Genomic DNA, 144,179 nt, shown 5'->3' with positions numbered 1-144,179 from the left:
GATAGCCTATAAGATAAACAAAAATAATAATGACCGAGTTATCTATTGGTTCTCATATTCAGTTATACATAGATATTTATACCCATGCACTTACTTAGACTAATTTGTCGTTTAGGAACAATCACGAAAAAATATGGTTTATTAAATACATTTTAGTATTATAAGCTAATCAAATATTGAATAGGGAAAATACAGAAGAGAACCGAATGAGTGCTACAGAGTGGTACTGTTCGTCTAATAAATACACTCATCGATTTTACAACAGGGTACAAATCCAGTAGCTCACTCTGACACCAAAATCTTTGCCTATTGTTTGTTTGGTAAATGTTTCCAAGTGTTCTTAACCATAAGTACACCGAAAAGAGTCAACATCCTTTCCACCCAATGTCGGCCCTAGAATCAACAACTAATCAGAGCAGACGGCAGGTATATATGTTGCATAGAGCTCTAAAAAGTCTACAAGTATAGTATACATACCGTCACCATGCCTAGGGTTTTTTTAATTTTTTTTTTGAAAAGGCTGGACTTTGATATCCAATTGCTTTATGAATTTATGACTATCTTGGCGTTATAAAACAACATCAGATCATTGAACTTTCGAACTGATTCAAAGGAGATAGAATTTCTCTTATAATAAAAAAAATAACGAAAACAACCCCAGTCGTCTCTGTTAAACCCTATAGTTATATTCATCAAAGGTTTTCAGAGCGAACTTTGGGCAGAATCAACTCTAGAGATTAAACATTTCACTTAATTAAAAACTCTGACAAAAGCCTTATAATTTGTTGGAATGATTCTCTAAGTCAAGTCTAAGTTCAATAGTTTTCTCTGGACAATGTTTCGTGCAAGAAAAACGTTTGTTCTTGTCACGCCAATGCGTTGTAATCAATCGCAAAATAAAAAGCTGCCTGAAGTATTACTGCTATCCGGTAGCACAGATTCGTAAAGAGCCTGTAGTTTAGGTTGTCTAGACAGAAGTTTAGATCAAGTCATTAAGTGACAGGATTATTCGTGAATTTACTGACAATAAACAAAACGAAAAGTTGCGATTTTCAGGCACAATGAGTTTCATTTCTAATTTATTAATATTATCAAGGGTAATAATACGCCTAACAAAACAATCAAATGCTACAAAAATCAAGAGACACCATTTTCCGCAACTGACAGTTTCTGTACATAAATCTTGTTAATTATGTGTGAAAGATTCTTACCAAATGTCTTCCGTTCTGAGATAAGTTGCCAAATTAATCCCAGTGTGGAATTGGAGAAGGGCTTCCTGATATTTATATGCGTTGTTCATACAGGAGAAACGAAGAACATAGTCGAATTTCAACAATTCCTGATAATTACGTATAGTTATTGTCCTTGACCTTTGAAGACCAAACAGCTCCCTATTCAGTGTTCTTAATTTTTAATTCATAGTCCTTAATTCTTATTTCTTCGTTTGTTGTCGTATTTCGAAATTTGTATACTAAAATTAACATTTGTATCTTAAAATCAATATTTATATTACAAATCAGACATAAATTTGTCACACCAGATTTGTCAATTGTATCTGTTTAATTTAATTGTATTTTAATATAAACATGCATTATGCAAGAGCTAAATCTGATTATTGCAAGTCTTAATTTAGGCTTCAGATGTTATAGAAATTATAAATTAGATCTTTATTTAAACAACAAGACCAAAATCAACTCTGTAGACCCACGGATGGCTCGGCTACAGCTCGGATTTAAATAGGATTTCACTAATTGATTAAATCAAATAATGGGTAACCTGATGAAAATACGTCAGTTAGATCGAGGCTAAATGATAGAGTGTACTTAGCGAGGCCGGTGTAAAGCGTTTCGGTATGCCATTGAAAACTTTACTTGATAATCGAGATATGTAGGCGAAGGTGAAGACACAATTCGCTACCATTTCTAGGCAAATATTACAACGATGATAACTATGTTCAGAATAAAGTAATTTGACTGAATTTTTCAATATATTCCTCTTTCATCATCTACTTTTGAACTGTTATAGCAAGAATGGCCAACTCTCTATAAAAATCTCCCATAATGTATCTTTAATGATAAAATTTCTTCTAGAAAATCCAAAAGAATACATTTACATTTCATCCGAAATATTCAGAAATGTACACATTCACGTAAAAGAACCCTTGTCAGTTGGAAATCGAAATAAGGGTAGGTCGCTGTCCGGGCAAAATTTCCCCTGTATGCCCGTCTTTATTATCCGAGTGGGTGCAGAACATTAAACCCCATTTCATTGTCATTCATGTCCTATTTATGTCTGAACTGTCACATTGACATTTCAAGGATCACAATAATGTGTTGTATTACACTATAACCGATAAATAACACTCGGTCTACTCTGGCCTTTCGATTGAGTGCTAAATTGGGGTTCTTTCGATGCATTCTTAAAGGGCTTATGGCTCTAATTTATGTGTCATAAATGGGTCTAAAATCACATATTAATGTAATATATATGAGTGTATATAAAGTGATTTATATTAAATTCTTTAAAAAAAAAATTGTAATTTCAAATCAATTATGTTCGGTGAAATACGCGAACAGTCCAAACTGAACGACAGTCGTCTACGGGTCTAAACGTTTTTTTTTTTATTATTATTATTCTTTTATAATTTGTGAATCAGCAGTTACTATTTACTTTCGCATTGCAATTTAGGATATGTTTTTCGTTGTTCATTGATTTTGCGCACGAAACGATATGGTGCACGACTCGTGTACCATTTTTTAAAACGTTCATTGTGTCTTAAATATTGGATATTAGGATCCCACATTTTCACGGCAACATAACAACATCAATATAGATTGAAATGGGCCAATATTGAATTTTAATTTGTGTTTTTAATTGCGAATATTATAGAAAATATTGAGTTAGAGACTTAGATCCATTAAGATACAAACACTTTTATTAAAAAGTCGAGTAGAATCCGAAGGAATATTCTTAGATTATATATTGACTTAAAATGAAATGAATTGTGGGTTAACGTCCTACCTATATTTCTTATTGACTTAAAGGTGTATGGGATTTCTGCGACTTGAAAAATATTATTAGCCAAACTTATATCCCAGGCGGCATAATTACTCACATACAAGTGGGATGAAAAAATAAATATAAGCGAACATATCTAAAAATAAACAATGCCAGGAATGCAGCTTTGCCTCTTGAACTTAATTTACTGAAATTCCCAGGTCGATAAATCTCACAAATTTTATCAGTTAATAAAAAGTGAGAACTAAAATTTACACTCCTTCAACTATGTTAATTAAATATCAAATTACTAGAACTTACTAGTGATTGAGTACGCTATGAGATCAGAAAGAACATTTGATATATTAGCTTACTGTACCTAATACTGGGGTGCAATAATAGGCCTACCTTTAATGCCAGAGCTTTTCTTGATCACTAGATCAACCCAAGAATACCCAAATCAGAACCGTATTCCTTTGGGGTTGGTTAAAATCGTTGTTTATTGGCTAGATGAGAAATCAGTCCTGACTTGTACAATGGAAATGTCAGTTGAAAACAATCGTCTTAAAGATGTGTATAAGCCTACATTATTTTATATACATGTAATGCTCATAACATAGAACTGAGCATGATGCCATCACCGCATGCCTGAAATTGTGATGCCATATTAAAAATCGAGGCCTGTCCATGGAAGCGATATTGACATTGTTCAAGGAACAAGCACGTCATGTTTCATATCTCTTGTACTTGAATTGGCGGACTTTTATTCGAGGATGATCACCCACAAGAAGAACAAGATTTTTTAAAAAAAAGGTACTGTGACTTCAAAAGTGGCAGAATCACATTTTTTTTTCTCTGCACGACACGATATCAACTTAAACAGTGTCGTCTATTATCGAAGAAATCCTCTTAGTTCTATCTCATTACGACGGCAGACACTCCAAGCCAAAGGGTCTTATTATAATCTAATTCATGATTTTATAAAACTACAAAGACAAAAAGGTAACATTAAGATCTCCGAGCCGTGTAACGTAAGGCCTTTTTTTTTTGCCATTGTCGACCCCATCACCGTGGGCTTGGTGGGAGAGGGTGGAAATGTCACTCTTCGTGACCTGCAGACAAAGAATACATACGCCATGATATCTTAGAAAATAAGATATCAGACATACATAAATATACAATATGGTGCTGAATGTATCTAAGTAGTCATAATGATAAGTAAAGTTATTTGTAAATATATCAGAAATAACAACAACATATTAATGATTTTACTAATAATAAACAGTCGAGCACAGTGTTTCATAAAGACCCCCTCTCCCCCCAAAGTGAAGCAACATGAGCAATCAATTCTCGACTGTTATACGTCTGGGAACCAAACAGATAAGTCTATCTGATTCAATTCACAAAGACCATAGCCGAACCCTAGGCCTGGAGCGAGGGTGACCATCTGAGATTTATAAACGTACTCATCGAGAAGAGAATTTAATTTTAATTGTTTAATTTCAAAGTTACTTTCTAATTGGTCATATATTTTGGAGTGGTTTCAATACGACGTGTTAACTGCCTAACCATCTATATATTATTTGAGATTGGTGGTGCAGTATGTTATCTATCAAATAGTTATCAGTATTTACAAGATCAAGAGATATCAATAGATACACTAGACTTCTACTTTTCTATTAACTAGCATTTAAGAAAGCATTAAACAGCAGGAACTTTAGTATGGTGACATACAGAATAATTACTGGAGAAATATGCAAATATCGCCGGCTACATACATAGATCAATTAATACTAAACCACTGCGCAAAGAGTACATTGTAATGAAGTTTCGCATCTAATAATACTAATAGCCAAAGTATGCTTCCGGTTCCCACTCGATTATTAGTCATGCATATTATGGATATTAAAAAAAATATCCAAATTTTTATGAGCGAAAAGCAGATCATATGGCTGCGATATAGGTGTTTGTATAACTTACGATTTTTCTTCGTGTGGTATTGGCTCTTCACTATTTGGTAAATTATCAATTTTCGATTTCGATTTGTCTAGACAGTTGCACAGGGAATGTTCAAAATAGATAACATGCAAACATTATTTAATGAACGCTCGTATTTTTTTTTAATATAAATTATTTGGTGAGAAATAAGTACATTTTTAAAAGGAAACCTTCTGTTTGATAAAGCTGAAAATAAAAGTAACAATTTGATTAAACTTGGTGTGCAATGTGTGTATATATTTCCAGTTGGTTACATGGGTGTAAAGGGTTAAAGATAAACAGAAGCTCCCCAAACTGCACTCTAGTACAATGTAATGCATAGCAATAATCGAATGAGGTCAATTGTTACTATATTACTTCCATTATTTGTCTTTTTTCACACAGTTTGTCTTCCATAGAAAATATACACCCACACATATCTGTGTCTGACAAAAAATGTTCCTGACGCGTAGTTATATTGACATGCTCTTACTAATCTCGTTAATAGAACAGTCAACAATCGATAGACGTGGCGCCGACTACACGGACAAGTTCGTATCGTTAAAATTCATCAAATTCACACACACACACACACTCACACGCAAAAAAAAAAAAAAAAATAATAATAACGCCACACGCTATGTGACTCATACTTGAACCAGCTTCATTCTGTTATATTTTGTTGTTACGCCATATACGAATCTGAAAAATCCATCATCAGGTTTTTCTGATCTCTGTCCTCATTCAGAATGATTCCGCGCGTAACGAACAACATGTGATTATTTGAACTATTTGTATAATTGTGCTGTAATTTTACCGGCGTGAAAATTCGAAAATGTGTAACATATTTTTACAACTCTTACGGATGTATCTTTTTGTAAATCTAATATATCGTTTTATTATCCATAGTTTAGTGCTTTCGTTTCTTTTTTTTTTATTTAAAATTTTAACAAGAGCCCAAATGGGCTTAATCGCACCACCGGTGGTGGGGTGTTGTTAGTATGTCCATCAAAATAATGCCAATATGAGAAAATCTGCATTTCCTTGGACCGAGAATATAAGGCCCGATGACCCAACGTTTAATTTAGAACATTAATTATTACGAGAAAAATGCTTAATATAAACAATTAGAGGGATTAGCTTCATTTAGAAATCGATAATAATAGCCTAGTTCCTTTGTTTACTTTTTCGGCTTTTTGACGATCAATGAAACAAACAAAATTCAGTATTGATAAATGAATAAACAATCCCTACCCACTTAAAATTTGTCGAATTACTATTTTTTATACTCTCACATTTTCACGTAGACGTATATTGCTATCGCCCCTGTCCGTCCGGACGTCCGTCCGTCTGTCCGTCCACAATTTGTTTGTGGACACTCTACAGATCACAATTCCTATCCTTGACGAACCTTGAAATATAGGTTTATCTCCAAAAGATCTCGGTTCCTTTAGTATTGGCATGTATCGGATCGACACTTGAATTATGGCCCCTAATTGTACAAAAAATCACGTTTTACCTTGTGGACGCTAAAGGTCACAATTTTTATCCGATTTTGATGAAACTTGAAATACATGTTTATAACCCACAGATCTTGGTTCCTCTCGATATTCGTGCATATCTGATCGTAACTTCCTGAATTATGGCCCCCGATTGTACGAAAAATTGCGTTTTTAGCTTGTTGTCCCTCTAGAGGTCACAATTATTATCCGATTTTAAAAAAAACGTTCAAATATATCACCGTTACACCGTAATATCGGTTGAGTTCGAATTTCTTGAAAATCGGAGCAAAATTGCCGGACAAAATGGCCGACACCCGTACGCAAATAATGAAACTTTAAGTTTATGTTTATATCAGAAAGATCTTGGATCCTTTCGATAATCGCGCATATCCGAACGTAACTTCCTGGTTTATGGCCACGGTTGTTCGAAAAATCACATTTCTAGCTTGTGGACACGCTAGAAATCACAATTTGTATTCAATTTTTAAAAACGTTAAATAAATCACCGATACACAGCAATGAAGGTTGAGTTCGAATTTCGTAAAAATCTGACCGAATCTGCCGTACAAAAAGGCCGCTCCTTGTACGCAAATAATGTAAAAGTATGTAATACCAAGGTTGTGGACACTCTAGAAGTCACATTTTTTATCCAATTTTGATGAAGCTTGAAATGCATGTTTATAATCCAAAGATCTTGGTTCCTTTCTATATTAGCACATGGCGGGTTGTAACTTCCTGGATTATGGCCCCTGATTGTATGAAAAGTCAAGTTTTTAGCTTGCGGATCCTCTGAAGGTGACAAGTTTTATCCGATTTTAAAAAACGCTTAAATCTATCACCGTTACACCCTAATGGCGATTGAGTTCGAATTTCGTAAAAATCAAACCGAAACTGCCCAACAAAATGGCCGCTTTTTAAACGCAAATAGTGTAAACTTATGTAATACCAAGGTTGTGGACCCACTAGAGGTCAGAATCTTTGTTCGATTATGATGAAACTTAAAATATATGATTATGTCCCAAAGATCTCGGTTTTTGTCGATATTTGTGCATATCATCAGACTATAACTTCCTGGATTATGGCCCCTGATTGTACGAAAACTCACATTTTTAGCTTGTGGATCCTCTAGATGTCACAATTTTTATCCGATTTTAAAAACCGTTTGATTATATCACCGTTACACCATAATGAAGGTTGAGTTCAAATTTCGGGAAAATAGAAACAAAACTACCCGACAAAATGGCCGCTCCTGTACGCAAATTGTGTAAAAAGTACATGTATTATGTAATATGAAGGTTGTGGACCCTCTATATAGAGGTCACAATTTTTTTCCGATTTTTATGAAACTTGAAATGTATCTTTATATCCCAAAGATCTCAGTCCCTTTCGATATTCGTGCAATTCAAACCTTAACTTCCTGGATTATGGCCCCTGATTGTATGAAAAATCACGCTTTTGTTTTAGCTTGCTCTATCCATCACTTGCAAAATGTTGGGGTATCGCGCTTGCCAACCGCTGGTTAAGTTAAGTACAAAAAGGGCGCTCTGTTGATAAAAACAGTTCCTCGTTGAACATAGTGCCAACTTTGAGATATACAACCAATCGATTCCATGTCGTATATCTCACCCGGTAGATTAATTCGATTTAACTTCTATGTGTAAATGAACTATTATAGGGTGTTTCAAAATATTAGAAAACAGAAATTTGTAATTAAAATGAAAGTTTTAATTAAATCTATCCAAATCATATAACAGTTACTGATAATATCGGGCCCCGCTTGAATCTGGTGGGGACATTGGTTAAATTTGCTAGAATGTAAATTTGCTCGAGTGTAAAATGATTCATGCTAATTTCGTAAGATTTTTAGTTATGTCTTTTTATATAGGGGATACATAATATATTATCCTCAGAAAACATTTAAAAATGAAGAAATATAATTTTTGAATTTTATCCCAAATTGATAAAGTACGCTATATACATGTGGCCAATTGCGGAATTTTGAAAGAACGTTGGAAACTATGTTGGGTCATAAAAATTCAATAATTAATCTCGCGTGTCTGTTAAATATAACGCTCCACGTGAAAAGTAATTATGCAGTCATTCGTTTTATATTTGTGGTAATAAATTCGAAAATGATTTTAGCAAGAAAAATAACAATAAATACCAAATTTAAATTCTAGTCTACCTTATGTTAAACCATTTTCCGCCATTCGCCTGGACTGATGTTCTTTTTATTGACCTAGGATTAACGTTAATTTCAAAGTTATCGGTAATCTCCCTTATCAAACATAAAGTTCACACTCAAAGTTCCTGGTGAGCAGGTTGAACCGATGCGTACATCTTGAAAGCAGAACCTGTTGACCGATAACAACACGAATCGAAAGATTAGGTGGATGTCGGATTGTTTACTAACTTTATTTCCTTTTTTGGATCACTGTGTCGACAGTGCAACACAAAATCGGTAATATCACAAAAGTGACCGTACCTATAGATGGCAAATGGAGGCCAACTGCCCATTTAATATATAAAATTCCAATGAAATCGACATTCTATTTATGATCAAGATTAATGAGATCTTATAATTTTAATATGATCTATTAGAAGCGATAGATTGGGATTGAATTTCAGAAGCCGTTGCTACCTAAGCCACCTATGGCCCATGAGTTACCAATCTGATTAAACAACGATACTAATTTCGTTTCTTTTATATAGTTCCAAATTCGTTTTACTTGTCTTCACTACATTAGGATCAGGAAGAGTTTTATTATCGGCGTTCTGGTTGAAGTGAGGGATTAGCCAATGAAACGGTCTGTTACGGCGAGTTCTTTGCGTGCTATGCACGGAACTGTGGGTAAACTTTGCCTGCTGGAATTAATCAATGTCTAACGTCATAGGGTCAAAAGCCGCCCGTGCGACCCCTGACGCGACCTTCCAGTAAAACCGGTCAGATCTTCATGTAGTGTAGGGCATCGAAATTATAAACAAACGAAATGGGAACCTTTGTTTGGTATAGTCGACCATCATTGTGTCGAATTTGGCAGCCGCGGTGGCTCAGTGAGTATAAATGAAATGAAATAAAATGGGGTTTAACGTCATAATGTTATGCTCCTGACCGGGCTAATGAAGACGACCATACGCCATACAGTGTGCTATGAGGGAAATTTGCCCGGACAGCGGCAAGGGATCTTTTACGTGCACGCCAACGTGTACACGGGACCTCGGCAGGGGACAGCTGGAATTCGAAATAAGAGTAGACCGTAGTGCGGCTGTGCAGGCAAAATTTCCCTCATAGCACACTGGCGTATGTCCAGTCAGTGCAGAACAGCAGGACGTTATAAATCTCATTTTATTTCATTTGTGTATGTCGAATTTGACACTGACTGAAAAGATTCCCTTTGCATGGTTCCGAGGAAATGAACTATGTTCTGCACCGACTGGACTATTGAAGACGGGGAGATTCTGAGGACTTTTAACTCGTCATCGATGACAGCCTGGCTACTAAAATATCAGTAACATTTGACTATAGTTTTGTTCTATTACTTAATCACTCCGTGTTTTCAGACCGAATTGGTTGTGGGATTACACAGATCAGTGTGATTGAACCCATAGGACCAAACTTGAAATCGTCGTTCACTCGATATTATGGTTACACAGGGCATAGGGATGTGAAAAATATTATAAAATACATATTTCTTGGGTTTTCTATACGTAATTATCGAATCGATACACACAGAATGTGGCGACGTAACTTGCTAATAACCATACTTAATACCCCACCTGAAAAATCTTTTTATTTTATTGAACAAAATGTCAACATCTCGTTTCCATGGCAATACTAGTAATTGGGGTTTATAACACCGGGTCTTCGTGGTGTAAAAAAATGGGAAATTATATACAGTTGTCGATCTAGGACCATCTGACTGACTTTGGATCAAAGAATAAACTTAGCCCTCTAGGTTTTATAACGTAGACGACAGTAACAAATTTGGTTTCGGCTCATGACGCCAAACTAAAACTCACTATCAAATCCGGGCGCAACTTTATGATTGATGAATAGGAACTTACATTACATTGGTTTTGAAGGTATTGGGAAATATAAGATTTAAGTAAACTGCGTTTCAGGTAGTCAGTATAGTCTGTTGAATCCTGGAAAAACTAAAGGTGAGCTCACACTAGTAATTAATTGTCGAAGGCTCATTGGTGATGCATAGCATGCGAAGTGAACCATAAATGGTAGTACTGAAGGGAAGGGGGTGGGGGAGGGCAATGTTTATTACCACACGAATGGGACCCTGTCACTCACTTTAGGTCAGCTAGACTCCAAACGTAGTCATTATTTATAATCGAAAACCTAACGAAAGTATTTATCGGGTGGTTATTTCCAATAAAAGTATGGTGATGTTGGTATATATCATGGAAAGAAGAGATATCTAATCTTACTAGAAAAATATTGGATTCCCCGAAAAACACTCATGGAGCGTACACAGGACAAAAATGTAGGGGTTCCCTTAATCAACAGCCCGACTATTAGGAATTTCTGCACGCGTGATGTCAAAGGTCACACGCGAACATTGCGCGCTTGATATACAAGTTGATAAACTTTATGAAGAGCTAGACGTACAACACTTTCTGAGATAAAAAAGACGCCGGTAGTGGATAATCCGAGAATTTAGGATTTGATATTTGTAATAAATAGTAAGCGATTAAAGACAACATCGTCTTAAGTATGCAATGAATTCTCCTTTGACTTCCAAGAGAGTTAAGTTTGATCGAATTTTTATAGCAGGACATTCCTTCGCAATTACAATGTTTGAGAGGGATTTGAAGCACAATTATGACAAATTAATTAGTTTGAATATGTTTTTAGTCCATATATACCATTAAATCACCCAGTTTGTATGCGGGAACCCATCTTTAAACTCCTTGAAAACCACTAAACATTTGTACGACTTGTATATTGGGAGTTAGAACGTGTATAGTCGCACCGAAATGTATTCTTAACTACCAAACCGACACAGTTAAATACGTACACCTGACAAAGACCGGGTGCATATATAAGTAGCGTCTTCTTCCGAAATGCAAACATCGCCTCATTTAACTATATTAATCTACAGCGACTTGTGTAAATACTAGACAGAGTATGCTTGCACTTTCTTGAACACCTGTCACTATACTTTTCAACCCTCGTTTTCTAAACGAGCAAAGTTGAAAATTAAATAAAATAATCATAGTCTCAAGGCGGTAGTGATGTGATTTTTTTACTATAATTTTTTGTTATTATATAGTTGACTGACTTGGAAAGGTTATTATGCCATAGACGGATGAAAACCTATCCACTAAACGGGTTCTGTTCGTTGTTTAAAGGTCACGAGACAGTGCTTCGTGAGAATACGGAAAACTATTATTCTGTCAATAATACAAATAAACTATATATTTTAAAATCTTTCTTCACGGCAAGGGGGCTGTTTTTCGCTCTATTTTTTTATATATTTTTAAAATAGATACTGATTAAATGTATTATTAGTGGACATCCGGTCACCACCCCACCAATCCAAGAAAGAGGAAGTTTTGTGCATGGATCTTGTCTGACCGAGACATCCAGCACGTCTATAATACTGCTGATTTTGATAGTGTTGGGATAGGGGATGGGGATTATAAACCAACATTAATATGTAGCGGTATATTGCCATCCGTCCATACAAAACCTAAACATTTATCTTTTTAAAATTGACAGATTTGTTTACAATAGTGGGGCGTTATTGCCCTTTGCCATCTATGCATTATCCATAATAGAACCTTAAATAATGTCTGTTAATCTTGTAAACGCCCTAATTATCATCCGATCAGCTTGAAATCCATATTTATTGTTCAGAATCGTGTTGAATTTCGTGTTCCGTTAATTACCTCTATTGCCTTTGCTGATTTTGTGGAAACTTGTGAACGCTCTAGTGAAAGCATTATACTACAAGCTATTTTAGATTTATGCTGTGTCAATTATTGTGGTTAATAACAAACACAACTATTTCTGATTATTGCTCACAATTGCAGAGTTATTGCTCTTCATCATATGATTTGGGATAGTAGATTGGACGTTCTGGAATTTAATTTTTTTAATACCCAAAACAGAGACAATCGAGTGAAAAGGGGGATTTCCGTCTACGACGCGTTCGCCGACTGCACAGTCATGACAGCTGAAACATATTCGTTGTGTTTGATTAAATCACGATTCGACTCGCACCACTTCAGGCCCGGACTATAGCGGGATACTCGATTGAACGTTTCGAAATTGAATTCTCTTAATCCCAAAAAATAGTGACATTCGAGTGAAAGGGGGGGGGGGGGGGAGATATCGGCTACAACGCATGCGCTGACTGAAAATATCTCAACCAACCATGACAGCTGAAATATATTCTTTGGGGGTGCTAGATTGCAATCAAGTGATATGGAATTCAGCCCTGTCACAGTTCTGCCAGTCCCGACAGCCGAGGTGGTGTGAGTAGAATCCTGACGTATTTTTATACGCCCACCTGGAAACGAAGAAGCCTAGTGAATTTCAGCAATTTCCGTTTATTACGTCTAGAGTTATGGCCCTTGTTTCAATTTATTGAACCTTGTGAATGCTGTAACGCCAACAGTTATCATCCGAATCCGATCTTTGTGAAATTTTTAACATTATTTGAATTAGTGGAACAAAGAATCCTATTGAATTTCAACAATTTCCGTTTATTACGTCTAGAGTTATTGCCCTTGTTTCGGTTTGTTCAACCTTGTTAATGCTCAGTTGATGAAAGTTATCATCAGATATGTATGAAATTTATATGCATCATTTAAATTTGTGAAACAGAGGTCTATTGAATTTTAGCAATTTCCGTCAATTATTTCTAGAGTTGTGGCCCTTATTTTACTTTGTGAACCTTGTGAACGTTCGAATGACAAAAGTTATCACCCTATCTGTATGAAATTTATATGCATTATTTAGTTTAGTAAAGCGAAAAATCCTGTCAAATTTCAATATTTTCTGTAAATTACTTCCAGAGTTAAGGCCCTTGTTTCAGTTTGTAGAACATTGTGAACCCTCCAACAACAAATATTATAATCTGATATGTGTGAAATGCCTCCAATTACCTACAAAAGAATAAATATACCACAACCCTTGTCGACCGCCTGGGCGATTTAGCTGCTGTGGGCATATATTTCGTTGCCTGGCAACCTGCCTTAATGAACAAATAAGCTTCAGTTGTCATGATTGGTTGAGATATTTACTCGATTGACACTATTTTTTGAATTGAGAGAATTTAATTCCGGAACGTTCAATCGAGTACTCCCTAAGTGTTTAATTGCGTCACGATTCTACCCACATCACCTCTGTTGTGGGTACTGACAGAACTGTGACAGGACAGAATTCCGCGTCACTGGATTGCAATTCTGACAATTCCGAACTGACAATTGAGCACCCCCTGTTTGTTGGGATTGACAGGACTAACAGGACTGAATTCGCGTCACTCGATTGCAATTCCGCCAATCCGGAACATGCCGTCGTCTATCATGGCACGTTCATATGAACGCCTTTCTAATAGAATGTATAAGATATCTGTTCCAGACACTGTAGTGATAAATCAACAAATCTAACAGAAACCTTTAAAGCTAGATCAAACCTACTTCTGTCGGGAACCATTTATTTTGACTTTTCCCTGATAAGTTATGGAAATCTGTAAATTGGTTTCATCAGTTCACCGAGAATGAAAAGCAATATTTAGATTTGGTATAAAGACGGGATGTGGATCGGATGCTGAAGGCTACGCAGACAACAAATTTCAAGCATACTTTTAATCAAGTTCTACATAATAGAAGTGCCTCTAGATATAACGGATGAGACTAGATGGCACAATTTGTCATCTGGTTATTTTGTTATAAAACATGGTACATGTATATTATATAAGCGGGTAGCTATTGAGTCGAAGCGAGGAGGTGGCTTATTTTAGGAACTGCATTGATCACAAATGTTTTTTCTTTTGGGACCGTAGAAGCATACAGAACGCCTGACACGTAAATTTTGTTTTTACCATGAAAACATTGCCTTTTGTTTTATGCTTGATTTTTATTGTGATTTTTGTGGAGCGGGGCGGGGAAGCTCAATGACCCCACTAAGCGGTATAAACAAGGGCGGAGTAACGGACAGAACGTCCTTCTGCTTTCACATAAAACTGTGGACGTCGGAAGGACAGACACGTATGCTGACTCACAATAATTCAATGTCGTTATATATTATCGCCCGCCCGTCAGTATATACACTGTATACAGTCTGACTTTCAATAAGATTAAGAATGGTATTTATTTTCAATGATTTTCGACAACTGCTTTCAGAGTTTGTCCTGGGTCGTTCGGAAAAATCTCGTAGACCCTGCTAGTTACTGTGGGCGTATGTTTCGTTACCTCTGGCAAAGTGTCTTAGAACAATTAATTGGGACTTGGGGTGTAGGGCTCGAATCCACGTGTGGGCCTGGCGAGTCTTCCAGTCATTCGAATGGTTGAATGTTGCAAAAACATAGTAGATGTTAATACTTTTCGAAACACTGTGTACTACTTTTCAAAATGGTATTTGTTTTCCCCGTGTGGAAAGTCAACTTTCTGTTGATTAATTATACAAATTGTTGTTGACTAATAGTTAGGACTGGCTTACTATTCACGTCCCTGGATATACAGGTAAACGGAAATGAAATGAAATGAAATGGGGTTTAACGTCCTACTATTCTGCTCCTATACTGGGCTAATGAAGACGGGCATACGCCATACAGTGTGCTATGAGACAGAGAAAATAACCAAATTATTCGGATTTTTTATTGGGACACTCCGTACTGTTATGTTTTGAATCTGTATTGTACAATCTTCCGGTGTAGCCACACCGTCTACCGTCTGCAATAACAGCATTCTGCCTTTTCAGATTACAGCTTCACCAGTGATCGACATGTCAGTAATGAAACATCACGTTTAATCGAGTCTCTCAACTGTGCTTTATCGTCGGGTATAGTTGACAGTAGATGGAAGCGATCTCTAATCATGTCTCCGTACATACTTAGGTCACGTTAACCTGTCAATGACATTTCCACAGAAATGAGAAAACATGCTAATAGAGTTCTGTATAGATGTACACAGATTTCCTATATAACGTATTTACTTTCAGTGACTGGCACTATTTTAAGTCTTGAAAATGGAAAAATGTCTTCAATTATTATATCCACGTTAGTTGCAAATTTTAGTACTTATGGTAACTTGTTCTGATGAGGAATTTCTGCCTCCCATCAGTGGCAAATCAGGGACATTTTGTAACAAGTAATTGTGCTCTGTTCATATTAAGTCATATGTGGCGAGAAGAAGTTGATTATGTATTGTGTATGTACATGTTGCTTACTGGGGAGCCACGCTGGTTCAGTTGATAATTCGGCTGATCAATGACAGGTTTTTTAGCGTCGTTTTTGGTTCTCAGTGAAATAAGGAAGAATTTGACATCTTTGATTTCTCCTCACCATCGTGAATTTAACTTAAATTTTGTTGGCGTGTGGCTTTTCGACTGTTGTTTTCATAATCCGGTCTATGAATTTAAACAAAATATGGAAGGTATCCATGCCGGGTGAGGATGGCGACAACATGGGTATCGTCGAGGATTTAACCAAATTTGGTAGGCATGTGGGCACATTGCAGTGGACAATATGGATATTTTATCCATTTAAACAAAATCTGGACCTCGAGAGGTTTGGCTGGGCTGGGCGGGGGCACTTTTGGCTACACATCACTTGATGGATTTCATAAATTGATGGTATAGTTCCTTGGGTCTTCCTTTCTCTTATTAATTTGCTTGGTCCCATAGGGATCGGACAGAGACGCCTTAATTGAAGGAGAAAATTCGTGATCTATAGTAATCTTGGAAGTTTCAGATTCTATATATCATAAATCATATAAAAATTAGAATGTTATTTAACACTACTTTGAAATCAATATTGTTTGTAATATTACCTCGTCCTTTACTTTTCAAGAAAATGTCACGGAAGATTGCTTTCTTATGATGCATCTTACTTTATCATATTCATACGTCCACATGGATATTATCTTAATCGTTTAAAGCTTTCCCCTCCACTACCTGAAATAGCAAACCAGATAAGTCCAATTTATTATCTTATTTTTACCTAATCAAAGAAATTTGGCTCTTTTAAGGAAACACAATCTTTCAGAAAACCAATCACAGCGTTAGAGGAAGGAATACATCGTTTTACAGTCTGCTTTGATTTCAATACGCAAAATGTTTTTATAAAAGAATGATAATATGGAGTATAAAATTTGAGACGGAACCCAGCCGTTGTTAGCAAGGACACATTTTGGCGTAATTCAGCCAATTAAATTGGTTTTATGATATGATGTATGATTGAAAGCGATAATTTCATATTTTCTAAGAAAGTCAAAACATAATTAGGTTGTCAACTCACTATTATACGATTATAGGTATTATTCTCCCTCTTAAAAACCCTTTGCCCCGGAAATAATAACACAATTACCTCCCTTGTTTTTCTATGCCCCCCCCATGGAATAGCTATCTTCAAACGTTTGAATTTAAAGTTGAAAATGATATTTTTGCCAATTTCTCATCTGGCAATAGTGAATTATAGGATTAATAGAATTATTCTTTAACAAGGTAGGACTGTTTATAGATACCATCTATTTTAAGGCTTTATTTTAATAAATTTAAAAATATAACTTAAAAATATGAAATTGTAGCTTTAATGGAACAAAAAGCCAGATCGTTCACATCTTAGACTGGAAAATAGGTAATAGTTTAAAGGAGCTAAATCGCTAACATTTGGGACCTAGAAATTGACAAAAGTGGGTCGCAACGCATATAATACTGTAATACATAATAAACTGATAAAATAAAATATAATAAAATAATAATAAACTGATTTACATTCAATGGTTTCCGTTTTTACTCCAATTTCAAAATCAGTTATGTTCGGCGAAATAAGCCAGCAGTCTCAAGCGAGTGCCAATTTCTAGCGTCTGGTTATTCCAGTCTACATACGCCGTTTGATTTGGTGCAATGTGTCTAGCCTCGTCCCTCGAGTCTCTTGATACAACTGGGGCTGAAGCGCATTATGGTACACGATTCGTGTACCAATGGTAAAATGTTTATTTTGTCTTAAATATTGGATATCAAAAGCCCATCTTTTTCCGGTAAGATCACAACATGAATGTTGATTTAATTTGACAAATAAATCATATTTTCAATGTTGAAGATTTTGGATGATATTGAGTTAGAGACTTAGCTACTTTAACGACAAGACTGCTTTATTCACCCGAATATAAAAAAGAAATCAACACCGTAGGCTTCATTGTAACAGAATTATTATTACTTTGTCTATGCAAGACTTATAAAGATGGCGACGTGAAAACAATAGAAACCAACGTAATATTTAAAAGGTCGTAACTATGATACAATTTGTCGATTTAAATTGTGTATAGTCTTGAGCTCTATACATACCGTTTATTATGAAATATAAATGCTTAATATGAGATATATTATTTTATCTGATAATAATATAATGTAAGATTCTCATTCACACCGATATCAAGATGTGTTGAACAACAAGCTGCCAGACGAAACAACAAGTGAAGTAATAGAATTGATTTCTAGGAAAGGAGATACCGATCTATCAAATTCCGATATCTGCTAATTTGGCAGCGTAGGTAACTGATCACCCCACTATAAATGGAGTGGAAAGTAAATGAATAATTCGTTAATGCACTTAGAATTGGATGTAGTGGATCAATTATTAGGGTCACATGCTCATCTTACACTATTATTCCAGTTGTTTTATACTCGAAGATTGCTAGAAGAGACACCTGATAATTGGGGGTATAAATGAAGGTAGTAGAAGCTCAGAGTGACGATTGGATTGCTTCGTCATCATTTCATCCCTAAAAAATACAATTGACGTTGTAATACATGAATATTGCGTATCATGTCGTAGGGCCAACAGTCCTCCGTGTATATCCGGTTTGACGTTTATAACATTGGATTGTAAAAATTCAAAATGTGTCATTTTCTAAAGCTAAACATTTTCTTGAAGTAATTTAAATATGTACCATTTACAGACTCTATAAAATGATAATTTGAAGGATTTCGAATCAGCATCTATTCCCTTCATTCTAGCTACCGTCCTGTCAATATTTGGTTGCCTAATTAATCTGAAACATTTAAATATGTACCATTTACAGACTCTATAAAATGATAATTTGAAGGATTTCGAATCAGCATCTATTCCCTTCATTCTAGCTACCGTCCTGTCAATATTTGGTTGCCTAATTAATCTGAAACATTCTTTGCATCAGTATGACAGATTGTGTCAGCGAGTCTGGAACAAGTCATCGTTAAATTTGAGTTCTTACAGATAGAGCAGACTCCGTGTGTCATTGATTAGTCTACGAATTTGCAATCATTGCGGTCAAAAGTGAGAAGCCACAGTATGGGTCAGTTGCTGCAATTGGATGATCGTTATTTTAAGTTATATATGAATTTGATTGTCGCATTAAAGCACTCACATCGTCTCTGCTGGCTCAAAATTAGACATGTATTTACAATCTATTATGGGATTAGACTACAATACTGGATGGTTTAGCAAGAATAGAAATTTATGCGGAACGTTTATCAGACTAAACTTAGGCTGTCTGTCTACGGTTAGCTCCGCCTGAGAACAGACACTAAGCTCGTTGACAGACATTTTTAGTCTTAATCGACGATTTTGGTCGAAAACACTAAGTATGCTTAGGATTTACTCCGCTTCCATTTAATAAAATTGAAAAGGTTTATTTAGTCTTTATGTGTATGGCAGATGTAAAACAGAGCAGAACCGCATTACAAAACAGTATACTAATTTTTGGATATAGCGACCATTTAGGGCAGAGATTTATTCTCGAAGTATGAAGTAAATGGATCTCTGTGTGCAGAATTGGGCGTTTATGTGGGAACTTTTCAGAACCTTATGTACCCTATAAATCCATGCTTTTCTAACCAAGTGCAGGAATAAACGTATTCACCTGAAAGAAAAACATAAATAAAGGCAACACGGGCGTACGAATAATGGAACCCGATTATGATAAAGGCAACATGGGCGTACGAATAACGGAGCAAGATTATGATTAAGGGGTTGGTGGCTGTAAAGGTTTTCCACAGATATGTTGATGAAAGATGGCTGAAAATAGTACTTTAGCCAGAAATATTATAAATTGTGTACTGTGAAAGAAGTGGTATTTCCTATTAAATATCTTAAGCAGTCTTTTGTTTCACAAAGTACTTAGAGTTGAGAATTCTGACTTTTCTGACTAATTGTTAGAAACGAAATCTTATTTTGAATTGGGCTTGCCTTAATTAGCAATTAATCCCTGTAACTTGCTGTCAATGACATGTTAACCAGTCCAGTATCACGTACAGTGATTTGACAGGTTGATAAAATACAGTTCAAGCAGTACAAGAAAATAAACCTTAAAGATATATGTCCTCGATAGTCAAAACATATACATGTATAATCATTCTTTGGAAAACATATTTAGACTATCAGGAGAAATAAATGTTTTTACTATGATATTTCAAGCGAAGCTTTATATTGTGATGTGGACGTATATTGTCGTATCCCCTGTCCGTCCGTCCGTGTGTCCGTTCACATTTTGTTTGTGGACACTCAACAGCTCACAATTTTTATCCGATTTTAACGAAACTTGAAAAATAAGTATATCTCCCAAAGATCTCAGTTCCTTTCGAAATTGGCATGTATGGGCGGGCCGTAATGTCATGGATTATGGCCACTGAAAAAAAATGAGGTTTTTAGCTTGTGGACACTCCAGAGGACACAATTTTTATCCGATTTTGATGAAACTTGAAATGTATGTTTACAACCCAAAGATCTCGGTTAATTTCGATGTTTGCGCATATCGGTCCGTAACCTCCTGGCCCCTGATTGTATGAAAAATCGCGTTTTTAGCTTGTGGTCTAGAGGTCACAATTATTTTCCGATTTAAAAAAATATTTAAATATATCTTTATTAAATTATAGATTATGCCTGTCTTTCTGAATCATTATATAAGGACTTGTGAATGACATAGAAGGTGATTATATAGATAGAACATGTCAATAATGTACAGCACATGGTCATTTAAAATGACAATATTACTTATAATTTTAATGATTTATTGAATTTCTATAGCCTCTAAATCCAGCTTGAACAAAAATATTCTGTAATCTGTAACCATAAACTGTCGATATCATTGGTTTGTATATGTTGATTAGTTTGGTGGGATGAAAATCCGCCTGTTTTGCATACTGTCATAGATAAGGCCAATGTGAAGACATAACTGATTGTGTGTTCCTGTATCGACACGGTAATCCAGTATTTAAAGGGCGTATGGCTCTATTATTTGGAACCATGAAATAGACAACAGTGGTTCTAAAAGCCCATATTAATGAAGTGATTTATATGTTTACGCCTGCTTAGTGCATTCTACACATATCTATAGGATATGTTTTTATTTGTTAATTACAAAATAGCACCCGAAACCATAGGGTGCACGACTCGTGTACTGATTATAAAATGTTAATTGTGTCTTAAATATTGGATATTAGGATCCTTTAAATATGCATCATACTATATCATGTCAAACTCAAAATAACCACGGGCTCACAAAAATAATAATAACTAGACACATTTTTTTCGAGGATTTTGGGGGGTTTTGGGGTTGTTTTTTTTTTAGAAATATCGGATATTTTTTCTACAAATTTTGTTTTACAGATCATTGTCAGGATACTTTTAACAAGTGGGCTAGATACTTAACTTCGCGTGCCATAAGTTTTAGAACCATCTATTGAGCAAATCTAAAAAAAAAAAAAAAAAAAACAATTAGAAAAGTATTTTCAGTAATTAACGATTTTTCACCTTTTTTCAAAGATTGAGACCCTTTTTGGGTCCTTTATATCATTTCGAGGTTTTTACATTTGGATTCACATTACATTTGGACTCTAAAGTAACAGGATTTTATGAAAAGTTGTTTTCGAGATACAAGCGTCTGAATAGGCTCCAGAAAAGAAATACTAGATTTTAGGCGTCCAATAATCTATTGCCTAACAATCGAATTTGTATCATTTGGATGTCATATAATAGACCATTATTCGGGCTATCCAACCACACTTTAGTTGTTTTGATGCAGTAACATCTAGCGTAGAAATCACGTTTTTTGCAAGAGCACCATATTTTTACTTTTTTACTGTTTTTATCCAATTATCGGATATTTTTTCGACAATTTTCGGTTTCTGGATCATTGTCGGAATTGTTTTAACAAGTAGTTTAGATACTTAACTTCCTCCATGTTCCAGAAACATCCATTTAGCAGTTTTGAACAAAAAGGAAAATAGAAGAGCATTCTCAGTAATTTAACGATTTTTCAACTTTTTCAAAGATCGAGGCTCTTTTTGAACCACTTATATTATTTCAATGCTTTAATTTTGGATGCACACGCTAGACCACCTTTAAGAAAAATTGTAGGTGTCGTTTTCGAGAAAAGGGCGTCTCAAAAGACCCACTAACGGAAAATACTAGATTTCGGTGTACCATAATTTCTTTCCTAACAATCGAATTCGTATTATTTGGATATCATATAATAGTCCATTAATGGGACTATCTAACAATATTTTAGTTGTTTTCATCCGCTGACATCTGACGCAAAAATCAAGTTTTTCGCAAGAACACCAAAAGCATCCTTTTTTGGCGTTTTTTTTTTCTCAAAATATCGGACACTATTTCGATTACTTCCGGTTTACGGATCATTGTCGGAATAGTTGTATTCAAAGGCTTGAGCACATGACTTCATGTTCAAGAAGTTTCATAAACATCGATTGAGCCGTTTTTTTTTTTTTAAAAAATGTTTTTAAAATTGGCAGAATTTTTAAAAATTCGAACAATAAATGGCGATAACACTGAATGAAATTTATATTGCTGGAATCGGGCTGGCTTCAGGTATCCAAAAATGTAGGTCAGGTTTGAAAATTTTAAAAAATAACAAAAATTGGACGCAACAACTTTTCGGACGTAAATAGTCAGCGACGAAATTTCGAAATTGTCAACTGCTATCTATTAGACCTTGTGGCAAGCTATCCAAAAATGTAATGATTTTTGAAATAGCTAAAGAAACTACGTCCGACTTCCGGTTCTCGACCATTTGGGCACTTCCGTTCTCGGTAGAACTTTCGAAACTGTTTTAATCAGTAATGGTGGCATATATCTATCGAGAGTTTGTAACTGATATAGGGGTCACGGTGGCTAAGTGTGTAAAACGCTGGCTCGCTAGTCTGGAGGTCGGCGTGGTTCCCCCTTAGTAGTTACCCAAGGCGCAGCAGCTAACACAAAAATCCCAACCACGGATCATTTAAAAATACAAGTTGTAATTTAAACTTAACATTGATAGTCGAGTGCATAGTCCCAAATTTATGCACATAACTAGTTATCGCGTTCAATATCTGTTTTATTTTCGGACGATAAGCGGATTTCCCCATAATCGCTTTAATCACCTCATTACCTATAACATTTCTTGTATCATGACATTTTCTTCAATTAAATATGAGAAAGAAAGTGGTTTATAAATCAGTATTTGTGCACCTAAAAAGATATTACATGTATAAGAAACATCCACTGAATCCCTCGCATTAGCAGCTTCCAAATGGTTTTTGGCTATTATCTATAGAGTGACGTAAAGAGATGACTTCTTGTCACAGAACGCAATCTAGTATTGATTTTTGATTATCTCTCTAAGAGTGTTGAAGATAATGTCTATAATATTGAACAGTTTGTATCAAATATTAATATGATAACATAATAATACATAGCTGACATAAATGTCAAGATAACGTACATATTATCTTCATTTTATGATCAATATTAACTCACATCTCTGAACGCAAACTGTAGGATACTGTCCGGCGCCATATTTATTTATTAATCATCCCATCTTAAAGATGCATTATATAAAAGCTAAATCTGCCTATTTTTATTTTGGCTTCAAATGTTATATAAATTATTATTTAGACATCTGTTCACATGACAAACCTATAACAACTCCCAAGATCACCGGATGGCGCGGATGTAATCGGATTAAAATACGATCGCCATTTAAAGGGGAATTAGGTAAGATTAGATAAAGTTAAGAAATAGTTAATGAAAACAGAATATGCTGAAAATTTCAGTCGAATTGCTTTACTCTGAACCTAGATATTAGCGCGATGCAATTTTAAGCTAGCCTCGATCGTCATTAATAACGTTGGTACGATGATAAACAAAGTCTCGATTATGCGTTTTTACGTTAAATTATCCACCACAAAATGTATTCAAATCCACTAAATATCGCAGGCTAGCGATGACATCGAGGGTTGTTTATGTTCTGGATAAGATAATTACTTAATAATTAATAATTTAGATAACAATATATAATAGTGAGAACTGCTAGTTCGCCCTTTATGTAATCTCCCATAATGGCCCTTTAAGCATAATAAGAAAGTGTTCCCTTTTACCAATGTTAACGGTTGGGGGGGGGGGGGGTAGTTACTGAGTCCAACCTCGTGGGTTTTCTCTGGGTCCTCCGGTTTCCTCCTACTGCTAAAGACCCCTACGCGCAAGCAAATTATTGAGAAAAAAAGAACCATATGTAAGTCCCCCCCCCCCCTCTCTCTCTCTCTAACGCAAATCGTTGAGTTATTTTCCCGTTTACCGTTTGACAGTCTTTTTGTTTATTATTACCCGTTTTGTACATACCACAGAGGGGGCTGTACCTCATCGGCAATGGTGAGATTTGCCATCCAGATCATGTTGCTATTGCAGGTGTTTTTTAAAATTAAACTTCAAAGTCGAGGATATTTTCAATGATAGCAAGAATTTGTCTACGTTGACATATTTTACTAGCTAAGGCACTACCGCACGATATAAATATTATGAATATCTCCTATTGATTTACCATGTTAAAGGAGCTAAACCTGTAACTCGATATTAACCATATTGATGGTTTAACTAATCGTGAAAATATGTGATCCTAATATCCACAATGAATATTTTTTTTAAATCTCTACACGACCCGTGTATTCTATGAACATAATGGCCTCGAGCGTCATTTGTTATGACCAAAGAAAAACATTCTAGAAGACAATGCGGAAGTAATTAAAATGGCTAATTCACAACCGAAAAACATAAAAAGAAATGTACAATGTACTAAGCAGACGCAAATGACTACCGTTCAATTCGGGCGGTTCACATATTTCACCGCATATAATTGATGAGAAATTACAATAAAAAACTGGATGTGGTTCACTTTATATACACTATTATTACATTAATTTGTGCTATTCGCCCTCTTATTGGATTTCAAAATATTATCTCTCTCAAAATTCTTGGGAACACTAATTAGTATAATTAACTTGAAATTAATTATGCTACCAACTGATGTACCTACACGTGACGGTCCACGGCGAACGGCACCGTGGACGAGCCTCCCTTTGGAAAATAGAGTTTGCACCTGAGGGGAGGAACTATGAAAATTTTAATTTTGAGGCTGAATTTGTGATATTGGCGTATTATGTTATTTTCATATGAACATTATGAACACTTGAAGGAAGGAATACGACTTTAGCGTACCTAATTTATGAGAAAAACGAAAAGTTCCGAATCGGGTTATAGTGCGACTTGTTCGAATTTTGAAGATTATCACGCCTGGTGCGGGCTTGAATAATTAATCTCATCCCCATCGTGAATTTGACCTGGAAAATTTACTACAATCTCCAGTTGCCTATCTTACGGTAGATTTCGCCGTGGGCTGCCCACCAATCTCGGCATTATGGGCGCCCCTCCGGAATGAGACACCCAATCAATCATGCCGTTTTAGCCGCCCCATTGATCAAGTCGTGGGCGCCCAACAAATCTCACTCGTCATTATGCATTATCTGACAATCATATATTGTTACTATAAAGCGCCCCACCAAACATGTCATTATGCGCGCCCCTCCAGGATAAGGAACTCCACAGGTCACGCCGTTTTGGGCGCCCCATCAATCAAGTTGTGGTATTAATCGTGTGATTCATCATGAGGCGCATCTCCATTTGGGGGGTGCCTCATATATAACGACATGATTGCGAGGCATTGGTTGGGCGCCCCGTCAATCTCGTCGTAGGCGTCCAACCAATGTCACTCGGCTTTATGGGGCGCCCATGCTGATTTAGGCACGTTGTTCGTTGGCTTCGTATTGCGTCCAATGGAAAGGGCGTCAATGGACGCCGATTTTTTTCCGGTGGGGCGGGGGGAATATTAGCAAAACATTTTCCGCTCATTACGCTGATCTTGCAGGAACATTTTCTAACGCCCCCGTCAGACCTGGGTGGCGTCCTTACTGCGCTGCTGCGACCGTACGGCGACCAGATAATGCACAGCAAGGTTGTCGGCAAACGTGAGCACAACGCCAGAAATGTCCCAAAAAATTACAAACTAGAAAAAAAGTCGCGTTCTTACCGCGATCTGTGCAAAATACGGCGTTCTCACATGGCGTTCTCTGCGTTTATGGCGTTTCTATTGAAATCTATTAGCTTGGCAACGGCGATCATCGGCAAACCCGCGAGACTCTAACCACGCTCATGGGGTTCTTACCACACGGTTTTTATACCCCCGTCAGACCTGGGTGGCATCCTTAATGAGCTGCTGCGACCGTACGGCGACCAGAATATGCACATGGTCGCCGCCAAACGTGAACACAACGCTAGAAAATTTCTCTTAAAATTACAAGCTTGAAAAAAGCCGCATTCTCACAGTTTTCTATAAGGTCTGATCGCGGAACCGTGCTCAAAACAAACGCGGTGACCACAGCACGATATCTGGCGTTTCCACCACGCTTATGGCGATCTTGACGCACTCTGAGACGGGGGTATTACTACCTCATCCCCACAAAATATATCATACATTATACAACTCATTATACACTTTCATAATCCGATGGATAATCCCCCCCCCCCGAACCTTGTTGATCAGGACGCGTAGAGTCCATTTTTGCCGTCTTGTTATAGAAGTTCCAAATATAAATTATGTTTTCGACAAAAAACATTCAAAAACAGGCCACAACAGCGCATGTTCTGCAAAAAGATGCATAGTTTGAGATATTCGACATCTAATTATCTAATTCAGAAAATTACCTAATTATCTCAAAATGCACAAACCTGTCGATGCTCCAGTATGCAGAAATTGGCTCTATATAGTCGGTGGTCGTAGTTGCATCATATTCTCTATCATGGTTGTCATCTTTTCAACCACAGTTTGACATTGAATTTATTTATATATTTCGACTCATTTTAGACTTATTCGGACCGCCTGCAAATGAAGTTCCCTGGAATGAAAGGCTGGTTATTGACAGTATTGTTGATTTGTATAGGATGGTCCTATATCGTCACGGCAGCTAGCGATGTTTCCAATGGCGCAGAAGCCGAGCCCCCAACACCGGAAGCGGAACAGAACAATGGCAGTAAGAATTCTAATAACTAATTTAATTCAAACTATAATTATACGGGGGTGGGGGGGGGCTGGGTAGCTCTGGGCACTCGGACCAATTGGTTTCATTGAGCTCCCGTCACCGTGAAAACTGCGTGACATGTTCTATCTATCAGTAATATCCACCTAAACTCTAGCCGGAGGCACATGAGTCCGACTCCATGACAAGCCCCTCACTATTCATGGATTTGTTTTTAAAAAGCAACCCGATAAAATATTTGCCCTAAGATATTGCTGGTGACATTTTACCTCAACCCACATAATACGGATATTCATGTAAATAAATGCTAGGTGTTAGAATAAGAGTACAAATTATGCCAAGTCGTGATTGTCAGAGAATGCCAAGTCTTAGTTACACGAAGTTCAGAGTACCTAGATTCTATGACAAAATTGAACCCACGATAGTTAACCCGGTATCTTGTCATGGCTGATGGCTACCAAACCGGAAGATGATCATTGAAACAAGGTTCTAGTTTAGATTGCGATTTGATTTTGTTTATTAAGTTACTCTAATGGAAATGGGCGAGTGTCGATAGACTGGTAATACAATATGCCTATGGAAGCGAACGTACAAATACTTTTACCAGAAAAATTAACTTTTTAAATTGTATTATGTTGTTTTTTTTCAGCTCAAGCTCCAGTTGTCGAACCGTCCCCAGAGCCAGAGTCCACGGGTAGCCCTGATGGAGGCGCCGGCTCTCTTCTTCCCGTCAGTTTATTATTAGTTATCTCTATAGCTACACTCATCCAACTGCTTCTGTAAATTAATGTAAGGTTGAATTAGCTTTCGTCCAGTTGATCGCTCACACACATGGTCCAAAAATTATCTTGTCTAACCTCTCGGCATCTTTTAGATAAATATTTTATCTTCTTTGCAGAAGTGTTCATATTGTAAAAGCTCATTTTTTATGCATTTAAAATAATACTATTTACTAATTAAAAACATCCCACGCTTGGCCACATAAAATGATTCATGGCACTTAATGTTTTGTATTGTAAGTACGAGTATATCAATTTGATGTGTATGTGCCTTCAACGCCATCTTTGTAGAGGAAATAAAAACCCAGTAGTTTGCTCAAAGCATCGGATTCAGTGTTGTAGGAATTGTAGCTCTATGTATAGATTATATCATATCTATCATTATTTGAATTGTTTCCTGTATTGTAATTTTATTCCAAATTAATTATTTAATTTATTCATCTAATAGAATCTCAATATTTTTTTCCGCCTTTTATTTATTTGTAGGTGTAATGTTTTCTTTTTTATAAAATAAACTGATTTAAACATCATAAATACCATGTTCACCAATGTGTACATAAAAAAACTATGGGTAAATTATAATATTGTAAAAGTTGAATCTATAATTGGAATATCATGGTTCAATTCCGCTAATTATAAAGATATGACGAATTGAAAATTCCACCGATCAATACTGCTCCATAAGTAGCAAGATGGTCGCCATCAGTATTTGCCGCTGATGGGGGTGGGGGGTGGGGGGGTCACGAGTGTTAACGTATGTTGTAGGTCTGTTCTAGACATATTATTACTATGCATTACGAAGAAAAATCATCAATCTTTGCTAAGGGATTTGAGAGAAATAGTTACGTTTCTTCTCTTCTGAACACAATGAATAAAACGAAATGGGCTTAAACGTCCTACTTTTCTGCTCCATCCGGGATAATGAAAACGGACATACGCCATGCAGAGTGCTATGAGGGACATTTTTCAGGACATCGCTGTTACGGCCTACTCTTATTTCGAATTCCAACTGTCATTTTTTTTTTACGACAATGTGTACACGAGACCTTGGGGCCAGACGCCGCTCCTGGTCAGAATCACACATAGATGCATATTAGTTTAACCGTTTCCATAATGCACCGCAAAACGAAGCCCCGTACACCAATACAAGCAAATATGGATTAGCTAACGTGATCACGTGTCCTGAGCACCGTCTTCAAAACAAATATAAGATAGGCCTACCAATGCAGTACAGACACAAAAGTAAAAGGAAACGTAAATGAAATCACCGAGACCTGGGCCCAATTGTTCAAAGCTCCGTTAACTTATAACGACTCGTTAACATGGTTATCTTTAACATAGAAAAAGTCTGTTGCTAGGACCCCATTAACTGTAACATGTCGTTAACTTGCCGTTATATTTAACGAAGGTGTTGGGCTCCGTTATCTGCTCACGGATGGCAGTAACTGACTGTCAGTCGATGAATACCCTTAGCAAAAGTTCCTATGGATTACCAGCGTAGTTTCTAGATAAAGGGGATGGGGGGGGGGCGGGTTATCACATTTTCTATGGGATGAAATTCTATAGTATTCTACAGAATTTTGGGGCCTCTAAAATATAACGGTCACAAATATTCTACGGTGCAAATATTTCTGTAGTGTAAATCCTATAATTTTTCCTACAGATTTATGCTAAAGTTTATATAGTATTCTATAGGAAAATACTATACTATTCTATAGGAAAATACTATACTATTCTCTAGAAAAAATACCATAGTATTCTCTAGAAAAAATACCATAGTATTCTATAGATTTTTTTAGAGTGTTTTCTGTAGAAAATTCTACAGCTATCTTTTTGTCTTTAATCAAGGTTTGTGAACAGACTGCACAGTCGCCCTACTTTCTGCAGTTTCTTGTTAATACTATTTTCTATGAAGTTGTTATACATGTACATTGAATTAAAAAATTTACAAGCCAACAGTGAGGCTAATGTCCCCCGCCGAAATCCCAAAATAAATAGATGACACATATTAATTAATCGCACATTTATTTTTTTCAAAAGTATCGAGCAATCTAACTACACACTAAGTTTCATCACTCTCTATCAGATAGAATCAAGATTATCTTGTCCCAAAGCATCGACCAATGAAATTGATTAGCTCTGCTTAGCTTTAGCTTGAAATGTTAATCATTGAAATCAGTCAAGACATTCACCTAATGAACATCCACATCAGGTTTAAACATTCTATCTCAATTAAAAGCCGAGTTTTTATGTCCCAAAGTCTTGACCAATCAAATTGCTTATCGCTCCTTAGCCCAGGCAGAAAATTCGCACAATCGAACTTAGTCAAGGTAATGATATAATGAATCTATATTCAGAGTTTCGTCGCTCTCACTTCATTATAACCAAAGTTATCGTACCCCTACAGCATCAACCAATCAGATTGCTTATCTCTGCCTACCGTAAGCAGACAATGTTCATCATCGAACTCCGTCAAGGGATTCGCCTAATGAATGCCTACACCAAGTTTGAACATTCTACCTCAATTAGAAGGAGAGTTATTGTGTTCCAAAGTCTCGACCAATCAAATTGCTTATCGCTCTGCTTACCCTCAGCAGAAAATGTTCATTATCGAACTTAGTCAAGGTATTGATGTAATAAAGCTATACACCAAGTGTCCTCACCCTCACTTAATTAGAACTAAAGTTATCGTGTCCCAGAGCATCAACCAATCAAATTGCTTATCTCTGCTTACCCTAAGCAGAAAATGCTCATCTTCGAACTCTATCAATGGATTCACCTAATAAACACCTACACCAAGTTGGAACATTGTAGCTCAATTAGAAGGAGAGTTATTGTGTTCCAAAATCTTGGCCAATCAAATTGCTTATCGCTCTGCTTACCCTGAGCAGAAAATGCTCATTATCGAACTTAGTCAAGGTACTGATGTAATGAAACTATACACCAAGTTTCATCACTCCCACTTAATTAGAACTAAAGTTATCGTGTCCCAAAGCATCAGCCAATCACCTAATGAACATCCGCATCAGGTTTAAACATTCTACCTCAATTAAAAGCCGAGTTTTTATGTCCCAAAGTCTTGACCAATCAAATTGCTTATCGCTCCTTAGCCCAGGCAGAAAATTCGCACAATCGAACTTAGTCAAGGTAATGATATAATGAATCTATATTCAGAGTTTCGTCGCTCTCACTTCATTATAACCAAAGTTATCGTACCCCTACAGCATCAACCAATCAGATTGCTTATCTCTGCCTACCGTAAGCAGACAATGTTCATCATCGAACTCCGTCAAGGGATTCGCCTAATGAATGCCTACACCAAGTTTGAACATTCTACCTCAATTAGAAGGGGAGTTATTGTGTTCCAAAGTCTCGACCAATTAAATTGCTTATCGCTCTGCTTACCCTCAGCAGAAAATGTTCATTATCGAACTTAGTCAAGGTATTGATGTAATAAAGCTATACACCAAGTGTCCTCACCCTCACTTAATTAGAACTAAAGTTCTAATCAAATTGCTTATCGCTCTGCTTACCCTGAGCAGAAAATGCTCATTATCGAACTTAGTCAAGGTACTGATGTAATGAAACTATACACCAAGTTTCATCACTCCCACTTAATTAGAACTAAAGTTATCGTGTCCCAAAGCATCAGCCAATCAAATTGCTTATCTCCGCTTACCCTTAGCAGAAAATGCTCATCTACGAACTCCATCAAGGTATTGACCTAATAAACACCTACACCAAGTTTGAACATTCTAGTTCAATTAAATAGAGAGTTATTGTGTCCCAAAAGTGTGACGGACAGACAGACGGATGGACAGACGGACGAACCCATTTTAATATTCCCCTGCTTTCTTCGAAAGGCGGGGGACAAAAATTCAGCCAATGACCAAGCAGTCTTCTCTTGGATTAACTTTAATCATTCCGTTAGATAACGGATAATGAAATTGACTTTCCAGCAACAGAATTATAACGGACTGTTAACAAATGACGCGTTAGCAAGATAACGATCTGTTACGAGTTTAACGGATCATTAAAATAACTTGAGAATTTTGAGAAAGAAGATGGTCACATCTGTATTCTAGTACAGTAAAATTAGAAAATGTTGCCAATTCCTCGGCAAATTACCTTGCCAGCTTTTACCTTCATATAAATAATGTTCATAAAAGACCCTTGGGTGTGAATAACTGAATTACGTAGATAGGAGTAACCCAGTTCGATGGAAGTTATTAAAGATAGGGTTGTCAGTAGGACTTTTCTGAAACTCTACTTGCTGCGACAAAAAGTCATGGAGTAGAACAAATCAATCCTATTCCCTCGCAAGCCATATACTCCATATTATGTCAACAAGCTACATACGAATATGGCCTGAAGAATAGTTTATAATTAGGTATATTGATTGTATTATTTTTCACAAAACTACATATTTTTTGTAGAATTACACATTAATCCTTCTTAACTTGGTGTGAGTCATTGGTTTTTGTTGGTAATGTTGACAAAAGAGGAATCAGTCAGAACAAGTATCAGTGGCGGTTGGATTTTGGATGAGCAACAGTGTCTCAGCTTCTGTTGTCACTAAGATAAAATAAAACGCCCTGTTGGCACTATGATCTCGCCATTAGATTACACCTAGCTGGCAGTTTAAACATTTTTTTATTTGCAGTCAATATACAACAGTAAAATAAGTTGAAAATAATTCTTCTCCGCACTCAATAGTTCTTGTTGACACTAATACAACTAATCTAGTTAATCTAATCTCATCAGGATTGTCTATACTGGCACTATAGTATATATTTGGTATGTATTTTTTCAGTGAGAAAGGAAAGTCTTTTGGCACGATAATCTCTTGATAGGCTACATTTGCTGAATGCCCTGTAACAGAAATTTAACAAAACTAATTTTAGTTCCCACTTTTACACCTACGCTTATTTTGATGGAAAACTGGTTATCAATTTGTCGAGTTTAGAAACGAAATCGGGATGCTGAATTAAGAAATTTGTATACAGGAAATCAAATAAAGAGAAAAGAGAAAAGAGAAAATAGTTGGGATAATTCGAATGATGAATTTAGAATAACTAAGAAAAAACCCGGCAAGCAGCATCCTTTAATTTTCATAACTTTCTCTGTCATAATAAACAAATGTGGTGGAAGGTGGGGTGTCTCCTCCTAACGAGTTCTGTGTACGATGTGGGGACAAAGCACTTTATTTTCAGGCAACATTGACATAATTACGGACAAAGTCAGCATAGACCAGGTCCAAGAAGAGGGGTGCTCCGGTGTCCATAAATATCTAATTTTTTTTACTACGGCGTGGCCAGTATTCGTGTCACATAAGCCCTGATCCGTTCCCCGATGCCCTAATTTGGCTATGCAGGGGCAAAGTTAGAAACTCTATTTTTTTTTGCATACGGGTATGGTAGGGGGCCCAAAATGTGTCATGCTCCGGCACATACAAATTCTCTGATATAGATTGGAACACATTTTATCTTTGAATTATCTTATAGGTTTCGTTAAGTTCCCTTTTATTTAAGAAGTCATATTGTACTCCAAAGAAATAGGCTAGGTATCATAAATGAAATCTGGTAAATGTTGAATGAGATAAATAATACGTGTCTCACTCTTTGATTGGTTGTTAACATACTGTCCAATAGCCAATGGATTGATAGGATGGGTTGATAACCAGGACCTGTCGCACATCAGATATGGTCCAACACGATCCCTGTTAGAGCATGATCTGAAAATAAAACGTCTATTGTAGTATAAGCAAATAATCATCCACGATTGTGGCCATTAAAACACTAAAAAACAATAAAAAAAATATGCGCGTGCCAGGAAGGGTTTAATTATGTTCATGTCCTTTGTCTTTAAAATAAAATACAAGTAGACTAATTAGTAATTATTTGACTATTTGTCCAAGGATAGTTGTCATGATAAGCCTAATTGTGATCTAATTCTGTCTTTAGGGTAGACGGGATAAATGCATATAATCACGGCCACAAATCGATTTTATCTCAGTCCAATCACTAAATCCCCTTGAGCCATCTAGAAAATCAAACCTATTGCATGTTATATAATTTCTATGTTTTATATGACAAGTCTAAGACGTTGAGCTACGTGTTGCCGTGGACAAACTTAATTCTCATCAGCATCATCACAGTTTGCTACGCGCAAGGTGACAACTGTTTGGGTTTCGACTGAAGGCCAGAATTTGAAAGAAGGATCTGCGTTTGGTGAACACATCGCTCATTTTGAGACTAGATCCTAAATGTTTCCTCATGGCGGGGTTTATTAGTTTCTATTTACAAAGGGAACCTTATTTCCAAATTTATTATGTAGATCTGTCCAATGACGTAACGCACTGTTCATACCACACACCATACTAAACTTAAGCTGTCTATCTACAACTAGCCCACACACATGTCATATCAAATCAAAGTACCTTTAAAATTGTGCCTCCCTCTCCTGCATACACCACTGAACCCTTTTCCTCCCATCCTCGTATTCCCACCCCACCATGCCTTAAATAATCACGATGGACGTTCTGCTGAAGTCAAAATGGGAGTTGAATTTCAAATATTCTTGTAATGACGAATTGCTTTTTAAGTTTTATTCTTTCTTGACAATGACGCGATGCCAATCATCATTTAAATGAGAGAACCGTCAAAGAAAGAAGCAAGGAGTGACCCGATTTGTATAGTATTAACCTCCTTCATACTTTAAGGGATTAAAATGAATTATTCTCTGTGACCCACAGGTCGTGCCCTACACTCAGAAAAAATGCAGATTCTTAATCAAATCCAAAAGTCATGAATTCATAATTAGACCTGAATTCTTTCCCGAAAAGAAACAAGCCAACAGTGAGGCTGATGTCTCCCGCCGAAATCCTAAAATTTAAAGATGACAAATATTAATTACAGATTTTTCTTTTTCAAAAGTATCAAACTGATTATCTATACATAGTCCAAGCATAAAATGTTCACGATCAAACTCCATCAGTTAGAATCAAAGTTATTTTATTCCAAAGCATCGACATGTAAATCATTGAACTCGCCCAAGACATTCACCCAATGAACATTAAGTTTAAACATTCTACCACAATTCTTGACCAATCAAATTGCTTATCGCTACTTAGCCTAAGCAGAAAATTCTCATGATCGCACGTTGTCAAGGTATTGATATAATGAATCTATACTTCGAGTTTCACAGCTCTCATCAATGAGAACTAACGTTATCAAGTTACAAAGTTTCCGCTTCGTGGAAAATGCGCATTATCGAACTATTGAACATTCTACCTCAATTAGAAGGAGCGTTATTTTGTTCCAAAGTTTCGACCAATCAGATTGAAGTCTCTTCATCAAACTTTATTAAGGTATTGATGCAATGAAACTATACACAAAGTTTCACAACTGTCACTCAAAGTTGTCGAGCTCCAAAGTCTCGACCAGTCAAATTGCTTATTGCTCTGCTTACCCGAAAATGCTCATTATCTTACTTAGTCAAGGTATTAAGTGATGAAACTATACACCAGGTTTCATCACTCTCACTTTATTAGAACCAAAGTTATCGTGTCCCAAAGCATCAACCAATCAAATTGCTTATCTCTGCTTGCCATAAGCAGAAAGAGCTCATTTTTGAACTCCATCAAGGCTTGTTATTGTGTTCCAAAGTCTCAACCAATCAAATTGCTTATCGTTCTGCTTACACTGAGCAGAAAACGCTCATTATCGAACTTTGTCCAGGTATTGAGGTAATGAAACTATACACCAAGTTTCATCACTTTCACTTAAAACTAAGGTTATCTTGTCCCAATTCATCAACCAATCAAATTTCTTATGTCTGATTAACCTAAGTAGAAAATGCTCATCTTTGAACCTCGTCAAGGCATTCACCTAAGGAACGTCAACACAAGTTTGGACATTCTAGCTAAATTAGAAGTTATCATGTCTAAAAAAGAAAAAGTGTGAGGGGCAGACAGACGGACAGGCCGAGTTTAATAGTCCCAGCTTTCCTCGAAAGGCGGGGGACAAGAAGATGTTTCAAAATTGTCGACCACTAAATCTAGAGCAAAACAACCCAATTTCAGATATTATCAGTTAAGAACGATGAGATTGAGAGAAATCGTGGGCTTTCTGTACTGATCAGATTATACACAGTCACAAAATATGTGCCTGAACTATAATAGCAATCATACTATAACAAATTATGCTAATGTAGGCCATTCTTCCCTACAACAATAAACAAAAATGTGATGTATGGGCACTTGATCCTTCTATTATATTATGAGATCGGTTTTATATTTAATCTATATAATAATTTCATGATTACCTATATAGGTACTTAGAGATTCCTTTGTCATTGCCATCTATCAGTAAGCCATCTAAACATCGAAAGATAAAGGGATTATTTATACTTTGTAGTAATATTGGCTCATAATTGTAATACAAGGTCCCTGAAACGGCAAGGAAAGCATGCATGAGAAAGTAATTTATAATATTGCGATTATCATACTAAAACATTATCATCCGAATGTCGTGTCTCCAAGATCTGTCTTTCGGTAGCCCCTTATTATAAATATGAATCCCCCCCCCCCCCCCAGATAGTGTATCCCCGGCCATTTTGAATAATAGTTACACACGGTACCCCTCACCCAAGCCTATAAACTTATTTCACTGTATTGGAATTCTCTTTTCGTCGAAAGCCCACACAAGCTTTGTAAAACTGAATGATGGGTGAGGGCGTTAACCCTTTTTCAGAATGTCCATATAGACCATATAATTGTTTAATCGGTTGGACAATGGGCATATTACCTGGATACATAGCCACAACAGTATGAACAGGAACCATCCCGGAGGTAACGAATACACCGGTTCCACCATGAGCCAGACCACTAACTTTTCTGCCTATAGTAAACCCCACAACATCCGACATAACGTATAGGTTTCTTACAGAAATCGTTTTTTTGTCCGTATATAATAATCTTGAACCATCTTGTCCATTGTGAGCTTTTACGTTATATTTCTGATTGTCGCATTTTTCAGAAGCATCAAAGGCTTGAAACAACGTTTCGACGAATTGGAGAGCCTCTATCTTAGGTATAATTTCATCTGAAGATTTTGATGGAACTGCCCGAATTGATCTGCATTAAAATAGATGTGTCTTCATGTAAATAATGAAATAATAATTCAATTCAATAGGATTGGGATTGATGTCTCGTGAACACAATACTTTGGTCATTTGGAGACATTAATTTTTTTCATTTTATTTCTTTGGTTACGTGTGCAGTGTGATAATTATTACATAAACGCTATTGTGTGGATGGGTGGACCTCGGGTTTTCGTCCCATCCAACAAATCGACACATTTTCCTTATCAGCTTGGCAGGCACCACCCCTGAATAAATGAAGGTTGATAAATCGCGAGGGTTCTTCTAGGCCAAGGTTGGGAATCGAACCCGGGATATTCTAGTCGAGCGATCAATCCCCTGGCCTCTCGACTACCACGGACAGTTAAAATACGTAGGGCCTGCATCAATGGTTTGACAGATAATGTGTTCTCAAATTTTACATACAATAAAATTTGAACATCCCTATACTGTATGGTCAAATCACGGCAAATCGTTGATTACTTTTTGTTATCAAATTCCAAACCCCTTTAAAATAATGTTCAAAATATAAGAGAAACTCACTATCGAGTTTAATCTGTGAAGCGCCTGGCTAATATAGACTACACATACTGAAGTCGGTCGACTAACCTGTCTTTCAGATTTAGAGCAATCCATGGAACAAATCTATACTTATACTGTTTCCACTTCTCGATCACCCTTTTAATCATGTTAGCGTATAGTCTATTTAGAAAACATTGTTCTGACCTAATATTGAGTCATTAAAGTATAACATCAAATTGTTCCAATGGGCGCAGACATATTGTTTTTTTCTGACTAGATTGCCCAGACGTTAGATCGAGAAAAGGTGACGAGCTCACAAAATGTACAATTGTGAAGATGCGGGATGTTTTGCATAAAATTGTACAATTCATGCACATTATCTTTTCTTTGTTTGAAGCGTGTTCATGCATTATTTATTTAATTTCAAGTCTGGTCATTTTATTATTCAAAAAAGAAAAAAAAAAAGAAAGAAGAAACTGGTCACCTACTGGAACTATTACCGTTTACATCTAAATACATTTATTGTCTTACTTATAGTACTGACTTATATGCACTTACCAAAAAGAATGGTTGGTGAGTGGAACAAGGTTTTAATTTCTGTGGAATTGTATTTATCATTCCGTTTAACATGGACACAACCGACTTTGTAATAGTTCATTAATCAAAATTCAATTTGGGCTTTGAATATACGTAATGCATGCATTGGAGCAAAACATTTAGACAGGTTGAACCAGCTTTACATTTACTTGCAACATAAACAAACATACATCATTAAGTCGTTGTAATAATTGAAATTGGAAAAAACGTGGAGGTTTGCTAATTAATTATTTTATAGGCATGCAAATAATAAAAGTTAGTATAATTTAAAAAGGCTCGAAACATGGCTACGTTAAATTATGTATACAAGTTTGTATATTAAATCAGCCTATTAGTCCAGGATGAGCAACATGTAAATCTGTTATTTGGACAACAAGTGGTTCACTGTTAAGTGGAAGTTGCCATTGTTGGTCACCGTGTACTGTTGGGAGAGAAACGGTAGCTATAGATCCTGCACTAGACGCTGTTTCGATTCTCCAGGCTTTGGAAGGAGAAGACTTTAAATGAACATCAACTATCTTTGTTGCCCTGTCTGAAGCATCAACAGGTCGCCATCCTAAAAGGTGTGTAGCGACGGGCTTTTTTGCAGAATTATCTCGTAGATCCCCAAACAAGTAAATGTATCCATCCTGATCTTCCTTCACGACCTTTAGAAAATGTTTGTTTCCAATCAAACTAAGCAAGTTCTGAAATGTAAAGAATACCTTCTTCTTAGCAAAGTTGACTTCGGAAGATCCTGTTAAACCACTTCTGCAAAATATGTGCTGGTTCTCATTTGGACATTCTCGCTGGTCCAGGTTGGCATAGAAAAACCAAGTAGCCCTCTCTATACCCCATCTGGCCAGGATCAATAAACCCCGTATTCCATAGAGGCAAGCAGCATCCTCCGATACACATTCACTATATGTACATGTCTGTCCAGCTCCTTCAGAATCCCACCCCCATTCTGTAATCCACACGGGTTTACCAGGCATATTCAAGTCCCGCCAACGAATGAGATTTTTTACACCGTTGAATTCTCCTCGTGTATCTTCTGGGAATGACATGGTTCTTACTCCAGATGGTTGATAAATAAAATTATAATAATGACCATTCACTACGTCAATGTATTGAGCCGCTGGTGGAGTTACCCTTGGTCCGATGTAATTCGCCATTGGAGGACTCTCGCTCGATTTGTCATGAGCCTGGAAGGCACCTGCTAATACGGTCATTTGTGGATCGCCAACTTTCAAGCCCCTGGCCATTCCACCCAATATCTGTGAATAAAACGGCCCTGTGTAATCCCATGGTTCATTGCCAACCTCAGCAGATTTAACCAGCTTGTTTCCCACAGTGGGTCCAAAATGACGGGCGAAATCCAATCCTATATTATAGCTATCTTGATCGGGATTTTTCCAGGCGGAAACTGGAAAGTGATCTTTTCTAAATTGTAGAGTTGCGTCTATGGTTAAATTAGCTTTTCTCCACAACCCATATTCCTTGTCCCAATTTACCCAAGACAACGCACTGGTACCGTGCCCCTGTGCCATTGATGCATAGTTAGCTCTGTCACCTGGTCCTTTTATGTCCCAAGTCAGCATGTGATAATTTCTAGCATGGGAACAAATAGCATCGTACAACGTGGCACCTTCCCCTTGTTTAAAACCAGAACTGTCAACCCGATGACCCCAGCCCCAAATACCATTCACACCAAACATGTATTGTAGTGACCTACTATTTACTTGTGGCTTTGGTGCTGCTCCCCACCGCCCATTTTCATCCCAGGCATCAATTTCCCAAATGAATGACTTCGCCCAGTCTGTATACGTCAATTCGTGTTGCACTGCTACAAATCGAAGCATTCTTGGTGGATTTATTTTATATTCAACGGCATGTACACTTTGGGGGTCTAACTTCTGCAAAACCTCCCAAGTAACACCATCAGAAGACACAAGTAGATTAGATGACACAGCCCCGTTTCCCGGCCAATGACGTACACGTATAGTGCCAACTGTTTTCGACTGACCAAAGTCGACTGCAACTCGATCTTTACAGTTCTTCTGCAGAGCGGCTACCTCTGATAGAGTGATATCAGCTGTGGACGAAATACTAAAGCCAGATATTAGTGATCCTCCAATATCAAATTTCTCTTTTTTGTAGTCATCGCTGGGGTTTAAAGTTTTAATAAGTTTGTGTTGTGAATGGTAAAGGATTTCTAATTGAGTATCTGCCCGAAACACGCCTTTTATCGATAGAAATTTCATCTCTAAAGGGGTAGGCAAGTCCACTTGGAAGTGTGATTGCCCGTTAACAACTTTCACCTCAAACTGCGTCTGAAAATTACCATCGGTAGCTAGATTTATGCCAGATGTTCCGGAACTCGAAGCGCAATGACCTTGACTACAAGAATCCATCAGAATATTCAGCTGTTTCTGAGATACATAATTTTCTGGAAGGCAGCCAGAAGATACCCAGTTTGTGCTGTCCTTGCCATCTACTACCAGATGGGCTAGATTCTGATCCGAAGAAGCATGTACTGATACTCCAGGGAGCTTAGTGTAGGATTGTACTAAACCTGCATCGGGATCCCAACATTTCACCACCAAAATGATAGGTAACAAAGCCAAAACTTGAAACATTGTCTGAAAAAAGAAAATGCAATATGAGCAGCGAATAATAAAAGATACAATCAAGGGCTATAATTCAGGAAGTTACGATCCGATATGCGGGTTATAAACATGTACATGAATTTCAAATTTCATCAAAATCGGATCAAAATTGTGACCTCTAGCGGGTCCACAACCTTAATATACCGTATGTTTACACTATTTGCGTACGAGGGGCTGCCATTTTGCACGGATTGGGCTAATGAAGACGGGCTTAGGGACAGTGTGCTATTAGGGAAATTGTGCCCGGACAGCGGCGCTATGGCCTACTCTTATTTCGAATTCCATGTACAGTTAAGTTGTTCTATTACGTGCACGCCAATGTGTACACGGGACCTCGGGTTTTCGTTCCGTCTGAACGACTAAGCACTGTTGTTGCCAGGACCTCAGTCCTGCACCACTGACAATGGAACTTTCTCGGCCAAAACCGGGACCTAGACAAGAGTTTTGCTTACTGAGCCTTCCGGAAGTATTTTGGAGGCGAATGTAAGGTACCGTTTGGAAAATCTACTATAACTATATATAAAAAATCACCTACCATTAACCCCCACCTAACCTTGGAAACATCCAGGTAAAACTGCTATATCAAAATATAAACAAATCACAGAGCCTGGTTTTCATTGCACAGCCGTTATTTCTCACCTTATCTTGGAGTTCTTATCGTTTACGTGAGAAATTAAAGCCGTTTGTAACTAATGTACGAAAATTAAATGGTAGCTAGGTAGGGTGGATCTGTCGTTCAGATTTAATTAAATTGAAAACCATCCTCTCCTCGAATATATCGGCTAACTTTCCAACCGAAAAAAATGAAATGGGGTTTAACTAGATAACAAACCTTAATCTCTCAACCCTCCGTATATCTCAACGTTCTTAGCTACGTTCTCGTAGCTAGGGTTTAACGTCCTATTGTTCTGCTCCGACTGGGCTAATGAAGACGACCAGAGTGTACCACGAGCGGAATTTTACCCGGAAAGCGGCGCTGTAGTCTACTCTTATTTCGAATTCCAACTGTGAAGGAATCTTTTAAGTGCACTTAAACCCCATTTAATTTCATTTTTAAGTGCACGCCAATGTGTATTCACGGGACTATGGGTTTTCGTCCCATCCGAACGACTATACGTTGCCCCTTGCCAGACTTTATGTCCTGCACCACTGACAACGGGGAACCACGCCGGAAAATCCCGATGAACTTTCTCGGCCAACGCAGGGATCGAACACGGGACCTCCAGGTTAGCGAGCCAACGTCTTACTCACCGAGCCACCTTTCCAACCGATGCGAAACCATGCCGAACTTTTTGAGAAGTGTTTGTGTTTGCAAGCTCTGCATGTCAAGTATCCGTGTTGCATATAGCCCGACATATCTCCAGGTAGCTACTAAAAACGTTGAATCTATTATTTTATTGGGCTTAAATATACCTAACCAATAATTTGCTTATCTGAAACATTATATTACTAGTAATGAGTCGGTTGTTACACTTACAAAGTATGTAAATATTCGCTCGGAGTTATAATGTTTATTTAATTGGAATTTGACAGCTATGTAAAGTGATGATAAAAACGTTGAAAACCATGCAGTTAACCTTGAGGCACATCAAAGCGAGTTCAGCTAGATTGGGTGTACGCGGTGTCGCCCTTGTTTACAGTCGCCTTGTTTACAGTCGCGATGTAGGCGAAACACAGACACACACAAAAATTGGACGTGGCTCTAACCCTGGCGGTTGGGCATGCGCCACAAACAATAGGGATGTTCCTTAGGGCATAAGGAATAATTATGCAAAGTTTCAAGATGATACGTTAAGAAATGTGGCCTGTAGACTACAAATAAATACAAGAAATGGGCGTGGCCCTGTGCCTGGGGGTCGAGCTGCACAAAAAACAATTTGGATCATCCTTAAGGTATAAGGAATAAGTATGAAAAGTTTCAAGATTATCAGTTAAGAATTGCGGCCTGTAGGAGAACCTAACACACACACACACTGGGGCGACGGCAATATACGTTCACATTATAATGGGGACGTATAAAAGCGTTTCAGTGCAGACTAAAAATAGTGTGCATTGTCGGAATGATTGTTCCCACAATTTAAATATAAACCTTACCAGTGCATAATTGTTTATTTTTCAGTTTTAGGAGTAAAGGTTGCCTAACTCTTTAGAGAAAAAAACCCTATATACTACATCTATATACTAAAGCCAAAGGCTAGGCAGCCTTTGAAAACTGTACTCACCGAGGCACATAACCACCTCCATCCATCTCCCAGAAGGAGCGGATTAAGGAACAGGCCACTATAGGCCTGTTATTTTGTGTAAATGGCGGGGTAAATTAAGAAAATCGGTCTGGGCAAAGAAATTTAGAGCCATTTCCAGTCATGTCAGGTTAGATACAAATTTATAATATGCATAGCAGAAAGTCACATGATGTAAAGACTATTAAAAGCTTATTTAAAGGCTTTCCTGAACGTACCCACAATACCCACCCCCCTTCCCCAAAAAATCTTGTATCAAATTAACAATGATCACTTTATTGTGGATCAGGCACACAAGGCGCATGCCCCCGCTATTTTTTGCAGTGGCAAACAATTCTTTACCCCATATATTCTCGCGGGAAAGGAATTAACAGTCAGTTTAGGTTGGAAATCGTAATTTATTCCGAAACGAGTTGGTTGGTTGATTGCCCGTCAGTCCGCCCACCGAGGGCCAGGCTTCGCACTCCCAAGTGGGGGCAGCACGCCCCCCTCTCTGAAAATCCTGGATCTGCCCAAGTGGATGGTTAAATGTCAATGGCAATGATTATTTCTAAATATTACTTTTAATTTTTCTCTGTGAACGGCTCAACTTCATATAAATATTTACTGTGGATTTGAAAAAGAGTGCCAAATAGAAACCATTGCAGTTGGAAAGAAAGGAATGCTCTTTTATGAATGATTTTATTTTCTGCTATCTATTAGAAAAATTATACTTTCAGACAAAGATCAGTTTAAGAGGTCAAACAGAAAGAATCCAGCACTTTCTGGTTAATTGTTTGGTGGGTTGATTTTTCAGAAACGGCAGTCAGTGTGTAAGTTGCTGGCTTACTGTCAAGAGGTCCCAGTGTTGGCTGAGTAAGTTCCCTAGTATTTTCCAGCATGGTATCCCTTTGTCATTGTTACAGGTCAAAGGGCCTGACAAGGAACATCGTCTAGTCATTCAGATGGGATGGGATTAAAAACCTGAGGTCCTGTGTACACCTTGGCATGCACATAAAACAACTGCTGCCAGAATTCAATTGCTATCTGGGAAAAATTTCCTTCCTAGCACACTGCATCTCATGCGTGTCTTCATTAGCTCGGTTGGGGCAGGAAAGTAGGACGTTAAACCCTATTTCATTCATTCATTCATTTTTCAGAAACACAAGAAATAATAAATCAAACATATTTTGATTTATTTTATGGCATTAATAGAACGGGGCCTTTTTCTTTTTCAATGGTGCTAAATGATGAACCGGTGGTTGAGATTCAACACTGGACATACTTAAGGTTGATAAATCTTGAAGCATCAACAAATTTTCACTTTGATCAGTATTTTTATCACAGTTCAGTTTAGATATACTATTAGACTTTCTTAGTTGTAAAGTTTTGTTGGGTACAACTAAATTTGGTTCATAGTTTCTACACTGTTTATTCCTTGTTCCTTTGGTAGATATTTTGAATTTTTCTCTACCAGATGGTGGTTTATCAGTTTTTTTCACTTGATCCATCATTACATTACTAAGCTCACAATTAGAAGAAATGTTTTCTGGGGGTGAGAGTCCTGAATCTTGTCTTTTATCCCCATTCAAAGAGTCATTTTTGCAAAGCGAAATATCTGAACAGCTTTTTTTCAGTTTTGGTTCATTTTTGTTCATTTCTAAAATCTCAAAATTTCTCAGTTCTTTAAATTCTCGTGCATGTATTTTCTTTTCCTCCATTTTATATATCAATTGTTTTAAACTTTCATCTCTCTGCTTCTGCTCTTCTTTCATTTCACTTCTGCACTGAATTTCTCTATCACGTTTTTCTTGTTGTTCAACAACTAACTTGTCCATTAGGTGGAAAAATTCTTCTCCAAATGATGTAAATACCTTTTCACCTATAAAATATAGCCATAAAGAAATGTTTTTAAATAATCAATACACAGTACGTTAAAATTGTGAACATTTTTATCAACTTCTGGGGTTCCATAATCTGTAGGCCTTAACCTGAGAAAAAAAGCCTTATTATCGAACTTAATCAATCCAGGTATTCATGTAATGTAATGAAATTAGACAGAGAAACAGAACAACACATTTTAATAGTCCCCTTGCTTTGTTTGAAATGGGGCGAAAACAAAAACAGAAAAAAGTTATTGCCATCTGATTTAAATCTGATATTGGGAACTGCATCTTAGACATGACACACATATATTTTTATGCTCAAGTTCCTGGCACAAATAGCAGGAAAATGTGGGAAAAACTGAAATGTAGGAATGTGTGGGGGAAACTAATCCTTGCCAGGGAAAGGTAGGGCTACTTGACAATCTGAAATTGTAATATTAACAAAATAATGTAAGTTTGTGATCGTAGTTACCAATACTGCATGTATTATTTACCGAGGTGCAACAAAATATTTAGATGGACAAAGTCACAGGATTTTGTTAATTTTATGATGATCTATGTAAAGAGTGATTCTGTGCATTGTAGATGTTAGTGGAATGTCACTAAAGATAGATAAACCCTTTACATAAAAATCAGTTTTGTTCCCTGAAACTCACCATTTAATTGATTGGCTTGTTCTGGTATAAGCTCTAATTTATTAACAACATTCTGTAGCTAAAATAAATTTGAAGTAATTAAATATCACGGTCTATAGAACATACCCAGTAATTTATTCCATACATTAATAGCTAATAAAGTTTCTGATGAGTAAATGGCAATTTTTAAAAATGATGATAGTAATATACATGTTTATCTTGTAAAAGATAATTAAGTGAGCAAGGAAATAACACCACATTTATCACTAGTTTAAAGGTTTCAGCCAAGCACAATATTACTAATAACCAGAATGTGTGAACCATACCTATACAGGTGCTATTGTCATTTTAATTAAAGACTGTCATTTTTTCTGGGGCTGTCTGTTCTTGAAAACCATTTCGTACTCACCTTTTCTTCATTATTCTTGAATGTTGACAAGAAATCTCGCAAGGCTTTTTCTGATGCAGAAACTTTTAATCCTTCATAATTCTTCAAAGTTTCTAAATATATAGTTTTATAAATGAAATGGGGGGATTTAACTTCGTACTGTTTTGCTCCAACTGGGCTAATGAAGACGGGCATATGCCATAGTGTGCTATGACTGAAATTTTGCCTGGACAGCGGCGCTACGGTCTACTCTTATATCGAATTCCAACTGCCAAGGAATCTTTTACATCCAGTGTGTATGCGGGACCTTGGTTTTTTGTCCCATCCAAATGACTAGACAGCTGTCCTTGTCAGGACCTCTGTCCTGCACCACTGACAAGGAGAAATCACACTGGAATTTATAAATTAAACTTGGTACATAAAAGCAATAATATTGATGAGAAATAAAATAAAATCGAGTTTAATGTCCTACTTTTCTTTTTCTGCATCGAACATGATAATGAAGACAGAATAATGTGATAAGACAAAAGCTAACTTTTTAATATGAAACAGATATTGCAACAGATGGATTCTCCTATATAGAAATTGATACATTTCAGCTTAAAGTAAAGACAAAATTTAATTAACATTTGACCAGTTGACATACCTTTCAATGGTTCCACTACAAGACTGTGAATGGAATTTTCAAAACTCAAATAACCATCTCTATTGAAAGAAAGATATTACATATTTATAAAAGATATAGAATTATATTGCAAAAGCAAATATTTGACCAGAATCAGAACTTTTAAATGTTTAATGTGTTTTTTAAACTTTCAATTACATATTTGCAACTATTTCTGTAACTCACTCACAACTATTTCTGAAACACACAACTATTTCTAGAACAGTTGAGATTTGGTTTCATTTTTGTAAACACTAAAGAATAATAAATATGAAACTTACTTTACAGCAGTAAAAAGTGAATCTATATAGGTTAACTGATGATTATAAATACTCTGATGAAATTTGACTTCATCACGTAATGCTTTCACCTGAAATAACACAAAATTTAAATAATTAAATTGACAGTAAATGGGGAGGGTATGATATGACAACCAGGTGGAATGGGCCTTGCATCCCCCCTACAAATAGGTCATCGTACTTTGAATTTCGGTACTGTTCCTCCCTATATCATGACTCGCTAAATAATCTTACAAGAAGCAGACGCTGGATGACTATTATGGGAGTATAAAAACAGCATATTGCTATAGAAACCATTATTATAATAGCAAAATGTACCTCTCTTTCTAGCATAGTATGACGATAGTTACAAGTTTTTAATAAACCTTCAATACATCGATGGAGTTCAACTGTTTTGGGTTTAGGTAGACTAGGTAACATTGACATAAACTCTTCAATTGTAACCTCTTTTAAAATTGGTCGCTTTAAAGCACTCTAAAATAAAGAAAACTGCAATGTAAACTTTAATTAATGAAAGCAGTTTTAAATATTTCAATATAGAAACAGATGATTTTGGGCAAAGTAATTGTAAAGTGTACGATGGTGTTGTTATGTTCTGCAGAAAGTAATTCAATTTGTAAATAAAAAGATGCAGCTTGTAATACAATTAGTACATAGAAACCAAAAATACATTCCTGTGGCATGTTCTCTGACATGTATTTTTTCTGTGGTTCCTTATTTTGTTTTACTAGTACTACAGTAAACTTAGCATAAGTCGGATTCGTATAAGTCGGATCTTCGCTCAACTTGGATAATTTCGTTTGGCCCCCTTGATCCCGCACATTTTTCTTATTAAATTTCTGCGCTTAAGTCGGATCTTTGGTCAACTCAGATCAAAATGTTCGGTGTTTGATCTAAATCTGGCTTTTTTTCTTCGCCTAAGTCAGATCGGCAGTATGTTCAGAATTTGACTAAGTCAGTTTCGTCCCGATGGTCTAAAACGCGGTTAGGTATTTGATGCACAGAGCCCCAAAATACTTTCTACTATCAATTTGATTCAAATCATGCTATTTGACGTGATACAATAATAGAATTTTCTCCGGAAAATTCGAAACTCACTGTCTGCTGTACGAGACACTTTCAAAGATGGCAACGAAACGGAAGTTATCTACTCGCACCAAAACGGATGTTATCTACTCGCACATACCAACAAAAGCTTGAAATGTGCCTTTGAATCAATTATTATCCGGCTCTTGCAGTTTATTTCTAATCGAGCTAAGATTGAATTTCGGTTCTTCCGCTAACTCGGATCATTGCTTAACTCAGTTAAAATTGGTCAGTCCACTTAGATCCGACTTATGCGAAGTTTACTGTATTAAAAGATAATACACCGTCTCATAATAGATAGATTGGTTTATGATGAAGTTTATAATTGATTATTCCACCCACCTCAAACTACTAACACAGTTTTTAATCTTACGTAACAGGTGCTGTGCTACTGTGTTACTGTATGTGTTAATGCTCAATATTCATTACTATTTGAAAATTCCAAGTCATTATTCAAAATTTAGATTTAATTCAAATGATAAATTTCGATTGTTTTCAGATTTTGAGGAAAGGAGAATCTTCCAAATCAATATATTTAATTTCAGGGAAAAAAACTCATTAAATTCCAATAAGTTCAACCTTAAAAACTATTTTATTTTGAATATTTTACTACTTACCCATGGTGCAGCTGGATACAACAAGGATAAACTGAGTAGATCTGTTGAACAATCTCTACATAGAGTTGATGATTTAACTATATCACTGGTTAATCTTTCTTTAAAACATTTTGCTATGTGATCAGAGGTTATCTTCTTTACAGGGTTATCTGTTTCACATAAAGATTCTCTTAATTTTATTAGTTCTTTATACAACTGACTTAACTTTGACTCAAGTTGCCCCTAAAAAAAGAAGAAAATTTTGTCTGTTTAATAAATTCTTCATAGTACTTCTATACCATTCAATGGGGTTGGAAAGTTAATTTTTGGTGAGTTTACTCAAACAAAGGTTAAGAAAGTTCCAAATATGGAACACTAAACACATCAGTTGCATTATTTATATGTCACATTATATTTAATTTTAAATATCAAAACTTTAATACCAACCTAAACAGAATAACATACCACTTGCATTAACTGAATGAAATATCATTAGATTGAGTGAGTAAAACTACTGGGTCACGTAAAATTTTAATTGCTTGAACAAAATACATGTATATTCTTAATAAAGGTAACCTAACGATTTTAGTTGTACCTAACAAGTTGGGTCTGACATTTTTAACTTTGTGTTGGACATTTTTAAAAAAAAATATCAACTAAAATGCTGAAAATAGACAAATCTGTGACAGAAAAAATGACAAGCACCAGAGGAACAGTGCCTGACAAAGCCTGAATTTGTTCCTGGCATAGTCTGTGAAAGCTTATTTCAAGGCATGCTCCTGAAACTGCTCTTTTGTTATAAGTCTGCATCTTAATTTGAATGCTCGTTTTCAGTGGGATCATTGTTTCATCTAATCGATTACAACTGACTGATGATCGAATGAAACACATAACTACTAAACAACATATCAGTCAAATGAGTGATGTATTTTTTAACTGAAGTTGAATTTCTTTCAATTATTATTGGTGAGATAATTCTCTACCCCTTTAACTTACAACATGTTTGAGGTTAATATGAGACATCTGTCCTGATGTTATATCTAGTAATGTTAGATCTTCTTGGTTTTTCTTCTTTATAAAATCATTTATAAACATAGTTGGTTTTATCAAGTTTTCCTTGCTGTTATTCTAAATAAAATAAAGGGTTGATTGATTTTAAGAAAATAGGATTGTGGGGAGGTACCTTAACATTAGCCGGAATTGATATAATAAAACTGTAAATTGTAATACCAATAAAGTATCATAGGAAATGTTAATATGGGTCAGATCTAAATGTTAAGGCCACCTGCAGATTTAGTCAAGGTCACGAGATGTAAACAGGGTTGGGCACGTGATTGTTGCCGAGGATTGTGGGTTAAAAAGAAAGGGTTGATTGATTTTAAGAAAATAGGATTGTGGGGAGGTACCTTAACCGGAATTGATATAATAAAACTGTAAATTGTAATACCAATAAAGTATCATAGGAAATGTTAATATGGTCAGATCTAAATGTTAAGACCACCTGAAGATTTAGTCAAGGTCATGAGATGTAAACAGGGTTGGGCACGTGATTGTTGCCGAGGATTGTGGGTTAGCCCTCTTTACATCTCGTGACCATGACGAAATATGCAGGTGGCCTTAATATTTAGATCTAACTATTAATATCGTCAAAAGATTTTAACAATCACTTTAACAAATGTAGTACCCCTCAGCTGAAAGTTTCTGCTTTTTATATTTTGACAGTTATTTAATAACTATATATTTCAAATGCGAACCTTGACAGAAAAACTACTAACTTCTATTCCTTTAAATAATTTGATTCTAGCCGATTCTGCTGTTTCTACCATGGCCATTAGATGAGCTCTACTAACAGGTATATTACTACCCTTAACATCAGCTGCTATATATGACCTATTAAAAAGATATATCATTCATAGAAAAAACAAACATGTAACATAGTCGTGTGGAGGGAATCAACGTGTCAGAGCTCAGAGGTCACAGAGGTAAAAATATGGTGGAGTATGAGCTTTCAAAATGAAATGAATGAGCTTTAATGTGCTACTTTTCTGCACATATGAACTTTCAAGGGAAGGAGGCATAATCTTTTGCATCCTTTAATAAGGGGAAAATTTTTTCAGAAAGATAAGCTATATAAATACAAAGGAAGAAAGATATTCAACTATACACTACAATTTTAGTTGGAGGCTATGTGGTTACTTTCAGAACTTTTTGAGTGATCAAAGCCATTGCGAAACCTTTAACAAATTATTGAACAGTCATAACTCAACGAATAAACATACCTTAACTCATCAGTTAACCATTTTAACACATTCTCGACTTCTAGTAGGTTCTCAGATCTATTACCTAATGCTTCACTTAATATTAATGTCTGGAAGGTAAATATGAACGGAATGGTGAAAGAAGACATATAAAAATGGGTATTGCACATAGTAGATCCTAAAAAAAACCTCAAATCATTAAGTAATGTTAAAGGTAAAATTCCAAAAAGGTGACGAAAGGTGTTAAAGGGGGTACTTATTAAGGTAGGATTGACTGATTTATAAATAATCTGGTATTCAGTCATTCAGATATAATACTTACAAGTCACATGATGATGATATGACACAGGTGAATTAGTGATCTTTACCCCTTACTACTGATACTCATACAAAAATATTTTATTTACAGCCTATGTTTCTATTAATTACCTGTCTTTCTAGTTGAATTATTTGTGCTTTTAGTAAATTTATTCTGCGTTCATCAAATTTCTCTTGACTTGTTTCATTTAAAAGTTGTTCTAACATGGACCTGTATGTGTTGAACAAAATTTAATTATATGAATTATTTATACATAGATTAATCCACTTGCCCATTGTATTCAGATGCAGGAAAAAAGCACAATAAATCTTTTACCATTACATCAGCTATCAATTAAATCACTCCTAGTCCCTATTTGGCATAGATAATCAGGCTGCAACCAATAACAATTAACATCTTTTATTTTATAATATGTACGTAGCAGATCTGTTTATTATATATTTTCATGGACCATATGGTTCACAATGTTTTATATTTCTTATATGAGGAGAGGGGTGATATAGGCTATGGCTATGCCTGTTCCCTGATCCATTTGAAATAAAATATTGTTTACAAAAAATATACATCTTACATTTAAATTAGGTCATTTAGGTCATCTAGCGCAAGCTGAAAATTTGTGGTTACATAAGCTTATTTAAGGTCTCAAAAGTCGAGGCATTATCTTTCATTAATTCTGAAGCATCAATGCTTCCTTTATTATTGCTCATACTTCATACGGTAAGCTTGGAGCAGATATGAAAAACCTTCCCAAAGACAGGTGACCAAGTAACCAAACAAGATACAGTATGCCTGAAAATAGCCCAAATGTGAGTGATTATAAATGTATATATAGTATTTTTCAAATTAGTGTTCATAACTGACCATTTCAGATTGATATTCATAGATTAAATTCACTTACCTCTCATCCAGAAGCTGTAACTTAAGTTTCTTATTTTCTTCCTTTAACTCCTTAAATTAAATCAAAACTTTAAAATTTATTACCAGGACTTCTCACATATTTTACCTAACATAATTGATTACAAATTACAATAAATTTGTTAAAAACTGAATATAAATTACTTTATAATTATATACATTCGTATTACATTAATATGTGCTTTTAGACCCATTTTCGGATATTTTAAGGTTCCAAAGAATAGAGACGCACAATTATGGGGTATCATAATTCACAAATAATATTACTCTTGCCTGCATTTCTCTATCCATCTTCAGTAAGATGGCACTATTACTAGGATTTGATTGATCTGAATTACAATGTAGTACATCTCTCATTTGTAGCCTTCCTCTACTTGACTGTGACATTTTGTTGTCTATTACTATGTATTCTTATCTCTTAATGTAAGTATTTGTTAACTAACCATTGAGTAATAGGCCTAATAATGTTATAGTAATTAAAATGAATTCTAAGCTTTAGACTATATGTATAAGGAATATATATCCCAAGTTTAAAGACGATCCATTAAGAATCGTGGCCTGTAGGCAACACACAGAAACACAAAGACAAAATGGGTGTGGCTCTGTTCCTGGGGGTTGGGCATGCACCAAAAACAATAGGGATCATTCTCAGGGGACATAATTCAGGAAGTTACGATCTGATATGTGCGAGTATCGAAAACAACCAAGATCTTTGGGTTATAAACATGCATTTCAAGTTTCATCAAAATCGGATCAAAATTGTGACCTCTAGTAGAGGATCCACAACCTTGATATACCAGATGTTTACACTATTTGTGTACCGGGGGAGGGGGGGGCATTTTGTCTGGCAGTTTTGGTCCGATTTTCATGAAATTCGAACTCAACCAACATTAGGGTGTAACGGTGATATATTCAAACATTTTTTTTTAATTGGATAAAAAATATCGAAAGGAACTAAGACCTTTGTGATATAAACATAAATTTAAAGAAGCTAAGTCTCTAACTCAATATCATCCAAAACCTTCGACATTGAAAACACGAATTAGTTGTCAATTTTAATCAACATTGGTGTTGTGATCTTACCGGGAAAAGATGGGCTTCTGATATCTATTATTTAAGACAAAATAAACAATTTGTTATAAACGACTCGAAAAATGGTGTTAGACATATTCCACAAGTCATGTCAAACGGTGACGTCATATTCCTATCTGGAGAGCATGCACAATAAATACTATAGGTGTAGACTGAAATAACCAGACGCTAGTGATTGCCATTCGATTGAGACTTCTGGCGTATTTTGTCGAATATAACTGCTTTGAAATTAGAGTAAAAATGGAAACGATTGAATGTAAATCAGTTTATTTACATTCATATTACATTATTATATACGTTGCGACCCATTTGTGTCAATTTGTAGATCCTAAATATTAGAGATTTAGCTCCTTTAAGGTTGCATCAAAATCGGAAAAAAATTGTGGCCTCTAGTGGGTCTACAACCTTGATATACCACATATTTACACCATTTGCATGATACAAGGGGCGGCCATTTTGTCAGTCAGTTTTGGTCCGATTTTCATGAAATTCGAACTCAATCATCATTAAGGTGTAACGGTGATATATTCACATGTTTTTTTTAAATCAGATAATAATTGTGACCTCTAGAGAGACCTCAAGCTAAAAACGCCACTTTTCGTACAGTCAAGGGCCATAATTCAGGAAATTATGATCCGATATGTGCAAATATCGAAAGGAACCAAGATCTTTGGGTTATAAACATGGATTTCAATTTTTATCAAAAACAGATCAAAATTGTGACTGCTAAAGGGTCGACAACATGTTTACATTATTTGCGTACAAGGGACAGCCATTTGGTCCGGCAGTTTTGGTCCAATTTTCACGAAATTGGAATTCAACCATCATTAGGGTGTAACAGTGATAAATTTTTTTTAATTGGATAAACATTGTGACCTCTAGAGGAACCACAAGCTAAAAACGTGATTTTTCGTACAATCACGGGCCATAATCCTGAAAGTTACGGTCCGATATGCGCAAACATCAAAAGGAACCACGATCTTTGGATTATAAACACGCATTTTAAGTTTCATCAAAATTGGATAAAAATCGTGACTTCTAGAGTGTCCACAACCTTGGTATTACATACTTTTGCACTATTTGCGTACAAGGAGTGGCCATTTTGTCTGGAAGTTTCGGTCACATTTTTAAGAAATTCAAACTTAACCTTCATTAATGTGTAACGGTGATTTATTTAAATGGTTTTAATAATTTAATACAAATGATATGTAACGGGTCCACATTAAGTGTGATTTTTCGACAATCAGTTGCCATAATCCAGGAAGTTACGTTTCACAATGGCTGACTAATTCAACAAATTTTGTTTGTGTCTTTGTATCGAACAATTCTACATGAAAATAGTGTTGGATTATTATAAATTTGTGTCGGATGTGGCAAGAAATGATTACTTTTGGCAATCAAAGAAGAATCACAGTGAAAATTAGACAGTAAGGATTCCAAAATAGCCTTAGAACCCAGGTAGGGCAAACGCCTTATTTGCATATTAGTTGTCTTTAGGATCAGCCAGTAACGATGAGAGCTAGCTCCTATCAGACATCGTTACTAAAGTAACTACCAGAAGCCCAACTTTTCACGGTAATATAGCAACATCAATGTTGATTTAAATTGACCAATAAGTCTTGTTTGTCATGTTGATCTCAACTCATATAATAATATAATTGTATATAAACTGATTTACATCCTATTGTTTGTTTTTACTGTAATTAGTGTAATTTCTAATCAGTTATGTTCGGCGAAATACGCCAGAAGTCTCAATCGAATGGCAATCTCTAGCGTCTGATTATTCCAGTCTACACCGATAGTATTTATTGTGCATGCTCTCCAGATCAGAATATGGTGTCACCGCTTGTGGAATATGTTAAACCTCGTTCATCGAGTCCCTTGTTACAAATGGCGCTGAAACGCATTATATGGTACACGATTCGTGTACCAATGGTAAAATGTTTATTTTGTTTTAAATATTGGATATCAGACGCCCATCTTTTCCTGGTAAGATCACAACATCAATGTTGATACTGGTATTTAAAGTAGCTAAGTCTCTAACTCAATATCATCCAAAGTCTTCGACATTGAAAATACGAATTATATGTCAATTTAAATCAACATTGATATTGTGATCTTACCGGGAAAATATGGGCTTCTGATATCCAATATCTAAGACAAAATAAATATTTTAACTATTGGTACACGGATCGTGTACCATAATGCGTTTCAGCGTCATTTGTAACAAGGGTCTCGAAGAACGAGGCTAGACATATTCCACAACTCATGTCAAACGGTGAGGGCATATCCTTATCTAGAGAGCATGCATAATAAATACTATCAGTGTACACTGGAATAACCAGACGCTTGGGATTTCCATTCGATTGAGACTTCTGGCGTATATCGCCGAAAATAACTGATTTAAAATTAGAGTAAAAACAGAAACGATTGATGTAAATCAGTTTATATACATCAATATTACATTATTATATGCGTAATTGCACCCATTTGTGTCAATTACTGGATCCCTAATTAGCAATTTAGCTCCTTTAAATTGACAAATAATTCGTGTTTTCAATGTCGGATTCGGAAGACTTTGGTTTGGACTTATTTATATTTATAGAGAGTGAAGCTCTAAAGCATCGCGCAAAGCGCGGTGCTTGAGCAAAGCTCTTTTCCGGTAACACAGGAGCGTAACTAAATCTGCCCTACGGCCACAGACCGTTGATTAAAAAAAAATAGCAATGCGCATGCTATCTTATTACGCAACTCATAGAAATATTTTTATGAAGCGTTTAATCAATGACGTCACATATTTCTGACGTCAATGAAAATAAATCTCACACTTTTTTGTTCTTTTTTTTTTAAACAAAATTAATCATACAAGTTAGATCTAAATTAAATTCAATTCGGAAAAACAAGATTATTTAACATTACTTGTGTCACTTGAGAAACTTAATTAGGAAGGTTTCATATTAGCAAAATATACACTATGAGTGACTATGTATGTTCATATATTAACAACAATCACATCAGCTTCGCTCTACTCGGGCAATGCCTGTTACTTATAGCTCCTCTAACCTTTGATAATGACTGAACAAGATCTAAAGCAATATCAAGTATGGACCTATATTCTAAAATATAAATGTGTTTAAACAGTGGACGAGTTCTATTAAAAATAAAAGTCTATTTAATTTTCAGCCGCCATTTGTAAACAAATAATGTGGATGCCGAGATCAGTTATTCTTTATCTATTCTGTATATAATGATGATTTGGGCGGAATAAACTACATATATCTTCTCTAATTGTAGATTAGGGTTTGCTTTAAGTTTCAAATCTGGTTTTTTTTTCTATAATACTGAGAGTCAGAAAGTATTATAATATCGGGAGAGAATATCGCCCACCTCAAATAAATGCTCCCTTGATTTAACGGAATTAGCTCCCTTTAGATATTTCGTTCCAAAAAACTAACGCGTTCGGCAATAAAAAATGACCAGTTCGATAATAATAGTTACAATCGATTAAATTTAAGATTAACAATTAAACCCACGATGCTTTCTTATAATGTGTCTTACACATATAACCATGGACTAAATAGGGTTCATGACCCACGATGCTTTCTTATAATAATATGTCTTACACATATAGGCCTATAGGCTAACCATAAAGACTCCTGCAAATTAGCTAAATCGCTCTCCTAAATATTGAGATTAATAAACTACTTTCAGTTTTTATTTACTTTTAAACTGCATATTTAAGGTATCAGGAACTTTTTATGTCTCCCGCACAATTTTATAAACATGAAGGACTGTAACATATTGTCCAATTTTTTTAATAATTCGCTTGCGGGGTCTTTAGTAGTGGCAGGAAACCGCAGGACCCGGAGAAAACCCACGGGGTTGGACGGGCGACCCTACTCCCTGTCACGTACAACTGGGGAACGGAAACCCCGTCAGTCCTATAATACTAGATACGCCATATGCAAAGTATTTATGGTTTTGGGGTTGTGATGATTTATATAGGAGGCAAGGGTATTTTATATTGGGAAAAAATCATTTTAATTTAGTAAAGATAGATTGGCATTATCCAATTAGGAGTGTGGCACTTTGGCATTTTCAGAGTATTATTGAAAGGGTCCATGGGACTGACGTTTCAAATCTAGGCATCGGAAAATTGGTTATTTCGTGTATTAGTTTAAAAGTTGTTAAATACTTTTAAAATTCGACAATACATGTACTTTAGTCTGGATTAATCCTTTGAGTCAGAAATATCACATGTTTGTGACAATTCTCAATAGATTCTGTTATCCAAAATACCATAAAACTACGAAATTCAAGCGATTTAGTTATTATTTCCATTGAAGCCTGTGAGTAAATCAAATGCCAAGGTCACGAAAGCGACATGCAAGTTTAAGGCCAATCAACTGATATATTTCAAACGAATAATACGCAATAAACTTATTTATTTTATGATCAGTAGTGGAATACCGCGTTTTATCAGTGAAATAAAAGTGTTATTCCACTGGCTAGTTGTTTTTACCTAAAATGATTGTAAAATCGCGTGACGTATTTCAATGTAAAGGCACGTGCGGAGTGTCTGTATTTTTAGTCATTTAATGGTCCCGAGCTTAAGACATTGCATAATATATTGTAAAAACACTCGGGCCTACGGCCCTCTTAATGTTACAATATATACTATTCAAAAAAAGTAGGGGATATTTGATTTTTAAGTGTTATTAAAGTCACCTAATGAAACTGACGAAGAAACAAATGACAAAATGAAATGAAGTTCACATTCATCGATTTATTCCAAATGATCGTTAGACTAAGTAAGGCACAGACTGACCATTATAAGGGTAAAATGATACCCGGGGTCAAACAGCAAAGTTACCACAGCATCACAACCAAGTCAGTAACGGGTAAATCCTCCTCTGTTTGCCAAACAAGCATTGATCCGACGTGGCATACTCCTAATGAGACGTCTAAGGTCATTTTGGTCCAGATTGTCCCATTCCTGTTGCAACGCAGCAGCAAGTTCTTGGACATTGGCAGGACGTTGTTGACGTTGACGTAACCTCTGTCTAAGCATGTCCCAGACATGCTCGATGGGGGAGAGGTCGGGACTCAGTGCTGGCCAAGCTAATGTGGTGATGTTCTGTTGTTGGAGGTAACCTGTAACGATCCTGGCCCTGTGACATCTTGCGTTGTCATCCTGGAAGATGAAACGGCGGCCATGACGTCGTGCGAACGGCACAACATGGACTGCCAAGATGTTGTCCCGGTAGTACTGGCCTATAACACGCCCTGCAACAACATGTAAAGCCGTTCTTCCAGCAACAGTGATGCCTCCCCACACCATAACAGAACCACCCCCAAATCGATCATGTCTGATGACGTTAACGTCTTGGAAGCGCTCGTTTCGACGACGCCACACCCTCCTACGTCTGTCCAAAAAATCAACAGTGAACCTTGACTCATCTGAAAACATCACATTGCTCCAGCGTCGATTATCCCAGTGTTGACGATCCCTACACCAACGACGTCTTGCCTGAATGTGATGATCTCTCAAACAAGGGATCACGCGAGGACGTCGGGCGCGAAGGTGACCCCTATGCAGTCGATTCCGAATCGTCTGGCCACTCACTCTCACATCAGTGTCTGTTTGAAGACGAGCGCTGATCTGATTTGCTGTGATGACACGATTTCTCAAGGCCAAGGTACGGATAAATCGATCCTGGGCTTGAGTTGTCGCCCTTGGTCGACCTGAGCGTGGTCTGTCCTGTACAGATTGTGTATCACGGTATCTGGACCATAGCCTGCTTATGACAGACTGAGAAACATTCATCGTCCGCGCCACAACCGCCTGTGTTGTGCCGATCTGTAGCATGCCAAGGGCACGTAACCTTTCATTTTGGGTAAGCCGAGGCATATCAAAATTTGTTTTCTGGTCACTAAAACAATTAAACTGATGTTTCCACCCTGGAATTCAATGCCACAATGACTGTAACATTCAAAGTCAGAGTCGTGCAAATCTTGGGTTGGACCCCCATGATGATCCCAAGCATCACCTGCATTCCACGCGGTAGCTATTGGTGCGTTTGGGCGTCACATGTAACTGGAAATGTTTCTTCTGTTAGGTTCTATAGTGACTTTTTTCGTAGTCATTTACATATTTTAGTATTATGCCCCCAAAATCAAATATCCCCTACTTTTTTTGAATAGTATATTACTTAATGGCTCGCTCTCGACCATTAAACAATACTTAGTGGCGTTCATGAATTATAGCATGGACCTTATATGTATTGGACAGAGGGGAATTTATATCGACACAGTAGGCGTACAGTTACAATTTGGTAATATAATGAAATGAAATAGGGTTTAACACCCTACTGTTCTGCTCCGACTGGGCTGATGAAAACGGGCATACGGTACGCCATAGTGTGCTGTAAGAACATTTTGCCTGAACAGCCTACTCTTAGCTCGAATTCCAAGGGGTCTATCACGTGGACGCCAATCTGTACACGGGCCCTCGTTTTTTCGTCCCATCCGAACATCTAGACAGCTGTCCTTGTCAGGCACTGCACCACTGAAGAGGAAACCACGCAGGAAAATCCCGATAAACTTTCTCGGCCAACACCGGGATCGAATTCGCGACTTCCAGGATATCGAGCCAGCATCTCACTTAGGCCTACTTAGCTACCATGGCTTCAATTTGGTAATAAAGTTTATATATCGCATTTGTAAGAGCCAGATTTTGGCCGGGGGCGAAAAAATACACGTAGACGGCCGCAAACGCATTTTCCAAATACAGGTGTATTTATGTGACCTTTCAATCGATATCACACTTTGTACAGTCCTGATTTCTACATTTTGATGGGGTGGGGGGGGGGGCAGAATTGCAATGTCCGAAAAAATTCAAGTTCAGATTCCATCGATTCCCGAAAAGCGCGCTATTGGGGATTAGGCTATCGGGGGCCTACAACATGTATGGAAATTGTTGAATAAGACCTAAAAAAGCGTGAACAATAGGCCTACAACACGTCGAAAAATCCCGTATCAAAATCAATATTAAATTTATAAGAGTCTTAGTTCTCAGAAATATAAATAATTTCTAGAAATACAGGTGGCATTGTCTAGCAGGGCCTACAAACGCCCAATTACTAGGTTAAATAAACCTGCTCTATCAGCTGAGCCAAGACGATCGGGTATATTTTTTTTTAAAAATCAAATTTACGAAATAACCCTTCCATCAGACACTTACATCATATGCCTGGATAGTCGTGATATTGCGCAATGCGGTAGGGTGTTCTAATTTCATTGGTCATTTTCCCCGCATGCGCATTTCAATCTGCACGTTATTGGCGCCCGACGTTCAAAGAAAAGGCCTATATTATTATCTAAGTCTAAGAATGGCTGATCAACTTACCGAAGAACAAATAGCCGAGTTTAAAGAAGCATTTAGCCTATTTGACAAGGATGGAGACGGTACCATTACGACAAAAGAACTTGGTACGGTGATGAGATCCCTCGGACAAAATCCCACAGAGGCCGAGTTGCAAGATATGATCAACGAAGTCGACGCAGATGGCAATGGTACTATCGATTTTCCAGAATTTTTAACAATGATGGCAAGAAAAATGAAAGACCAAGACACCGAAGAAGAACTCCGGGAAGCATTCAGAGTATTTGACAAAGATGGAAATGGTTTTATTAGCGCAGCTGAATTAAGACACGTCATGACCAATCTAGGCGAAAAATTAACTGACGAAGAAGTTGACGAAATGATCAGGGAAGCCGATGTCGACGGCGATGGACAAGTTAATTATGACGAATTTGTTAGGATGATGATGTCTCGATAAATCTGGAAACTTTCTAAATATGTGGCGAATGCTATGAGTTTATTTAATTTACAGCACAGGAACTTGGAATTGGATTTTGTAAAAAAAAAATGAAAAAAAATGATTGATTATCACTGAGAGATTTAACTTTTTAATTAAGATAAAGAATAGAAAGATATCTAGCGTTCTCGGATAGCGAATGTTCCCAGCAGATATTGGAATGGTATAGGCCTAAATGAGATAATATGATGATCTAAACAATTAGAAAAGTCCTTCAAAACTAGCCTACTTGACTTGAACTAGCAGAAGAAAGTTGAGGCTAACGGCAACGGGGCAAGGCAGCAAGACTTTAAAATATAATTAACTAGGCTAAATTAACTTCATACAAATTCAAATAATTTAGAGCCAAGGATGAAGATTTTTGTTTGTTAATCTAGGCCTAATCTAATGTAATGTTATTAATTCACCATGTCTTCAAATTAGGCTAGTCGGTAATAAATCACAATTAACATTTATGACTTGATTGTTTATTAAATGCTACGTATTTCAGTGACCAACGCATGCGCTGTGTAGACCTACTTCGCCATGGGTTCGATATGGGGGGGGGGGGGTGTGCATAGAAATATAGGGGGGTGTCCTTGGCGTGGGCACTGTTCTCTGACATCTCACCGTGCGCAAGCGCACACCCGACGATAAAGCACAATTAACAAGTATGACTTGATTGTTTATTAACTGCTACGCATTTGAGTGACCAACGCATGCGCAGTGTAGGCCTACTCGACGATTACCCGCTTTACCACGAGTGGAATTAAGGAAGTAATGTGTGCACAAATCTTAGGGCATAGGGCTATATTATAATATACATGTATTACGTTAACGCTTGTGCGTTTACAAAGGGGGGGGGGGGCTGTATCCTACGATTTGTCATTTAGTCAACTGGCGTGGTTTCGATTACCCGGTTGTAAGTGACAAGGAGTAGGGTCGCCTGTCCAACTTCGTGGGTTTTCTCCGGGTTCCTCCCACTGCTGAAGACCACTACGCGCAAGCGAATTATTGAAATGAAATTGAATCGTATTAGTTCCGCAATGACCTACTTTGTATCGAGTGGACGTTAAACCCCATTTCTCTCTCTCTGTATACAAGGGGTATTGTGGTGCTGTACGTGAGGAACTTCTTAATGTCTCTCGAGAATTTTATACATTGTCAGCTCTACTTAATGTCTGGTATAATGCTGCAAATAGAATGGGAGTGGGGCAGTGGCAACATTCACCATTTGACAAGAAACTAAGACTATTACATTATCGGAAACAAGGGGCCCCCTCCCTTTAAACTTAACTTTTTGCTGGTTACAAAATGAAATGAAATGAGATGGGGTTTAACGTCCTACTGTTCTGCTCCTATACTGGGCTAATGAAGACGGGCATACGCCATACAGTGCTATGAGGGAAATTTTGCTCGGGCAGCGGCACTATCGCCTCTTCAACTGCCAGGGGATCTTTTACGTGCATTCCAATATAATAATATATACACGGGACCTCGGTTTTTCGCGTCATCCGAAGGACTAGACAGCTGTCCTTGCCCGGCCCCCGTTCTGCACCACTGACAAGGGGAAACCACGTCGGAAAATCACGATGAACTTTCTCGGCCAATGCTTGCTGGTTACAAGTGTGTAATCTGTTCTGCGCTTGGTGCTAGCTTTGTATTTGGAATCTTTCTTGTGTTGGTCATTCTAGTAATCTAGACCTGAAAGCAAATCTAGGTACTCTTACTCTACCAACCCCGTCAAAAGACGATTCATGGTTTCAAAAATACCTTATAATTCATATCTTCACTGTTAATACCTCAAATATTTTTTTACTTTGATTATTATTCAGTCTTTAAATTAAGCTGATCGTATTTAAATTGATCGTTTTTGAATAAAATTATGATGCCCTTGGACAACTGTTTTCATTTGTGGGGAGGTGGGGTGGGGGTAGCAGGTGAGCGTGTATGGAGGGGGGGGGGGGTAAATTTGGCGGAAATGATGATTTTCTTAGAGCTTGGTAAAATCATTACTTTTTAATTCCGCTGCACACCTCTATATATGGGTGTAAGATTCCCATTGTATGGGGCGGGGGGAGGGGGAAAGGGGTGTAATTTTGGGGACAGAAACCACTTGGTTCACAATTAGCCAATGAAGCGGTCTGTTACCCCAGAAACGTCAACGCTGATTGATTAATCAATGTCTGACGTCATAGGTCAAACGCAGCTCGTATGAGTCCTGACGCGACCTCCCAGTACAACTGGTCAGATCTTCATGTAGTGTAGGCCATCGAACGTATAAGAAAAACCAAACGAAATATACATTTGTCTTTTAACCGGTTTGCTTTTTCGTTCATTACGAATTTCGTTATTCCAAATATTAAATTATTCTGGTACTTTTCAAGAGATATGAAAATGTACATAAAAACACAGTAAATTAGAGACATGTTTAGATATTAGTTTATTCTTAATCGTCATCAGAAGATTCAAAATCAAAGTTCATAATATAATAGGATAGATATCTTCTGGATGGCTAATCAACAGCTCGCATATATCCTTTGGATATGCTTCAGATACCCATTCACATCGTAAATCTTCATTCCAGCCTTGTATCGCAGGATCATCTTGTTCAATCACTGGTTTTGCAGCCTGTTTCCATATAGTTGCAACATAATTGTTGCGTTTAATGTGCAGCAAAAGACTACTCAGGCAAGATGGTAATAAAGAAAGAAAGGTTAGATATTTTTCATCACAATTAAAATTCCTCCAGAAAATCTTTCTTCTAGTGTCATCTGCTCACTTAAGTCGCCTTTCGCCGTACATGGTACAAACGTTTGTTTCTAAACCAGCAATTACGTCACCAGAAACATCATTAAAATTGTCTGTCCCAGCTCTTTAAAATTGTAAGAAAGTTGGAAAAAGAAAGACAGATAGTCATTACCACCGAAAGCATGTAGGCCAAGATATTCTTGACACTTCAATGCTAATCTTGATTGGATAAAAAAAAAATATATCAAGATTAGTATTGAAATTGTCGAGAATATCCTAGAACTGACAACAAACCATGAGGACACCAAAATAGCTTACCTACTCCCCTTGCATTGCAAATTAATGGAGGCGCTGAAACTAATTTTATTTTGCGTTTTTGCTTGGGCGAAATAGACATCCCAATCATTCTCGCAAACAATGATCCAAATATACACATTCTGGTCGATAATGAAACGGGAAAAGGTATAAAATATCGCGGAAGGCGACATACATCAGTAGATGACGCTAAAAGAAAGATTTTCTGTGTGAAAAAAATAACAGACCTTTCTTTATTACCAACTTGCCGTAGTGGTCTTTTGCTGCATGGCTAGAATGAATATTTATAATGTGAATTGGGATCTGAAGCATCTGCTCACTTAAGTCGCCTTTCGCCGTACATGGTACAAACGTTTGTTTCTAAACCAGCAATTACGTCACCAGAAACATCATTAAAATTGTCTGTCCCAGCTCTTTAAAATTGTAAGAAAGTTGGAAAAAGAAAGACAGATAGTCATTACCACCGAAAGCATGTAGGCCAAGATATTCTTGACACTTCAATGCTAATCTTGATTGGATAAAAAAAAAATATATCAAGATTAGTATTGAAATTGTCGAGAATATCCTAGAACTGACAACAAACCATGAGGACACCAAAATAGCTTACCTACTCCCCTTGCATTGCAAATTAATGGAGGCGCTGAAACTAATTTTATTTTGCGTTTTTGCTTGGGCGAAATAGACATCCCAATCATTCTCGCAAACAATGATCCAAATATACACATTCTGGTCGATAATGAAACGGGAAAAGGTATAAAATATCGCGGAAGGCGACATACATCAGTAGATGACGCTAAAAGAAAGATTTTCTGTGTGAAAAAAATAACAGACCTTTCTTTATTACCAACTTGCCGTAGTGGTCTTTTGCTGCATGGCTAGAATGAATATTTATAATGTGAATTGGGATCTGAAGCATATGCAAAGGATATAATAATATGCGAGCTGTTGGTCAGCATCCAAGAAGATGTTTGTCCCGTTCATATTATGACCCCCGATGAAGACTAAGAATAAACTAATATCTAAACATGTCTCTGATTTACTGTGTTTTTGATTTACATTTCCAGATCTCTTGAGAAGTACCTTTATAATTTAATATATTGAATGACGAAATAGGTACTGAACGAAAAGGCTAACGAGAAACCACTTTTAAACTTGTAAGGTCAATTTTGAACCAAACGATTTCTGTCCACAAAAACACGTTGCCCCCTCCCCCTTCGGCCACCCACCCCGGCGCCCACCCCCACACAATGGGAATCTTATAAACATATTTACAGATGTTTCATCAAGCTATTAGAAAATCATCATTTAAATCGACGTGAGCTCATTTCCCGCCAATTTTACCCCCCCTCCCCTTCCTCACACGCAAACCTGCAACCACCCCACTCCACATCGCCACAAATCAAAACGGTTGTCCAGGGGCATCATACACACTTCTTTAAAGATGGACAGTCCTAGAAATTTATGTTTTATTAATATATAGCATGATAATCATCTATGTCAACATAATGACATTGCCCCCCAATTGTAGACAATCTACCCCCATATATCTCGAAAACGTCCCCTCAGCCGCCTGATCACCAACCAGATTCGGAATCTATGCAAGAAACTGGTCTAGAAAAACTTGGTCTCATAAATTCACAGCTCGGGTGGCGATTACCCCCCCCCCCTTCAACCACACTCCCACCCGATCCGCCTATAATTAGCCTGCTAGTAGTAGAAAGTTGACACTCCAGTCATCTGCCATCTCCGTCAGATGCTCTTTTAGTTCATCCGAGGTATGTTTACATTGACATGATTACACTTCCAGGGTCTTAGCCACCATCTCCCAAACTGTTGATACAAAATGAGCGGTTAAATTAATGCAAGACTCATTTTGTTCATCTATTGTCCATACATCTGTGGTCACAGCGGCTAACTTCTGACTTGGGTCATTCCTGATTTGACGTTCGTCAGATTTCTTCCATTCTTTTTTTTTTTTGAGTGTTTTACTTGACGGCAAATTGTGGGATGGATTCAGGGCTTCTACCAATTCCCGAAAATGGTCATTGTCAATATAAGAGAGAGAGGGGCTGATAATGCTTAGCTACAAACTTGATCAGTTTCTCAGTGATGTTTTTTGCTGCGCTGAATCTTACTTGCTGTTGCCTGAAGAACTTTGCGTAGAACTATTTAATTGGCCGAATCTTGCTTGATCCCACCCCCCGTGCAGAGGAAGTATCTGGAGCTACGTCGCCATGTTTCAACTTCAAGTGGTTCCAAAGATTAGCCTTGATGTGATATAAGTCAAGACCATGGAGGTGTATATATTGTCAATATATACACCTCTATGGTCAAGACAGCCAACTCCATCGCGGAACTAACTGGCTAACCAAAGTAGGTAACAAGCTACTTACAGAATGACTGTCTCTGAAGACGGTAGATCTATGTTGGGGTAGCACCCTTACAAGCTGCGGTTAGGTAATCTAAGTAAGCTTTGAATGTAAATGTGGCAAGGGGAGTCGCCTTTAATAATATTTGAGAGCAAATAGAATAAATAATAGATATTCGAATATGGTAATTGCTATTCGAATATTATATTCGACGAGCGAATATTCGAATATTCGTGCCGAACACTAATAATAGCAAGAACGGCCAGCTTTTTATTTAAATCTGGACAGCATCCACGTTTTACTTGCAATTTGGACTGCTGTGTTTGACAAATTACTGTATTTTGGTTACGCGATCAATACCGTATATAATTATTTGAATTGATAATCTAAAGCATATAAATTTCAAGCAGATCGAATGATAACTTCTGGATTTTACAAAGTGTTCAAGAGCAAAAAATTAAAAAGTACTTATCAAAAATTGCTGAAATTTAATTGGTTTCTTTTTGGGGCCTTAAAAGATAGCCACGCAATGCGTGGAAATAGCCCACAAAGCCGCTATAATTTGAAACAAACTTTAGTGTTTGCACATTATTGAACAAATGGATGCATACACAGACAAAGCGAAAATTGTTGACGCACAGGCTTCTGGATGGACAGAACACAGAGAACGACATGACCCCAATGCTTTAATCCAAATGTATCGGATCTTCATCCAATTCAATAGGTCTCGTCTTCATAATGATATCGACTTCAAAAATATAGATAGACTGTCAGGAAACGAAACATACGCCCACAACAGCTAAATCGTCCGGGCAGTCAATAACAGCTGTCGCATATTTGTACTTTTATCGGTAATGAAACATTTATAATACACTAAAATCTGATTAAGAGTAACGACTCATTCAGCAATTATCATAAACTCATTAGAATTTGTTTGGCCCATGCTAAGGTTTAATATACAAAACATTTAATATCATGGATTTAGCGGTTCAAGTTATCAAAAATCATCGATAATCAATATACTTGTTCGTCTCAAGACGTTAAACTCCATCTATCAATCTAAAGTCAATTGAAACGATTATATATAGGCGTAAACACGGGGTATAAATATAAAATCAAACAGATTATAACTATGGTCTCTAAAGCATCCACAAGATTTTTCAAAGTGATCAATTCAAAGTCAATCAGATAATATTAAATTGCATTGAATTGTTTCAATGGCATTTAGTAATTGAACTGGAATATACAGGTCACAATTCTATGGAATACAATTACTGCTTATTACGACTAGGCTTCTCGAGTCATTATCAAGCAATGATAAAATATAACATACGAGACAATATAAACATGTAAAATAACAACACTTGGTTAATGCTGGCCAACCAAAGACACCCTTAATTACCTTGAAGGAACCTAACTTTGATATGTAGGCTCTTCTTGCCTCGTTGTATTTTATATTTTATCATTGCTTGATAATGACTAGAGAAGCCTAGTCGAAACGTCGCTCAGTAATAAGCAGTAATTGTATTCCATAGAATTGTGACGTGTGTATACAGATAATAACTTTAGCCTCTAGAGCGTCTGCAAGATTTTTCAAAGTGATCAAGGGTCATAATTCTGGCAGTAATTATCGGAAATCGTTAAAAATCAATAGGAGTCTTCGTCTCATGACCTTAAACACCGTATAAATTAAACTCAATTGGATAGTAGCCTAACTTTAGCCTCTAGAGCGTCTACAAGATTTTCAAAGTGATCAAGGGTCTAACTCTAGCAGTAATTATCAGAAAAGCAATAGGTTTCTTCGACTCATAGCCTTAACACTGTGTAACCAGCGGCTGCCAGGCAAGATATGCCCATATTTTGCAAGAGATGGATAGAGAACAAGCTAAAAACAAGAAAGATTTTTTGTACAATCAGGGGCAATAATCCAGAATTTTATGGTCTGAAATGTGCAAATATCAAAAGGGACTGAGATTTTTGGAATATAAAGGTATGTTTTAAGTTTCATCAAAATTATATAAAACTTGTGACCTCTAGAGGGTCCATAACCTTTGTATTACATACTTAATACACAATTTGCGTACAAAGAGCGCCATTTTGTCGGGAAATTTTTCGATTATCCCGAAATTTCAATTCAACCTTTAACATGGTGGAATGGGGATATATATCTAAACAGTTTTTAAAATCGGAAAAAATATTGTGACCTCTTAGAGAATCCAACAAGCTGAAAATGCGATTTTTTTCAACCAATCAGGGGCCATAATCCGGGAAGTTACGTTCGGATATGTGTGATTATCAAAAGGAACCAAGATTTTTATGATAAAAACATACATGTATATTTAAAGTTTCATCCAAACCGGATAAAAACTGTGGCCTCTAGAGGGTCCACAACCTTGATATACCATATTTTTTACACTATTTACGTACAAGGGGCGACCATTATGTCCGCCAGTTTTTGTCCGATTTTCACGAAATTTAAAATCAACCATCATTAGTGTATAACTGTGATATATTCACGCGTTTTTTTTTTAATCGGATAAAAATTGTGACCTCTATAGGGACCACAAGCTCAAAACACGACTTTTCGTACAATTACGGGCCATAATTCTGGAAGTTACGATCCGATATGCACGAATATCGACAGGAACCGAGATCTTTGGGTTATATACATGCATTTCAAGTTTCATCAAAATCGGATCAAAATTTGTGACCTCTAGGAGGTCCACAACCTTGATATACCAGATATTTACACTATTTGCGTACTACAAGGGGCGGCCATTTTGTCCGACAGTTTTTTGTGACCTCTAGAGGGACCACAAGCTAAAAGCGCGATTTTTCGTACAATCAGGGGTCATAATTCAGGAAGTTACGATCCGATATGCGCGAATATCGAAATGAACCAAGATCTTTGGAATATATACATGCATTCCAAGTTTCATCAAATTCGGATGAAAATTGTGACCTCTTGAGGACCCACAACCTTGGTATACCATATTTTACACTATTGCGTACAAGGGGCGGTCATTTCGATGGCCTACACAACATGAAGATGTGACAAGTTGCACTCGAAGGTCGTGTCAGGAGTCCCATGACCGGCTTTTGACCCTATGACGTCAGACATTGATTAATCAATCAGCGTTGGCGTTTCTAGTGGTTTACCCACTGTTCCGTGCATGGCACACCAAGAAGTCGCCATAACAGACTGTTTCATTGGCTTATCCCTCCCTTCAACCAAAACATCAATAATATAACAACTCTTCAAGATCCTAGTGTAGTAAATACAAGTAAAACTAAATTTTGAACTATAAAAAACAAAACAAAATAGGATCTGTGTTTTAATCAGATTGCTCTACAGTGTAGAGAGAGCATGAGTTTGCAAAAAATGCGATTATCATGATATGAATAAGTCTGTGTTGATATTTCGGATAAAAATGATCAATTTTTACCAAATTCGAAAGGGGTCATCTTCATAATGATAAACACACAAAATAAAAAAAAATAATCCACAAAGAATGTAACCTGTAGAGTAAGCCTTGAGCAAAATGTGAACGGGCGGAAAGGTTGATCACAATTCTACGCATGGGCGTATAAAAAAGGGAAATATCTGCCAAGAAATAAGTATTAAAGGAGCTAAATTGCTTATATTTGGGACCTAGAAATTGACACAAATGGGTGGCAACGCATATAATAATGTAATATGAATATATATAAACTGATTTATATTCAATCGTTTCCATTTTTACTCTAATTTCAAATCAGTTATGTTCGGCAAAATACGCGAGATGTCTCAATCGATTGACCATCTCTAGCGTCTGGCTATTCAAGTCTACACCGGTAGTATTTATTGTGCATGCTCTCCAGATATTTGGGACCTAGAAATTGACACAAATGGGTTGCAACGCATATAATAATGTAATATGAATATATATAAACTGATTTATATTCAATCGTTTCCATTTTTACTCTAATTTCAAATCAGTTATGTCCGGCAAAATACGCGAGATGTCTCAATCGATTGACCATCTCTAGCGTCTGGCTATTCAAGTCTACACCGGTAGTATTTATTGTGCATGCTCTCCAGATAAGAATATGGCTTCACAGTTTGACAGGACTTGTACGATATGTCTAGCCTTGTTCTTCAAGTCCCTGGTTTCAAATGGCGCTGAAACACATTTTCCCGGTAAGATCACAACATCAATGTTGATTAAAATTGACAAAATAATTTGTGTTTTCAATGTTGAAGACTATGGATGATATCGAGTTCAAGACTTAGCTACTTTAAATTGGGTTGATGAGATATTGATAGTGGAATTCTACAAAACAATTCAACATATCAATCCAGTGAAATTCACAAAATGGGACCAACAAAGAAATATAGTCATTTTAATTATGCAAAAATGTACAATATTTCAAAATTTCAATAAACAAATTGTCACAGCAATATCAGTATGATGAATGTACCTACAATTAGTACAATTATTGCATGTTAATAATACAAAATTTCAGTGTAACAATAAATATGTGTTTTTTAGGGTGTAAATAAGTAAGGATTAATTGTTATTCCGTTCATGCAAATACATATATAATATATCAATCCAAACAAAGCTAGACCATCACTATTTCTTGATTATGTAGTAAGTAATTCCTTCTGTTCCCTGGAATTGTTGAGCAGTCTCTGCTAAAATACCTAAATCTGAAGCTGGTATTGACTCAACAGCACCTATATTATCATCAATAGTATACACAATATTCTCATTAACAGCATTTTCTACTTTTAAATCTCCAATATTAATGATAGTCTGATGCTCATCGTAGACCTGATTTTCCTCAATCTCTTGTGTACTAATATACTCTATAGAAGAAGGATTTCCGCTGGCCGCCTGTAAAATTTGTTCTATAGATTGGAGGTTATTGGAAGATGATATAATAGTTTGACTACCATCAGCATTAGTTTGTGTCATATGTGCATTTAATAAATCAGATATATCATATTCAGTTTCAATATGAATAACATTCGACTCTGTCACTTCTTCTATAGGTTCAACTTTTGGTTTCTTTTCTTTTTTAGATTTCATTTTTTTCAGTTCCTCTCTAAGGTGCCGCTTCTCATGTGTTTTATAATGGCTTTCAATATTTCTTTTATCCACAAAGCCTTTGCTACAAATTGTACATGTGAAAGGGAACTTGCCTATTTGATGTGCTAGGAGTTTGTGACGGCATAAATGACCAGACTGGGTGAAAGATTGACCGCAAACATCACAAATGTATGGTTTTTCTTTATTATGACTTCGCATATGAACTTTCAAGGCAGACGGATCAAAGAAAGATTTGTTACACAGAGAACACGTTGCATTTTTAATCTTTTTATGGCGATACATGTGCTTGTGAAGAGAATATATAGAGCCTAGGAAACTCCCACACAAATCACATTGAAATGTTTTAGGCGCAAACTCTTCATGTTTTAACATGTGTCTTTCAAAGTAAATTACTTTTGCAAATCGTTTCTTACACAGATGACATTGAAGATCAGTTTTACACTGATTGAGACTCTCGTGTTTCTTCAACCCGCCTTGTGTCACAAACATTTTACCACAGTGGGAACATTTCAAATGAGGTGGACAGTTTGACATAGATTTATGTTCTTGGTTGATGTGAAACTGTAAACTTTTCTCACCAGAGAATGATACACCACATGTGTCACATTTATATTGTGTTGAACATGGTCCCTGTCGTCTATGTTTAAACAAGGCACTTTTATTAGCATACACTTTACTGCACACTTCACACTGAAATTTACCATCTTTTGTTTCTCCGTTATGGGTTTGATAGTGACAATCTAAGGCATACTGATATTTAAATTGTCGATTACAAAATGAACATGTTAGTTTTTCTTTCTTTTCGAAGCCTTTATGTTGGTGATGCTGCATGTGCTTGGTAAGTCCACCCTTGGCCAAGGTTTTATTACATATTTTACAAGTTGTCTCTAGAGTTCGGAAAGGAGATGGGGTGTTTGTTAATTTCTCCGTCTTTATCAACATTTTGGCAGTCTGTTGTTTCCTTTTTCTTCCTTTCTTTGTAAAAGCATCTAAGGAAAATTCTTCATCATCTTCTACCACATTCTCAATATTGTCATTTGGCTCAGATTTTATGATGGTCATGTCACTTGCCTTTCTTTTTCTTTTCTCTCCTTTATTTACTTCTCTATTATCTATACATTTATCAGCATCCCTTATAGTGCTGTTACTAGTATCAACATTTTGCGTATCTTCTATTGGGGAATTTTGGATCAATTTTATCTCTTCATCTATGGACATGGATGTTTGATCCTCAACATAAGGATTGGTACATAAAGTGTCTTGTGTTACGGATTCTTCACTCGTCTTATCTAATGTCTCGTTTAAAGGACTTTTAGGATCTTGAGTGGTTTGTGAAATATTTTCATCACTTAACAAATTCAGTCTGGATGAAGATCTGGTTTTGATAGGCTTTATCTCAATTGAAATTTTTTTCTTCTCAGTTGATTTTTGTGAAGTTTCTTTTTTACTCTCTTTAACTGGTTTCCTTGACGATTTTGGTTTTAAAGCCTTCACAGCCAAATTAAACTTGTTGCTGGATGGACGTCTGCTTGTCCGCCGTACTGGCGAAATAAGCTCTGTATCTTTTTCGCATTGAGCTTCGTCCACTGGTTCAGATTTAGAAAGTTGTCTATCTTTTTGAGTTTCTTTCACCGGGGCATCAGTTGTAGCAGATGGGAGTTTGGTTGAATTCATTTCGGATTCCAAGTTTGAATTAAGGTTTGGTAATGTAATTGTGGTAGCTTTAGTAAGGTCTGGTATAAAAGTTGTAGTATCTGAAGTATTATTAGGTATAGGCATTGTTGTATCACTTTTTTCAGCATTGTTATTTTCATTATCTTTAACTTCTGTTCTATCAATACCCAAAATATCATTTTGAATACCAAAATCCATTTCATTAGACCATGGTGTATTGCCTGACTCTGTCAGATTTGATTCTGTCTGTATAGTTTGGTCTAGGTCATGAATTAGATCTGTTGGGAGATTTTCTTCAGAGTTTTTATATATTTCTACTGTGATATCTGCATCAACTGATTTTGTGGTTGTTTTAATTACATTAGAATCACTCAAAAAATCCTTTACAATTTTATCAAAACTAGAAGATGATTTTTCAGAGTTCGCATTTTTTTCAATGCATGGACACTTAACACTGACTTTTGTGGTAAATATTTGATATTGTTGGAACAAACTCTCTGCAATTAGACTGTCATTTTCAATAACAGTGAAATCTTGTACATCATTTGAAAAAATTTCTTGTTCAGAGATATTTAAAATTACTGGCTCATTACAGTTCTGGAAAATAAAAATATTATAAATTTATAAAGTCAGGGATTAAGGCAATATATGTATCCAATTTTGTAATGAAATAATTATAGGCTTTAACATTTTTACTGGAAAAATGTCTCCATGGGTAGGGTGGCCCATGCACCTACAGAAATACAGTCAACCGCTGATAGTTCGAGACTACCACTGAAGCGTGCACATTCGCCGTGTCGAGGCCAACTTTCTGACAGTATGATACTATAAATAGCCATGGCACGTGCAATTCTCTACAAATCTATCAACTATTACAGCCGTAAAAAATTTATTGTTGACGATTTTGAATAGCAGTAAAATTAAGCTTCTTGGTTATTACAGCAGATTTAGAAATTACGTTCGTTTCATTTTTTAAATCGCTTTATCATTAACTGTACCGTTCAGAGCAGCATCTTTTGGTTTAGTACAAATAATATCTCTGAAGCACTCGGGTTAGACAGGAACATGATACTAGCAGTAGTTTCATTTTACTTTTACAAGCTTCTTAAAACAATTGTTGAGCTAGCTAACGTGCTCATTTCTAAATTCAATTTCTTGTTCTAGCTTTCTGTTATGTTTCGTAAAAAAGTAGTCTTGATTATCCCGACCGGTCAATCAGCCCTTGAATGGTCGATAGACTGGTTAAGCGAGACTAATTTCAAAACAAGGGCACGTAACCTATTTTTTACTCAAGAGTGTCTGGATGTTATGGACGACACATGGAACCAGTTTTCAGTCTATTATTTATAGATGATTAATGGTCATAGCTTATTAAGTACAACATGATCGTTTATTTAGTAACTATAATTGTGTGAAACTGATTTGAGGCTTGGCATATATATAAATATTGTGGCGAAATTGTCGAGATATATGGAGATATTTATTTATGGTGGGTCACCCTACCATGGGTAGGAGTAACACAACAAAGTGTTGTCAACCATAAGCTTCATATTAGAGTTAAGAGACTAAGCATTGTATGCAGAGGTCTTAAACATACATTATGCAAGAGCTAAATCTGCCTATTGCAGGTCTTTCTTTAGGCCTGAAATCTTATTTAACTTATTAATTAGACATTAATTAACCTATCCAGACCATAATCAACTCTCGATGTCAACGCTAGCCAGCGATATTTACTGGATTAGGATCCCATTTGCTGCTCAACTTTCATTCATGATTTAATCATGAAATAGATAATCGAGACTATGGTTTTTATCATACCGACTTTAGTAATGGTGATCGAGGCTACGCCGAAAATTCAATTGCAAAAATCTTGGTTCAGATTGGATCAATTTGACTGAAATTTTCAGCAAATTGCCTTTACATTAACTAGTTTTTAACTATTATAGTGAGAACTGCCAGTTTTTTAATCTCCCATAATCTATCTTGAATAAAGCTACTGTAAGTCAAACTTGATTTAAATTTTTATAAGATAATTTGAAAATAAATATTTGACAGACAATTGTTGAATGTTAAACAAAGAATCACAAAGTATTTAAATTTGAAATTCAATATCTTTATAGAAAGAGCACTTCATACAACACTATTTATTTAATATTTAAATATAATCTATTTCTTTTCAATTTACTACCAAAATACTTGCCTCCTTTTTCTGTGTCGATAAGACATTTCCATCTCTTGATAAAGTTTCAACAGTCACTTTCCGACAAGGAATTATCTTAACATATGCTTGCAAAAGAATCTTTAGCTTTTCTGCTTTATCAGCATTCTTATTGGAACGCCCCATACTTCAATACCCAACCAGTTATCTGAAATGTAGGATATATATTATATTGATTTTAAATGTTTATTTAAGCAGAATATCATAACAACAAACCTCTAGTGGTTTCCCCACTTAAACTATGCTGTTGTATCAAAAATTATGAAATTTAGATATTAAGTAAAAAATCATGTTCAATTTTTATTCAATACACATATAAGAACCCCCTTTTATTCACATATGTTAAAAATGAAAGTAACTTATCAAAAACATAAAATATTTGTCAATAAGAATGGGATCAGCCTCTAAATAGCTGTACATTTACATGTAGTTTCATGGTTCAAGGCCCCTGACACATTTTAGAATACCTCATTTTCTTACTCACATAGATTTAATGCCTTTAACTTTATCAGAATTGTTATATTGTAGTAGTTAATTAAACTGGCCCCACTGCAAGATAGAGAGAGAGATGGGGTTTAACTCCACTTGACACAAACTAGGTCATTTTGGGACTAACACACAGTTCAATTTTTATTTCAATAATTCACTTGCACGTAGGGGTCTTTAGCAGTGGGAGGAAACCAGAGGACCTGGAGAAAACCCACAAGGTTGAAGAGGCGACCCTACTCCTAGTCAGGTACAACCGTGAAATCGAAACCATGCCAGCTGACTCAATGACAGACCTTGTGATACAGCGCGTATGTGCTAACCATTTGGCCATCTATAATATACACAAAGCTCAAAGTTCAGAAATTTCTGAATTTGGCATTTTGTATAATATGCACAAATACCACAATTCAGAAATTTCTGAATTGTGAGATTTGTGCATATTATACAGGCCTTGTGATACAGCGTGTACGTGCTAACCATTTGGCCATCTATAATATACACAAAGCTCAAAGTTAAGAAATTTCAGAATTTGGCATTTTGTATAATATGCACAAATACCACAATTCAGAAATTTCTGAATTGTGAGATTTGTGCATATTATACAGTGTGCCATACTCAGAAATTTCTGAATTGTGAGATCTGACCTATGTTATTTTATTTTTTTTCTAAATTACAAATAATGAAATACTGAAAATTTCCATTATATCAGTACAGATAATTAAATATAGAAATTTTCTGAATATATCAATTCCCAAACTTGCAGTACAGGGTGAAATTGTCCCAGTTGAATTGACCATCCCCTTTATTAAACAAGCTATCTTATACTACCAGAAGAGGCAAATCAGAATACTCTGATGTTACTCTTAAGGAATGTTGCTAGAGTTCATATAAATTTAAGTAATAGGGGTTTGAACATTTAGGGCACGGATTCTGCTATCTGTTTTTGTAAAATACAGTATATGTCCATAACCATGCCCATATCGAAAACTCAGAAATCCCGAAAAATATTTCCCAAGTTTTATCAGTTCAGTTCTTAAGGGTTTGACTCAATGTTTTACAGGAGATATTGCTTTACATGAATTTGATTGATCAATCACAAAGGAACTACTTTTTTGTTTTTCAAAGAACAATTCATTTTTTATTAAAAGTAATTTATTTCTTATTAAAAAGGAACTATTTTAATTGACCTTATCGTTTTATAAAACAGGTCATCAAGAATGTATTACAGACGCTTATGTACATGTACATGTATATTGGAAAACAGCTATACAGAATATTTGTCTCGACATATAGTATAGCTTAGATATCCACTGTGACCTTCAAATAAAAATTGGCTAAAAGAAAACATTGGTGTGTATGTAACCGAATGTAGAAATTTTGATTTCTTAAACTGAAGTCTTAGATATTTGTGCACCATTAATGAAATTCCATTTAGAAAAATGCTTAATATTACCGAAAAGAACAGAATATGATATGGTAATCAATGCAGTGAATACTAGCGGTGTACACTGGAATAACCAGACACCAACGACTGCCATTCAATTTGGTCTCTCTGCATATTTCGGCAAACATAAAAGATTAGAAATTAATTACAGTAAAAACAGAAACAATTGAATGTAAATCTGTTTATATACATTCATAATACATTATGCGATGCGACACATTTGTGTCCATTTCTAGGTGTCAAAGAAAATGGGTCCCAACGCATAATGATGCATTATGAATGTATATAAACTGATTTACATCAATTGTTTCCGTTTTTACTCTGATTTTAAATCAGTTATGTTCCGCGAAATACGCCAGAAGTCTCAATCAAATGGCAATCTCTAGCGTCTGGTTATTCCAGTCTACACTGATAGTGTTTATTTTGTCTTAAATATTAGATATCAGATACCAATCTTTTCCCTGCAAGATCACAACATCAATGTTAATTTAAATTGACAAATAATTTGTGTTTTCAATGTCAAAGATTTTGAATTATATAGAGCGGTGCTTGAGCAAAGCTCTTTTCCGGTAACACAGGAGCGTAATTGAAAATGTCACCCACAGACTGTTGATTAAAAAAAAATTCAGCCGGAACCGGATACACTGGGCAAAACAGGCAATGCGCATGTCAACTTACCAAATCTCACCCAAGCAAGATCACGTTACTAACAAAAATAATTCTATCCACCAAATCTCGCCCAAGCGAGATTACGCGCCTCATAGAACTATTTCTATGACGCGTCTAATCAATGACGTCACATATTTTTTACGTCAATGAAAATAATTCTCACACTTTTTTGTTCTTTTTTTAAAAACAATAATCAGCTTCGCTCTACTCAGGCAATGCCTGTTACATATTATTGAGTTAGAGACTTAGCTACTTTAATTTACTTTAAACAAAATGGAAAGTCGGATTTCTCAGTATCATTTGTTCCAAGTTTTAGTCCTGTGCTGAAAACTCAGATTTTTTTCCCCTGACTTGTTGGTAAAACAGAGTCAAAAACTAAAACTCGGAAATAAAATTACGAGTTTTCAGAGTTTTCGGTATGGCTCATCCATAACCATGTCGACTTGTGTGCACACATTCTGAATCTTGTCCTAAACTAATCAACGATCCGTAAGGAAGGTAAAGTGTAGTTGAGCCCATAGAAATGTTTGAACCCGCCTGCCTGTGCATTTGGAATGCGGTTCATTCGTTTTTTGTTACGTATCTTTCAATACTTCAATTTAAATGGTGGTATATAATCGATCTTATTTTACATAAGTTTACAATTTACGTACGACGGATATTTTAGAAAGTACTCTGGCTTGCCAAAAATACAAAATAATTTTGAAGAAATTTACCTACTTCCGGCTACGACTTCGTGCTTTTTCACTACAAAAGAACTATTAAGGGGAAGCAACCCATGAATATAATTTTACGGATTTCTGCATGGAATCGTATTGGTTTATCAAGGTCTCTCAGTCATAACTGTAGTAGAATGCATGGCCATTTGTCTTCTGGTTGTCGAAACAGCATATCCATCACAGGAATTTAGAGATAAAATCATTATTCACACTGGTAATATTTTTTTTAAAAAAAGACCAAAAAACCCACTTGATCAAGTTGATCCTGTCAAGCTGTTTATTATTACTGTCGCCTTAAATGCCAAAATGGTCTAATAAACACTAAGACTAAGAAACAGTGATATGGACAGGCCCTAGAATTGGACATAATCCCATTGATGTATTTAATGTGTCTCATCTGTGCATAATCTATTTTCAACCCGCCAACAGTTAGGCTGATGTCCTCTGCTGCAATCCCAAAATAAATAGATGACACAAATTGATTAATTAATTGCACATTTATTTTTTTTAAAAGTATCAAGCAATCATACTAATTATCTATTCTTAGTCTTACCAGAAAATCTTAATGATCGAATGCAATCAAGATTTTGAAGCACCTGACATTGAATCTCTACACTAAGTAATAGTATCATCCTACTCTCCATAAGTTAGAATCAAACATTATCTTGTCTCAAAGCATCAACCAATGAAATGGCTTAGCTTTGCTTAACTTTAGTGGAAAATGTTAATCATCTAACTCAGTCAAGACATTCATCTAATAAACATTTACACCTAGTTTAATCATTCTGCCTTAATTAAAAGCAAATTGTAGAAAATGCTCATTATCGAACTTAGCCAAGATATTGATGTAATGAAACTATACACCAAGTTTCATCACTCTCACTTGATTACAACCAAAGTTATCGTGTCCCAAATCATCAACGAATCTCTGCTTACCCTAAGCAGAAAATGCTCATCTTCAAACTCCATCAAGGCATTCACCTAATAAAAACACCTACACCAAGTTTGAACATTCTAGCTCAATTGTAAGGAGAATTATTGTGTCCCAACAAATGTGATAGACAGCCAGCCAGCCAGGGGACAATTAAATATTAGAATTAGGATGTAAATGTACATTAAAGAGGGTAAATGTTCAGATTTCCCCATATTACAAACTATACACTGATGGTTTTTACAGTACATTCTTCGAAGAATTGCAGTATGTTTCTGGTCGCCTAAACAAATCAGTAATTGTTCTTCTTAGAGATACATTATGTAAGATTAGATAAAGAGTTGACCATTCTTGCCATAATAGCTCAAAAATAGATAGTGTTAAATAAAAATATTGAAAATTTCTTTCAAATTACTTCATTCTGAGTCAAGTTATCACAGCCTGTAGTTTTGTGGTATATTCGAGACTCTCCTTCACATTTTTAAATTAAATTTTTAAATGGTGAACCGTTCTAATCCAGTTAAAATCTTGATTATCCGATGCCATAGAGAGTTGATTATGGTCTTGTTTTGTTAATAAATGTCTAATTAATAGTTTATATAACATTTCAGGCCTAAAGAAAGACCTGCAATAGCCAAATTTAGCTCTTGCATAAGGTATTTTTAAGAAGTGTTATAGTTTATTGCTCTATCCAGTTACTAAATATGCATCTACAGGATTGTTACCAAATTATATTTAATGTGAGAGAGAGAGATAAATGGGGTATAACGTCCACTCATCACAGTAATTCGCTTGCGTGTAGGGGTCTTTAGCAGTGGGAAGATTACAAAACTGGAGGACCCGGAAGAAAACCCACAAGGTTGGACAGGTGACCTTGACCCCTCTCCTTGTCACATACAACCGGGGAATCGAAACCATGCCAGTTGACTCAATGACAGATCTTATGATGCAACACGCATGATTGTGCTAACTATTTGGCCATCCACCCCCACCCCTATATTTAATGCACATACCGGTAATTGATTTTAATACATAACATGAAACGACATGATTTTAATAGCATGAACATAATATGTAGTAACAAACAATTTTATAATCAAATGTAAAGCCTACACAAACATAATGTAGTAACAAACAATTTTATAATCAAATGTAAAGCCTACACAAACAAATTGATGAAATATTTAATTTAAATAATTTTAAGTCTTGCAAAGCTTCATTAAGTGATATAGTGACATATCTTTGTTGGGTTCAAATATAGTATATCCACATTGTTCAGATTAACCATTAAAATTTTAATCTCCAAATTGTACAATTTTGACCATTCAAAATTAGTATGGTAATGATTATAATTTCCAAAACAGCAAACTGTTTTTCACTTTTTAACAATAACATATGTCACAGATGGAGATTCATAATTTTCCGCAGTTTCTGCTAAAATATTTAAATCAGAAGTTTCCATTTCATCAACTATAGTCACATTTTCACCTTCTATTGTTTGATAGACAACATTTTGAGAATCATGATATTGTATGTGTGAATCACCAGTAACAACTGTATCTGTACTATCTGCTAAGTAACCCTGTATTTCTTCTCCATCTTCTGTTGTGTAAATATACTGAGTGGTAGTTCCTTCCTCCTCTCCTGTGATGGCATTAAGAAAAACGATTTCTTCTGTGGTTGGATTCACTACATTAGTAATATCAATGTACTCCTGTTTTACCTCTATGTTCATGTGTTCTAGTTTATTTAGACTCTTTTTACGCCTGTTTGCATGAGAAATGACATGTTTCTTTAAAGACTGTTTGCAAGAAAAGAACCGTTCACACTCGTGACAACCGTATGGTTTTTCTCCCGTATGAGATCTAGTATGTTGAGTCAGATGGCAACTGTACCGGAAGGTGGCTCCACAAGTTACACAAAGATATGGTCGTTCACCTGTATGAATACGTCTGTGAGAAACAAGTGTACCTTTCTGTCCAAAGGATTTACCACAATCTTGACATGTATAATTGCGTATATTTAGATGACTATTTCTATGACTTTTTAATGCGATACTTGTTGCAAATGTCTTTCCACAATCCTCACAAACACCCCCTTCGGCAGGTATACGCGTATGAACTTTCAAATGCTTTGTATATAAATTCTTATTGTTGAAAACTTTACCACAGTACTCACATGTTAGAGTTGTCTCACATGCTTTATTACGCAAATGTTTATTCAATCCACCTACTGTCTCAAATGTTTTCTCACATTTTTTACATGAATGTGCTCTTTCTCGAGGAGCAAGTAGATGTTTACGTCTGTGAATTTCTAAAGACACTTCATTTGAAAATGATGAGTGGCAGTATTCACATTTGAATTTACAATCCAACTTACAAAATTTATCCGTTCTATGATGTTTCAGAAGACCACTTCGCGTAGAATAAGCTTTCTGGCAAAGTTGGCACTTGTGTCTACCATCCTCTATCTCATGTTCATGAGTAGTTAAGTGCATCTCGTACAGATATTTACTGTCAAATTCTTTCTTACAAACCTTACAAACATCTTTTACATCTGTTTTCTTTCGATGTTTTTGGAGATGTCTTAGAAGACCTGTTCTGGTTTGATATTTTTTTGGACAAAATTTACAGGTATGTAATCTAATAATGGATTTAAATTTACTACCAAACCTCTTCTCATATTCATCATCATCAAATATAGAAAAGTCAGTTTCATTATCATCAACATTATTATCAGGAAGGATGCCTTTCTTAGAATCCATTGTATCGGATGGTGGCAATGGTGTAATGGTAATAGATTCCTTTTCAAGTGCATCTTCATTTTGATTTATGGAATCTGTCAAAGTTTTGGTAGTTTCTGTTTTAACTATATTCGCAGGAACAGGTTCAACTGGAGATGCTTCCTTGTTATCACTGCCTTCCGATAAAGATAATATAGCTTTTGCCAATAATGATTCAGTTGAGGTTTCTTCATTTCTTGCAGGAGCATCTGAAGAAACAGATGTAATGGCCTGAATAATTCCATCTGGGTCTTGTTTGATTATGACTTTAGGAGTCAACGGTACTGGTATTCTTTCATCTACTTGGGTTGCATCGGTTATATTAGTAACTTTTGGTGAAGTTGTAGTCTGTCTGTCTGTTTTTGTTGGTGTCTTCAATGGTGTCTTCGTTTCCTTTTGTTGTTTGACACTATTATCATCATCTTCTGTAATCTCTTGCTTTGCTGTCATTTCTTTCCATTTCCATGTAGGCTTCCTTTGTCTTTTACTCTCTCTTTTTATTGGTATTTCAATAGTTTGATCTTCACAAGTGTTTGTTGGTCTCTTTATTCCTTTAATTGGAGTAGCCCTGTTGGCACTAGGTTTTTCCATATCTTTTATTTTAGTAGGTTGCTCCTCACTAGTGTTTATTGGTCTTTTAATTCCTTTATTTGGAGTTGATCTGTTGATATTCTTAGGTTTTTCCAAATCTTTTACTTCAGTTGTTTGCTCATCACTGGTTTTTATTGGTTTTTTAATTCCTGTATTTGGAATAGACCTGTTGACATTAGGTTTTTCCAAATCTTTTATTTCAGTAGTTTGCTCATCACTATTGTTTGTTGGCCTTTTTATTACTTTATTTGGAATCGATTTACTGGCATTATTAGGTTTTTCCAAATCTTTTACCATTGCTTTTGCTTCTTTTGGTATTGTTTTTTCAGCTTTATTTACAGGTGCTACTTTCTTGGTAGGCATTTTGCTAGGTGATTTATCAGAGACAATTTTTGATACTTTCTCTTGATTTTCAGTTGCTGAATGCGAAGGAGATTTTGCTACATCATTCTTGGGTAACTCACCTGTGTTACGTTTGGATCTTCTCAAAGATGATTTTGGTGATTCATTGGCTACCTTTTCTGTAGCAGTTACGTTTTCATTGTCAGTTGTTTTTTCATAATGTCCAGCTTCTGTCTCAAAATTATCATGTTCATCATCGCTATTATTTTCATTCTTTATGGGGGTTTTATCAAAATCAATCTTCCTTTTCATTTGAAAATGGATGTCTGCTTGTAACACTTTTAAGTTCTCGCCTCCTGATTTGGGGGTTTGCTTTTTTATTACCGTTACTGGGCTGAGATTATTTTTCATGTTTGGATTGACTGGTGGATTTTGTGCAACTGTTTCAATGGGCTGAACAGCTCGTTCCTTGCCCCCTTGTAAAAAGGTTGGACATTTTATAGTCATTGTAGTGCTGAAATTGGTTTTGCCTAAGAAATCATCTTTCAAAATGTACTGGTCTGGTTTTTTAACAAGGAATTTAGAAATGCTCTCATTAATCTTCTCTTGTTTACTGATGTTGATTATTTGAGAATCTCCTTCAACCTGAAAACAGATAAAAGAAAATATATGTTTAAGTTAGGATAGATTGTGACTGTCAGAACAATAGTTGCATTGATAAACAGTAAGGTACTTTTATAAATTGTAGGTTTATTTGACAAGACATTTATAAGACTATTAATTTTACAGGTGAATAGGGGCAAATATTCATACAAAGATTCACAAGAGAAATTACCGTACGGGCTGATCGTGAAAGACTTGGGGTTTTTTTACAGGCCAGTCATACAGAAATTACACCAGACTAGTTATTTTACAGGTCAATCATGCAGAGATTTTTCAGAGGAGATATTTTACAGAGATACATTCAGGGTCATTCCCTACAGGATTTGGGATGTTATTTGAATCATTTATATTAATTCAGAATGTTGCATGATATTCATTTCTCACCTCTTCAACATTAGATTTCACCACTTTACCATCTGATGAAATGGTCTGTACAGTAACCTTTCGATATCCTACTACTTTAAAAAATGCTTCATATATTGTCTTTTGAATTTGGTCAGGCTTCTTGACTGTAGTTGACTTTATAGGAGTACTAGGTAAACTTGTAATATCTGGTGTATCATTATGTGTTACTTCATCCACGATAGTCTGAACAGATATTGTTTGTGTTGGGACACGTTCCATTAGATTTATTTTCCTTATGTCCTTGGGTAAAATTGAAACCATTTTACAACTTGGTTTTGGATGTAATGTGTTTGGTACTTTACCCTCCATGACAGATAAATGGATTCTATAAAAGAAAGAAACAACATGTAGTTTCATCAGTTTTTAGTGTTTTGTACATGCTCATACATTCATTGAGATAAAAAAATTTGAAAACATTGAAAGATTATTAGGCGACAGCTAACAATGACGTCAAAATACAAAATAATCAGATGTTTACAAGAAATTGTGGATGATGTTTGTGGAACTTAATTAGAAAACTCCTACTCGAATTCCAACTGTCAAGTAATAATTCTTTTACGTACATGCCACTGTATACACTAGACCTTGGTTTTTCGTCTGATTCTAACGACTATATGTTGTCCCTTGCCAGGTCCTCCCGTAACAACAGATGAACTTGCTCGGCCAACACCAGGATAGAAGTACATGGGACCTCCCGGTTAGCAATCTAATGTCTTACTCACTGAGCCACCGTGGCTCACAAGAAAAGTAGGATGTTAAACCCGTTTTTAAAAATGTTTTAAATTTCTACGGTATTAAATAGGCTACTACCAACTACTATTACTTAATTACTATACTAAGTGTAGTAGTACTGCCACTACTGGTACTAATATTCACAGATAGAGATACAGGCACCTGATATGAGGTACTACGTAGCCTACCAAAGGCTACAATATTTCTGTTTTTCTCTAGATCTAATGAAACAGAACGTGGGAAACTATAATACAAGTTGTTTGCTTTTATTAATTAGTTGTTTCTATTAAGAAGAGGGTAAGCTTTGGTTAGATCCAGAATAAATGAAAAGACGCTATGAATATGGCTTTTCCGGTTGTTCTCGTTCTTGTTTTAGACTAGCCTGGACATAGAAGGTCCAAAAATGACCTAAGCTATCAACCGAAGAATTCATTGATAACTGGTGCACAACATATCTATATATCCGTGTATTTTAGTTACCTGAAAATACCAGGATTTGGCGAAAAGAAATGTAATAGCAAGCAATGACAAATTTCTCCTCTCTTTCCCTCCAAATTTTATTAGCAACCGGAAGTAAAATGACAATCCTGAAAAATGCACGCGTTGCCTCCCTTTGATCAACATCAGATTGTAAACAAAACATCACCATCGAAATCGAAATCAAGACAGGAAACATGGAAAGTTGCGAGTCTAAAACAGAACTGTTTCTTAAGTTTTGTATAATTGTAAATAAATATCCTGAAGCCAATGATTCTAAACACACCATTATGAAAAATAGAAAAAGGACAAAGGTAGGCCACGGTATTTGTTACAAATTTGTAATTATTGTATTATTTATTACTAAGTATTAGGGCCTAATCAGGTAGGGCCTATTCAGAGATTGACTTTTTTTAAATTTTAATACGGGTATTAATATTATGTGTGTGTTTCAGTGTCCTGTTTTTTGTCCCCCTTTTCAAGCTAAACCACTTTGAACTGGTTTGATTTCATGTGATTATTTTAATTAGTGACATCTTAATTTTCCAAAAAAGTTTACAAGTTTTATTACACAACAAAACCCAATGTCAAAAGTCCATTTGATAATAAACCGGTAAAACCACTTGCTGATAATGCACATTCACTACAAACTTAGAGATGTCAATTAGAGACTCATGATCTTTTACAAATCTTTCGAAAAAATAGCTATAATTGTATTGTAATTACCAGTACTGATATGTTTTAATTTGATCATGTGACTTTCTATTCTCTCATGTATTGTAGTATTCTAATTAATGATTAGTTTTATGTTTTCCAGATAGAAGAGGAACCATTCTTGATAAAGATTACTTACGAAAAAGATGCTACAGATATTGAGGAACTTATTAAATCAATCAGATGTAAACTAATAAAACTTATCAGTAAAAATATGAAAAACTTGATCAACTATGAAAGAGAAAAAATAATGACTGAAGTTATTGAGGACTCAAACTGCAGTTATCAGAATAAATCCATCAAAAATTCTAGAAAAGCTAGATCTACTACAGAAAGATTTAGACAGATAAAATTTGTTCAGCAAATAAATGCAGCCAACAAACTTTCAATTAACAACTCCACAAAGATTGATAAAGAAATTCTGCTGAATTCAAAAAATGTTGAAGATGATCCAGCGAACGTAATGAGTAGTGTATCAACGGCTCACGACAGCAATTGTGATTATGATAGTGATAATGAAGAAGATAACAGTGTAGAGGATGAGGTTAATATGTATAATAAAGAGGATATGACTCGAGATATGGCAAAACCACCAATACCATTACCTGAGACAAGAAAATCTACAGATAACATACACCCTAACACCTTATTAACTGTCAAATCTAATGGATCTGATGAATTCAGGTGTGAAATATGTGAAAGAAATTTGACCACCAAAGGCAGCTTAAAGCGACATATCTCACACCAACATGCCCTGAACAAAGTTAGAACATTTACATGTCATAAATGTCAGAGAGTTTTCAATAACTTGTATTCATTGAACATTCACAAACAAACCCACTTAAACCAACTGCCTTCAGGAAAATTTTCATGTCAGTCTTGTTTTAAACAGTTTGTAAGTCGTTCAACATACCTGGTTCATGCCAGATTAGGTGTTTGTGGGCCTCCAGCTTTTTCCTGTGATCCATGCGCTAAATATTTCACCCAAGAGAAGACTTTTAATATTCATATGAAAAGACACATCATTAACACTAAAAATAGTGATTCTTATATAAGATGCAACAAATGTAATCAAACATTTTCTTCAAAGAATGGCTTCAGAAAACATACCCAAAAAGCTACATGTTTAAGTACGTTTGTTTGTCAGAAATGTAACAAGACATTTAAACAACAAAATCTTCTCAAAGCACATCTACAATCACATGTTAGTCAGAATCCGGAAAATGGTTTCCGATGCACAAAATGTTTAAGACTCTTTGCAACCCAAAGAGGATTCAATGCACATGAAAAGCAGTGTTCAACTAAACAAAACGTAAAACGAAAGGAAAATTTAAACAAATCATCTAATTATATTTGTGAAATATGTGGAAAAAATTTCACTCAAAGCAGTTCTTTGCATAAACATACTCGAAAACACAGTACAATCCGTCCATATAAATGTCAACCGTGTGGGAAATGTTTTTACGATCAATTTGGATTACAAGTTCATACCAGGATACATACAGGTGACAAACCATACTTATGCAATGTATGCGGTAAATCTTTTATATCAAATAGTAAGTTAAAACGTCATATAAAATCACATGACAAACAATCTACAAAAAGTTACAGATCAGAATCGACAGTAAGAAATATTGAAGCTCGACTTAAAAAACAAGAGAAAGAGTCTTCAGATTTCCAACATCCAGATATAAGAGCAACAGAGGTGATTTCATCCCAAAATGTTAATATGAATCAGATAAATAATACAATGATTGGTCCAGCCGAAATGATTCCTGAATATACAAAATATGATACACCAAGTCAGAATAAGAATTATTCCACTATGGATAACTTTATGACTATCCCGAAGGAGAAGAATGATTATAATACCAGTACAAGATATTTCATTGATACATCATTTAATGAGCAGATTCATCCGGATAATTATCATTATAACATTCCCCCTCCTCCCTATCCTGGTCCATCGTACATTCCAAACACAGACTATAATCATGACAATGTAAGTGATGTAAATGATTATCATCTGTTAGAATTCAATTCTTATTTGCCATCATATAATATATACAATGTTTCAGAACATATCAGCACGATTCAGAAGTAAAACCCTAGAGTAAACCAGCGGTTGCCAGGCAAGATACGCCCACATTTTGCAAGAGATGGATAGAGAACAAGCTACAATCAGGGGCCATAATCCAGGAAGTTATAGCCTGAAATGCTCAAATATATCGAAATGGGCTGAGATATTTGGAATATAAAGATATATTTTATGTTTCATCAAAATCGGATAACAATTGTGACTTCTATAAGAGAGTCCACAACCTTGGTATTACATAATTTTCACTATTTGCGTACAAGTAGCGGCCATTTTCGCACTCAACCGTCATTAAGGTGTGACGGCGATACATTTAAACACTTTTTAAAATCGGATAAAAATTGTGATCTCTAGAGGATCCACCTAAAAACATGATTTTTCGTACAATCAGGGGATATAATCCAGGAAGTTACCAATCGGTTTTTTATAGTTCAAAATTTCATATTACTTGTCTTCACTACACTAGGATCTGGAAGAGTTGTTGTATTACCAGCGTTTTGGTTGAAGTGAGGGATAAGCCAATGAAACAGACTGTTACATCGACTTCTTGGCATGCCATGCATGGAACTGTGGGTAAACCACTAGAAACGTGAACACTGATTGATTAATCAATGTCTGACGTCTAAGGGTCAAAAGCCGCTCGTACGACCCCTGAAACGACCTTATAGTACAACTTGTCAGATCTTCATGTAGTGTAGGCCATCGAAAGTATAAAAAACAAAATGAAATATAGATTTGTATTTTAATCAGATTGGGAAGTTACCGTACTATATGCACAAATATGGAAAGGAACCAAGATCTATGGATTATAATCATACATTTCAAGTTTCATCAAAATCGGATAAACATTGTGAACTTCTAGAGTCTCCACAACCTTGTATTACATACTTTTACACTATTTGCGTACAAGGAGCTGGCATTTTGTCCAGCAGTTTGGGTTAGATTTTTACGAATTTTGAACTCAACCTTCATTGATGTGTAACAGTGATATATTTAAACATTTTTTAAAATTGAATACAGGTCCACAAGCTAAAAAATGCAGTCTTTCGAACAATCAGGGGCCATAAGTTACGTTCGGATATGTGCGAATATCAAAAGGAACAAAGATCTTTGGGTTATAAACATGTATTTCAAGTTTCATCAAAATCCACACCCTTGATATACCATATAATTAAGATCTTTGTGATATAAACATAAATTTAAAGTTTCATCAAAATTGTGGCCTCTAGAATGTCCACAAGCTAAAAACGTGATTTTTCATACAATCAGGGGCCATAATCAATGAAGTTTTGATCCAATACATGCCAATATCTAAATGAACCAAGATCTTTTGGAGATAAACCTATATTTCAAGTTTCATCAAAATCGTATAAGAATTGTGACCTGTAGAGTGTCCACAAACAAATTGTGGACGTCCGGACGGACAGGAGCAACAACAATATACGTCCACATGAAAATGTGGGCGTATAAAAACTAACTGTAAAACAATATTATTATTCTTCTTCATACGATTAAGTTTTTATTGAATACAATCAGTGCTGTGTAATGATATAACCATTGTGGTATATACTAGTTGCTTGACAAGGCATATAATTTTTAAATATAAAGCTTGATGACAATAATATTCAAAGTAAGACAACTCTGCCTATTTACGATTTATACACATTTTGGAAGATTATCTGAGAACCAGACTATTACTTCTGTAGGACCTTACAAGCTTTATTCACAAATATATATAGGACTGCTCATTTAATGTACCAGAATATAATCAAATATATAAACTGAAAAGTTATTGATATTAAAAGATCATTGATTTTTTTTATTACCAAGATTGACATATCTGAAACAATTTCGTTTTTGAATACATACATTTTATAAAGTTGTTATTTTTTCTTTTTATTTTATGTACAAATAATTTATTATAGTTAAAAGTTTGCATAAAAAAAATTCATGCAAACCTTTATATACATATTTTTTTCCATATTAAAAATGATTTTAAAAATATACCATTAGAATTATTTCATATAATGTAATATGTTAAATCTTTTATATACTACATCCATACATACATTGTACATATTGGAATATATTATATTATTAAATAATATTTTGTTGTATTAAATGATTACAATAAACTTTGACTTTTTTAAAAGTTTACCATGCTGTGATGATTTTTGATTATAGACTCTCAGAAGTCTAGCTTCAATTTTTCACAGGAAGGATGAAACATATTGACATAGAAATTTAGACCAAATAGGCTAACAACAAATAATCCCCAGCATTGTAAAAACACGATTTTGAAATAACTGGTAATATAAAGTACTTGAACACATCACTTACATAAACAAAAAACATCCATCAATATACCATATTACTTAAATAACAAACTGGGCAAGTATAAACATTATTCTGTGTGTGAACAATAACAAATTTTACATCCAAAAGAATAAATGAAATACAATGGTGCATATATGTTGTAATTCTATTTGATCACACAGTTATTTCAAAAAGATATTCTAACAATCAGTGAAGACTTTACGTTGGTTTAATTATTATGAGACATTTATTTTTGACATTATTAAAACATGATTAAAACCAACTTTTTAGCACTTTAAAAAAGAAAATATTCCAAAAATGTCCATCATGGATTATTTTGGAGCATGGAAATCTGTTTTATATCTGGGATGACCACAAGCATCAACAATACGCCCTGTAATAAGACACTGTATAACCCATTCTGTTGATACTGTAGGAACTGATAACTGTTCAGCTTTTTTCTTTACTTGTTTTGTACAAGTACTGTCGGATATCACAACATCTAGTTTTATATTACCTGCAAATATACATATTATACATATACAGTCAATTTTGTTCAAACGGTCAATCACATTCAGCCACTTGTTGCTTATAATTCCTTGGAACATCGTTTCCCTTCATAATTGGTTTCACATGCTGTATTAAATGCACACATATATATTATATATATCATTTTCTTTTCCTCTCCTCTGTTAATTTGAAATAAATTAATGTAAAACAATTCTGGCAAAGTTTCAAATTTTGATACAAATATCTTAAACTCTGTCATCATCACAATTTAACAATAATGTTGATTGTATCTTAGCTTCGATCTTATAATTGCTAGGTAACTGAAATTTTTAGTTCAGTTATTATTGATAATATGCAAAGAAGTCTTACTTTTAACAGTAGGAAAACGTGTATATAGATTACACCGCCCTATACTTAAAATAGATGACCAAGCATTAACAAATTCCTTGCTTGAGGAATGTACCATAACATTCATACCAGCCAAACAACTACCACGACTATTCCTGAAATAAATAAAAGTGTAAAGAAGATTCTCTCTAAATTATAACAGGAACAGATCCAATAGATATTAATGTATTACTCATTCACTGAATAACTTTATATGCATAAGATAGGGTGATCCACATACAGAAAAATATGCAATAAACAAGCTATATTTGAGGCTTATTTTAACATACATGATGAGACTTGCCTTTAAAAACATCATTCATGAACAATTAAAGTATTGCTAAGTTAGATTTTTGTGTGATTTAACCATTTGAAAGTTTGTTTTCATCTTGTTGAAATTTTGTTCTGCCATTGCGCGTTGCGGCGGCAGATGTTTTGTCACAAAGTGTTAAGGTCCTTGGTCACATTAAAATCTCAACAAGTTGATCTGAAACTAGTGAAACAAATTTTCAATTTCTGCATTTGGGACTCTTTGTTATTTTTTGTACATGCAAATGGCGATTGAATTTAACATGTGTACGCATACAATGCACATACAAGAATTTCATAACCGCCAAGAACTGCGATGCAGTGATGGCGGGTTTCACAGGTGCCACATTACCATTTAACTGGCGCCACTTCTCGTATACCAGTGGAAATGTTAAACCGATTTCCACATGAGTGTATGGACACAGAATTAGCCAATAAATCTCGCAATATCAGTTTCATTTATCATTTATACAAGACTCGACACGATGGCATCGCTCACGTTATCAACAAAATATTTAAATTGGAATACAGAAATAACCAATTCGATTGTCTTTCGTCTGACATAAAATTTATTAAAATTTGAACAGAATTAATTCTTAAGCCTTATTAAAATGCGAAAAATCCTAAAGAGTGATCCAGACAAAAGTGGTTATTTCTTGGCAAGGGAAAATGTTAGAAACACTTTTTTGATATCTTTTTGATCGTATGAATTCATATTATTTGTCCATTGAAATCAAATATAATTTTAAACGAATTAAGAATGTCACTAATTAAAAACAAATATTTGTTTTGGAGGCTAAAAATACAGATTTTGCAAAAATGAATTACTTCCGATGATAATGAAAATGTTAAATTAGCTTTATGGAATCGTAAATGGCATTAGACAATACATGGTGAAAATTTTATGAAAATCAATCCGACAAGTAGTTTCTGAGATGTGCTCAAATGGAAAATAAAATAATAAGAAGAATAAGAATCTAAACAAAAAAATAATGTTTCACACTATGCAGTGTGAAACCCTAACAAGTGTCTGGAAAATGAAGACTACGAATACCAGCTTTGTTTCGGTTATTTTCATGTTGCAATTTTTTTCTGTGTATTTAAATCTAGCAACAACCCATCTCCTAAACTCACTAAGCCGGCAATCCACCACTGGGTTTTATGGTTAAATAAAAGTAAATTTCACAGTCTAGCAGTGTTGGTAAGTTGCCGCGATCATTAGTTTAAGAAATAGAAAAAGGACAAAACTACATCAGGTAACTCGGAACCGAAAACAGTTACAATGTATACATCATTGGTTATGTTCAATTAAATAAAAAATAAAATCGTCAAGATTTAGCCAAAGTTTTTATCAAGTTTGTAACTATGTATTTTTAAAAGTCCAGTACGTAAAATAGACATTTTTTTCATGGCTTCAATGATAAATAACAATCTCATTAAAATACAGATCTACATTTCATTTTGTTTTTTTTATACTTTCAATGGCCTACACTACATGAAGATCTGCCCGGTTGTAGCGATAGGTTGCGTCAGAGGTCATATGAGCGGCTTTTGACCCTATGACTTCAGACATTTGATTAACCAATCAGCATTGATGTTACTAGTGGATTACCCACTAGTGTCTATTTTGAGCGAATGTTTGCTGTCTGCTGTGCACAAGCGACCCTGATAACAGATAGAACAAGCTGAAAGGCCGATCAGATATAGTGAGCACCCTACATAAAGCAGTTCTTTCATGTGGTCTAAGGGGAGATAACTTTACACCTGGAGCTAAAAATGTAATTACCATTCTGCAATTTTTTTCTTCTCTAAATCAATGCCAGCTGGTAGAATATAAGATTTAAAATCAAGTATTTTATCCTGTAATAAGAAAAAACAGGTTAAAAGATATTTTCGTGTGTGTCCAAGAAATTTCAAATTGTCAAGACATACTGTACTACATTAAGTTAGTTTTGTCTAGTCTCAAAATGTCAATGAGACGTTTTATTTCATGCAATATTATTGACTAGATATTGCTTCATACAATCAGAAAAGTGACTCCATACCAGTCGAGGATGTATATTTTACAGTACATGTATATTTTGCACTTGACAAGGTGAAGATGCTGCCATCCATAATATGTAGTAACATACTTTTATTTTTCTATGGTTATCAGACAAATGGTTATTAAATATTTATTTTCAAGTTAACTGAATAATTCTATGACCTTTTGTTAAAATTATATTCCCAAATCATTTAGTATGTAATAAATTTTGGTTTTACCTGTGAACAGCAGAAAGTAATCCATAAATGTGATACACATGGTAAACCTGCTGATAATCCCTGGAGATATTTCACGGTTCTCTGATGTGAATCTGATATTATAAAACACTGATCATACTCATTTATCTGAAGAAAGAAAAATCATAATGAACTGCTACTATTTTGTCCACTGACAGTGAATTCAAATAAAACAACACAAGACTTGCCTTTCAATGGCAGGAAAAGAAGATAATATGAACAGTGGACCTGAACTTGATGTCATGTTGGTACATATCTCACTCACTCAGTGTACTTTTAATATGGTCTAATATTCGACAGTCTATCTATATTCTCTTTAAAATTTGGTTATATTGGAGAAAGACACAAATAAACAATGGTCATGCTCACATATAGAACATTCTGTCCAAATAATTTATTTTACACATGGTACCTTTTAAATTAAATGTATAACTTACTTTATCTTGGTCATATTTGTCTAATAAAATTCCTCCACCAGCTTTGATTAATCTTGATAATTCTACTTTATTAAAAGCAAGACTATCATCTTCTGGAATGAAAAATAATAAAGTACAACATCTCACTGTGTTTACAATGGATCAGATCAAAATATTAAGGCCAGTGGCCACATGCAGATTTCGTCAATGTCACGTGATGTAAACAGGGTTAGAGCACGTGATTGTTGTCGAGGATTGTGGGTTTGGGTAAGGGCTGGGTCTAGGGTTAGGGCTAGCCCTGTTTATATCTCGTGACCCTGACGAAATCTGGAGGTTGGCTTAATAGAAAGTAACATTATATGATTAAAGGTGTATTTGATTATAGTGCTGATTACCATATAAGTCACTGGACAAGAAATGAAGTGAAATGTAACGAAACATCCTACTGTTCTGTTCCTACTGGGCTAATTAATATGGGAACTGGATGATAACTTTCAATATGCTACACAGGTTGTTAGCACATGCTGTGAAATCCTCATAACAAAAAGAGACTTTAGATGACAAAAACTGGTGAAAAACCAAACACTATAGCACATTAATCATTACAGAGTGAAATATGCATGTTAATACCAAACATATTAGTTTCATTTTTCATGGTCAGTATGTCATGTGCTATTTTATGTTCTGAGTTTGGATTTTTGAGCTGCAAATGATAATTTCAACGAAGTCAACGGGAGTCGCAATGGCTCAGTGAGTAAGACACTGGCTCGCTAACCAGGAGGTCTCGGATTTGCTCTCAATGTTGGCAGAGAAAGATCCTCTGGATTTTAGTTGCACCGTTTTTCCCTTGTCAGTGGTGCAGGACAGAGGCCTGGCAAAACAGTTTCTAGTCGTTTGGATATAACAAAAAAATGAGGTGCACCTAAAAAAAAACAACCCTGGATAATTGGAATTCGAAATAAGAATAGGTCATAGCACCGCTGTCCAGACTATTGCCTAAGCCTGTCCTCATTAGCCCACGCGGTGATAAACCTCATTTCATTTTATTGTTCAGTGACATTGTGTGTTTATTTTTTAGATCAGTTTTTGAGTACTGGTTTCATATGACATCAAAGTTTACACTTAAAATATAAAACCCAAACCTACGTACCATCTGCTGAGTTTTCATCTGTAGAGGTTTCTAATGAAGAATCCTGTAGTTGCTTCTTTTCTTCCCTTTTCTGTTCTTTTGTTTTAGTAACATGAGTGAGTATAAAAGCTATTCCCTTAAATAAAGTCTTTTTAACTGTTGTACTGTCATTACTACTTTCAAACAGACCTACGCAAAAAAAAACCACAATGAGTTACTAGTCTTAATTATTCAGTCTATCAAAATCCTAGTAGTCTTGTATATCATCATTGAAAATTACAAATCAAGCAGAGTTAGTCCTCTATCACATGATACTAAGATAAAAATTTATATTTATTGGACAGTTGAGATGAATGATTCAACCCTTTACTGCTATAATTTCAAACATTCAAACAAATAATATAGCAAGCTTTGAATTCCTTACCCACTCTAAATTTACGAGGACTAGATTTTCTTGAGCTAGTGGATGGTGAATCAATTACCCCTGCTACAGATGAAGATGGTTGGTTATCTACTTAATAAATAAAAATATATATTACTATTAGGTGACTATATATGTTAGGCTATCAATATATATTAACTAGAAGAGTGCCGGGCTTCGCTCGGGGGTCATAACCCCGAAACCGGAAGTGGTAGACTAACGCCACCTGGCCTATGTTACTCCCCGGTCGAGCTACCCCTATACCCCAAATTTCAGACTCGGCGGGCAGATCTAGTGTAGCCGCAAACCCCGAACAGACAGACAAACAGACAGACAGACAAACGACAGTCACAAATATTAGTATAGAAGATAAGAAAATATCGGCATTTGCAACAACCCTGTTAAATTTTGGTGGAAGCCTCATATCGTCAAGAAAAAGTTAAAATTTGTGAAAATGCCTCCATCCCATCCCACCCCTATAGGGCTAATGCAGTGGATAAAGACAAATCCAATGTGTGGAAATACAGAGTCAATGACAAAGTGGTCAATCAACTTCATTTTAACAAATATGTGCAATCTATCTACGAAATTTTGTTAAAATCCTTCAAAAGGTTTAGGAGAAGTTGAATATGTAACAGGTTAACAGACAGAATGACAATAGAGGGTATGAAATAGGCTCATTGGTCAGATTGGCTAAATTTTCACTAATTTTGTTTAGTTTTATAGGTTTCTAATCAGGACAATTGGCTTATTTCACATCCTTGTATCACTGCAAACTGCAAAATCCTAGATAATAACAGTCAATAATTACACATGATCTTCCCTCTAAACCAATCTTGGTATCTTTTAAAAACATTTTGATTCAAAATACTAATTATGGTACAAACCTTTATCAGTTTCTTCCACTTTTTTCCCTTTTGGGGTAGGTGTACTGGTTGCCATCGGCCCACCTTCACGTAATTTACGTTTTCTGCCACGCCTTTTGACATCAGTTGATTCAGGTTCAGGCAGAGATGGCTTTTGTTCTTTAGGAGGATTCTTAGAAGCTGAACGACTTCTTTTACCTTCCATAAGGTTATCTGAAACAAGGTTGTGCAAGCATTATAAACAAAGCAAAAAATTGTTTTCAAAAATCATATCTTAACAGAACACAAATTCCATTGGAAACAGTTATATGACACAAGTACAACTTCCAACAAGTAACCCATTGTCGTTAATGCCTTAGCACAATGTTTCGACAAGTATCGTCTTAATGTACTTGATAATGACAAGACGATACTTGTCGAAATGTCATGCTTGAGTAATAAAACCATAAAAATTGTGTTAAGTTAATGTGTTTCTCAATTACTAAATGCAACTCAAAAGATTAAGGGTCATCTATGGATTGGTGATTCACTGTAATGGCAGTAAATACTTAATCGACAAATATTGAACTAAATAAATTTCCTATTTTTCTCTGTAATATGATTGCTTTGAAAACTAACCTAAAGATACATCTGCTAATTGAATAAAAGTAGACCCTACAGGTCCATGTGGTGAAATACGTATTTCTTCATCACTCATTAAACATGCTGCTTGACCTTCACTTAATATAACTTGACTGTGAGAATATCTAAAATGATAAAACACATACAATATATCAGCATTTTATTTCTTCAAATGCCAGACAACACACTAACCAGCAGACTTGAGAAGGGAAGTACAAGTATAACTTCTGACAAAGTTGGAAAAAACAAAATCACAACAACTCATTGGCTAAATGAGGGATCAAGTCTGGTCAGTTGAACACAAACTTCATAAAGATAATGTTAGATATTACTGCAGTATAAATATAAATGTTATATATAGCGATAGAGAAACGGAAGGGGTAATTTAAATTTTAATAACACTGCCATTCATTCACAACTAAAAAAATCCCATGACTAACCTTTGTTTTTGACCATTATCTTTTTCTACTTCATATTGCACTTCATTTGATACAGTCACACAATCCAAAATCATGCCTGTATCAAAATAACCATCATTAGATAATACCATTACACTTTGACCAATCGGCAATTGGTTAAGCAAGAGAACGTCTGGATTTTTCACATAACGTAGATCACCATCATCAAAAGACACTCTGATTCTGAAGACGTACAAATTTATATATAAACCATTCATAAATGAAAATTTTGTGAGAGTTATTAAAACATACACATATACAGATGATATTTCTCTATTAAAGACCTGTCTTCATTATCCCAGTCGGAGCAGACAGTAGGACGTTAAACCCTATGTCATTTCTTCTATTAAAGACTGGATTCAAGCAATACTTTATTCAAATTTGAACTGAAACATCTTCTTTAAACCAGATAAGAAGAAACAATAATCTGTAATGAGAGATTATTATAAATGCAGTTTTTGAATAAAGATTGTATGGTATGCATAGTATAAGAGTCAGAAAGTATTGCTGTGGGGTTTTTCTCTTCAAACAGAACTGGCAGTGCCATACCTTTTTGTTTCTAGGGTAACTATTTTGCCTGGGTAAAAATATCCATCTTTCCATTTAGCCATAACAACAGAACCTATAAAATATAATAATAGGTTTTGTTGGGCAGTTAATAAAGGAACAAAAAGTGTCAATTTAACTGTTTATTTTGATAAATTGGGTTACGCTCAATTCCTATTGGATTTGAAAATATAAATGAAGTACATCGATTTAGTAGTTGACCACAAATATGCATTTTGATACAAGTTGTCTGATTGTGCTAGATTATTCCATAGTGAGGCATTTTACCTTGTTGGTGAATCATGATAAATGAAAACTTAATACTAATTTTGTGTCATATTTTTCTCAATGATTTGGATGTTGGGGTTATGTATGTGAAGCTACAGACTGCTTCAGACTAATTGTGATTTACTTTGTACTTACCTGGTTCTAACTTACTAACATAACTAGTCGAACTTGATGTACCAATCTGTTCTTTTCCCACTAATAATGGTATTTCTGGGCTGAAAACATATTATATACATCAGGCTATGGGTCCATAAAACATGTATGCATGTGTAGCATTTGTACTCTTCAGATCAATATGCACAATTTGAAAAATTTAACACTGTGAAATCTTTAATAATCACTTAATATCTGTATACAGAATAATAACTTTTACTGACATTTCAGGCCTTAATAAGTTTACTGGCAATAGAGCACAGTTACATACAGAGAAAGTCTTCAATATTTAAAGACAGAAAAAAGATGCAGTTTTGATCAGTGAGAATACAGCAAGTCTATGATTATGTTGAATATATGATTGAAATCATAAATAAACAATTCATTAGTAAATAAGATAACAGTATAAAATAATGACCTTTGTTTCGAGCTATCTGTAGTTGTTGTACTACTGTTAGATTTTGTTCTGATAGATAATTTACTTCTTATTTTTGCTGAAATTCATAAAACCATATTAAATACAGTTTACAGCTTTAAGTGTTAAAAATATATAAATATTAGGATAATGTTAGAAATTGTCTTATATTTTGAAAAAATATCTTGCTTTAGGTAAACAAGATATGTCAAAATTTGAAGTGAAAGGTCTGATTTTTATTCCCTTTAAAAGTATGTCAATTTAGCCTATAATAATTGTTATTCTAGAATCTGTGGTTGAAGGATTCAACCCAGAAAGTACCATCGAGTAATGAGGCCTAATAAATTACTAAACAATCTACGAGGGTGGAATAGTTTGATGAAATGTTATTTACTTCCTTTACTACTTGAGGGTTTGCCTGAAATGAGTTACATATCTACTTGCTAGTGGAGTAAATTGAAAACCTTATACAATTTGAACAAGCCAACAGTGAGGCTGATGTCCCCCGCCGAAATCCGCAAATAAATAGATGCCACATATTAATTAATCGCACATCTATTTTTTTTCAAAAGTATCGAGCAATCAAACTGTTTATCAACTATACACTAAATTTCATCACTCTCTATCAGACAGAATCAAAGTTATATTGTCCCAAAGCATCGACCAAGGAAATTGCTTATTTCTGCTTAGCTTGAGATCGATATGTTAATCATTGAACTCAGTCAAGACGAACATCTACATCAAGTTTAAACATTCTACCTCAATTAGAAGCAGTGTGAACATTTTAGCTCAATTAGAAGGAGAGTTATTGTGTTCCGAAGTCTCGGCCAATCAAATTGCTTATCGCTCTGCTTACCCTGAGCAGAAAATGCTCATCATCGAACTTAGTCAAGGTACTGATGTAATAAAACTATACACCAAGTTTCATCACTCTCACTTAATTAGAACTAAAGTTATCGTGTCCCAAAGCATCAACCAATCAAATTGCTTATCTCTGCTTACACTAAGCAGAAAATGCTCATCTTCGAACTCCATCAAAGCATTGACCTAATATACACCCACACCAAGTTTGAACATTCTAGGTCCATTAGAAGGAGAGTTATTGTGTCCCAAAAAGTGTGACGGACAGACAGACGGACGGACAGACAGACAGACGGACGAACCCATTTTAATAGTCCCCTGCTTTCTTCGAAAGGCGGGGGACAAAAATGTAAATCTTAAGTCCCATCACCATTTAACACAATTCTTTGCTCACTGCTCACATATAAATAGACATAGTTTTTGTATTTTATGATCTTTTCTTCTTCCATTCTCCCTCAAAATAATAACTAATGTGATTATTGTTATAAAAAATTTGAACAGTGAAAAATAAAGAGTTTAAAAAAAAAACAACATTGTCATTATTTATTCATAACTTATACCATGGATAAAAAGCAACTGCTAAAATGCACTACCTGGTGGCTTATTTGGCTTAGCCTTATGCAAAACTTAGTCAAGGTATTCATGTAATGAAACTATAAACCAAGTTTGATCACTCTCACTTAATTAGAACTAAAGTTATCGTGCCCCAAAGCATCAACCAATCAAATAGCTTATCTCGGCCTATGCAGAAAATGCTCATTATCGAGGTATTCATGTAATGAAACTATAAACCAAGTTTGATCACTCTCCCTTAATTAGAACTAAAGTTATCGTGTCCCAAAGCATCAACCAATCAAATGACTTATGTCGGCTTAGCCTGCGCAGAAAAGGTTCATCTAATTAGAACTAAAGTTATCGTGCCCCAAAGCATCAACCAATCAAATAGCTTATCTCGGCCTATGCAGAAAATGCTCATTATCGAGGTATTCATGTAATGAAACTATAAACCAAGTTTGATCACTCTCACTTAATTAGAACTAAAGTTATCGTGTCCCAAAGCATCAACCAATCAAATGACTTATGTCGGCTTAGCCTGCGCAGAAAAGGTTCATCTTCGAACTCCATCTAGGCATTGACCTAATAAAGGCCTACACCAAGTTTGAACCTTCTACCTCAATTGGGAGGAGAGTTATTGTGTCCCAAAAAGTGTGACGGACAGACAGACAAACAGACAGATGGACGAACCCATTTTAATAGTCCCCTGCTTTCTTCGAAAGGCGGGGGACAATAAGCATACACACCAATTTTGAACATTTTAACTCAATTCGAAGGAGTGTGACGGACAGACAGACAAACAGACGACGGACGAACCCATTTTAATAGTCCCCTGCTTTCTTCGAAAGGCGGGGGACAATAAGCATACACACCAATTTTGAACATTTTAACTCAATTCGAAGGAGAGTTATTGTGTTCCAAAGTCTCAGCAAATCAAATTGCTTATCGCTCTGCATGAACATTTACTCAATTCGAAGATCAACCAATCAAATTGTTTATCTTTGCTTACCATAAGCGGAACGGACAGACAGACAAACAGACAGACGGACGAACCCATTTTAATAGTTCCCTGCTTTCTTCGAAAGGCGGGGGACAATCAAAGTAGGAGAGTTATTGTTTTCCAAAGTCTCGACCAATCAAATTGCGTATCGCTCTGCTTACCCTGAGCAGAAAATGCTCATTATCAAACTTAGTCAAGGTATTACTGTAATGAAACTATACACCAAGTTTCATCAATCTCACTTAATTAGAACTAAAGTTATCGTGTCCCAAAGCATCAACCAATCAAATTGCTTATCTCTGCTTACCCTAAGCGGAAAATGCTCATCTTCGAACTCCATCAAGGCATTGACCTAATCAACACATACACCAAGTTTGAACATTCTAGCTCAATTAGGAAGAGAGTTATCGTGCCCCAAAGTATCAACCAATCAAATTGCTTATCTCTGCTTACCCTAAGCGGAAAATGCTCATCTTCGAACTCCATCAAGGCATTGACCTAATAAACACATACACCAAGTTTGAACATTCTAGCTCAATTAAAAGTTATCGTGTCCCAAAGCATCAACCAATCAAATTGCTTATCTCTGCTTACCCTAAGCAGAAAATGCTCATCTTCGAACTCCATCAAGGCATTGACCTAATCAACACATACACCAAGTTTGAACATTCTAGCCCAATTAGGAAGAGAGTTATCGTGTCCCAAAGCATAAACCAATCAAATTGCTTATCTCTGCTTACCCTAAGCGGAAAATGCTCATCTTCGAACTCCATCAAGGCATTGACCTAATAAACACATACACCAAGTTTGAACATTCTAGCTCAATTAGGAAGAGAGTTATTGTGTCCCAAAAAGTGTGACGGACAGACAGACGGACAGACAGACAGACGGACGAACCCATTTTAATAGTCCCCTGCTTTCTTCGAAAGGCGGGGGACAATTAATAGTCACAGTTTTATCTAAAAGATATTTTTATATAAAATCATACATATATTGAACCACATACACAAATAGAGTCAGCAAACTATTCTGCTTATCTAAATATTCTACTGTGTGCTCCATTTACCTGCTGGTGTTTTCCTGGCTTTTCCTCTTCTTGTTGGTGTAACACACACATCACCCTTTATACTGGAGGCAGATGACACATTACTACCTTTAACAGAAAAACCATCACTTTCTTCTATCATGATATGTTTAGATGTGATGTCTGTTGGTTGGCGTTGGCCAGATTCTATTTCACTTGTCTCTTGACTACTCGAATCTGCAGCTTGTTTACATACTAGAGGACTTGTACTTTCTGTAGCAGGTGGTTGTGGTCGTACTGTTGTTCTTTTAATAGCATCAGATGTATCAGGACTGGTAAACAATACATCAGACACTTCAACTTCCTCAGTATTTGCTCCAGCCTGTTAAAATAAAATAACTGAAGATAGCCAAAGCTATTTTTTTCTATATTTCAAATGACTTGACTTTTGAAATTTGATGGGATGTTTTTATACCATAATGAGCAATCTAACGAGCTTTAAAATATTTACAATTCAAATCTACAATTCACATAAGTATTGATTTAAAGTATATTTCAATTTATGTTATGTTAAATACTGCCTCTGGCATACAATGGATAACAAAAGAAAATCAAACCTCTTCAACTCCAATAGGAGATTCATTGGGTGTGTGGGCCATTTCAGAATTTCCTGTGGTATTTGTTGTTATAATTGAGGCACTCTTATGAACAGACAGTGACAAGATTTCTAGACTGGGACTCATTTTTTCTAAACTTGATGGAATGCTACCCTTAGAAGTGGTGCTGTTTGATCTTGAGAGAGAATCTATGTCAGCTAATTCACCCGATCCTATGGTACTGCTGCTTCTAGTAGGTGATTCGAACTGATGAATATCTTCTCGAGATATTTCCCTTTTGACAATAATCGTATCACCACGTTCCTAAAATAAAAAATATTAATCATATAGCATAAAAGATATGACAAGACTTACCTGGAAGGTGAAGTTGTCACAAATCTATCAACCAATCTGTAGTGTGTGAGGGATTTAGTGAGATGGTAGTATGAATGCTCCAATCTTTACAAACACATCTGTGTGACCATAGATTATGTGTTTGAGCATAGGTAAAATGTCAAAATATTACCTTCTTGGAGGGCAAGTAATCCCCATCAAAAAAGGTTGGCTGACAGAATTATGATCAGGCTTCTACTTCCAGGAAAATCTCTTTAAATTTTTAATAATCTACTATCTGTTTACCCAGCATTGCAGGGGTTTTGCCCTTAAATGCTTCATTATAACTCTGTAATGCGGTATGAAGTAGTATAACTCTGTAACCGGAAGTTGTAATGCAACGCCACAAGGCCCATAAGATTTAGTTGCAGCTTCGAAACTGTGTGGCTAAAAAATCTTTATCCTGTGTGATGGAACATTTAAATGACTACAGGACTACAGTGCAAGGAAATATTCAACAGAATTGTTGGTATCTGTTCCTTTATTGGCTTTGTTGTTGTTTTGTGTCAATAATTTGATAAATTATTTTTGATGTCAAGTCTTTCTGGTTTACTGTTGGTGGCTTTGATACCGAATCATAAGATTGTCTAATAATTTGAATCTGTATCATTTCTGCATGGGAATAACTAAATACCTTGCTTCAACTGGCTGCCTTGTCAAAAAGAAGTGTTTTTTACACTCAACTATTAACTTTTCCAAAACGAATACAGTCTCTGTAACTAAGATTTGGAATAAGCCATTTGTCTGGGTGATGTTAGTGTATTGCTTAACATAAAATAAGACAGGTTGGATAGTTTCCACTGATCATTCCATTAATATAGAGAATCTATGTCAGCCAATTCACCAGTTCTTATAGCAAACTGCACGCAGCGATCCATCTACGTCATACGTCATTATGATCACTGCCCCAGTTAGCCGCCATTTAAAACGCTCACGTGATCATTTTGGGGCGGGACTTATCGACCGGACTACAGCTTTCTGTACACAACAGAGTAAAAAATAACCCGATCACACACGTGTTTTATGTAAACACACGTCTTTAGCAAAATGTCAACTTCTGCCAATCCGGTAAAGCGATATATAATATGTGCTAGTGGGTAATGTTGCAATACATTTTTTGCCATTGTAAACTGTCTTTAGAGTTTCAATCTGTTTATCTTTCAAAGGTTAGATACTCCTAAATTTGTCTTCGCAAACAAAACCGCCTCTGTGAAATTACCTTTTATGGGCGCCGCCATATTGAATAATTAGAGGACTATTTTGTGATTCGGCTTTGATTAGTTTGACATCTTTCATACACACAGCGGCTAAATAAACATATTTAATTTCATTCAATATTACAATAGAAGAGAAATAAATACTTTTAAAAATTACTAAAAGCATACTCAGTGTTTTCGACTAAAATCGTCGATGTAGGAATTAAAATGTCGGGTAATTAGCTTAAGGCCTGTTCTCGGGCGGAGCTAGCTGTAGACAGGCAGCCTAAGTTTGGGATGTTCCTATAGTATTGCCCAATACACATTTACATTGACCTCCTTCACACCACATTAATTTTAGTATGCATTTTGTTCATATGTTATGGTAATTTCTTTTCATTAATTATGTTTTTCATTTGTCATTCTCACCTAGGGTAGAAAGCATGCGCCACAATAAGAACATCCAATAGATAACAGTAGAGTTGGTAATACAATATTCGCTCACAGGTAATGTACATACACACGTCTACTGCATTTTACATATGCACCAATATATGTTACAGTAGCTTTAAGCTTACCTTTTTTCTTTTATTGAGAACAACTCGACCATCTTTATCTTTGATGTTTATTGTAATTATCTTATAGCAAACAGTAGTTTCACTATAAACAAGATTATCTTCTTGAGAATTAGAACTACGCTGTAAGAAATATAATTTAAAATCACAAATATTATAATACACATAAATAACTAGTGATTTAATAAAATAAATGGTTACATGAACACCAGTCCAGCATAGCCAGGGATAAATTCAACTTCTGAAAAATTTTGGGACTAACATATGGTACAATTTTATTTCAATTCGCTTGCATGTAGGGATCTTTAGAGATAGGAGGAAACTGGAGGACCTGGAGAAAAAAAAGCAATTCAACATTACTTGTAAAGGAGATTTTTGTGCTTCCAAATCTAATCGCTTCTGAGAATGTCCAGTACTTGGGAAGGATGTAGAAGCTCCCTTATCCAGTGTTGCTGTGCTGGGTTTCACAGAATCTTTCAGTGGTGTTATATTTTTTGTTAAATCTGAAATAGATATTTATGAGGATATCAGGAAGATCTTTGCATAAAGTGAAAACAAAATCCTGTTTAAATACTAAAATTTGTCATGTTACACAATAATTTGTTTTATCTAAAATAAAAAGAGAACTATTTTAGGAAATGTAATTAATACTTCTCTACAAATTTGAGCATTCTGTCTAATGGTGTCTAGCATTAATTTCACTATTATACTATTCATATTTTATATTTTGGTTCTACAATCAACTTCATTGTGGTCTAAATACATGTTTTATAGGCTGCTGGGTTCAGTAGTACGCAGATTGTGATTGGTTGACATATCAAGACATTTAAAGTTATACTAATGTCATCAGAGGCCCAAAACACCCATGCCTTAAACATGTTAGTGGAGTTACCAGGCATCGATATTTCCGCGTACATGCACACGGCGTGCGCAGGCACATTTGCTTTAGAAAAACTTTTTTGCAGGCACATTTTTAAAGATGTAGCCACGCCGGGCAGCGCCTGCGCCCGGCACTATTTTTTGCCGCCCAGCACAAAGAAAAAATCGAAGAAAACCGCCCAGTCGTATTTAAACCCCTTCGTCCTTCTCTGTACACAAACTCGGCGCTCGAAATTTACCACGGCAATTAAACGGCAAAGCCAAAAAAGCCGACGTACGCAAACCATGTCTGTCACGGCATAATTTATTTTTGTGTGCCGTAGTAGACCCTATCATCCCAAATTAGTTTAAAGAAAGATGTATTGGTATTTTGTTTATTTATACTTAGAAGATGTGTAGGCCTAGGTCTATTCATTTTACAATTATTCTATGGTCTTTATATTTGTTTATTTGCCGTAAATAGGTCACCCAGACCAATTTACGGCACTCCAATGTTAAAGGTTCGAATGTCGTAATTGTCCAACACGTGCCTGCAAATTTTCACGATGTTTCTTTTTTTATTTCTTACCTGTGTTGACCGTGGATTTGCTACGGCCCGAGAGTAGGACTAGGAGGAAGATGAGAGCTTTCTCAGTTTCTGCCTGACCTTATTCTCATTACACCGTAATAATAATAATATTCGTGAGACACGTACAACAACTTTACAAACAAGTCAAATAATACGTGTTTTAATTATCAATATCTACCTGTTGTCATAATTCGTTGTTTGCAAATAAAACACAAACACCGTTTTAAGTATCGTTTTAATTTTTAATCTCAAAGTAATAAAGTAATATTTGAAAAAAAACCCAACAAAACAACAAATACCAAAAGGTCCTCAACTTATCTATCCAGAGAAACAGAGTGGGGCGGAACAATTTTATGCTCGGTCGGGTGGTGTCAAAAAGTTTTTAGATCCCTGTATCATTGATGAAAATTAAGTGAATTTGGTAAAATTTGAATATATAAATGGAAATTTGATTTGCACTGAACTAAATACAAAAGGCAGCAGATGCTCTGAAAATACACCAAGAAGGGTTTAATTTTCATAAAAGACCACGCCCCCTCCCAAAATTTTTTGGCCTCACTCCGCTCGCCACATATATTTTTACACCACTCACCAAATCCTGGCTACATCCCTGTGTTTCAGTATGACCCTGCAGGCACATTTTCAAGTGTGTGCGCAGGCACACTCAACTTTTATAGAGCCCTGGGAGTTACCATCCAAATAAATGGAATAAAAGTAACATCTGATTATAATTTAATTGAGATTACACTGCAATAAAGAATAGATAATTTTCACAAAAACCAAGAGAATTTTTTGTAATCACCTGTTTGATTTGTAGCCGTTGTATGTAAAGGTTCCACTGGTTTAGTAAACATGTCTTTTCTTGTTTGTCTATTGTCTCTTTTCATTTTTTTTGTTCTTACTGGTTGTTGCTTAGTAACCTGACCGTCTGTTGTTGATGAAGATGTAGAGAAAGTACATCTTCTACTTGATAATCTTCTCATTGACAGTTTTTTATGTCTTTTAGCAGTTGCCAATATCTGCAAGAAAGAAGGATGTAGTCCCAAATCAAATAGATAACACTCATTGAACAATCAAATTATTAATCTGAGCAGAAAATGTGCATTATTAAACTTCATCAAGGTATTGATGTAAAGAAAGTACACACCATGCTTCATCATCGTCACTCAATTAGAATAAAAGTTATTGTGTTCCAAAGCATTGGCAAATCAAATTGCTTTTCTCTGCCCAGTCTAAATGAAATGGGGATTAACGTCCCACTTTTCTGCACCGACTGGGCTACTGAAGACAAGCTGCTTAGTCTATGCAGAACATGATCATCAGTAAAGACATTCACATCAACTAATGAATAACTACACCAACATAAAAATCAATCAAATATTACGCTTTACTTGAGCTAAACCATAGTGTTCATGCTCTTTTAAGGACTGGAAGCTAAAATGATCTGTCTTTGTTTTCAATGTAAAGAGCCATAATTGATCACAACAAGATTGTGAAACCTGACAACTATGCAAAGGTTGACACTTAAATCAGGGTCAGAGTGTAAATGCATTAACTAGTCACATTAGGGATGGGATAAAATATATCGAAAAGATGTGCATGTTTTTTTCCCAGGCCAATTGAGCTGAAAAATTAATTTCTTGCAAAACTTTTTCACCTAGCACAATTTTTGGAGTCGGTTAACAGCCATTTTCCAAAATGGCGGCCATTTTCAAGTGAATTTTGTATTTTTTTCACGATATTGTATTATAAACATTTCGAATAGGCTTCCAGGATGTCTTTTATAGGGTTTTCTGTGTCAACCAACACGTAATTGTCAATAACAGAACATTGGGGTCTAAGGCCAAGGATAAATTCTATTGTCTATTTTACTCATGTGAGGAATATTCCATTGTCCATTTACGGATAGTACTCATATCATTAGGCTTAGTAACCAATCATCATTACTTTATTTTTAATCTATTCTTGTAACCTATGTATCTATTTAGATATAAAACTGTAGAAACCATACTTATGTTCATGTCTCTTTGTTTGGTGCGAGTTGTTTCGCTATTGTCAAAAATGGGCTAATCATACCATATTTTGGGGACTGATAAAAAGATATAAACAATGTGAGATGTTAAAGAAACATTTAAAGATACATCCTAACCAGTTAAAGAATTACAACCAGAAACAATACTAGACGACCACAAGGCTAACCAGCGGCTGCCAGGCAGGATACGCCCACATTTCGGGAGATGGATAGAGAACAAGCTAAGTGATTTTTCTTACTATCAAGAGCCATAATTCATGAAGTTACAATTCGATATGCCCAAATATCGAAAGGAACCAAGATCTTTGGTTATAAACATGCTCTTCAAGTTTCATCAAAATCGGATTAAAATTGTGACCTCTACAAGATCCACAACCTTGATATAGCATATTTTTACACTATTCGCGTACAAGCGGCAGCCATTTCATGAAATTAGAACTCAATCTGCCTTACGGTGTAAATGTGATATAATTAAAAGGTTTTTTAAATCGGATAATAATTGTAACCTCCAGAGGGACCACAAGCTAAAAAAGGTGATTTTTCGGACAATCAGGGGCCATAATTCAGGAAGTTACGATCCGATATGCGCAAATATCGAAAGGAACCAAGATCTTTTGGTTTCAAGATGATACGTTAAGAAATGCAGTCTGAAGACAACAAACAAACAAACACAAGAAATGGCGTGGCTCTGCCTCTGGGGGTCGTGCATGCACCAAAAACAATATGGATCATCCTTAGGGTATAAGGAATAAGTTTGTATGTAAAGTTTCAAGATGATCACTTAAGAATTGCACCCTGTAGGCGACCCACAGACACACACACAGACAGGGGCGACGGCATAATACGTCCACATTATGAATGTGGACCTATAAAAATTATATTGTATTATGTTTGTCGCCCCAGAAAACCCTATTAAGGACACCCTAAAAGGCCTATTCAAAGTGTTTCTAATACAATATTGTGGAAAAATCAAAATGCACCTGAAAATGGCTGATACCCAACCCAAAAAAAATAGTGCTAGGTGAAATATTTTGTAAAAAATGAATTTATCAGCTCAATTCGCCTAGAAAAAAACCTGGCACATTTTAATTCAGGAAAATACGTTGTTATTGTCACATCCCTTGTCACATAAATCCAATTACTTACACCTTTTACTTTACCAGGTATGGAGGTTACAGATTTTCCATGTAGAGCAAGACCCTGGGACTGTGTACCATGGAATAAATAAGGATCTTCGGTAATATTAGTTGTGTCATTTGTGTGCTTCGGTATTTCTGATGAAAGGCTTTGGTCAGGATTGTGTGATGTGGATGCTGCAGTCCCATGTTTATCTTTATCCAGTCTTGGTATTTTTTTCTCACTCGTTAAATCTTCTTGCGACACATTTCTCCGTTTCTCTGGTACATGTAACTCCTTGTCCTGTGATGATGGCATGTTTGTTTCAACCATTCCCTCATTTTTGATTAAATCTGATTGGGACTGTGCTTCAGAACCTGATTTCAGTTTAGTTAAAGATTGATTTGTCTGCTGTGAACTTTTTGCTTCTGTAGATATAGGTTGGTGACAGACGTCTGATTGTCTTTCTTTAGCAGCATCAAGATGTTGTTGTAATAGAGGAATGGTTGATTCACTATCGCTTAATGTCTCAACAATGACTGTGACATTTTTGTCGTCTTTATTTTTCTCCTGTATGGATGTATATTTATCTTCATTATTATTAGATTTATCATCTTGAGTATCTATTACAATCACAGATTGGTCAACTTCCACTATTTCTATACTTTTATCTGAAGTGAGCACAGCAGTAGGCGTCTCCCCTTCCATAACCTGGAAAAAAGGATAGAAATTGAATTTCCTATTATTTTAAGGGGATATAATTCCCATGTAATATTTAAAGGGGAGGCTCGCACTATAAAACTTCTGTTTTAGCAACATTGCGGCAATAGGAAAATAGATAATAGACAAAACTCAGAATTCGTTTCTCACAACAGTGATTTGATTCTTGATAACATTTATTGATTGTTCACTTTTTGTCAGCAAAAAATAAAAACTATCAACTGACACCTAAATATATTTTTGGAAGTCCGAATGCCGGATTTTTACATAAAATTTTAAAATATTTTTCCCCCGTTTGATGCATCGATGCTTAGCAAGTAGGCCATGGGACATGTAGAATAACAAATGGGTGTACTGTACCTTGTTTTCATTCATGACCATTCTAGAATGTTCCGTACAATCTTCATTGGATGGTTGAGTTTCGGCATTTGAATCAACAGTTTCTTCACTGTTATTACCAACATCCATTTCTGTTTCTGGTTGTTTAAACTGTAAATCATCTGTAGTACCTGTCAGAGTAGTTTTACGTTTTTTTCTCTCAAAAGCAAAGGCATCTTCACTGCTAAAAATAAAAACAGTACATTAAAGTTCCAAAAATTTAATCTTAGTGTGATTTTAATAGCTTTTATCTTTCTTATATCATAGTATTTATTTAGTGAGATTTTAATGACATTTATCTTTCTTGTATTTACTTGGTGTGATTTTACTGGCATTTACCTTTCTTGTATTATAGATTTTACTTGGTCTTTGGTGTGATTTTACTGGTGTTTACCATTCTTGTATTATAGTTTTTACTTGGTGTTTATCTTTCTTGTATTAGGATTTTTACTTAGAGTGATTTTAATGGCGTTTATCTTTCCCGTGTTATAGTTTTAACTTAGTGTGAAGTTACTGGCATTTATGTTCTTGTCCTTGTATCACAGATGGTACAGGGTGTGATTTATCTAATGTATTACCTTTCTTCTATCATAGACTGTACTGGGTGTGATCTTACTGGTGTTGTTGGGTTTCTTTTAAAAACATTCTGTTCTAAACTTTCTTCCATTACTTCATCAGTCACAGATACATGAGGCACTAAAATAATATATTATCAAATATTTTCTTTAACTATGCAATTTGATTTACATCATACCTTGTGCTGACCTTTCTGCATACTAACAACATCGAAAGAGCACTGCACACAAATGACATGAGGCCATTTCTTTTCACCTACACACCAGATCCAAGATATTTCGAGATGGAATAGTCCTTAATTTACCAAACAAAACTCTTCTGGTGTCCTACCTTTAAGTTGAAAACATGTGTCTGATGTATTCTCTGACTGGGATTCCATTTGGCTTATATTTAATGATGCTGTTTTAGGTACTGCTGGTACATTGCTGAAAACAATGTCAAATCTATTTATTTAACAATAGCCTATATCAATGTTCTGTTTGCTACAATAAAAGGAGAAATCATGCAAAGATGCAGCTGTGTTGAGAATAAAAGTGACAATGAATAATCAAAATCACCATTAGTTAGGCCAAAAACCCCCCAAAAAACTTTGATTCTTTCATTTAGTTACAATTTCAAGCAATTTTGTAAGGAATGTCCAGCTTAAAATAGGAGTCTATGCCCTAAAGGCAATCAAACCTAAAAATTGTATTATAGGGATATGCCTACAATATTTATTTGGTTTTACCTGGTTTAGAAAATAAAACTTATTTATAGTATATTTATAACTATATAAGTGGTGTAAATGGAATTGAATTAAATATTTGAATTTTTGAGCATCTAAATTGTGTGGCAGATTTTTCAGCTGAACATTTTCATTCCCTGGCAAATGGGTCCAAATGAGAGCCCTGGTATTTACTCTTGATATAGAGAATACTTAATACTCTGATATAGACATTACTTACTCTGATATAGACATTACTTAATATTACTTAATACTCTGAAATAAATATCACTTAATGCTCTGATATAGACATTACTTACTCTGATATAGACATTACTTTCACTGATATAGACATTACTTACTCTGGTTCAGTTGTTTTTGTATCAGAACTATAAGTAGAAGATTTATCTGCTGGATGTAATGGACTATTGCCTGGTAAAGCCAGCTGGAAATCACCTAATTATAAAAACGGATCATATAAATTACAATTAAAATAACCCGGAATTGACACTGTCTATTGGAAGTCCTATATCCATTCAAATCTCTAATAACCCCCAAATCCATTCACTTGAATAGATATTTGTTGTTTATTTCTTGGAATGTCTGTGTAGTTTGTATTGTCTACAGGTTATCTGTTCTGGGAATCAGTAGCTAATTGTCTTTCTCCACCCTATAGTATGGTTTGTCTAGCGTTGATATTTTGATTTTGTTTTCTTAATTAAATAACATATAATTAATTTGAGTACATATTAGTATAGATTAAGTGGTGAGAAATATTATTTTTTTCTGAGAAATGCAAAATTATGCACAGTTTGAGTTACCTAAACTTAACTATGACGGGTGAAAATATTCAGATTATTAAGGGGATGCTCGATTCACAGTCCAGAACGTCCCGAATTGACAGAATTGCAATCGAGTAACGCGGAATTCAGTTCTGTCACAGTTCTGTCAGTCCCGACAACGGAGGTGGTGTGAGTAGAATCGTGACGTAATTAAAATGTATCGGCTGCATGGTTGGTTGAGATATTTACTGATTCAGTCGACGCATGCGGTGTAGCTCAAAATCCGACTTTTCACTCGATTGCCACTATTTTTGGGACTGAGAGAATTCAATTCCGGAACGTTCAATCGAGTACCTCCATAGAAAAGTGTTAAGTAAACAAGTTAAATAAATGAAATAGGTTTTAATGTCATACTTTTCTCCACCGACTGGGCTAATGAAGACAAAAGTAAAAAACTAATAGAACTAATATGTACCTGTTTCTGATAACTGCATTTTATTTTGTTGAATGACAGGTGAATCTGATCGTCTCTTCTCACTTTCATCTAATAAGAAAGGACAAGCTGCTTTACAAGATAGGCTGCCAGACAACCCCACAGCAGCTAAGTCGTCCAGCAGTCCACAAGGGTTGTCACTAATTTATTCTTTTGTGGGTAAAGTAAGCATTTACAAGATACTAAAAACTGATCAAGAGTAACAAAAAATGAAATAATCAAAATTTGATTGGCTTCTAGTTCTTCCTGGTGCAAAAATTTGTTATACAAAAATGCAAATGACTATTCAAGTTTAAAGATAATAATATGCAGTACTTACTAAACTGATACATGTATGGTTGGGAAGGTGATAACTGTAGAGCTAATTCTTGTGAATCACCTGAAATTGGAATACAAAATTTGCTGCTTAAACATGCATTATGCAAGAGCTAAATCTTCCTATTTCAGGTCTTTCTTTAGGCCTGAAATGTTATCTAAATTATTAATTAGACATTAATTAACCTATCCAGGCCATAATCAACTCTAGATGGCTGCGCTAGCCTACGATCTTTAGTGGATTGTAAGCCGATTTACTGCATAACTTTCCTTCTCATTAAACTATTAAATGGATAATCGAGACTATGCTGTTTATCGTACTGACTTCAGTAATGATGACCGAGGCTTATGGGAATTTCAGTCGCTTAGTTCTCGGTTCATAGTGGATCAATTTGAATGAAATTTTCACCAAATTGCCTTCTACCATATCTAGTTTTTAACTATTATAGCGAGAACTGCCAACTCGTTACCGAATCTCCCATAATGTATCTTTAAGTAAATCAGCTGCAAAATAAATGCTTGAATATGAATTAGCTGGTTCTGATTTGTTAACATGCCAGTTGATGAAAGTAGTTATCAAAATATTTTATACATTTACTGTCAAATGCAGCAAAATAATTGAAATTAAGATTTGATATTAATAAAACAAAATAATAATATAAATACCCTCTTGCTTTCCTCTATCCTCCAATGATTTATCTTCATGCTGAAAAATATAATGTTGTAATTTATCATAGCACACCATTATTCAGGAATTTATGGAAAATATTGACGTTCAGACAATATACAATAAAAAAAAAAGTAGTTTTGCCAAAATGCAAACAGATATGAAAATTATTATCATAGCACACCAATTCTTTCTTTAATGAATTCCTGTTTTGAAAATTACTGTATCCTCATTTACTAAAAGCCCATTCTACAGGAATTTATGAAAAATATAGATATACACACTAAAAAGTATATTCAGGTAACAATTCTATTACTGAGCGACTTTTCAACTAGGCTTCTCTAGTCATTATCAAGCTACATAAAATGTAGTTAGGTTCCTTCAAGGTAATAAAGGATGTCTCTGGTTGGCCAGCATAAACCAAGTGTTGTTTTTTTACATGTAAAATATAATGACTAGAGAAGCCTAGTAATAAGCAGTAATTGTATTATATAGAATACAAGAAGGGCCTACATATCAAAGTTAGTTTCCATCAAGGTAATTAGGATGTCTCTGGTTGGCCAGCATTAACCAAGTGTTATTTTTACATATATATATTGTCTCGTCGTAATAAGCAGTAATTGTATTCCATAGAATTGCAACCTGTATATTCTAGGTCAATTACTAAATGCCATTGAAACCATTTAAAATAAAAAGTAGTTTTGTCAAAATGCATACAGATAAAAGAATTATTAAAATCAATCAATAGTAATGTAAATGATGCACATTATTTTGTACTGATTTCACGCTGTCATCTGGAATTTATTGTAACCGTCTGTTAACATCTGAACGACAACTCATTTCTATCCAAAGAAAACTCTTCAAACCTTATTTTTGTTAAATTTGAAAACAGAAAATGCTCATTGGCATTTTTCATCTTTAAAATATTATATTTACCTGTTTATTATCTGAATGAGAATATTTATGTTTAACAGATTGACTAGCTGGTGGAAGAGAATCACTTGAACCATCATCCTACAAGGATGACAAAAGAAAAGTTCTAATAACTATAATTAAAATTGTGGGTACTACTCTTTATGTAGACACCAGAGAGAGTAGCATACACTAAGTGTTTGCTGCAGTAATAACCTCCAGTTCATGAGAAGTTTAGTAAAAGGTTTCATGTATTAGGTAGAGCAATTCTCACTCTTTCCAGAATTCCTGATATTAATTCTCATTTGAGGAGTTTACATAGCAAAAATACTTTGTCTATATTTCAAAAGGTTAAAGACATATTATGAACAAACAAGCAATTGCCATGCAAGATATGCCCACATTTTGCAAGAGATGGACAGAGAATGAGCTAAAAAAAATAATGTGATTTTTTGTAAAATCAGGGGCCATAATCCAGGAAGGTACAGTCCAATATGCGCGAATATCGACAAGAACCAAGATCATTAAAATTGGACATACATTTTGACTTCTAGAGGGTCCACAACCTTGGTATTATATACTTTTACATTATTTGCGTACAAGGAACGGACATTTTTATGTACAATTAGGGGCCATAATTCAGGAAGTAACGGTCTGATATGTGCGAATATGAAAAGGAACTGAGATCTTTGGGTTATAAACATACATTTCAAGTTTCATCAAAATCGAATAAAAATTGTGACCTCTAGAGTGTCCACAAGCTAAAAACGTGATTTTTCGTACAATCAGGGCCATAATCCATGAAGTTATGGTGCAATACATCGAAATGAACCAAGATCTTTTGGAGATAAACCTATATTTCAAGTTTCATCAAAATCGGATAAAACTTGTCACCTGTAGAGGGTCCACAAACAAATTGTGGAAAGACAGGGGTGACGACAATATACGTAATATATTGTAAAGATAAATGATAACTGTTTCGAAAAAGTCTCTCTTCTAAGAGTACTCCAAGGTAGTTTATATCTTACATCTCCTGCTAATGTTGAAACAGCTGTGGGGTCATACATTGTAACGTCTTCTACTTTCTGCTCTAAAAAATAGAAATAATTTAACAAATCATGTACAATATAAACTCTTAATTTCTCAAATGTTTTGGCAATATTGTGATACATTTTTTCAAGAATTTTGAATATATAAAAATTATTAATTTTAATACATCGGTTACTGGTGTATTAACAATTTAATCCCTCAATCTACAATGAGGTACATCAGTCAGTCTATAATTACCTTCTTGGCTTTCAATATCTGTTGGTGAATTAGGAATTATGACAGGGGTGGAAGGAATAATGTCTGGAGAGTCTGGTCTGAAACAAAAGAGAGGTGAATTTTAAAACTAATTACTCACCACCCACATAACCTTTATATATTCAAAATATTCATTGATTGGTGTATTAACAGATCAAATATTAAACTAACATTTGGAATCAATTTTTGCCATTAAAATAAGAAAATTTCACTGCTGGGATTTTCAATAGAGACCCAAATGTATTGTATAACATGACCTAAAACCGAAATTTATTGCTGCAAGAATTGTATTTAGATCTGAATTAATATTTTTTAACTTTCATTTATCTATATGATTGGATTTGTAAAGAATAACTTACATGCTTTGATCTAATGTTTCTGGTACTAACATGGAATCACCCGATAGTTGTAAACTTTTAAACATTTGACTTTGATTACCACCAAGACTATCATCAGAATCTTCTATATTAAATAACAATGTGAATACAATAATAATTAAATATTTTTATTTAGTTTGCTTGAAAGAGGTTAGATACCAATAATCCTGAAGCAATGGTAATGAGCATTACCAGCTTACCGGCCCTTGGTACACTTAATACTAGTCATAGATGACTGTTTTCTCATTGGCTTACTAGGTTGTCAGCTGAAATCACAAGGTGATTATATCAAGTCATAATAAAAGCATGAGCCCAGTTCCTAGAGATTGTGTCTTTCATATTTACACTATCTCTAAGTTGGTAAAAAAACCAGACCCAGGAAAAGATTATCAGAAACACTATTCTAAAATAATACCATGGTTGACGATCACATAATGCATGTCGTTTCACAAACATGGTCATTTACGGGAAAACAAAGCAATATGTATTTAATGGTCATGGCTTTATCTACAGCTGAATTCATATTACAGTGAATCATAATAAATAACCTTTCATTCTATTCTAATGTTATAGATTTGTAGTTGCACCGAATAAATAAATATAACATTTCATTTTATATAGAGAATCTCCTACCAGTCTTTTTTGATATCAAAAAATATCAACACAAGTTGATAAAGTAACAAAAAACGAGGCTCTGCCGAGTTTTTTTTTACTTTATCAACGAGTGTTGATATTTTTTGATATCAAAAAAGACGAGTAGGAGATTTTATTTATCACCCAATCCCTGCTTACATGCACAAATAGATAAATATAATTGTTTGCTGTAGATTTCACTTTTACTGAACATTACAGAGTAGTGATACATCATTTTTTGACAGCAATTCAACCATTGCAAGGTCCTTTATATTGACCCAGTGTTTCCATCAAGGTCAATTGAATAACAATAGTTCATTTTTAATAAAAAAAAAAAAAGTTACTTTTAATAAGAAATGAACTGTTCTTTGAAAATAAAAAAAAGTAGTTCCTTTTCAACTGACCAATCAAATTCATGTAAAGCGATATGTACTGTAGAATGTATTATTGGGTGATAAAATTTGTATAGTCAGTCAACTTACCATCATCTTTGCCATGAAAAATATCTTTTTGGGAGCTTGGAGCTATCTCAAATCCTTGAGACCTAAAAAAAAACAACCAAAAACACAGTCTATTTAAAAACAGATAACTTTTTTTATGTCTACTCTTTCTATAATACTGATACCACCTACCATTTGAAAGGTTTACATAGCTAACATATTTTTGTTGTAATTTTGTCCAACTATCTAACAATTTCTAAATCAAAACAACTTACTGAAATCCTGAACCACCTTCTTCACCAAGTTTACTACCACTAGTACTGGCCACACATACATCTATAAATATAAATATGGTCAACAGTCACTGTAAAGAAAATGTGATCTTATTACAGCAAATAATAATTACACTGATGTAATAAATACAAAATTTCATATAAAGAATTCCCCTAATTTACGAGATAATTTTTTGAAATTTATAATGCTATAGCTGATGTCACACACACCTGAAATATCTGATATAGTTATTTTCCTGTCTTGCCGGCATATAACAGTAATATTACCATCATTATCACTAGTAGATGGCGAAACAATTCCTCCTTCATCATCACTTAAATAAACAATAACATTTTATTTATAGTCATAATACAATAACCCCAACTTGTCATATCACTTTTCTCACTTTATCTTCAGTCTGCAGAGTCAATGCTACACAGAAAATTATAAATTCTAAAAGAAATAGAATGAGAACTGAAAGGCAGAGAACTAGTACAAGAACAAGCGATTGCCATGCAAGATATGACCACATTTTGCAAGAGATGGACAGAGAACAAACAAAAAATTTTGTTTCGTACAATGGCCATAATCCATGAAGTTACTGTCCGATATGCGCGAAAATCGAAAGGAATTTAGATCGTTGGGATATAAACACATATTTTAAGTTTAATGAAAAATCATAAAATAGGTTGCTAGGCAATAAAACATACGTCCACAGCAGCTAAATTGTCCGAGCGATCAACAAGGGATGCATTCTTTTGCAGGTAATGGGAGGGCATTTACAATATCATTTCATACAGATCAGAATATAATTTTCGTCGTTACATGGTTTAAAATGTTCTACAAACTGAAACAAGGGCCTTAACTCTGCAAGTAATTTACAGAAATTGTTGAAATTTGACAAGCTTTTCTGTCTTACAAATCTAAATAATGCATATAAACTTCATACAGATTGGATGATAACTTTTGTTGTTTACAAAATTCAACAAAGTAAAACAAGGGCCATAATTCTAGAAGTAATAGAAGGAAATTGCTGAATTTCAATAGGCTTCTTCGTTTTACTAATTTAAATGATGCATATCGTTTCACTAATTTAAATGATGCATATACATTTCATACAAATCGGATGACAACTTTTGTCGTTAGAGCATTCAAACATTCAACAAGGGCCATAACACTAAAAGTAATTGAGGGAAAATGATGAAATTCAACAGGCTTTTTGTTTCACTCATTTAAATGATGCATATAAATCTCATACTGATCGAATGATAACTTTTGTAGTTAGAGCATTCACATGGTTCAACAGAGTGAAAAAAAGGGGCAATAACTCTAGATGTAATTAACGAAAATTGCTGAAATTCAATAGGCTTCTTCATTTTACTAATTTAAAAGATGCATACAAATTTCATACAGATCGGATGATAGCTTTTGTCGTTGGAGTGTTCACAAGGGGCAACAAAGTGATCCAAGGGCCATAACTACAGACGAAGTTAATTTTAATTATTGAAATTAAAGAGGCTTCTTCATCTCACTAATGTAGACAACATATATCAATTTCAAAAACAATCAGATGATAAATGTAGTATGTACGGATGGACAGCAATATACGACCACATGGACATACAATAAAAATTGTAACCTTTAGAGGGTCCACAACCTTGGTATTACATACTTTTGGAACTGAGATCTTTTGGATATAAACCTATATTTCAAGTTTCGTCAAAATTGGATAAAAATTGTGACCTGTAGCCTGTCCACAAACAAATTGTGGACCGACAGGGGTGACGACAATATACGTCCACATGAAAATGTGGCCGTACTATAATGTACATAATTCAACCTAATTTCTATTTTATGACAGAATTAAAATTGTTAGACAATATTGCAAATGCTTTTTTTAACCAAATTCAACAGGCATTACATGTATATATTAAGTCATCAGTCTTGATAAAGCATAATTGTACATACCTGAAACTTTCTAAACATGTAATCTCCTTGTCATCACCTTTTGACATTTTTTGCTTCCTTTTGATCATCGGTTCATACTCACTCTCACTATCTTTAACTAGAATTCTAGAATGCTCTATAAAATGTTATAACTTTTTCAATAAGAAATGCAATCTGTTTGTTAGCAAATATAAATTTTGATTCACTACCTAGTCTTAAAATTTATTAAATAGGTACTGGTGCTTTAGAAATATCTAATTTACTATGACTACAGTTATATCTGGGATATTCATGCAAACTCCCACTAGTAGATTGGATGCCAGTGCTTTGATTTTACATAATTAGGTGAATTTAAGGTTATTTCGATTAAGATATTATGCAAAAACAATAAGGTTTATTTTATTGTTGGAAGTGATAATACCTTTTTAATTCGCAGAACAGTTGGACATTAAACCCCATTTCATTTCATTTCATTTACCTTGTTTTTTAAATTCATCTTCAGAACTTTCTAATAATCCAATGTTTGTAGCACCGATTGCGTCTTTCTGGTTCGCCATTTCTTTGTCATTTCCCTTAGGCTTTCAAATAATAATAGTACAGTAATTAAAATACATCTACATTTAATCTAATTTCAAAACATCTTGAAATACATCTACATTTAATCTAATTTCAAAACATCCTGGATTGGACATAAAGCTTTAGCAAATAAAGAATCTCCGACGAGTCTTTTTTGATAATAAAAAATATCAACACAAGTCGATAAAGTAAAAAAAAAAAACGAGGCTCTACCCAGTATTTTTTTTACTTTATCGACAAGTGTTGATATTTTTTGATATAAACAAAGACGAGTAGGAGATTTTATTTATCACCTAACCCTTTCTTACATGCATAAGTAAATAAATATAATTCTTTGTTATAGATTTCACTTTTACTGAACCTGGGCCCTGTTTCACAAAAACTTAAATCTCCTTAAAATCTTCTTAAACTAAAATTCCATCCTAACTTAAGATAGATGCGTTTCACAAAACGATTTTAAGCATTTAAGATAAAATCCACTAAAATAATATTATAAGTTAAAATTGTATCTTAACTTAAAATAGTGGCGTTTCACAAAACTATATTAGGGACAATTTATTTTAAAAAATCAATTTTAACTTAGGACAGCCGTCACCCTTTCCTAACTTAAAATCACGACATTAAAGGACAATATTGGTGTCAGTCATTATAAAATATGTGATAGAACTGGTTAAATACATCCCAAATATAATTTTAACACTGAGATCATTGCTACGGGAGATGTGTAACAAGCACATGAAGAAACGGGAAGTGACGACAAACATGACAAACACGAGTTATCCTTCTATATAACTAAATGAAGTAACGAGCGATAACAGACACGCGATCGAATTTCATTTGACTGATAATTCAGTTGAAGATGAAAAGTTATTATATGAGACGGTGAGAGGATATCTGACAATTCAAAAAACGGATTGGCTGTCAGTAGATAAAAGATAACGAACAAATTAGAAAAAGCCTGTGCATTACCATGTTTTTATTAAGATCAGAATGAATAAATACGGGGAATGCACGGGATTTTTCTATTTTTCTCGTTTTCCCTTATCTAGTGACAGCCAATTCTATTTTTGAATTGTGAGATACCCTCTCACCGTTCCATATAATAACTTTTCATCTTCAACGGAATGTTACTTCATTCAGTTATATAGGAGGATAACTCGTGTTTGTCATGTTTGGCGTCACTTCCTGTTTCTTCGCGTGCTTGTTATACATCTACCATAGCATTAGCAATGATCTCTTGTGTTGAAATTATATTTGGAATGTATTTAACCAGTTCTATCACATATGTAATAATGAGTGACACCAATATTGTCCTTTAACAAACATTGATTAGAGCTACGCTGTGAGATCTATTGCGACCTATAGATATATATATTAGGAATAATGATAATATTGCCAATGGCCTGGGTTATATAATTTAAACATACTATCATTCACAAAAATAATTTTCATTCATTTTCTTTTCATTGCATGGGAAATATAGCTGCGGCCCACCCGTTTATTTTATTGTAAGGCAATATAAGCAATTAGATGACGCCCCAAATTATAAGCCCAAGAACAAAAAAACCCCTCAAAACCCCAGTAATCAAAACTCTTTATTACTATTTTATATATTACACATGATTCAAGTATAAATTATACTATTTTCAAATAATTAATAGACCAAAAAAAACCCCTAAAAAAAATCTAAACACACTTCATATCTAATGTCTATAAAACAATATCTTTGTAGGCCTACAATTGTTTAAAATGAGAGAAAGAGAGAGAGAGAGAGAGAGAGAGAGAGAGGGGTGGGGTTTAACTCCACTAGACACAAACTAGGTCATTTCGGGACTAACACATGGTTTAATTTTATTTGAATAATTCATTAGCGCGTAGGGGTCTTTAGTAGTGGGAGGAAACCAGAGGACCTGGAGAAAACCCACGAGGTTGGACGGGCGACCCTACTCCCTGTCTCGTACAACCGGGGAATAGAAACCCTGTCAGTCCTATAATACTAGATACGCCATATGCAAAGTATTTATGATTTTGGGGCTATGATGATTTATATAGGAGCCAAAGGTAATTTATATTGGGAAAAAAATCATTTCAACTTAGTAAGTTAGATAGGCATTATTCAATAAGTAGTGGGGCACTTTGGCATTTTAAAATTATAAATTACACTTACAGTTTGATTTCAGTTAAAATCAATTTTTAATAAAAAAAAAGAAGTTACTTTTAATAAAAAATGAACTGTTGTTTGAAAATAAAAAAAAAATAGTTCCTTTTTCACTCACCAATCAAATTCATGTAAAGTGATATCTCCTGTGGAGATATCGCAGTAGATTATGAAATTTATCACACAAGCGATATCTACTGTAGAATGTATTATTGGGTGATAAATACAAGTTGATAGTGTTTCCATCACGGTCAATTGAATAACAATAGTTCATTTTTAATAAAAAAAAAGTTACTTTTAATAAGAAATAAACTGTTCTTTGAAAATAAAAAAAAGTAGTTCCTTTTCAACTGACCAATCAAATTCATGTAAAGCGATGCAGTAGATTATGAAATATATCACACAAGCGTTATCTACTGTAGAATGTATTATTGGGTGATAAATTAAGATAATATTAAAGATACATTATGGGAGATTTGATAACGAGTTGGCAGTTCTCACTATAATAGTTAAAAACTAGATAACGTAAAGGCAATTTGCTGAAAATTTCATTTAAATTGATCCACTATGAATCGAAAACTAAGCGAATGAAATTTCTGCCTAGCCTCGGTCATCATTACTAAAGTCAGTACGATAAACAGCATAGTCTCGATTATCCATTTAATCGTTTAATCGAGAAGGAAAGTTATGCAGTAAATCGGCTCACAATCCACTTAAGATCGCAGGTTAGCGATGCCATCTAGAGTTGATTATGGTCTGCGTAAGTTAATACATGTCTAATTAATAATTTAGATAACATTTCAAGCAAGACCTGCAATAGACAGATTTAGCTCTTGCATAATGCATGTTTAATAATAAAGATTGACATTAACATTGCTTCAATTCAAGTATTGATTAGCAGTATTTCTGGAATGGATAGCAATATGCTGGTTACAAAATTAATCAAATAAATGTATTACATGTATAAGCCTTACATTTAACATAAACAAAACATGTTCAAGTAATCGAAAATCATCCCATGAAACACTGTGTATAAATTTTTAAAGTAAATAGGATCATAACTTTAGCCTTTTGAGCTGACACAAGATTTTTCTCATCCCAAACTTAGGCTGCCTATCTACAGATGGGTCGCTGCGTGCAGTATGGATTTTTCTATGTAATCAAGATTCAAGGGCCATAACTAAGAAAATAGGGGTTTTCATCTCAAAACATAATTAGTGCGTAGAAATTTTGGATGATAACTCTAATACCGGCGTATATATCCAGACTTCCCATTATGTTATTGTATACTTTAATTGACCAATATTCGTACAGTGTGTGTAAATAAATTAAGGTTGAAAAGTACCTCATAAACTATGGTTTTCACTTTTGGGAAGAAGACACATGATAATGATCTACTAGTATTACCCAAATGTAAAAAGAATTTGGCTCAATACAATAAACAAAATTAGTGGAAGTACACATAAAATAACGATGTACACACATTTAATGCAAAATATAAGTGATAATAACAAAATGTATACAACCTTTTTCATTTTGAACAGATGCCAAAAAGTTGTCAAAAAGATTTTTCTTGTTGCTTTAATAAATTATTGACATTAGATGAATGGTATTTTATGGACATGAGTAATCATTTAATTCCATGTTACCTTAATAGCTGATCTTAAAGCCGGTAGATTACGAAGTATACTTTGTTGATCATGTGAAGTTTGTGTTTCCACTTGAGATGCAGTAATGAAGAATGATGTTGGTACATCCTCACTGTCTTCATCTGACATGTCAATATCCATTTTGATCAATAAATTAACTGAAATAAAGAGCGGACCTACCATTATACCTTTTGCTAGGAATCCTTTTTTCGACATCTATTGAATGGAAAATGTATCCAAACTACCAGGGACACTACACTAACCTTTGTTGATCGACACACATTTTTTAAATGAACTTTATCGTGGGCCTTATACATATTTCTGAAATAGCATTTGCTTTAAAAAATAAAAATGTTTAAAACAGCAGGTACCGGTTATTAACAGCATCATGTTGCTGTTTCATTGACACAACCGAGGTGTATTACTCCAATTAAAAACAATGATTAGAATTACATGGTACATTCTAACTATTGCATATTTTTTTTAAAAACAATGATATTCATTTGTTTTATTTTATCAGATTTCCTAAATTCATCTACCAAGATCAATTTTGTTAAGAAAACCTACATGGATATAGCATTATAATGCAAAATACATGTATGCCCAACTGCTCAAAGAGTGTTGTGTGTGATTGGGAAACTTTCTATTTTGAGTTAATTAATGGACATTAATTTTGATGGTTATGAAATGTTATAGTTTATTTGAGTGATTTATTTGAGTGAATTAATATCAGTATAGGATATCAACAGCTGTTATTTTCACAGTAAGATAACATCAAAGCTTGTTGAATGTAAATGAAATGGACCGACATTAAATTCTGATTCCAATTTTTAATGTTGATTGAAGATTATGGATAATATTTAATTAGAGATTTAGTACGAGAACAAAGCTAACAAGCCAACAGTGAGGCTGATGTCCCCCGCCGAAATTGCAAAATAAATAGATGACACATATTAATTAATCGCACATTTATTTTTTTCACTAAGTTTCATCACTCTCTATCAGATAGAATCAAGATTATCTTGTCCCAAACCATCGACAAATGAAATCGATTAGCTCTGCTTAGCTTCAGCTCGAAATGTTAATTATTGAACTCAGTCAAGACATTCACCTAATGAACATCTACATATACATCAAGTTTAAACATTCACCTAATAGACACCTATGCCAAGTTTGAACATTCTACCTCAATTAGAAGGAGAGTTATTGTGTTCCAAAGTTTCTACCAATCAAATTGCTTATCACTCTGCTTACCCTCAGCAAAAAATGTTCATTATCGAACTTAGTTAAGGTATTCATATAATAAATCTATACACCAAGTTTCATCAATCTCACTTAATTAGAACTAAAGTTATCGTGTCCCAAAGCATCAACCAATCAAATTGCTTATCTCTGCTTACCCTAAGCGGAAAATGCTCATCTTCGAACTCCATCAAGGCATTGACCTAATCAACACATACACCAAGTTTGAACATTCTAGCTCAATTAGGAAGAGAGTTATCGTGCCCCAAAGTATCAACCAATCAAATTGCTTATCTCTGCTTACCCTAAGCGGAAAATGCTCATCTTCGAACTCCATCAAGGCATTGACCTAATAAACACATACACCAAGTTTGAACATTCTAGCTCAATTAAAAGTTATCGTGTCCCAAAGCATCAACCAATCAAATTGCTTATCTCTGCTTACCCTAAGCGGAAAATGCTCATCTTCGAACTCCATCAAGGCATTGACCTAATCAACACATACACCAAGTTTGAACATTCTAGCCCAATTAGGAAGAGAGTTATCGTGTCCCAAAGCATCAACCAATCAAATTGCTTATCTCTGCTTACCCTAAGCGGAAAATGCTCATCTTCGAACTCCATCAAGGCATTGACCTAATAAACACATACACCAAGTTTGAACATTCTAGCTCAATTAGGAAGAGAGTTATTGTGTCCCAAAAAGTGTGACGGACAGACAGACGGACAGACAGACAGACAGACAGACAGACGAACCCATTTTAATAGTCCCCGGCTTTCTTCGAAAGGCGGGGGACAAAAATGTTGAAATATACTGATGTGTTTGTTTTTAGCTATGATTGGAAGCCTTTGGTTTTACCTAATTTCTTTATTAATGCATGTAATATCTTAAAAATAATTGCATACATTATTAGGTCTAATTAAACATACTCGGCCCAATGTACACAACTTTCAATTATCTGCAAATATTGTTGGTAAAGTTAATCAAGCACAACAAGCAGTGTTTTTAAACAAAACCGGATACATATAGGCCATTCATAATTACGGTGCATTAGTCATGCAGGACCCTTAAAGGTTCTCTGCTTGTGGTTTTATGTCCCATATCTTGATTGGCTATTGTACACGACATATATTTAGCCACACCTTCATGACGTTATGACGTCAAACCTATTCTGTTTTAAAAGCCTGCTTAATAACGCTTCAATTTAAAAGAGATGATTTGTACCCATATCAGTAGAGCTACAATCATATACCGTGGTATACATGCCACAGTTCGGTTCACGGTACTTTAAGTTCTGTACTTCGGTAAACATGGTACAGAGTTTTTTAACCGTCCGTTTTCTTCCGATATTCAACTATCATGCACAGTTACATGTATGTCCGCTTGTAGTTCACGTGACAAGGAAGAATGATGGCTTGCAGCGAACCACATACTTACGGGTGGATCACATGGCTAAGTGGGTAAGACACTGGCTCGCTAGCCTGGAGGTCAGGTGTTCGATCCCTGCATTGGCCGAGAAAGTTCATTCAGATTTTGCGGCGTGGTTCAACCTTGTCAGTGATGCAGGAAGGAGGACAGCTGTCTAGTCATTTGGATGGGACGTAAAACTGAGGTCCCGTGTACACATTGGCGTGCACGTAAAAGAATTCGATATAAGAGTAGGCCGTAGGGCTGACCTTAAAAATATCTTTGTTTCGCCTAACGCGACCGACTAACTAAAACCACCCCCGACTTAAATTATTTTATTGCACTTTTCCGCGATCTTCTTATTTTATTTTGTGTGTCAACCTGAAATATATCACGAGAGTTATTTCCCTTTACTATGGCTATGGTTTGATTCATTATTGAAACTGGTTGATCAAGACGAAAGCGTCATAGGTGTCGCTTCTCAACAAAATGGTTGCAGACGAAAGCACGTCCATTCCCACGAAATGATTCTGACACTATGTCTGTGGGGCGTCGTTTTAAACATGACGACGATATTTTCAATATCCGTTTTCGAGAAAAATAAAGGCACAACCCGCACGATCGTTAAAAACGTGTTGAGGGAGTTTCAAACGTGAGTTTGTCGCAATTTGTGTGCGAGTCGTGCATCAAGAAAAATCCCGATGTCATTGATTTGTTTGCCAATAAAAGAAGACGAATGTTTGCACCCGGAAAATTATCAAGCTGTCAAATTAGCTCTTAAAAAAAAAAAATCTGAAAAAAACCCCGACCTACCGACCCTTCTCCTCGATTGTGGGTCGGGTTTGGTGAAACAAAGATATTTTTAAGGTCAGCCTAGCGCCGCTGCCCGGGCAAAATTTCCCTCATAGCACACTGTATGGCATATGCCCCTCTTCATTAGCCCAGGTTAGGAGCAGAACAGTAGGATGTTAAACCCTCATTTCATTTCATTTGTTACTTACAGACACTTACAGATCCTCTTCTGAGCACTAGCCATTTGCCACTATACTTAGATCAATATCATCGGTTTCGCTTATTTTGGGTGATCAGCTTGGATTTGAAGTCATGGGGAAGTTTTTGGTTTTTCAAATATTTATTGTTGGATTTAAAATGCCAGTGATGGAAAAGCCGTAGCTAAAGTGACATGTCACCATTAAAAATGATGTACTTGTTTTTATTTTTTAACTAAACTTGGACAGAAAAAATACCATGATATGTATCATATAGTGAGGTTCATACCGTGATACATATTGTATCGTGAGGTTAGCGTATCATTGCAGCCCGCACAAATTTACGTAACTCGGCCATATAAGACTGAACGAAATTTTGAAAAAAAATTGATTGTAATTGGGCAAAGCAATAAATGACTGCAGATTCTCAACTTTTGAAAGATTCGAATTTTTCCCCCCAGCTTACCTAAATTTCGTTTCGTCATATACTGAGCGCCATGGAAAACGCATCACTTAGTTTTTCGTATAACAAAATGATCCTGTAAACATATCTTATTTATTTTGCTTCTTATTGTGAACAATATTCAAATGGTAACACATCAATAACAACACATTTGTGCACTTATGGATGTATAATCTGTAATAAAGGGTACAAAGTCAGAGGGGTCAAAACCAAAAGTATGACACAGATGTCAGTAGCACGTGTGTCCTCCACGGGCCATCATCACGGTAGGCTACAGCATTAACGCGACCCCTGCAAATGTGTAGGGCAGTCTGGTGATGAAATGTGAAGCCTCCCCATACCATTACACTTCCCCCACCCCATCGATTCGTTTCGAAGATGCAGCAGTCTGCAAGACGTTCCCCAAGACGTCTCCACACACGTTGACTGCCATCAGCGTGATAAAGATGAAAGCGACTCTCATCACTGAAGAGCACACTTTGCCAGTCTACTCTTCGCCATGGCTGGTGTCCTTGAGCCCATATCAAACGCCGCTGACGGTGATGATCCCTGTGGATAGCTCCAACATACGGTCGTCGTGCACGGAGTCCTACTTCTCTTAGATGACGTCTTACGGTGTTGGCACTTAGGCCGTGTTGAATTGATTCCTTGTTTCTCCTGCCACCACTCTGGCAATCATGTGCGGTAGTGCGGTAAACACAACACAAAGTGGGTTTCAAAACACAAAGTGGTCTGGCATAATACCTATATAGTCTGAGGGTTCTGTACCATTTTTAATATTATAAATAATCTAGTTATATTATTGGTTAGAATAAAATCACAGATAATATTTAATTGAATAAATTTAATAACAAACTAAAATTTGGTAACAAGTGTCTTCTTTGTTTAACTTTTTAAAAAATGAAATAACCATATTTTGCTATAAATTTTCTGTATTCTTGTGTTACAATACAATGGAAACATTCCAGTTAGACGAAATTTGATTCGGTTGTTGAGTCATAGATGGTTTCGACAATATCATCGAACGTGAAAGTTCTGGGATTGGGAATACCCACCAAAGTCGAGTCGAGATAAGATATTTGCGTACCGGTCGGCCTAATTTATTGATGTTCAAGGAAATAAATAGTGGTCCCGTTCGTTCGTTCGTTAAACTCTAGAAACGAACGAACGGGACCACTTATTTTCTTGAACATCAATAAATTAGGCCGACCGGTACGCGAATTTACCCATGTCCGGGCATAGCTGACCATTTTGTAAGGCGTGCGTTATTTATTACACAAGATATGATTGGGTAATACTTGAATAATAATGACGTGTTATAATTTTAGCCAATGAAAAAATTGAGTATTCAGGTTCGCGGTTGAATATTAGCGACTGTCTTACAGTTTATAATATGCTTTCTCATTAGCCGAAATGACTGCTACACGCGCCATTTTGCGTAATTCATCCAATCAAATAATTCGCGGTTGAATATTAGCGACTGTCTTACAGTTTATAATATGCTTTCTCATTAGCCGAAATGACTGCCACACGCGCCATTTTGCGTAATTCATCCAATCAAATACAGTGTAACTTATTCCATAGTATGCGGGCCCCTACATGTGTATTATCAACCGGATCCATTCACTTGATTTGATATTTGTTTATTCGGTGCAATTATGCTTATTTTCTGTCTTGTCCGCAGGTTTATCTTGTAGATTTTTGTTTTGCGTGTAGTGCGGTCCCCCTGCACTTACTTATTTAGTTCGTAACAAGGCATAAACAACGAGAATTGACTTCTGATGTTTGGTAGAATTTTATTTAGATGTTATTAACGTAATTTTTTGAATATTTTTTTTTGTGTTAGAAACGTAAGCGCACGATTTTCGGGGTCCTCGACCTAAGCGCGCGGGCGAGGAGAAACAAGGAATCAATTCAACACGGCCTTACTGGTCCTTGTCTTCCGACGACTGCTGCACCTGTTCGAGTCGCTGGGCGGAATCTGTCACGCAGATGAGTGACCCGGATGTAGCGGTCTTAAGCCTGGGTTGTAACGTATTGTGGACCAGGACGTTGACGGTCACGTGTTGATCCAGTAACTCGACACGTTCCACCAACCTTACAATAGTGGACTGATGACAATTGAAGTGTCTGGCAATAGCACGTGTAAGCATGCCAACCCGGGACATTCCCATGGCTTCATTCCGTTGATTTTCAGTAAGTCCAACAACAAATTACGACAGATTGACGTTTCACAGTTCATGTACTGCACATTAAGTTGAAAACATGCTTTTAAAGGGCTCACACACGATGCTGCACGTAAATATTGGGTTTTTCATGTGCATCTCGTGCAATTTTTTTTTTTGCACACGGGCCGATATTTTTTGCGTTTGGGAGCATTATGTGAAACAATAGTTCATAGTACTGCATAATATTATACATACAAAACTAAAATATTTGGGAAAAAAAAGTGATGCGTTTTCCATGGCGCTCAGTATATATTATTATATATGGCCCAGTTATGTAAATTTGTGGGTTACCCTATATTTAGATTTCAATGCAGCTTCTGTCAAGTCGTTTAGCAGAAGGGGACATATTTTTAACAGCACGTTTTATTGCACATATTGACTCTAGCAAGGTAAGCAAGGTCTTATTTTCTCACTAAAATGTTCCTTTACATTGTTTATGTGTTTACAGAGACTGACACATGACCGTTTAGTTAGAGTAGTAAAAAGTTGACCAGTAAAATTGCCTGGGGGCCGATTCTGTTTCGACAAGGAGTGTAATGAGACCTACATTCAGAGCTGAACTAGATTTGTGCCAGACGTAGGATTATGTGCTTAATTGCAGTTGGGTGTTGCGAAATTGAATTAAATTACAATAATTAATAATCAATCAACGTTTCCATTTGGTTGTTTTGAAATTGAAGTTGAAGAAAACTTGACTACAGTAAATGTCGTAGTGATTTCCAACAGCTAGGGTTATCAGTAAAACTATTTTTGTGTTTTTTGTATACTCCAAACTCTCGTGTTCATATATAGTGTGCATTTTTAAGGCGACAGAAATAAATCACCATAAATATTGAACAAAATATTACCTTTGATATTTTTGTTTTTACGCTTCCCGCCTCCATCTTTAAAATTAACCTCAAAGCTAAATGCGCTTAATCAAACAACAATTCATATTTTATATATAAAATAAACATTTCACATTTATTTTTTAGGTTAGAAAGAATTCTAATATATTATCATACATATTCAGTACAAAATACGCAAGAATTTTCGCCAAATAGAAGTATCATCATGTATTTTTCATTTTGCATTTTATAAGAGATTCTACTTCCGTTTCCTTCTCTGGTCCTTTTACCGTTAGACCAACCAACTGGTCATACCTGGCAATATGAAGGTACAATAAATCCTTGAAATACACCCTATGTAATACAACAATAATGAAAATATCGATAAAGATATATAGACAAATGATCATTTTACATTGCAAATGCCCCCATATCAACCTGGAAACCATAATATGGTATTGATTGATCGGATTGTCGACTTGATCCTCCTTTGGAAGCGTGTGTCGACAGAAGGTTGAGTTGAGTCGTTTTCTTCGAAGTTCGTGGATCGTAATTGCGTCAGTAAAATGACACAGAGAAATTTTTAATTCCATCAATAAAACTAATGAAAACTGGTTAAATGAAATAAGAGTGGTGCAAATCGAGGTACATTTTGCTCATCAATCGTGCTACAAGTGTCGGTAGCCGCCCGTACTACTTAGTTAGTGTCCGTACTCGTCGTAGGCCTACTTCAGATGATTTAGCCAGTCTACTAACCTATAATCTCAGCCTATTTGTTTGTTGTTATATAAGGGCAAGATCTATTGCCAGATAATTATAATTCTGATATCCTTGTAATCATTTATTGTCCGGGATCAACATTTTTCTGTGTAATTATTCTAGCGTCTTTGACACCGGCAGTGGCTAGAATAGCAAAATGGACATTGTCCATTCCAAACATAAAGCTCTTGTTGAAAGAACATTGACTAGAGACTTCAGGAAGCAGTCCATGACAAAGTCTTGAAATAGGGGTTTCCGGTCACGTGACTTTAGCGTGAAATCTGACAGCCAGCGGCTGAAATATAGCCCACTTCAATCTACGATTTTGAATTACTATTTTTATACGCCCACATTGAAATGTGGTCGTATATTTTCGTCACCCCCGTCCATCCGTCCACAATTGCTTGTGGACGCTCTAGAGGCTTAAGTTAATATCCGATTGACTTTAAATTTATACACACTGTTTAAGGTCATGAGACGAAGAAGTCTATTCAATTTCAGCGATTTTCGATAATTACTGCCAGAGTTATGGCCCTTGATCACTTAAAAAAATCTTGTGGACGCTCTAAAGGCCAAAGTTAATATCCGATTGACTTTAAATTTATACACAGTGTTTAAGGTCATGAAACGAAGAAGCCTATTGGTTTTCAGCGATTTCCGATAATTACTGCCGGAGTTGACTTCAGATTGATACACAGAGTTTTAAGAGCTTGAGACGAACAAGAATATTGATTTTCAATGAATTTTTATGACTTGAACAGCTAAATCCAAGATATTAAAAGTTTTGTATACTAAACATTAACATGGGGCAGAACTATATAAAAACCAAACAAATTCTAATGATTTTCTGATAATTACTTCATGAGTTGTTACTCTTAATCAGATTTTAGTGTATTATAAATGTTTTATTACTGAAAGAAGTAAAAATATGCGACAACACTTGTTGACTGCCCGGACGATTTAGCTGCTGTGGGCGTATGTTTCGTTGCCTGGCAACCTATCTTATTTAAATGTACTGCTAGCAATTGTATTGTAATAGTTTGATGTCAATCTTAATATCTGAAAAGATTCAGACTAAAAAATTATCGAAATGTAAACAAAATTACCGCTGATGTACAGAAGACGCTCGCGAGAAAATGACGCTCTGACGTCACACGGTCAGGGATTTTTCATTGCTACGGCTCTCTTCATTGGTGAACCTGCACCTTAGTTTTCGTGGGATTTCAACATAGAACCAATCAAACAATAGATAAAATTTTTGTGATTGTTACGATGCGTGATACTCCGAGCTACGACAATTACAGCTGTAGAAATCAATTCTGAAGGGAAAATACCGTGTATGACGTCACTCAGATAATATGACTGAAAAGCACTTATTTTGGTGCCATGCCATGCATTGACTGGTATAGAGCACGGTCAGGGATTTTTCATTGCTACGGCTCACTTCATTGGGGAACCTGCACCTTAGTTTCCATGGGATTTCAACATAGAACCAATCAAACAATAGATAACATTTTTGTGATTGTTACGATCCGTGATACTCCGAGCTACGACAATTACAGCCGTAGAAATCAATTCTGAAGGGAAAATACAGTGTATGACGTCACTCAGATATGACTGAAAAGCACTTATTTTGGTGCCATGGCACGCATTGACTGGTATAGATCATTTTAATTACATTATTGACGTCGATCTCGGATTTTAAGATTCCATAACTTTGGATCTAATTAGAATATTTTGATGGAATAAAAAATTTTGGGTAGCATTTTATGTATATTATCATGAAATATTTTTAAAAAATTTTTTTCTGTCATTTAAAACTTTGACCTGAAACCCCTACTTGAAAGAGCCATATTGTATGTATAGTGAACACTCTGGTTATCTCCAGTGTAAGAAAAATTAGACAGTTATATCTTGCTTTGCCGCTTTTATATTAGTTCTATAACCAGCCGGAGCAGAACAGTAGGACGTTAAATCGCATTTCATTTAGTTCTATATGATGGCAGTGATTAATTGATCAGATCATTCTTGCTTTTTTTTACCAATATCTGTTGTATAACCCTAAACTTTAAATTTCTTTTATTCTTATTTCAGCTCAATGTAGCTAACCCGGCAACGGGATGCCAAAAACTATTTGAAATTGACGAAGAAAAGAAACTTCGACCATTCTTTGAGAAGAGAATATCAACAGATGTACCAGCAGATTCCCTTGGTGATGAGTGGAAGGTACATAATTTAAATTGAAATATGCCAAGTATTGTGAACTTTCATTTGTAGCAACTTTAGTGTTGAAACTCTGGACATATTTTAGTATTCGACTATCCCTCTGCACTATCCGAACATATTCAGGCTATTCGTGTGTAATTTCAAACTTAATTTTGAGGTTTTAAGTGCATACAAATTTTTCTATTGTATGGAGTGTGGTATGTGTAAAGGCTAATAAACCATAGATAATTATTCAAATAGATGATTTGAATTATCAGACCTCCGTCGCGAGGAAAACTTTACCACGAAAAGTTTTATGTAACACTAACAATCTGTAATACATGTCACTATATAAAGGAAACACATGTGAACTGTTCAAACAAGTTTTAATTCATTACTGGCTCAAATTAGCAACAGCTTTTTGTTTTTAAAAACCTCGCGTAAGAATATTATTAGTTAGTTATTAATTATTATTAGTTATTATTAGTTATTAATTAAATGGTCAATCGTGACGTGATCCAGATTTGATCTTTTGGTGGTAACTATACTTCACGCAGCAGAAACGCGCGCTCCAATGGTTCCAAGGTGGCTGGAATGCTAAAATAAGATTTGACCAGTTTGGCTAGTCATGGCTGATGAAATAAACAAAGTCCATGTATACCGCCAGTCATTGATTTTTGAGTTGCGTCGCTGGCACCTGAATGTTGACCAAGGGGAGGTTTTTCCCCTCACCTTAAAATGGAAAATCACTTCACTCTCATGAACATATGTAAATTTTGTCCTCCGCCTTTCGAAGAAAGCAGGGGACTATTAAAATGGGTCCGTTCGTCTGTCTGTCCGTCACACTTTTTTTTGACACTATAACTCTACTTCTCATTGAGCTAGAATGTTCAAACATGGTGTGGGTGTTTATTAGGCCAATGCTTTGATGGATTTCGAAGATGAACATTTTCTGTTTAGGGTAAGCAGAGATAAGCAATTTGATTGGTTGATGCTTTGAAACATGATAAATTTAGTTCTAATTGAGAGTGATGAAATTTGGTGTATAGTTCCACTACATCAATACCTTGACTAAGTTTTATAATGAGCATTTTCTGCTCAAAGTAAGCAGAGCAATAAGCAATTTGGTTGGTTGAGACTTTGGAACACAGTAACTCTCATTCTAATTGAGCTAGAATGTTCACACTTGGCGTAGGTGTTTATTAGGTGAATGCCTTGATGGAGTTCGAAGATGAGAATTTTCTGCTTAGGGTAAGCAGTTTTATTGGTTGGTGCTTTGGGACACGATAACTTTAGTTCTAATTAAGTGAGAATGAGGACACTTGGTGTATAGTTTTATCACATCAATACCTTGACTAAGTTCGATAATGAGCATTTTCTGCTCGGGGGTAAGCAGAGCGATAAGCACTTTGATTGGTCGAGACTTTGGAACACAATAACTCTCATTCTAATGAGCTAGAACGTTCACTTGGCATAGATGTTGATTAGGTGAATGCTTCGATGGAGTTAGAAGATGAGAATTTTCTGCTTAGGGTAAGCAGAGATGAGCAATTTGATTGGTTGATGCTTTGGGACATGATAACTTTAGTTCTAATTTAGTGAGAGTGAGGACAGTTGGTGTATAGTTTTATCACATCAATACTTTGACTAAATTCGATAATGAGCATTTTCTGTTCCGTGTAACATTTCAAGCTGAAGCTAAGCAGAGCTAAGCAATTTCATTGGTCAATGCTTTGGGACAAGATAACTTTGATACTGATAGAAAGTAGGGTTTGGCGATATACCGGTTTTTCAGTATATCGTGATAAAATCATTGACGATTTTTATCACATCAGACTTATTTAAAAATAACAAAAAAATAGTATATCGTGATAACCAAAATTATCGCAATATAATTATCATGTCCCAATATTGATAATATGCTACATCATACGAAGACGAAATTGCAATGCGAAACGTCATGATTGATGCAAGGACTCGTAATCCAGGAACAGTTGTTTGGCAAGATCAAGGTTGGACAGTAACATATTTCTCGGGGTATTAGTGGATACTTTTTTCCGCGACCGAAGTCAGACCTTCGTTTCACAAGAATTCTACTTTGGTTTTCAACTAAATTAACTAATCATAAAAATTCTACTTTGAAACTTAGTGTAGTGTATAGTTGATAATCAGTTTGATTTCTTGATACTTTTGAACTAAATAAATGTGCTATTAATTAATGTGTCATCTATTTATTTTGGGATTTCGGCAGGCGACATTGGCCTCACTATTGGCTTGTTTGTATTAAATGTATTGTACCAAGAAAATGAATTACTGTAAACCTCGCATAAGTCGGATTCATATAAGTCAGATTTTGGCTCAACTCGGATAAGATTGTTTGTACCCTTTGATACTGCACGTTTTTCATATTAAATTTCTGGGCATAAGTCGGATCTTTGCTCAACTCAGATCAAAATGTTCGATCCATTTGATCTAATTCCAGCTTTTTTTCTTTGTCTATGTCGGATCGGCAGTAATCATTTCACCCTTAGTTTCGTCCCGATGGTCTAAAATGCAGGTATTCCATGCACAGAGCCCCAAAATACTTTCCTCTATCATTTTGACTCAAATCGGCCTATTTGACGCGACACAATAATAGAATTTTCCCGGAAAAAATTTGAAACTAGCTGTCTGCTGTACGAGATACTTTCCGGGAAATTTTAGGACATTTTTCGAAGATGGCGACAAAACAGAAGTTATCTCCTCGTACATACGAACAAAAGCTTGAAATATGCATTTGAATCAATTATTATCCGGCTCTTGCAGTTTATTTCTAATCGAGCTAAGATTGAATTTTGGTCTTCGGCTAACTTGGATCTTTGCCTAACTCGGATCCGACTTATGCAGAGTTTTGTATGTGACTTAAATCCTTATTTCAGGGTTACGTATTCAGAATAACTGGTGGAAATGATAAACAGGGTTTCCCTATGAAACAAGGTGTTCTGACCACTGGACGTGTACGACTTTTCCTCCAAAAGGGTATGTCCTGTTATCGTCCACGACGAACAGGAGAGAGAAAAAGAAAGTCAGTACATGGTTGTATTGTCGACAACAGTCTTAGCGTACTCTCTTTGATTATTATTAAGAAAGGTAAGAATTTTGATCACTGTCCAGGCAAAGAGAACATCATAAATGTTTTCTTAAATTTGGTTTCCATAGATAGATATGCTCAATTTGCGCATCACTATAAGATCCTTTCCTGCTATCAATCTTGTTTGGATTTTTCAGTTTGAATTGATTCCTTGTTTCTCCTGCCACCACTCTGGCAATCATGTGCGGTAGTGCGGTAAACACAACACAAAGTGGGTTTCAAAACACAAAGTGGTCTGGCATAATACCTATATAATATAGTCTGAGGGTTGTGTACCATTTTTAATAATATTATAAATAATCTAGTTATATTATTGGTTAGAATAAAAACACAGATAATATTTAATTAAATAAATTTAATAACAAACTAAAATTTGGTAACAAGTGGCTTCTTTGTTTAACTTTTTAAAAAATGAAATAACCATATTTCGATATAAATTTTCCGTATTCTTGTGTTACAATACAATGGAAACATTCCAGTTAGACGAAATTTGATTCGCTTGTTGAGTTATAGATGGTTTCGATAATATCATCGAACGTGAAAGTGCTGGGAATACCCACCAAAGTCGAGTCGAGATAAGTAAATTCGCGTACCGGTCGGGCTAATTTATTTATTGATTTTCAAGGAAATAATAGTGGTCCCGTTCGTTCGTTGGTTAAACTCCAGGAACGAACGTACAGGACCACTATTATTTCCATGAACATCAATAAATTAGGCCGACCGGTACGCGAATTTACCTATGTCCCGACATAGCTCACCATTTTGTAACACGTGTGTTATTTATTACACAAGATATGATTGGGTAATACTTGAATAATAATGACGTGTTATACTTTTAGCCAATGAAAAAATTGATTATTCAGGTTCGCGGTTGAATATTAGCGACTGTCTTACAGTTTATAATATGCTTTCTCATTAGCCGAAATGACTGCTCCACGCGCTATTTTGCGGAATTCATCCAATCATATACAGTGTAACTTATTCCATAGTATGCGGGCCCCTACATGTGTATTATCAACCGGATCCATTCACTTGATTTGATATTTGTTTATTCGGTGCAATGCCTATTTTCTGTCTTGTCCGCAGGTTTATCTTGTAGATTTTTGTTTTGCGTGTAGTGCGGCCCCCTGCACTTATTTAGTTCGTAACGAGGAATAAACAACGAGAATTGACTTCTGATGTTTGGTAGAATTTTATTTAGATGTTATTAACGTAATTTTTTGAATATTTTTTTTTTGTGTTAAAAACGTAAGCGCATGATTTTCGGGGTCCTCGACCTAAGCGCGCGGGCGAGGAGAAACAAGGAATCAATTCAACACGGCCTTAAAATATATCAGTGTCCTGTAAGCCTATGCCTACTTCTAAAGAAAGATAAGTTTCTGTTCTGGGCAAATTCTCTCCCAGAAATGCACAAATATTGACAAAGAATATATGAACTTTTAGTTTCTGTATTGTTTTGACAAGATTTTATAACTATATTAATTTCATTATTTATATGTTATGTGATTATTGTTTTTTAGGAGAACAAGAAATTCCTGGTTTAACCGACACTACCATCCCACGTAGATTAGGTCCTAAAAGAGCCAGTAAAATCAGAAAACTGTTCAACCTTAGCAAAGATGATGACGTTAGACAATATGTTGTTAGACGACCCATGCCCAAAAAGCCAGGTATGTCGCAGAGGATTGACTGGGTTATTTCTGTTTATTCCATTGTCTGGCTTTATTCCATTGCCTGGCTTTATTCCCCTGCCCAGCTTTATTACCGGCTTTATTCCCCTGCCCTGCTTTATTACCAACTTTCACAGTTTAAGAAAAAATAAAACACATTTCACCAGTTATAAATGTGTATTTATGAGGATTAACATGATGATACAGTGAGGGTATGATATTTTTGATATATGATATATCTACCTTGCTTCGCTCGCCGTACTGATCAATCCTTACAAAGTTTTTTTTTCCATTAAGGCAAGACCCATTCAGTCTCTATGATTTCCGATATGTTACTTTCTAGTGTTGAAACTACTATTCGGATATTCGTTAACGGATACAAAGTAGGGGTTATCCGAATCATTTTACTATTCGTTTACTATTCGTTACAATATATTCTGACATTCCGTATGCTCTTTATTTAGCCATTTTTACGTCTGATCACTTTGAAATTTTCCCCAATGCAATTGATCACGTACACAGCTCTATGAGCATAATTGTCAACATTATGCGTATTATTTAGTGATAGTAACTGATAAAATTATTAATGCAGTGCAACGAAAAACAGTAGTCTAAATAAAAAAAATATTCATTCATTCCCTGCGCTAGTTTACGGCATACAAGTTTAGACCGTGTTTTGACTTCCCACAATGAAATTTATTCATAACGACCTAGGTCACGTATATTCCCACTCACTGATTGGTTCAATAGTAGTAGATTATCAGAATGAGGCAAACGACCTTGCCAAAATAAATGGCACTTGGTTTTATTTTACTTTTTTCTTTCGTGTTGATTGAGCAAAATGATAAGTGGGAGGGTGCGGATAACAGGAGTAATTATACTATACAAATTCCTTCACCTCATTGATTTTTTGGGATGTCAGACCGATGTCATGGATAATCTTAATAATTACGGCTAAAGGTAGGCACGTTTTTTTCTTCGCGGCTCAAACAATTTGCAAATCGAAAGTACGATTTCATACTCGGCATACAGACACTCATAAACATTGAAACAAGTAAGCAGGGCTCGAAATTCGTTTTTTCGATCGAAGGCCAACTTTGGCCTACGATAGGCCAAAGTGCAACCTTGATCCAAGGCCAAAAATTGAAAATCCAAGGCCAATTTTTATGTCATGAGTATATTATCAGCTTATTTAGAAGGTTTTAATATGTTGATCATATGTAAATCTGTTTATTGTAGATCTTGTTTCTCAGTCAAAATGTTGTTACAGACCTGCCTATCACATCACGTTCAATATTTTTATTACTTTTACAAAAATAATGCATCCTTACAGTTATTGAGTTAAGGGAGAAAATTCTTATCGTACCGTTTTTAGTACAATTTTTTTATTCTAAAAAATATTTAAAAAATCGGCATGTAGCCATATTGAGAGTTGAAAGTATTGCTATATATCATCAGTAGAGCTGGGTAAAATATCAAGAGTATCGATAAGATATGCCAAAAAGCACTATCGAGTACCGTTATCGTTCTCTTCGTCTATTTTTCGTGCGTGCGTAGGAGTCGACTCGACGTTTTCTGTGACTTAATCCTTCGTATATATATAATACAAAAGCCTACATCGGTCACTTTATATTTACTTCAAAGTCTCAATCTCAATTTAGCTTTTTAAAAAAAATGTTAAAATAAATTCACCCACATTTAAACAATACTTTAGTTTGAAACAATAATCGCCATATCATGGAATTCGTTAAATTGGAGATACCCGGATGTGTAAATAATTCAGAGTTTTTCCCCTTTCAGAATTCGTCTGCTCATTATAAATGACATAGCAATGATGGATGACAAAAACGTTTGTATTTCTTTCGGAATCAAGGCTGTATTTTTTTAATAATAATAAACAATTTAAGAATTCGTGATAACAAGCTCTTTAGGCTATTACATTTTCTTTAGTTTTTGCACACGAATCAACAACGATTTGTTCACCATGTTGGTATTTGTCGCGCTCACGTACGCAATGTTTTGAATCGACTCGTGCTCATTTTATTTTGGTTCCTGCACATACATAGGCCTATCAATGGTATTTCGTCATTTGGAACCAAGGCTACATTATTTAAACAATTTATACGTAATATGAGACAGTTTATTATTAGACGAACAAAAACATCGTATGGTTTGACTTTAAAACACGTAATCCATTCTTCATTACAATCGTGAAAATAAGATTGTTTCGATACCGATTATCGATAGTAAAAATAACTCTCGATACCCAGCACTAATCGGCGACCATACATGGCCGTGGACAGTTAAAAATCGGCCACGAATCTGCGGCCAAATTCTAAAATTCGAAGGCCATGGCCGCCGGCAGTGTCGAGCCCTGCAAGTAAGAAATTATGAGTACCGGTATATGAACTTTTGATGTAATTGTGTTCAAGAATTTCACGTCTCCAAATTATCCGAATAGTATTCGGATAGCCAACAAAAGTATTCGGATCACAAATTTCGATCCGATTTTCAACACTATTACTTTCCGTAATCAAAATCAAATGGCTTGGGGGCATAAAGTAATTCAATTTATGCAGTCTTTTGTCTATTTTTGTTTTTTTGTCTCCTTCCCCCCCCTCCACCGCCTTTCAAAATAACTCTCCTAATTGAGCTAGAATGTTCAAACTTGGTGTAGGTGTTTATTAGGTCGATGCCTTGATAGAGGTCGAAAATTGAAAAAATGTTTTGAACATTATGAAAGCTAAAGTTATTACTGCCTTGATGGATTTCTCAGATGTCTTACTATTGTAGGCGTATGTTAAATTATACTTTTGTGGAGTTGTGTAGTTTGAATCCATTTTTCTGCTATATGGTTTACTTGCTTGGCTCACTATTTTGAAGCTTGCTTTTACTGTGCACATTTCACCAGTTATAAATGTGTATTTATGAGGATTAACATGATGATACAGTGAGGGTATGATATTTTTGATATATGATATATCTACCTTGCTTCGCTCGCCGTACTGATTAATCCTTTTTGAGTTGTCGCTCTTGGTTAAGGTCAAGTACATTGTGTACGGCCTATAGGCTAAATATTTCCAAATACAACCACTCTGATGGACTGTCCAGATGACTTGGTTGTAGGGCTGGCGAAAAATATCGATATAGCCGATAATCGTCGGCGACTACGGAAAAATATCAATATTCAGTTTTTGATAGCATTCAAAACACGCTAAAACTAAAAACACACACACTAAGCGAAGTACATCCACCGCACCGGTAATTTTTTGGGTCATTTACAACGACAATGAATAATTAATTAAGTGTTCAGGGGAAATAACTCAATTTTAATAGAAATGTATTTATTGTTATAAGCGGCAGAGGAAAATCGTTAACAGCAATTGATGGCGAGCGCAAAGCTGCGATTACTATTTTGTTCATAATACTAATATAAGATAAGCTGTCAACGAAACAAACATTAAGAAAACATAGTTTGAGGATCATAGTTTCTTTTTTTATTTCATCAATAACACATTTGAATGCATTATTAGCATACAACCAGTTATTTCTTTCAACTTCAAATTTTACGATACCGATATTGCCGAAATGGTTGCCGATATCGATATTCAAAATAGGTATCGATTGTTAGCCCTACTTGGTTGAAGTGAACATATGTCTTGGGAGCCATGAGTAAGGCGCTGGCTCACAACCAGAAGATCCTGGTTTCGATTCTTGCCTTTGAGATTTTACAGATTGGTTTTTCCTTGTCAGTGGTGGTGAGGTGGGGGGGGGCTGGCAAGGAAAATCATCTAGTCGTTTGTATGGGACTTAAACACTGGGGTTGCATATTGGCGTGCATTTAAAAGAAGCCTTGGTAGTAGAAATTCAAAGAATTGGCAGAAAAGTACAATGTCAAACCTCATTTCAAGTTTAGTTGCCTGGCATCCTAGCTTTTAAATTATTTCAAATGTTGTAAAGCAATATATTTATTTTGTGTTTCATTGTATATGGTTTACTTGCCTT

General features: G+C 35.3%; 8 protein-coding genes and 1 long non-coding RNA gene across 19 annotated transcripts in view; 3 read left to right on the top strand and 6 right to left on the bottom strand.

The window, feature by feature from the left end:
- Positions 1-28,373, top strand: part of LOC126817669 (uncharacterized) — a 28,942-nt gene extending 569 nt beyond the window's left edge. Inside the window, exons 2-3 of the long non-coding RNA XR_007679106.2 lie at positions 26,889-27,054; positions 27,710-28,373. This is a non-coding gene — a long non-coding RNA (uncharacterized LOC126817669). The remainder of the gene's footprint in view (positions 1-26,888; positions 27,055-27,709) is intronic.
- Positions 28,374-31,889: 3,516 nt separating this feature from the next.
- Positions 31,890-37,808, bottom strand: LOC126817668 (SET domain-containing protein 9). Of its 3 annotated transcripts, none has more exons than XM_050544767.2 (5): positions 37,590-37,808; positions 36,647-36,975; positions 36,165-36,288; positions 33,458-33,573; positions 31,890-32,711 (listed from the first exon to the last, which is right to left on the bottom strand). In XM_050544767.2, exons 1-5 carry the CDS (start codon positions 37,667-37,669, stop codon positions 32,503-32,505), a joined length of 858 nt encoding a protein of 285 aa, XP_050400724.2. In that variant the 5' UTR covers positions 37,670-37,808; the 3' UTR covers positions 31,890-32,502. The 3 variants fall into 3 exon arrangements, with proteins under 3 accessions (XP_050400724.2, XP_050400726.1, XP_050400725.1); XM_050544769.2 differs by having other exon boundaries at positions 37,707-37,789; XM_050544768.2 differs by having other exon boundaries at positions 37,524-37,662.
- A 195-nt stretch (positions 37,809-38,003) lies between these two features.
- On the bottom strand, positions 38,004-41,322 carry LOC126817666 (uncharacterized). Its single transcript, XM_050544766.2, has 2 exons — positions 41,283-41,322; positions 38,004-40,720 (listed from the first exon to the last, which is right to left on the bottom strand). The coding sequence occupies exons 1-2, from the start codon at positions 41,283-41,285 to the stop codon at positions 38,423-38,425; spliced, it is 2,301 nt and encodes a 766-aa protein (XP_050400723.2). The 5' UTR covers positions 41,286-41,322; the 3' UTR covers positions 38,004-38,422.
- A 2,816-nt stretch (positions 41,323-44,138) lies between these two features.
- LOC126818094 (uncharacterized) lies at positions 44,139-56,311 on the bottom strand. 4 transcript variants are annotated; one of them, XM_056100403.1, is made up of 14 exons: positions 56,168-56,310; positions 52,286-52,427; positions 51,996-52,045; positions 51,208-51,307; positions 50,800-50,888; positions 50,275-50,410; positions 49,517-49,648; positions 48,542-48,763; positions 47,157-47,312; positions 46,821-46,909; positions 46,522-46,580; positions 45,897-45,988; positions 45,509-45,566; positions 44,139-44,848 (listed from the first exon to the last, which is right to left on the bottom strand). In XM_056100403.1, the coding sequence occupies exons 2-14, from the start codon at positions 52,397-52,399 to the stop codon at positions 44,175-44,177; spliced, it is 1,971 nt and encodes a 656-aa protein (XP_055956378.1). In that variant the 5' UTR covers positions 52,400-52,427; positions 56,168-56,310; the 3' UTR covers positions 44,139-44,174. The 4 variants fall into 4 exon arrangements, with proteins under 4 accessions (XP_055956378.1, XP_055956379.1, XP_050401247.2 ...); XM_056100404.1 differs by having other exon boundaries at positions 50,296-50,410; XM_050545290.2 differs by lacking the exon at positions 56,168-56,310 and having other exon boundaries at positions 52,286-54,735.
- Positions 56,312-70,765: 14,454 nt separating this feature from the next.
- On the bottom strand, positions 70,766-78,726 carry LOC126818091 (zinc finger protein 37). 4 transcript variants are annotated; one of them, XM_050545279.2, is made up of 3 exons: positions 78,709-78,726; positions 75,369-75,534; positions 70,766-73,765 (listed from the first exon to the last, which is right to left on the bottom strand). In XM_050545279.2, the coding sequence occupies exons 2-3, from the start codon at positions 75,510-75,512 to the stop codon at positions 71,015-71,017; spliced, it is 2,895 nt and encodes a 964-aa protein (XP_050401236.2). In that variant the 5' UTR covers positions 75,513-75,534; positions 78,709-78,726; the 3' UTR covers positions 70,766-71,014. The 4 variants fall into 4 exon arrangements, with proteins under 4 accessions (XP_050401236.2, XP_050401237.2, XP_050401238.2 ...); XM_050545280.2 differs by having other exon boundaries at positions 78,705-78,721; XM_050545281.2 differs by lacking the exon at positions 78,709-78,726 and adding an exon at positions 78,642-78,691.
- Positions 78,727-78,988: 262 nt separating this feature from the next.
- On the bottom strand, positions 78,989-85,798 carry LOC126818087 (uncharacterized). The gene is made up of 3 exons (XM_050545267.2): positions 85,634-85,798; positions 84,401-84,746; positions 78,989-83,998 (listed from the first exon to the last, which is right to left on the bottom strand). Exons 2-3 carry the CDS (start codon positions 84,728-84,730, stop codon positions 81,014-81,016), a joined length of 3,315 nt encoding a protein of 1,104 aa, XP_050401224.2. The 5' UTR covers positions 84,731-84,746; positions 85,634-85,798; the 3' UTR covers positions 78,989-81,013.
- LOC126818093 (zinc finger protein 568) lies at positions 85,544-90,318 on the top strand. Its single transcript, XM_050545289.2, has 2 exons — positions 85,544-85,944; positions 86,448-90,318. The coding sequence occupies exons 1-2, from the start codon at positions 85,828-85,830 to the stop codon at positions 88,446-88,448; spliced, it is 2,118 nt and encodes a 705-aa protein (XP_050401246.2). The 5' UTR covers positions 85,544-85,827; the 3' UTR covers positions 88,449-90,318.
- Positions 89,930-132,474, bottom strand: LOC126818084 (TP53-binding protein 1). Of its 3 annotated transcripts, none has more exons than XM_050545262.2 (37): positions 132,432-132,474; positions 125,254-125,411; positions 121,349-121,448; positions 120,892-121,006; positions 119,154-119,257; positions 118,926-118,986; positions 118,693-118,754; positions 117,560-117,662; positions 117,183-117,259; positions 116,924-116,985; positions 115,920-115,997; positions 114,983-115,022; positions 114,321-114,380; positions 113,984-114,052; positions 113,089-113,182; positions 112,354-112,448; positions 112,026-112,143; positions 111,430-111,631; positions 110,380-111,060; positions 108,004-108,220; positions 106,115-106,257; positions 105,758-105,877; positions 103,612-103,914; positions 103,037-103,376; positions 99,558-99,633; positions 99,122-99,201; positions 98,702-98,774; positions 98,135-98,335; positions 97,692-97,819; positions 97,095-97,286; positions 96,211-96,300; positions 95,808-95,975; positions 94,679-94,770; positions 94,224-94,349; positions 93,748-93,821; positions 91,635-91,768; positions 89,930-91,272 (listed from the first exon to the last, which is right to left on the bottom strand). In XM_050545262.2, exons 2-37 carry the CDS (start codon positions 125,392-125,394, stop codon positions 91,088-91,090), a joined length of 5,004 nt encoding a protein of 1,667 aa, XP_050401219.2. In that variant the 5' UTR covers positions 125,395-125,411; positions 132,432-132,474; the 3' UTR covers positions 89,930-91,087. The 3 variants fall into 3 exon arrangements, with proteins under 3 accessions (XP_050401219.2, XP_050401220.2, XP_050401221.2); XM_050545263.2 differs by having other exon boundaries at positions 96,211-96,297; XM_050545264.2 differs by having other exon boundaries at positions 117,560-117,659.
- Positions 132,475-132,644: 170 nt separating this feature from the next.
- On the top strand, positions 132,645-141,519 carry LOC126817853 (40S ribosomal protein S6). Its single transcript, XM_056100205.1, has 5 exons — positions 132,645-132,739; positions 135,264-135,395; positions 138,293-138,503; positions 140,025-140,197; positions 141,508-141,519. The coding sequence occupies exons 1-5, from the start codon at positions 132,734-132,736 to the stop codon at positions 141,517-141,519; spliced, it is 534 nt and encodes a 177-aa protein (XP_055956180.1). The 5' UTR covers positions 132,645-132,733.
- Positions 141,520-144,179: the final 2,660 nt, after the last annotated feature.

This window comes from Patella vulgata, chromosome 4 (genome assembly GCF_932274485.2).
Source record: "Patella vulgata chromosome 4, xgPatVulg1.2, whole genome shotgun sequence".
Lineage (NCBI taxonomy): Eukaryota > Metazoa > Mollusca > Gastropoda > Patellidae > Patella > Patella vulgata.
Note: the sequence above shows the minus strand (reverse complement) of the source record. Positions and strands in the feature narration are given on the sequence as shown.

Bases quoted from the DNA above. Each gene is read 5' to 3' on its own strand.
- LOC126818087 (XM_050545267.2), bottom strand. From the start codon at position 84,730: ATGGAGGGTAAAGTACCAAACACATTACATCCAAAACCAAGTTGTAAA. The intron at 83,999-84,400 runs GTGAGAAATGAA...ATCTGTTTTCAG, and splicing joins TGAAATCTAATGTTGAAGAG to GTTGAAGGAGATTCTCAAAT.
- LOC126818094 (XM_056100403.1), bottom strand. From the start codon at position 52,399: ATGTCACAGTCAAGTAGAGGAAGGCTACAAATGAGAGATGTACTACAT. The intron at 50,411-50,799 runs GTATGTTTATTC...TCTTTTTAATAG, and splicing joins TGGTTAACTGATGAGTTAAG to GTCATATATAGCAGCTGATG. The intron at 48,764-49,516 runs GTAAGTTAAAGG...TTCTTTTTTTAG, and splicing joins ATATTAACCTCAAACATGTT to GGGCAACTTGAGTCAAAGTT.
- LOC126818093 (XM_050545289.2), top strand. From the start codon at position 85,828: ATGGAAAGTTGCGAGTCTAAAACAGAACTGTTTCTTAAGTTTTGTATA. The intron at 85,945-86,447 runs GTAGGCCACGGT...TATGTTTTCCAG, and splicing joins AAAATAGAAAAAGGACAAAG to ATAGAAGAGGAACCATTCTT.
- LOC126818084 (XM_050545262.2), bottom strand. From the start codon at position 125,394: ATGGATATTGACATGTCAGATGAAGACAGTGAGGATGTACCAACATCA. The intron at 119,258-120,891 runs GTATGTACAATT...TGTTTATTTAAG, and splicing joins ACATGTTTAGAAAGTTTCAG to TGATGATGAAGGAGGAATTG. The intron at 115,023-115,919 runs GTAAATATAATA...TATATTTTTCAG, and splicing joins CTCATTCAGATAATAAACAG to CATGAAGATAAATCATTGGA.
- LOC126817668 (XM_050544767.2), bottom strand. From the start codon at position 37,669: ATGATTAAAAGGGTGATCGAGAAGTGGAAACAGTATAAGTATAGATTT. The intron at 36,289-36,646 runs GTAATATGCCCA...TTGCCGTTTCAG, and splicing joins TGTTGTGGCTATGTATCCAG to GGACCTTGTATTACAATTAT. The intron at 33,574-36,164 runs GTAATCATGAAA...TTTTATTTTCAG, and splicing joins ATCTCTAAGTACCTATATAG to ATCATGCTCTAACAGGGATC.
- LOC126817853 (XM_056100205.1), top strand. The intron at 135,396-138,292 runs GTACATAATTTA...TCCTTATTTCAG, and splicing joins CCCTTGGTGATGAGTGGAAG to GGTTACGTATTCAGAATAAC. The intron at 138,504-140,024 runs GTAAGAATTTTG...ATTGTTTTTTAG, and splicing joins TTTGATTATTATTAAGAAAG to GAGAACAAGAAATTCCTGGT.
- LOC126818091 (XM_050545279.2), bottom strand. From the start codon at position 75,512: ATGGGGCGTTCCAATAAGAATGCTGATAAAGCAGAAAAGCTAAAGATT. The intron at 73,766-75,368 runs GCAAGTATTTTG...TTTATTTTCCAG, and splicing joins TATCGACACAGAAAAAGGAG to AACTGTAATGAGCCAGTAAT.